Source organism: Pseudophryne corroboree, unplaced genomic scaffold (genome assembly GCF_028390025.1).
Source record: "Pseudophryne corroboree isolate aPseCor3 unplaced genomic scaffold, aPseCor3.hap2 scaffold_1164, whole genome shotgun sequence".
Classification (NCBI taxonomy): Eukaryota; Metazoa; Chordata; class Amphibia; order Anura; family Myobatrachidae; genus Pseudophryne; species Pseudophryne corroboree.
The window spans coordinates 1-132,744 of NW_026967789.1; the positions used below are offsets into that span (position 1 = coordinate 1).

The window sequence follows — 132,744 nt, forward strand, 5'->3', positions numbered from 1 at the left end:
CTCCCAAACGAAGGACACTAGAATGAAAATTTTAAAGCCTCCTGTTAGTGCTTCATCTACACGTTATAGCCCTGAATTTTCCAATGCCTATCTCTTTGCAAAAGAGAGATATCGGCAAGGAAAAGCAGCATTGTACTTTTGCATTTTTCTCCCAAACGAAAGACACTAGAATGAAAATTTTAAAGCCTCCTATTAGTGCTTCATCTACACGTTATAGCCCTGAATTTTCCAATGCCTAGCTCTTTGCAAAAGAGAGATATCGGCAAGGAAAAGCTGTATTGTACCTTTGCATTTTTCTCCCAAACGAAAGACACTAGAATGAAAATTTTAAAGCCTCCTGTTAGTGCTTCATCTACACGTTATAGCCCTGAATTTCCAATGCCTAGCTCTTTGCAAAAGAGAGATATCGGCAAGGAAAAGCTGTATTGTACCTTTGCATTTTTCTCCCAAACGAAAGACACTAGAATGAAAATTTTAAAGTCTACTGTTAGTGCTTCATCTACACGTTATAGCCCTGAATTTTCCAATGCCTAGCTCTTTGCAAAAGAGAGATATCGGCAAGGAAAAGCTGTATTGTACCTTTGCATTTTTCTCCCAAACGAAAGACACTAGAATGAAAATTTTAAAGCCTCCTGTTAGTGCTTCATCTACACGTTATAGCCCTGAATTTTCCAATGCCTATCTCTTTGCAAAAGAGAGATATCGGCAAGGAAAAGCTGTATTGTACCTTTGCATTTTTCTCCCAAACGAAGGACACTAGAATGAAAATTTTAAAGCCTCCTATTAGTGCTTCATCTACACGTTATAGCCCTGAATTTTCCAATGCCTATCTCTTTGCAAAAGAGAGATATCGGCAAGGAAAAGCTGTATTGTACCTTTGCATTTTTCTCCCAAACGAAAGACACTAGAATGAAAATTTTAAAGCCTCCTGTTAGTGCTTCATATACACGTTATAGCCCTGAATTTTCCAATGCCTATCTCTTTGCAAAAGAGAGATATCGGCAAGGAAAAGCTGTATTGTACCTTTGCATTTTTCTCCCAAACGAAAGACACTAGAATGAAAATTTTAAAGCCTCCTGTTAGTGCTTCATCTACACGTTATAGCCCTGAATTTTCCAATGCCTAGCTCTTTGCAAAAGAGAGATATCGGCAAGGAAAAGCTGTATTGTACCTTTGCATTTTTCTCCCAAACGAAAGACACTAGAATGAAAATTTTAAAGCCTCCTGTTAGTGCTTCATCTACACGTTATAGCCCTGAATTTTCCAATGCCTATCTCTTTGCAAAAGAGAGATATCGGCAAGGAAAAGCTGTATTGTACCTTTGCATTTTTCTCCCAAACGAAGGACACTAGAATGAAAATTTTAAAGCCTCCTATTAGTGCTTCATCTACACGTTATAGCCCTGAATTTTCCAATGCCTATCTCTTTGCAAAAGAGAGATATCGGCAAGGAAAAGCTGTATTGTACCTTTGCATTTTTCTCCCAAACGAAAGACACTAGAATGAAAATTTTAAAGCCTCCTGTTAGTGCTTCATATACACGTTATAGCCCTGAATTTTCCAATGCCTATCTCTTTGCAAAAGAGAGATATCGGCAAGGAAAAGCTGTATTGTACCTTTGCATTTTTCTCCCAAACGAAAGACACTAGAATGAAAATTTTAAAGCCTCCTGTTAGTGCTTCATCTACACGTTATAGCCCTGAATTTTCCAATGCCTAGCTCTTTGCAAAAGAGAGATATCGGCAAGGAAAAGCTGTATTGTACCTTTGCATTTTTCTCCCAAACGAAAGACACTAGAATGAAAATTTTAAAGCCTCCTGTTAGTGCTTCATCTACACGTTATAGCCCTGAATTTTCCAATGCCTATCTCTTTGCAAAAGAGAGATATCGGCAAGGAAAAGCTGTATTGTACCTTTGCATTTTTCTCCCAAACGAAGGACACTAGAATGAAAATTTTAAAACCTCCTATTAGTGCTTCATCTACACGTTATAGCCCTGAATTTTCCAATGCCTATCTCTTTGCAAAAGAGAGATATCGGCAAGGAAAAGCTGTATTGTACCTTTGCATTTTTCTCCCAAACGAAGTACACTAGAATGAAAATGTTAAAGCCTCCTGTTAGTGCTTCATCTACACGTTATAGCCCTGAATTTTCCAATGCCTATCTCTTTGCAAAAGAGAGATATCGGCAAGGAAAAGCTGTATTGTACCTTTGCATTTTTCTCCCAAACGAAAGACACTAGAATGAAAATTTTAAAGCCTCCTGTTAGTGCTTCATCTACACGTTATAGCCCTGCATTTTCCAATGCCTATCTCTTTGCAAAAGAGAGATATCGGCAAGGAAAAGCTGCATTGTACTTTTGCATTTTTCTCCCAAACGAAAGACACTAGAATGAAAATTTTAAAGCCTCCTGTTAGTGCTTCATCTATACGTTATAGCCCTGAATTTTCCAATGCCTATCTCTTTGCAAAAGAGAGATATCGGCAAGGAAAAGCTGTATTGTACCTTTGCATTTTTCTCCCAAACGAAGGACACTAGAATGAAAAATTTAAAGCCTCCTGTTAGTGCTTCATCTACACGTTATAGCCCTGAATTTTCCAATGCCTAGCTCTTTGCAAAAGAGAGATATCGGCAAGGAAATGCTGTATTGTACCTTTGCATTTTTCTCCCAAACGAAAGACACTAGAATGAAAATGTTAAAGCCTACTGTTAGTGCTTCATCTACACGTTATAGCCCTGAATTTTCCAATGCCTAGCTCTTTGCAAAAGAGAGATATCGGCAAGGAAAAGCTGTATTGTACCTTTGCATTTTTCTCCCAAACGAAAGACACTAGAATGAAAATTTTAAAGCCTCCTGTTAGTGCTTCATCTACACGTTATAGCCCTGAATTTTCCAATGCCTATCTCTTTGCAAAAGAGAGATATCAGCAAGGAAAAGCTGTATTGTACCTTTGCATTTTTCTCCCAAACGAAGGACACTAGAATGAAAATTTTAAAGCCTCCTATTAGTGCTTCATCTACACGTTATAGCCCTGAATTTTCCAATGCCTATCTCTTTGCAAAAGAGAGATATCGGCAAGGAAAAACTGTATTGTACCTTTGCATTTTTCTCCCAAACGAAAGACACTAAAATGAAAATTTTAAAGCCTCCTGTTAGTGCTTCATCTACACGTTATAGCCCTGAATTTTCCAATGCCTATCTCTTTGCAAAAGAGAGATATCGGCAAGGAAAAGCTGTATTGTACCTTTGCATTTTTCTCCCAAACGAAAGATACTAGAATGAAAATTTTAAATCCTACTGTTAGTGTTTCATCTGCACGTTATAGCCCTGAATTTTCCAATGCCTAGCTCTTTGCAAAAGAGAGATATCGGCAAGGAAAAGCTGTATTGTACCTTTGCATTTTTCTCCCAAACGAAAGACACTAGAATGAAAATTTTAAAGCCTACTGTTAGTGCTTCATCTACACGTTATAGCCCTGAATTTTCCAATGCCTAGCTCTTTGCAAAAGAGAGATATCGGCAAGGAAAAGCTGTATTGTACCTTTGCATTTTTCTCCCAAACGAAAGACACTAGAATGAAAATTTTAAAGCCTCCTGTTAGTGCTTCATCTACACGTTATAGCCCTGAATTTTCCAATGCCTATCTCTTTTCAAAAGAGAGATATCGGCAAGGAAAAGATGTATTGTACCTTTGCATTTTTCTCCCAAACGAAGGATACTAGAATGAAAATGTTAAAGCCTCCTATTAGTGCTTCATCTACACGTTATAGGCCTAAATTTTCCAATGCCTATCTCTTTGCAAAAGAGAGATATCGGCAAGGAAAAGTGTATTGTACTTTTGCATTTTTCTCCCAAACGAAAGACACTAGAATGATAATTTTAAAGCCTCCTGTTAGTGCTTCATCTACACGTTATAGCCCTGCATTTTCCAATGCCTATCTCTTTGCAAAAGAGAGATATCGGCAAGGAAAAGCTGCATTGTACTTTTGCATTTTTCTCCCAAACGAAAGACACTAGAATGAAAATTTTAAAGCCTCCTGTTAGTGCTTCATCTACACGTTATAGCCCTGAATTTTCCAATGCCTATCTCTTTGCAAAAGAGAGATATCGGCAAGGAAAAGCTGTATTGTGCCTTTGCATTTTTCTCCCAAACGAAAGACACTAGAATGAAAATGTTAAAGCCTACTGTTAGTGCTTCATCTACACGTTATAGCCCTGAATTTTCCAATGCCTAGCTCTTTGCAAAAGAGAGATATCGGCAAGGAAAAGCTGTATTGTACCTTTGCATTTTTCTCCCAAACGAAAGACACTAGAATGAAAATTTTAAAGCCTCCTGTTAGTGCTTCATCTACACGTTATAGCCCTGAATTTTCCAATGCCTATCTCTTTGCAAAAGAGAGATATCGGCAAGGAAAAGCTGTATTGTACCTTTGCATTTTTCTCCCAAACGAAGGACACTAGAATGAAAATGTTAAATCCTCCTATTAGTGCTTCATCTACACGTTATAGCCCTGAATTTTCCAATGCCTATCTCTTTGCAAAAGAGAGATATCGGCAAGGAAAAGCTGTATTGTACCTTTGCATTTTTCTCCCAAACGAAAGACACTAGAATGAAAATTTTAAATCCTACTGTTAGTGCTTCATCTACACGTTATAGCCCTGAATTTTCCAATGCCTAGCTCTTTGCAAAAGAGAGATATCGACAAGGAAAAGCTGTATTGTACCTTTGCTTTTTTCTCCCAAACGAAAGACACTAGAATGAAAATTTTAAAGCCTCCTATTAGTGCTTCATCTACACGTTATAGCCCTGAATTTTCCAATGCCTATCTCTTTGCAAAAGAGAGATATCGGCAAGGAAAAGCTGCATTGTACTTTTGCATTTTTCTCCCAAACGAAAGACACTAGAATGAAAATTTTAAAGCCTCCTGTTAGTGCTTCATCTACACGTTATAGCCCTGAATTTTCCAATGCCTAGCTCTTTGCAAAAGAGAGATATTGGCAAGGAAAAGCTGTATTGTACCTTTGCATTTTTCTCCCAAACGAAAGACACTAGAATGAAAATTTAAAAGCCTCCTGTTAGTGCTTCATGTACGCGGTATAGCCCTGAATTTTCCAATGCCTAGCTCTTTGCAAAAGAGAGATATCGGCAAGGAAAAGCTGTATTGTACCTTTGCATTTTTCTCCCAAACGAAAGACACTAGAATGAAAATTTTAAAGCCTCCTGTTAGTGCTTCATCTACACGTTATAGCCCTGAATTTTCCAATGCCTATCTCTTTGCAAAAGAGAGATATCGGCAAGGAAATGCTGTATTGTACCTTTGCATTTTTCTCCCAAACGAAAGACACTAGAATGAAAATTTTAAAGCCTCCTGTTAGTGCTTCATCTACACGTTATAGCCCTGCATTTTCCAATGCCTATCTCTTTGCAAAAGAGAGATATCGGCAAGGAAAAGCTGCATTGTACTTTTGCATTTTTCTCCCAAACGAAAGACACTAGAATGAAAATTTTAAAGCCTCCTGTTAGTGCTTCATCTACACGTTATAGCCCTGAATTTTCCAATGCCTAGCTCTTTGCAAAAGAGAGATATTGGCAAGGAAAAGCTGTATTGTACCTTTGCATTTTTCTCCCAAACGAAAGACACTAGAATGAAAATTTTAAAGCCTCCTGTTAGTGCTTCATCTACACGATATAGCCCTGAATTTTCCAATGCCTATCTCTTTGCAAAAGAGAGATATCGGCAAGGAAAAGCTGTATTGTACCTTTGCATTTTTCTCCCAAACGAAGGACACTAGAATGAAAATTTTAAAGCCTCCTGTTAGTGCTTCATCTACACGTTATAGCCCTGAATTTTCCAATGCCTATTTCTTTGCAAAAGAGAGATATCGGCATGGAAAAGCTGTATTGTACCTTTGCATTTTTCTCCCAAACGAAAGACACTAGAATGAAAATTTTAAAGCCTACTGTTAGTGCTTCATCTACACGTTATAGCCCTGAATTTTCCAATGCCTAGCTCTTTGCAAAAGAGAGATATCGGCAAGGAAAAGCTGTATTGTACCTTTGCATTTTTCTCCCAAACGAAAGACACTAGAATGAAAATTTTAAAGCCTCCTGTTAGTGCTTCATCTACACGTTATAGCCCTGAATTTTCCAATGCCTATCTCTTTGCAAAAGAGAGATATCGGCAAGGAAAAGCTGTATTGTACCTTTGCTTTTTTCTCCCAAACGAAAGACACTAGAATGAAAATTTTAAAGCCTCCTATTAGTGCTTCATCTACACGTTATAGCCCTGAATTTTCCAATGCCTATCTCTTTGCAAAAGAGAGATATCGGCAAGGAAAAGCTGCATTGTACTTTTGCATTTTTCTCCCAAACGAAAGACACTAGAATGAAAATTTTAAAGCCTCCTGTTAGTGCTTCATCTACACGTTATAGCCCTGAATTTTCCAATGCCTAGCTCTTTGCAAAAGAGAGATATTGGCAAGGAAAAGCTGTATTGTACCTTTGCATTTTTCTCCCAAACGAAAGACACTAGAATGAAAATTTAAAAGCCTCCTGTTAGTGCTTCATGTACGCGGTATAGCCCTGAATTTTCCAATGCCTAGCTCTTTGCAAAAGAGAGATATCGGCAAGGAAAAGCTGTATTGTACCTTTGCATTTTTCTCCCAAACGAAAGACACTAGAATGAAAATTTTAAAGCCTCCTGTTAGTGCTTCATCTACACGTTATAGCCCTGAATTTTCCAATGCCTATCTCTTTGCAAAAGAGAGATATCGGCAAGGAAATGCTGTATTGTACCTTTGCATTTTTCTCCCAAACGAAAGACACTAGAATGAAAATTTTAAAGCCTCCTGTTAGTGCTTCATCTACACGTTATAGCCCTGCATTTTCCAATGCCTATCTCTTTGCAAAAGAGAGATATCGGCAAGGAAAAGCTGCATTGTACTTTTGCATTTTTCTCCCAAACGAAAGACACTAGAATGAAAATTTTAAAGCCTCCTGTTAGTGCTTCATCTACACGTTATTGCCCTGAATTTTCCAATGCCTAGCTCTTTGCAAAAGAGAGATATTGGCAAGGAAAAGCTGTATTGTACCTTTGCATTTTTCTCCCAAACGAAAGACACTAGAATGAAAATTTTAAAGCCTCCTGTTAGTGCTTCATCTACACGTTATAGCCCTGAATTTTCCAATGCCTATCTCTTTGCAAAAGAGAGATATCGGCAAGGAAAAACTGTATTGTACCTTTGCATTTTTCTCCCAAACGAAAGACACTAGAATGAAAATTTTAAAGCCTCCTGTTAGTGCTTCATCTACACGTTATAGCCCTGAATTTTCCAATGCCTATCTCTTTGCAAAAGAGAGATATCGGCAAGGAAAAGCTGTATTGTACCTTTGCATTTTTCTCCCAAACGAAGGACACTAGAATGAAAATTTTAAAGCCTCCTATTAGTGCTTCATCTACACGTTATAGCCCTGAATTTTCCAATGCCTATCTCTTTGCAAAAGAGAGATATCGGCAAGGAAAAGCTGTATTGTACCTTTGCATTTTTCTCCCAAACGAAGTACACTAGAATGAAAATGTTAAAGCCTCCTGTTAGTGCTTCATCTACACGTTATAGCCCTGAATTTTCCAATGCCTATCTCTTTGCAAAAGAGAGATATCGGCAAGGAAAAGCTGTATTGTACCTTTGCATTTTTCTCCCAAACGAAAGACACTAGAATGAAAATTTTAAAGCCTCCTGTTAGTGCTTCATCTACACGTTATAGCCCTGAATTTTCCAATGCCTATCTCTTTGCAAAAGAGAGATATCGGCAAGGAAATGCTGTATTGTACCTTTGCATTTTTCTCCCAAACGAAAGACACTAGAATGAAAATTTTAAAGCCTCCTGTTAGTGCTTCATCTACACGTTATAGCCCTGCATTTTCCAATGCCTATCTCTTTGCAAAAGAGAGATATCGGCAAGGAAAAGCTGCATTGTACTTTTGCATTTTTCTCCCAAACGAAAGACACTAGAATGAAAATTTTAAAGCCTCCTGTTAGTGCTTCATCTACACGTTATAGCCCTGAATTTTCCAATGCCTAGCTCTTTGCAAAAGAGAGATATTGGCAAGGAAAAGCTGTATTGTACCTTTGCATTTTTCTCCCAAACGAAAGACACTAGAATGAAAATTTTAAAGCCTACTGTTAGTGCTTCATCTACACGTTATAGCCCTGAATTTTCCAATGCCTAGCTCTTTGCAAAAGAGAGATATCGGCAAGGAAAAGCTGTATTGTACCTTTGCATTTTTCTCCCAAACGAAAGACACTAGAATGAAAATTTTAAAGCCTCCTGTTAGTGCTTCATCTACACGTTATAGCCCTGAATTTTCCAATGCCTATCTCTTTGCAAAAGAGAGATATCGGCAAGGAAAAGCTGCATTGTACTTTTGCATTTTTCTCCCAAACGAAAGACACTAGAATGAAAATTTTAAAGCCTCCTGTTAGTGCTTCATCTACACGTTATAGCCCTGAATTTTCCAATGCCTAGCTCTTTGCAAAAGAGAGATATTGGCAAGGAAAAGCTGTATTGTACCTTTGCATTTTTCTCCCAAACGAAAGACACTAGAATGAAAATTTAAAAGCCTCCTGTTAGTGCTTCATCTACACGGTATAGCCCTGAATTTTCCAATGCCTAGCTCTTTGCAAAAGAGAGATATCGGCAAGGAAAAGCTGTATTGTACCTTTGCATTTTTCTCCCAAACGAAAGACACTAGAATGCAAACTACAGGTAGTGCTGCAGGGCCCACACCCTTTTACTTGCCTTACAGAGCAGCTCTGGAGCTGTTACAGTGCCCAGCTGCTGCAAGAAATCAGCTTGAATGCTTCAGGGGATGGGGCATGGCCAACATGAGCCCCACACCAAAGGAGGGGGGAGGTGTTTAATGCGAACTAGGGGTCATCCAAGCACTGCAAAAGGCCGCCATGCCCTGCTTGCCCCTTTTCTCTTTTCATATGCAGATGAGGGTTCCAGTCAACTTTGGCCCACTGCTTGGATAACATCACCGTATGCAAATCCGTCTGCTGCAGACCTTCCCCCAGGAGTGCTTGTACTAGTTGTTGCATATGGTTTGATATTTGATGGTGCTTCAGTATTAGGCAGCCTTCCGCCCTCCCATGTTCATCTGAAAAGATGTGGTCTCCCTGCAGTTGTTGTCCCCAGATGAGAGTTCACTTGTGCTGCCTCAGTTGAATCTCCTTTACTTGACAGAGATGTGCCTGAGCAGCTGCCCTCACCAGCCCTATCCCAAATCATACTTATTTTGCATAGGAGATACCATGGTCATGAAGATTGTTCTCCAAGGGTGAGGTTCATTCATTGCATTCTGGGTATGCTGACCCCTGTGATTTTCCCAAATGTGGGAAACTCGACTGCATTATTTGTGGTAGTGGGGGACTGTGTTTGTGCTTTCCTCTGGTCAGCTCTGGTAAAAGTCAGATTTCTTTGTCTCAGATCTTCCTCTAGCCTTGTTCTTCTTTCGAGAGTTCCCTTGTGCTGCCTCAGTTGGATCTCTTTCACTTGACAGGGGGGTGCCCGAACAGCGACCCTCCCCAGCTCTAGCCCAACTCCTACTTACCTGCCAGGTGAGATACTATGATCATGAAGGTGCTTCTCCCAGGGCAAGGCTCACCCATTGCACTCTGGGTGTGCTGCCCCTGCGATTTCCCCAAATGTGGGAAACTTGACTGCATAATTTGTGTTTCCCCTGGTCGGCTCTCGTATAATTCAGATCTCTTTGTCTCAGGTCTCTCTCCAGCCTAGTTTGCTGTCTGTTTCCACTTCTCTTTTCTTCAACCGCTCCCTTCTATACCCTTGTGCACTATCCTGACTTCTCCTCCCGTCTGCTAACTTTGTGCCTTCCAATGCACAATGCAAACTACAGGTAGTGCTGCAGGGCCCACACCCTTTTACTTGCCTTACAGAGCAGCTCTGGAGCTGTTACAGTGCCCAGCTGCTGCAAGAAATCAGCTTGAATGCTTCAGGGGATGGGGCATGGCCAACATGAGCCCCACACCAAAGGAGGGTGGAGGTGTTTAATGCGAACTAGGGGTCATCCAAGCACCGCAAAAGGCCGCCATCCCTGCACGCCCCTTTTCTCTTTTCATATGCAGATGAGGGTTGAAGCCAACTTTGACCCACTGCTTGGATGACATCACCGTATGCAAATCCGTCTTCTGCAGAACTTCCCCCAGGAATGCTTGCACTAGTTGTTGCATTTGGTTTGTTGTTTGGGGGTGCTTCAGTATTAGGCAGCCTTCTGCCCTCCCATGTTCATCTGAAAATATGTGTTCTCCCTGCAGTTGTTGTCCCCAGATGAGAGTTCCCTTGTGCTGCCTCAGTTGAATCTCCTTTACTTGACAGAGATGTGCATGAGCAGCGGCCCTCCCCAGCCCTATTCCAAATCATACTTATTTTGCATAGGAGATACCATGGTCATGAAGATTGTTCTCCCAGGGTGAGGTTCATTCATTGCATTTTGGGTATGCTGACCCCTGTGATTTCCCCAAATGTGGGAAACTTGACTGCATTATTTGTGGTAGTGGGGGACTGTGTTTGTGCTTTCCTCTGGTCATCTCTGGTAAAAGTCAGATTTCTTTGTCTCAGATTTTCCTCTAGCCTTGTTCTTCTTTCGAGAGTTCCATTGTGCTGCCTCAGTTGGATCTCCTTCACTTGACAGGGGGGTACCCGAGCAGCGACCCTCCCCAGCTCTAGCCCAACTCCTACTTACCTGCCAGGTGAGATACTATGATCATGAAGGTGCTTCTCCCAGGGCAAGGCTCACCCATTGCACTCTGGGTGTGCTGCCCCTGCGATTTCCCCAAATGTGGGAAACTTGACTGCATAATTTGTGTTTCCCCTGGTCGGCTCTCGTATAATTCAGATCTATTTGTCTCAGGTCTCTCTCCAGCCTAGTTTGCTGTCTGTTTCCACTTCTCTTTTCTTCAGCCGCTCCCTTCTATACCCTTGTGCACTATCCTGACTTCTCCTCCCGTCTGCTTACTTTGTGCCTTCCAATGCACAATGCAAACTACAGGTAGTGCTGCAGGGCCCACACCCTTTTACTTGCCTTACAGAGCAGCTCTGGAGCTGTTACAGTGCCCAGCTGCTGCAAGAAATCAGCTTGAATGCTTCAGGGGATGGGGCATGGCCAACATGAGCCCCACACCAAAGGAGGGGGGAGGTGTTTAATGCGAACTAGGGGTCATCCAAGCACTGCAAAAGGCCGCCATGCCCTGCATGCCCCTTTTCTCTTTTCATATGCAGATGAGGGTTCCAGTCAACTTTGGCCCACTGCTTGGATAACATCACCGTATGCAAATCCGTCTGCTGCAGACCTTCCCCCAGGAGTGCTTGTACTAGTTGTTGCATATGGTTTGATATTTGATGGTGCTTCAGTATTAGGCAGCCTTCCGCCCTCCCATGTTCATCTGAAAAGATGTGGTCTCCCTGCAGTTGTTGTCCCCAGATGAGAGTTCACTTGTGCTGCCTCAGTTGAATCTCCTTTACTTGACAGAGATGTGCCTGAGCAGCTGCCCTCACCAGCCCTATCCCAAATCATACTTATTTTGCATAGGAGATACCATGGTCATGAAGATTGTTCTCCCAGGGTGAGGTTCATTCATTGCATTCTGGGTATGCTGACCCCTGTGATTTTCCCAAATGTGGGAAACTCGACTGCATTATTTGTGGTAGTGGGGGACTGTGTTTGTGCTTTCCTCTGGTCAGCTCTGGTAAAAGTCAGATTTCTTTGTCTCAGATCTTCCTCTAGCCTTGTTCTTCTTTCGAGAGTTCCCTGGTGCTGCCTCAGTTGGATCTCCTTCACTTCACAGGGGGGAACCCGAGCAGCGACCCTCCCCAGCTCTAGCCCAACTCCTACTTACCTGCCAGGTGAGATACTATGATCATGAAGGTGCTTCTCCCAGGGCAAGGCTCAACCATTGCACTCTGGGTGTGCTGCTCCTGCGATTTCCCCAAATGTGGGAAACTTGACTGCATAATTTGTGTTTCCCCTCGTCGGCTCTCGTATAATTCAGATCTCTTTGTCTCAGGTCTCTCTCCAGCCTAGTTTGCTGTCTGTTTCCACTTCTCTTTTCTTCAGCCGCTCCCTTCTATACCCTTGTGCACTATCCTGACTTCTCCTCCCGTCTGCTTACTTTGTGCCTTCCAATGCACAATGCAAACTACAGGTAGTGCTGCAGGGCCCACACCCTTTTACTTGCCTTACAGAGCAGCTCTGGAGCTGTTACAGTGCCCAGCTGCTGCAAGAAATCAGCTTGAATGCTTCAGGGGCTGGGGCATAGCCAACATGAGCCCCACACCAAAGGAGGGTGGAGGTGTTTAATGCAAACTAGGGGTCAGCCAAGCGCCGCAAAAGGCCACCATGCCCTGCACGCCCCTTTTCTCTTTTCATATGCAGACGAGGGTTGAAGCCAACTTTGACCCACTGCTTGGATGACATCACCATATGCAAATCCATCTGCGGCAGGCCTTCCCCCAGGAATGCTTGCACTAGTTGTTGCATTTGGTTTGTTGTTTGGGGGTGCTTCAGTATTAGGCAGCCTTCTGCCCTCCCATGTTCATCTTCAGGGGATGGGGCATGGCCAACATGAGCCCCACACCAAAGGAGGGTGGAGGTGTTTAATGCGAACTAGGGGTCATCCAAGCACCGCAAAAGGCCGCCATGCCCTGCACGCCCCTTTTCTCTTTTCATATGCAGATGAGGGTTGAAGCCAACTTTGACCCACTGCTTGGATGACATCACCGTATGCAAATCCGTCTTCTGCAGAACTTCACTTGACAGGGGGGTGCCCGAGCAGCGACCCTCCCCATCTCTAGCCCAACTCCTACTTACCTGCCAGGTGAGATACTATGATCAGGAAGGTGCTTCTCCCAGGGCAAGGCTCACCCATTGCACTCTGGGTGTGCTGCTCCTACGATTTCCCCAAATGTGGGACACTTGACTGCATAATTTGTGTTTCCTCTAGTCGGCTACTCGTATAATTCAGATCTCTTTGTCTCAGGTCTCTCTCCAGCCTAGTTTGCTGTCTGTTTCCACTTCTCTTTTCTTGAGCCGCTGCCTTCTATGCCCTTGTGCACTCTCCTGACTTCTCCTGTCTGCTTACTTTGTGCCTTCCAACGCACAATGCAAACTACAGGTAGTGCTGCAGGGCCCACACCCTTTTACTTGCCTTTCAGAGCAGCTCTGGAGCTGTTACAGTGCCCAGCTGCTGCAAGAAATCAGCTTGAATGCTTCAGGGGCTGGGGCATAGCCAACATGAGCCCCACACCGACGGAGGGTGGAGGTGTTTAATGCGAACTAAGGGTCATCCAAGCGCCGCAAAAGGCCGCCATGCCCTGCATACCCCTTTTCTCTTTTCATATGCAGATGAGGGTTCCAGCCAACTTTGGCCCACTGCTTGGATGACATCACCGTATGCAAATCCGTCTTCTGCAGACCTTCCCCCAGGAATGCTTGTACTAGTTGTTGCATTTGGTTTGTTGTTTGGGGTGCTTCAGTATTAGGCAGCCTTCAGCTCTCCCATGTTCATCTGAAAATATGTGTTCTCCCTGCAGTTGTTGTCCCCAGATGAGAGTTCCCTTGTGCTGCCTCAGTTGAATCTCCTTTACTTGAAAGAGATGTGCCTGAGCAGCGGCCCTCCCCAGCCCTATCCCAAATCATACTTATTTTGCATAGGAGATACCATGGTCATGAAGATTGTTCTCCCAGGGTGAGGTTCATTCATTGCATTCTGGGTATGCTGACCCCTGTGATTTCCCCAAATGTGGGAAACTCGACTGCATTATTTGTGGTAGTGGGGGACTGTGTTTGTGCTTTCCTCTGGTCAGCTCTGGTAAAAGTCAGATTTCTTTGTCTCAGATCTTCCTCTAGCCTTGTTCTTTTTTTGAGAGTTTCCTTGTGCTGCCTCAGTTGGATCTCCTTCACTTGACAGGGGGGTGCCCGAGCAGCGACCCTCCCCAGCTCAAGCCCAACTCCTACTTACCTGCCAAGTGAGATACTATGATCAGGAAGGTGCTTCTACCAGGGCAAGGCTCACCCATTGCACTCTGGGTGTGCTGCTCCTACGATTTCCCCAAATGTGGGACACTTGACTGCATAATTTGTGTTTCCTCTGGTCGGCTACTCGTATAATTCAGATCTCTTTGTCTCAGGTCTCTCTCCAGCCTAGTTTGCTGTCTGTTTCCACTTCTCTTTTCTTGAGCCCCTGCCTTCTATGCCCTTGTGCACTCTCCTGACTTCTCCTGTCTGCTTACTTTGTGCCTTCCAACGCACAATGCAAACTACAGGTAGTGCTGCAGGGCCAACACCCTTTTACTTGCCTTACAGAGCAGCTCTGGAGCTGTTACAGTGCCCAGCTGCTGCAAGAAATCAGCTTGAATGCTTCAGGGGCTGGGGCATAGCCAACATGAGCAGCAAGATGCAGCACTGGACTATTAGTAATGTACTGTTGTATGCTGAGCACCACAATGCAGCACAAGACAATGAGCAGTGATACTGAGCACTGATGAGGATACTACTGAGAACTGACACTGAGCAGGAGAGACACACTACTAGTATTACTGAGCAGCAATAAGTAACCACTGATACTGGGCACTGATATTGAGATTTCCACTGAGAGAACATAGCCACGTCCTCTCCGCTCTCTCTTCAATGCACGAGTAAAAATGGCGGCAACGCGCAGCTCTTTATATGGAATCCGAATCTCGCGAGAATCCGACAGCGGGATGATGACATTTTCCCTTGTTCAGGTTTTCCGAGTCAGGCGGGAACAACCGAGCCTGCCACGGACCAGTGTAAACCACGTGGAGTTCGTCGGGAATTCGGTTCTCGGAGAACCGAACCCGCTCCTCTATATATACTATATTACTATGTTACTGTAGTATACAGAACACCACAATGCAATGAGCAGTGATAGTGAGCACTGATGAGGATACTAGAACTGACACTGAGCAGCAAGATGCAGCACTGGACTATTAGTAATGTACTGTAGTATGCTGAGCACCACAATGCAGCACAAGACAATGAGCAGTGATACTGAGCACTGATGAGGATACTACTGAGAACTGACACTGAGCAGGAGAGACACACTGCTAGTATTACTGAGCAGCAATAAGTAACCACTGATACTGAGCACTGATATTGAGATTTCCACTGAGAGAACATAGCCACGTCCTCTCCGCTCTCTCTTCAATGCACGAGTAAAAATGGCAGCAACGCGCAGCTCTTTATATGGAATCCGAATCTCGCAAGAATCCGACAGCGGGATGATGACATTTTCCCTTGTTCAGGTTTTCCGAGTCAGGCGGGAACAACCGAGCCTGCCTCGGACCAGTGTAAACCACGTGGAGTTCGTGGGGAATTCGGTTCTCGGAGAACCGAACCCGCTCCTCTCTACCTTATACCCATCAATTTTTTTATTTTCAATCTAAGCCCCTGCAGTTTTCTGTAAGCATCTGCTTCGCTATGATGATCAACAAGTCACAAGGGCAAACACTCAGGGCTTGAGGCGTAGATCTTAGGACCAGCTGCTACAAGCATGGCAGAGGTGTCACTATCACTGGTGACACCCAGAAAGGTGGCGAGGGAGATTGTAATGCAGTGCGCGCAGATAAACAGCGCAATGGTAAAAAGGAGGCATGGTTTCATAGGTAGGGGCGTGGCCTGGTGGCCTGAATCTACATTTTGTTGCTCCGGGTGTCCCGGGGGTTGGGGGCTGCACCCGGGGACTAGTGTGTGAGCTGTGCTGGCTCCTGCACAGTGACAGGGCATGGCCACCCAGCATGACGCCTCCCTTCTTGACCATGCTGTAATTGCAGTCGCACTGCAGTTCAGCGTGATCATAAAAAATGGTGTAGGCTCCTGCTGGTGCAGGCTGTAGAGAAAAGCTGCTGTGACCACGCCCCCTGTGTCTCCTCCGTTGCAGACCCCATTTTGAAGCCTTGCCCCCGGACTAAGAGAAAAGTATGCCCTTGCGCACTATCCTGACTTCTCCTCCCGTCTGCTTAATTTGTGCCTTCCAACGCACAATGCGAACAACAGGTGGTGCTGCAGGGCCCACACCCTTTTACTTGCCTTACAGAACAGCTCTGGAGCTGTTACAGTGCCCAGCTGCTGCAAGAAATCAGCTTGAATGCTTCAGGGGATGGGGCATGGCCAACATGAGCCCCACACCAAAGGAGGGTGGGGGTGTTTAATGCGAACTAGGGGTCATCCAAGCACTGCAAAAGGCCGCCATGCCCTGCATGCCCCTTTTCTCTTTTCATATGCAGATGAGGGTTCCAGTCAACTTTGGCCCACTGCTTGGATAACATCACCGTATGCAAATCCGTCTGCTGCAGACCTTCCCCAAGGAGTGCTTGTACTAGTTGTTGCATATGGTTTGATATTTGATGGTGCTTCAGTATTAGGCAGCCTTCCGCCCTCCCATGTTCATCTGAAAAGATGTGGTCTCCCTGCAGTTGTTGTCCCCAGATGAGAGTTCCCTTGTGCTGCCTCAGTTGAATCTCCTTTACTTGACAGAGATGTGCCTGAGCAGCGGCCCTCACCAGCCCTATCCCAAATCATACTTATTTTGCATAGGAGATACCATGGTCATGAAGATTGTTCTCCCAGGGTGAGGTTCATTCATTGCATTCTGGGTATGCTGACCCCTGTGATTTTCCCAAATGTGGGAAACTCGACTGCATTATTTGTGGTAGTGGGGGACTGTGTTTGTGCTTTCCTCTGGTCAGCTCTGGTAAAAGTCAGATTTCTTTGTCTCAGATCTTCCTCTAGCCTTGTTCTTCTTTCGAGAGTTCCCTTGTGCTGCCTCAGTTGGATCTCTTTCACTTGACAGGGGGGTGCCCGAACAGCGACCCTCCCCAGCTCTAGCCCAACTCCTACTTACCTGCCAGGTGAGATACTATGATCATGAAGGTGCTTCTCCCAGGGCAAGGCTCACCCATTGCACTCTGGGTGTGCTGCCCCTGCGATTTCCCCAAATGTGGGAAACTTGACTGCATAATTTGTGTTTCCCCTGGTCGGCTCTCGTATAATTCAGATCTATTTGTCTCAGGTCTCTCTCCAGCCTAGTTTGCTGTCTGTTTCCACTTCTCTTTTCTTCAGCCGCTCCCTTCTATACCCTTGTGCACTATCCTGACTTCTCCTCCCGTCTGCTTACTTTGTGCCTTCCAATGCACAATGCAAACTACAGGTAGTGCTGCAGGGCCAACACCCTTTTACTTGCCTTACAGAGCAGCTCTGGAGCTGTTACAGTGCCCAGCTGCTGCAAGAAATCAGCTTGAATGCTTCAGGGGATGGGGCATGGCCAACATGAGCCCCACACCAAAGGAGGGGGGAGGTGTTTAATGCGAACTAGGGGTCATCCAAGCACTGCAAAAGGCCGCCATGCCCTGCATGCCCCTTTTCTCTTTTCATATGCAGATGAGGGTTCCAGTCAACTTTGGCCCACTGCTTGGATAACATCACCGTATGCAAATCCGTCTGCTGCAGACCTTCCCCCAGGAGTGCTTGTACTAGTTGTTGCATATGGTTTGATATTTGATGGTGCTTCAGTATTAGGCAGCCTTCCGCCCTCCCATGTTCATCTGAAAAGATGTGGTCTCCCTGCAGTTGTTGTCCCCAGATGAGAGTTCACTTGTGCTGCCTCAGTTGAATCTCCTTTACTTGACAGAGATGTGCCTGAGCAGCTGCCCTCACCAGCCCTATCCCAAATCATACTTATTTTGCATAGGAGATACCATGGTCATGAAGATTGTTCTCCCAGGGTGAGGTTCATTCATTGCATTCTGGGTATGCTGACCCCTGTGATTTTCCCAAATGTGGGAAACTCGACTGCATTATTTGTGGTAGTGGGGGACTGTGTTTGTGCTTTCCTCTGGTCAGCTCTGGTAAAAGTCAGATTTCTTTGTCTCAGATCTTCCTCTAGCCTTGTTCTTCTTTCGAGAGTTCCCTGGTGCTGCCTCAGTTGGATCTCCTTCACTTCACAGGGGGGAACCCGAGCAGCGACCCTCCCCAGCTCTAGCCCAACTCCTACTTACCTGCCAGGTGAGATACTATGATCATGAAGGTGCTTCTCCCAGGGCAAGGCTCAACCATTGCACTCTGGGTGTGCTGCTCCTGCGATTTCCCCAAATGTGGGAAACTTGACTGCATAATTTGTGTTTCCCCTCGTCGGCTCTCGTATAATTCAGATCTCTTTGTCTCAGGTCTCTCTCCAGCCTAGTTTGCTGTCTGTTTCCACTTCTCTTTTCTTCAGCCGCTCCCTTCTATACCCTTGTGCACTATCCTGACTTCTCCTCCCGTCTGCTTACTTTGTGCCTTCCAATGCACAATGCAAACTACAGGTAGTGCTGCAGGGCCCACACCCTTTTACTTGCCTTACAGAGCAGCTCTGGAGCTGTTACAGTGCCCAGCTGCTGCAAGAAATCAGCTTGAATGCTTCAGGGGCTGGGGCATAGCCAACATGAGCCCCACACCAAAGGAGGGTGGAGGTGTTTAATGCAAACTAGGGGTCAGCCAAGCGCCGCAAAAGGCCACCATGCCCTGCACGCCCCTTTTCTCTTTTCATATGCAGACGAGGGTTGAAGCCAACTTTGACCCACTGCTTGGATGACATCACCATATGCAAATCCATCTGCGGCAGGCCTTCCCCCAGGAATGCTTGCACTAGTTGTTGCATTTGGTTTGTTGTTTGGGGGTGCTTCAGTATTAGGCAGCCTTCTGCCCTCCCATGTTCATCTGAAAATATATGTTCTCCCTGCAGTTGTTGTCCCAAGATGAGAGTTCCCTTGTGCTGCCTCAGTTGAATCTCCTTTACTTGACAGAGATGTGCATGAGCAGCGGCCCTCCCCAGCCCTATTCCAAATCATACTTATTTTGCATAGGAGATACCATGGTCATGAAGATTTTTCACCCAGGGTGAGGTTCATTCATTGCATTTTGGGTATGCTGACCCCTGTGATTTCCCCAAATGTGGGAAACTTGACTGCATTATTTGTGGTAGTGGGAGACTGTGTTTGTGCTTTCCTCTGGTCAGCTCTGGTAAAAGTCAGATTTCTTTGTCTCAGATTTTCCTTTAGCCTTGTTCTTTTTTCGAGAGTTCCCTTGTGCTGCCTCAGTTGGATCTCCTTCACTTTACAGGGGGGTACCCGAGCAGCGACCCTCCCCAGCTCTAGCCCAACTCCTACTTACCTGCCAGGTGAGATACTATGATCATGAAGGTGCTTCTCCCAGGGCAAGGCTCACCCATTGTACTCTGGGTGTGCTGCTCCTGTGATTTCCCCAAATGTGGGAAACTTGACTGCATAATTTGTGTTTCCCCTGGTCGGCTCTCGTATAATTCAGATCTCTTTGTCTCAGGTCTCTCTCCAGCCTAGTTTGCTGTCTGTTTCCACTTCTCTTTTCTTCAGCCGCTCCCTTCTATACCCTTGTGCACTATCCTGACTTCTCCTCCCGTCTGCTTACTTTGTGCCTTCCAATGCACAATGCAAACTACAGGTAGTGCTGCAGGGCCAACACCCTTTTACTTGCCTTACAGAGCAGCTCTGGAGCTGTTACAGTGCCCAGCTGCTGCAAGAAATCAGCTTGAATGCTTCAGGGGATGGGGCATGGCCAACATGAGCCCCACACCAAAGGAGGGTGGAGGTGTTTAATGCGAACTAGGGGTCATCCAAGCACCGCAAAAGGCCGCCATGCCCTGCACGCCCCTTTTCTCTTTTCATATGCAGATGAGGGTTGAAGCCAACTTTGACCCACTGCTTGGATGACATCACCGTATGCAAATCCGTCTTCTGCAGAACTTCCCCCAGGAATGCTTGCACTAGTTGTTGCATTTGGTTTGTTGTTTGGGGGTGCTTCAGTATTAGGCAGCCTTCTGCCCTCCCATGTTCATCTGAAAATATGTGTTCTCCCTGCAGTTGTTGTCCCCAGATGAGAGTTCCCTTGTGCTGCCTCAGTTGAATCTCCTTTACTTGACAGAGATGTGCCTGAGCAGCGGCCCTCCCCAGCTCTATCCCAAATCATACTTATTTTGCATAGGAGATACCATGGTCATGAAGATTATTCTCCCAGGGTGAGGTTCATTCATTGCATTATGGGTATGCTGACCCCTGTGATTTCCCCAAATGTGGGAAACTCGACTGCTTTATTTGTGGTAGTGGGGGACTGTGTTTGTGTTTTCCTCTGGTCAGCTCTGGTAAAAGTCAGATTTCTTTGTTCAGATCTTCCTCTAGCCTTGTTCTTCTTTCGAGAGTTCCCTTGTGCTGCCTCAGTTGGATCTCCTTCACTTGACAGGGGGGTGCCCAAGCAGAGACCCTCCCCAGCTCTAGCCCAACTCCTACTTACCTGCCAGGTGAGATACTATGATCATGAAGGTGCTTCTCCCAGGGCAAGGCTCACCCATTGCACTCTGGGTGTGCTGCCCCTGCGATTTCCCCAAATGTGGGAAACTTGACTGCATAATTTGTGTTTCCCCTGGTCGGCTCTCGTGTAATTCAGATCTCTTTGTCTCAGGTCTCTCTCCAACCTAGTTTGCTGTCTGTTTCCACTTCTCTTTTCTTCAGCCGCTCCCTTCTATACCCTTGTGCACTATCCTGACTTCTCCTCCCGTCTGCTTACTTTGTGCCTTCCAATGCACAATGCAAACTACAGGTAGTGCTGCAGGGCCCACACCCTTTTACTTGCCTTACAGAGCAGCTCTGGAGATGTTACAGTGCCCAGCTGCTGCAAGAAATCAGCTTGAATGCTTCAGGGGATGGGGCATGGCCAACATGAGCCCCACACCAAAGGAGGGTGGAGGTGTTTAATGCGAACTAGGGGTCATCCAAGCACCGCAAAAGGCCGCCATGCCCTGCACGCTCCTTTTCTCTTTTCATATGCAGATGAGGGTTGAAGCCAACTTTGACCCACTGCTTGGATGACATCACCGTATGCAAATCCGTCTTCTGCAGAACTTCCCCCAGGAATGCTTGCACTAGTTGTTGCATTTGGTTTGTTGTTTGGGGGTGCTTCAGTATTAGGCAGCCTTCTGCCCTCCCATGTTCATCTGAAAATATGTGTTCTCCCTGCAGTTGTTGTCCCCAGATGAGAGTTCCCTTGTGCTGCCTCAGTTGAATCTCCTTTACTTGACAGAGATGTGCATGAGCAGCGGCCCTCCCCAGCCCTATTCCAAATCATACTTATTTTGCATAGGAGATACCATGGTCATGAAGATTGTTCTCCCAGGGTGAGGTTCATTCATTGCATTTTGGGTATGCTGACCCCTGTGATTTCCCCAAATGTGGGAAACTTGACTGCATTATTTGTGGTAGTGGGGGACTGTGTTTGTGCTTTCCTCTGGTCAGCTCTGGTAAAAGTCAGATTTCTTTGTCTCAGATTTTCCTCTAGCCTTGTTCTTCTTTCGAGAGTTCCCTTGTGCTGCCTCAGTTGGATCTCCTTCAGTTTACAGGGGGGTACCCGAGCAGCGATCCTCCCCAGCTCTAGCCCAACTCCTACTTACCTGCCAGGTGAGATACTATGATCATGAAGGTGCTTCTCCCAGGGCAAGGCTCACCCATTGCACTCTAGGTGTGCTGCTCCTGCGATTTCCCCAAATGTGGGAAACTTGACTGCATAATTTGTGTTTCCCCTGGTCGGCTCTCGTATAATTCAGATCTCTTTGTCTCAGGTCTCTCTCCAGCCTAGTTTGCTGTCTGTTTCCACTTCTCTTTTCTTGAGCCGCTCCCTTCTATGCCCTTGCGCACTATCCTGACTTCTCCTCCTGTCTGCTTACTTTGTGCCTTCCAACGCACAATGCGAACTACAGGTAGTGCTGCAGGGCCCACACCCTTTTACTTGCCTTACAGAGCAGCTCTGGAGCTGTTACAGTGCCCAGCTGCTGCAAGAAATCAGCTTGAATGCTTCAGGGGCTGGGGCATAGCCAACATGAGCCCCACACCAAAGGAGGGTGGAGGTGTTTAATGCAAACTAGGGGTCAGCCAAGTGCCGCAAAAGGCCACCATGCCCTGCACGCCCCTTTTCTCTTTTCATATGCAGACGAGGGTTGAAGCCAACTTTGACCCACTGCTTGGATGACATCACCATATGCAAATCCATCTGCGGCAGGCCTTCCCCCAGGAATGCTTGCACTAGTTGTTGCATTTGGTTTGTTGTTTGGGGGTGCTTCAGTATTAGGCAGCTTTCTGCCCTCCCATGTTCATCTGAAAATATATGTTCTCCCTGCAGTTGTTGTCCCCAGATGAGAGTTCCCTTGTGCTGCCTCAGTTGAATCTCCTTTACTTGACAGAGATGTGCATGAGCAGCGGCCCTCCCCAGCCCTATTCCAAATCATACTTATTTTGCATAGGAGATACCATGGTCATGAAGATTTTTCTCCCAGGGTGAGGTTCATTCATTGCATTTTGGGTATGCTGACCCCTGTGATTTCCCCAAATGTGGGAAACTCAACTGCATTATTTGTGGTAGTGGGGGACTGTGTTTGTGCTTTCCTCTGGTCAGCTCTAGTAAAAGTCAGATTTCTTTGTCTCACATTTTCCTCTAGCCTTGTTCTTCTTTCGAGAGTTCCCTTGTGCTGCCTTTGTTGGATCTCCTTCACTTTACAGGGGGGTACCCGAGCAGCGACCCTCCCCAGCTCTAGCCCAACTCCTACTTACCTGCCAGGTGAGATACTATGATCATTAAGGTGCTTCTCCCAGGGCAAGGCTCACCCATTGTACTCTGGGTGTGCTGCTCCTGCGATTTCCCCAAATGTGGGAAACTTGACTGCATAATTTGTGTTTCCCCTCGTCGGCTCTCGTATAATTCAGATCTCTTTGTCTCAGGTCTCTCTCCAGCCTAGTTTGCTGTCTGTTTCCACTTCTCTTTTCTTCAGCCGCTCCCTTCTATACCCTTGTGCACTATCCTGACTTCTCCTCCCGTCTGCTTACTTTGTGCCTTCCAATGCACAATGCAAACTACAGGTAGTGCTGCAGGGCCCACACCCTTTTACTTGCCTTACAGAGCAGCTCTGGAGCTGTTACAGTGCCCAGCTGCTGCAAGAAATCAGCTTGAATGCTTCAGGGGCTGGGGCATAGCCAACATCAGCCCCACACCGAAGGAGGGTGGAGGTGTTTAATGCAAACTAGGGGTCAGTCAAGCGCCGCAAAAGGCCACCATGCCCTGCACGCCCCTTTTCTGTTTTCATATGCAGATGAGGGTTGAAGCCAACTTTGACCCACTGCTTGGATGACATCACCATATGCAAATCCATCTGCGGCAGGCCTTCCCCCAGGAATGCTTGCACTAGTTGTTGCATTTGGTTTGTTGTTTGGGGGTGCTTCAGTATTAGGCAGCCTTCTGCTGCACCCTGCTTTGGTGTGGGGCTCATGTTGGCCATGCCCCATCCCCTGAAGCTTTCAAGCAGATTTCTTGCAGCAGCTGGGCACTGTAACAGCTCAAGAGCTGCTCTGTAAGGCAAGTAAAAGGGTGTGGGCCCTGCAGCACTACCTGTAGTTTGCATTGTGCATTGGAAGGCACAAAGTAAGCAGACGGGAGGAGAAGTCAGGATAGTGCACAAGGGTATAGAAGGGAGCGGCTGAAGAAAAGAGAAGTGGAAACAGACAGCAAACTAGGCTGGAGAGAGATCTGAGACAAAGAGATCTGAATTATACGATAGCCGACCAGGGGAAACACAAATTATGCAGTCAAGTTTCCCACATTTGGGGAAATCGCAGGGGCAGCACACCCAGAGTGCAATGGGTGAGCCTTGCCCTGGGAGAAGCACCTTCATGATCATAGTATCTCACCTGGCAGGTAAGTATGAGTTGGGCTAGAGCTGGGGAGGGTCGCTGCTCGGGCACCCCCCTGTTAAGTGAAGGAGATCCAACTGAGGCAGCACAAGGGAACTCTCAAAAGAAGAACAAGGCTAGAGGAAGATCTGAAACAAAGAAATCTGACTTTTACCAGAGCTGACCAGAAGAAAACACAAACACAGTCCCCCACTACCACAAATAAAGCAGTCGAGGTGAGGTTCATTCATTGCATTTTGGGTATGCTGACCCCTGTGATTTCCCCAAATGTGGGAAACTCGACTGCTTTATTTGTGGTAGTGGGGGACTGTGTTTGTGTTTTCTTCTGGTCAGCTCTGGTAAAAGTCAGATTTCTTTGTTTCAGATCTTCCTCTAGCCTTGTTCTTCTTTTGAGAGTTCCCTTGTGCTGCCTCAGTTGGATCTCCTTCACTTAACAGGGGGGTGCCCGAGCAGCGACCCTCCCCAGCTCTAGCCCAACTCCTACTTACCTGCCAGGTGAGATACTATGATCATGAAGGTGCTTCTCCCAGGGCAAGGCTCACCCATTGCACTCTGGGTGTGCAGCCCCTGCGATTTCCCCAAATGTGGGAAACTTGACTGCATAATTTGTGTTTCCCCTGGTCGGCTCTCGTATAATTCAGATCTCTTTGTCTCAGATCTCTCTCCAGCCTAGTTTGCTGTCTGTTTCCACTTCTCTTTTCTTCAGCCGCTCCCTTCTATACCCTTGTGCACTATCCTGACTTCTCCTCCCGTCTGCTTACTTTGTGCCTTCCAATGCACAATGCAAACTACAGGTAGTGCTGCAGGGCCCACACCCTTTTACTTGCCTTACAGAGCAGCTCTGGAGCTGTTACAGTGCCCAGCTGCTGCAAGAAATCTGCTTGAATGCTTCAGGGGATGGGACATGGCCAACATGAGCCCCACACCAAAGGAGGGTGGAGCAGAAGGCTGACTAATACTGAAGCACCCCCAAACAACAAACCAAATGCAACAACTAGTGCAAGCATTCCTGGGGGAAGGCCTGCCGCAGATGGATTTGCATATGGTGATGTCATCCAAGCAGTGGGTCAAAGTTGGCTTCAACCCTCGTCTGCATATGAAAACAGAAAAGGGGCGTGCAGGGCATGGTGGCCTTTTGCGGCGCTTGACCGACCCCTAGTTTGCATTAAACACCTCCACCCTCCTTCGGTGTGGGGCTCATGTTGGCTATGCCCCAGCCCCTGAAGCATTCAAGCTGATTTCTTGCAGCAGCTGGGCACTTTAACAGCTCCAGAGCTGCTCTGTAAGGCAAGTAAAAGGGTGTGGGCCCTGCAGCACTACCTGTAGTTTGCATTGTGCATTGGAAGGCACAAAGTAAGCAGACGGGAGGAGAAGTCAGGATAGTGCACAAGGGTATAGAAGGGAGCGGCTGAAGAAAAGAGAAGTGGAAACAGACAGCAAACTAGGCTGGAGAGAGACCTGAGACAAAGAGATCTGAATTATACGAGAGCCGACCAGGGGAAACACAAATTATGCAGTCAAGTTTCCCACATTTGGGGAAATCGCAGGAGCAGCACACCCAGAGTGCAATGGGTGAGCCTTGCCCTGGGAGAAGCACCTTCATGATCATAGTATCTCACCTGGCAGGTAAGTAGGAGTTGGGCTAGAGCTGGGGAGGGTCGCTGCTCGGGTACCCCCCTGTCAAGTGAAGGAGATCCAACTGAGGCAGCACAAGGGAACTCTCGAAAGAAGAACAAGGCAAGAGGAAAATCTGAGACAAAGAAATCTGACTTTTACCAGAGCTGACCAGAGGAAAGCACAAACACAGTCCCCCACTACCACAAATAATGCAGTTGAGTTTCCCACATTTGGGGAAATCACAGGGGTCAGCATACCCAAAATGCAATGAATGAACCTCACCCTGGGAGAACAATCTTCATGACCATGGTATCTCCTATGCAAAATAAGTATGATTTGGAATAGGGCTGGGGAGGGCCGCTGCTCATGCACATCTCTGTCAAGTAAAGGATATTCAACTGAGGCAGCACAAGGGAACTCTCATCTGGGGACAACAACTGCAGGGAGAACACATATTTTCAGATGAACATGGGAGGGCAGAAGGCTGCCTAATACTGAAGCACCCCCAAACAACAAACCAAATGCAACAACTAGTGCAAGCATTCCTGGGGGAAGTTCTGCAGAAGACGGATTTGCATACGGTGATGTCATACAAGCAGTGGGTCAAAGTTGGCTTCAACCCTCATCTGCATATGAAAAGAGAAAAGGGGCGTGCAGGGCATGGCGGCCTTTTGCGGTGCTTGGATGACCCCTAGTTCGCATTAAACACCTCCACCCTCCTTTGGTGTGGGGCTCATGTTGGCCATGCCCCATCCCCTGAAGCATTCAAGCAGATTTCTTGCAGCAGCTGGGCACTGTAACAGCTCCAGAGCTGCTCTGTAAGGCAAGTAAAAGGGTGTGGGCCCTGCAGCACTACCTGTAGTTTGCATTGTGCATTGGAAGGCACAAAGTAAGCAGACGGGAGGAGAAGTCAGGATAGTGCACAAGGGTATAGAAGGGAGCGGCTGAAGAAAAGAGAAGTGGAAACAGACAGCAAACTAGGCTGGAGAGAGACCTGAGACAAAGAGATCTGAATTATACGAGAGCCGACCAGGGGAAACACAAATTATGCAGTCAAGTTTCCCACATTTGGGGAAATCGCAGGGGCAGCACACCCAGAGTGCAATGGGTGAGCCTTGCCCTGGGAGAAGCACCTTCATGATCATAGTATCTCACCTGGCAGGTAAGTAGGAGTTGGGCTAGAGCTGGGGAGGGTCTCTGCTCGGGCACCCCCCTGTCAAGTGAAGGAGATCCAACTGAGGCAGCACAAGGGAACTCTCAAAAGAAGAACAAGGCTCTGAAACAAAGAAATCTGACTTTTACCAGAGCTGACCAGAGGAAAACACAAACACAGTCCCCCACTACCACAAATAAAGCAGTCGAGTTTCCCACATTTGGGGAAATCACAGGGGTCAGCATACCCAGAATGCAATGAATGAACCTCACCCTGGGAGAATAATCTTCATGACCATGGTATCTCCTATGCAAAATAAGTATGATTTGGGATAGAGCTGGGGAGGGCCGCTGCTCAGGCACATCTCTGTCAAGTTAAGGAGATTCAACTGAGGCAGCACAAGGGAACTCTCATCTAGGGACAACAACTGCAGGGAGAACACATATTTTCAGATGAACATGGGAGGGCAGACGGCTGCCTAATACTGAAGCACCCCCAAACAACAAACCAAATGCAACAACTAGTGCAAGCATTCCTGGGGGAAGGCCTGCCGCAGAGGGATTTGCATATGGTGATGTCATCCAAGCAGTGGGTCAAAGTTGGCTTCAACCCTCGTCTGCATATGAAAAGAGAAAAGGGGCGTGCAGGGCATGGTGGCCTTTTGCGGCGCTTGGCTGACCCCTAGTTTGCATTAAACACCTCCACCCTCCTTTGGTGTGGGGCTCATGTTGGCTATGCCCCAGCCCCTGAAGCATTCAAGCTGATTTCTTGCAGCAGCTGGGCACTGTAACAGCTCCAGAGCTGCTCTGTAAGGCAAGTAAAAGGGTCTGGGCCCTGCAGCACTACCTGTAGATCGCATTGTGCGTTGGAAGGCACAAAGTAAGCAGACAGGAGGAGAAGTCAGGATAGTGCGCAAGGGCATAGAAGGGAGCGGCTCAAGAAAAGAGAAGTGGAAACAGACAGCAAACTAGGCTGGAGAGAGACCTGAGACAAAGAGATCTGAATTATACGAGAGCCGACCAGGGGAAACACAAATTATGCAGTCAAGTTTCCCACATTTAGGGAAATCGCAGGGGCAGCACACCCAGAGTGCAATGGGTGAGCCTTGCCCTGGGAGAAGCACCTTCATAATCATAGTATCTCACCTGGCAGGTAAGTAGGAGTTGGGCTAGAGCTGGGGAGGGTCGCTGTTCGGGCACCCCCCTGTCAAGTGAAAGAGATCCAACTGAGGTAGCACAAGGGAACTCTCGAAAGAAGAACAAGGCTAGAGGAAGATCTGAGACAAAGAAATCTGACTTTTTCCAGAGCTGACCAGAGGAAAGCACAAACACAGTCCCCCACTACCACAAATAATGCTGTCGAGTTTCCCAAATTTGGGGAAATCACAGGGGTCAGCATACCCAGAATGCAATGAATGAACCTCACCTTGGGAGAACAATCTTCATGACCATGGTATCGCCTATGCAAAATAAGTATGATTTGGGATAGGGCTGGGGAGGGCCGCTGCTCAGGCACATCTCTGTCAAGTAAAGGAGATTCAACTGAGGCAGCACAAGGGAACTCTCATCTTGGGACAACAACTGCAGGGAGAACATATATTTTCAGATGAACATGGGAGGGCAGAAGGCTGCCTAATACTGAAGCACCCCCAAACAACAAACCAAATGCAACAACTAGTGCAAGCATTCCTGGGGGAAGGCCTGCAGCAGATGGATTTGCATATGGTGATGTCATCCAAGCAGTGGGTCAAAGTTGGCTTCAACCCTCGTCTGCATATGAAAAGAGAAAAGGGGCGTGCAGGGCATGGCGGCCTTTTGCAGCGCTTGGATGACCCCTAGTTCGCATTACACACCTCCACCCTCCTTCGGTGTGGGGCTCATGTTGGCTATGCCCCAGCCCCTGAAGCATTCAAGCTGATTTCTTGCAGCAGCTGGGCACTGTAACTGCTCCAGAGCTACTCTGTAAGGCAAGTAAAAGGGTGTGGGCCCTGCAGCACTACCTGTAGTTCGCATTGTGCGTTGGAAGGCACGAAGTAAGCAGACGGGAGAAGTCAGGATAGTGCGCAAGGGCATAGAAGGGAGCGGCTCAAGAAAAGAGAAGTGGAAACAGACAGCAAACTAGGCTGGAGAGAGACCTGAGACAAAGAGATCTGAATTATACGAGAGCCGACGAGGGGAAACACAAATTATGCAGTCACGTTTCCCACATTTGGGGAAATCGCAGGAGCAGCACACCCAGAGTGCAATGGTTGAGCCTTGCCCTGGGAGAAGCACCTTCATGATCATAGTATCTCACCTGGCAGGTAAGTAGGAGTTGGGCTAGAGCTGGGGAGGGTCGCTGCTCGGGTTCCCCCCTGTGAAGTGAAGGAGATCCAACTGAGGCAGCACCAGGGAACTCTCGAAAGAAGAACAAGGCTAGAGGAAGATCTGAGACAAAGAAATCTGACTTTTACCAGAGCTGACCAGAGGAAAGCACAAACACAGTCTCCCACTACCACAAATAATGCAGTCAAGTTTCCCACATTTGGGGAAATCACAGGGGTCAGCATACCCAAAATGCAATGAATGAACCTCACCCTGGGAGAAAAATCTTCATGACCATGGTATCTCCTATGCAAAATAAGTATGATTTGGAATAGGGCTGGGGAGGGCCGCTGCTCATGCACATCTCTGTCAAGTAAAGGAGATTCAACTGAGGCAGCACAAGGGAACTCTCATCTTGGGACAACAACTGCAGGGAGAACATATATTTTCAGATGAACATGGGAGGGCAGAGGACTGCCTAATACTGAAGCACCCCCAAACAACAAACCAAATGCAACAACTAGTGCAAGCATTCCTGGGGGAAGGCCTGCCGCAGATGGATTTGCATATGGTGATGTCATCCAAGCAGTGGGTCAAAGTTGGCTTCAACCCTCGTCTGCATATGAAAAGAGAAAAGGGGCGTGCAGGGCATGGTGGCCTTTTGCGGCGCTTGGCTGACCCCTAGTTTGCATTAAACACCTCCACCCTCCTTTGGTGTGGGGCTCATGTTGGCTATGCCCCAGCCCCTGAAGCATTCAAGCTGATTTCTTGCAGCAGCTGGGCACTGTAACAGCTCCAGAGCTGCTCTGTAAGGCAAGTAAAAGGGTGTGGGCCCTGCAGCACTACCTGTAGTTCGCATTGTGCGTTGGAAGGCACAAAGTAAGCAGACAGGAGGAGAAGTCAGGATAGTGCGCAAGGGCATAGAAGTAAGCGGCTCAAGAAAAGAGAAGTGGAAACAGACAGCAAACTAGGCTGGAGAGAGACCTGAGACAAAGAGATCTGAATTATACGAGAGCCGACCAGGGGAAACACAAATTATACAGTCAAGTTTCCCACATTTGGGGAAATCGCAGGAGCAGCACACCCAGAGTGCAATGGGTTAGCCTTGCCCTGGGAGAAGCACCTTCATGATCATAGTATCTCACCTGGCAGGTAAGTAGGAGTTGGGCTAGAGCTGGGGAGGGTCGCTGCTAGGGTACCCCCCTGTAAAGTGAAGGAGATCCAATTAAGGCAGCACAAGGGAACTCTCGAAAGAAGAACAAGGCTAGAGGAAAATCTGAGACAAAGAAATCTGACTTTTACCAGAGCTGACCAGAGGAAAGCACAAACACAGTCCCCCACTACCACAAATAATGCAGTTGAGTTTCCCACATTTGGGGAAATCACAGGGGTCAGCATACCCAAAATGCAATGAATGAACCTCACCCTGGGAGAAAAATCTTCATGACCATGGTATCTCCTATGCAAAATAAGTATGATTTGGAATAGGGCTGGGGAGGGCCGCTGCTCATGCACATCTCTGTCAAGTAAAGGAGATTTAACTGAGGCAGCACAAGGGAACTCTCATCTGGGGACAACAACTGCAGGGAGAACACATATTTTCAGATGAACATGGGAGGGCAGAAGGCTGCCTAATACTGAAGCACCCCCAAACAACAAACCAAATGCAACAACTAGTGCAAGCATTCCTGGGGGAAGTTCTGCAGAAGACGGATTTGCATACGGTGATGTCATCCAAGCAGTGGGTCAAAGTTGGCTTCAACCCTCATCTGCATATGAAAAGAGAAAAGGGGCGTGCAGGGCATGGCGGCCTTTTGCGGTGCTTGGATGACCCCTAGTTCGCATTAAACACCTCCACCCTCCTTTGGTGTGGGGCTCATGTTGGCCATGCCCCATCCCCTGGAGCATTCAAGCTGATTTCTTGCAGCAGCTGGGCACTGTAACAGCTCCAGAGCTGCTCTGTAAGGCAAGTAAAAGGGTGTGGGCCCTGCAGCACTACCTGTAGTTTGCATTGTGCATTGGAAGGCACAAAGTAAGCAGACGGGAGGAGAAGTCAGGATAGTGCACAAGGGTATAGAAGGGAGCGGCTGAAGAAAAGAGAAGTGGAAACAGACAGCAAACTAGGCTGGAGAGAGACCTGAGACAAAGAGATCTGAATTATACGAGAGCCGACCAAGGGAAACACAAATTATGCAGTCAAGTTTCCCACATTTGGGGAAATCGCAGGGGCAGCACACCCAGAGTGCAATGGGTGAGCCTTGCCCTGGGAGAAGCACCTTCATGATCATAGTATCTCACCTGGCAGGTAAGTAGGAGTTGGGCTAGAGCTGGGGAGGGTCGCTGTTCGGGCACCCCCCTGTCAAGTGAAAGAGATCCAACTGAGGCAGCACAAGGGAACTCTCGAAAGAAGAACAAGGCTAGAGGAAGATCTGAGACAAAGAAATCTGACTTTTTCCAGAGCTGGCCAGAGGAAAGCACAAACACAGTCCCCCACTACCACAAATAATGCAGTCGAGTTTCCCACATTTGGGGAAATCACAGGGGTCAGCATACCCAGAATGCAATGAATGAACCTCACCCTGGGAGAACAATCTTCATGACCATGGTATCGCCTATGCAAAATAAGTATGATTTGGGATAGGGCTGGGGAGGGCCGCTGCTCAGGCACATCTCTGTCAAGTAAAGGAGATTCAACTGAGGCAGCACAAGGGAACTCTCATCTGGGGACAACAACTGCAGGGAGAACACATATTTTCAGATGAACATGTGAGGGCAGAAGGCTGCCTAATACTGAAGCACCCCCAAACAACAAACCAAATGCAACAACTAGTGCAAGCATTCCTGGGGGAAGGCCTGCAGCAGATGGATTTGCATATGGTGATGTCATCCAAGCAGTGGGTCAAAGTTGGCTTCAACCCTCGTCTGCATATGAAAAGAGAAAAGGGGCGTGCAGGGCATGGCGGCCTTTTGCAGCGCTTGGATGACCCCTAGTTTGCATTACACACCTCCTCCCTCCTTCGGTGTGGGGCTCATGTTGGCTATGCCCCAGCCCCTGAAGCATTAAAGCTGATTTCTTGCAGCAGCTGGGCACTGTAACTGCTCCAGAGCTACTCTGTAAGGCAAGTAAAAGGGTGTGGGCCCTGCAGCACTACCTGTAGTTCGCATTGTGCGTTGGAAGGCACGAAGTAAGCAGACGGGAGAAGTCAGGATAGTGCGCAAGGGCATAGAAGGGAGCGGCTCAAGAAAAGAGAAGTGGAAACAGACAGCAAACTAGGCTGGAGAGAGACCTGAGACAAAGAGATCTGAATTATACGAGAGCCGACGAGGGGAAACACAAATTATGCAGTCAAGTTTCCCACATTTGGGGAAATCGCAGGAGCAGCACACCCAGAGTGCAATGGTTGAGCCTTGCCCTGGGAGAAGCACCTTCATGATCATAGTATCTCACCTGGCAGGTAAGTAGGAGTTGGGCTAGAGCTGGGGAGGGTCGCTGCTCGGGTTCCCCCCTGTGAAGTGAAGGAGATCCAACTGAAGCAGCACCAGGGAACTCTCGAAAGAAGAACAAGGCTAGAGGAAGATCTGAGACAAAGAAATCTGACTTTTACCAGAGCTGACCAGAGGAAAGCACAAACACAGTCCCCCACTACCACAAATAATGCAGTCGAGTTTCCCACATTTGGGAAAATCACAGGGGTCAGCATACCCAGAATGCAATGAATGAACCTAACCCTGGGAGAACAATCTTCATGACCATGGTATCTCCTATGCAAAATAAGTATGATTTGGGATAGGGCTGGTGAGGGCCGCTGCTCAGGCACATCTCTGTCAAGTAAAGGAGATTCAACTGAGGCAGCACAAGGGAACTCTCATCTGGGGACAACAACTGCAGGGAGACCACATCTTTTCAGATGAACATGGGAGGGCGAAGGCTGCCTAATACTGAAGCACCATCAAATATCAAACCATGGCCCTCATTCCGAGTTGATCGCTCGCAAGGCGATTTTAGCAGAGTTACACACGCTAAGCCGCCGCCTACTGGGAGTGAATCTTAGCTTCTTAAAATTGCGACCGATGTATTCGCAATATTGCGATTACAAACTACTTAGCAGTTTCAGAGTAGCTTCAGACTTACTCTGCATCTGCGATCAGTTCAGTGCTTGTCGTTCCTGGTTTGACGTCACAAACACTCCCAGAGTTCGCCCAGACACTCCCCCGTTTCTCCGGCCACTCCTGCGTTTTTTCCGGAAACTGTAGCGTTTTTTCCCACACGCCCATAAAACGGCCTGTTTCCGCCCAGTAACACCTATTTCCTGTCAATCACATTACGATCGCCGGAGCGAAGAAAAATCCGTGAGTAAAAATACTTTCTTCATTGTAAAATTACTTGGCGCAGTCGCAGTGCGAATATTGCGCATGCGTACTAAGCAGAATTTCACTGCGATGCGATGAAATTTACAGAGCGAACGACTCGGAATGAGGGCCCATATGCAACAACTAGTACAAGCACTCCTGGGGGAAGGTCTGCAGCAGACGGATTTGCATACGGTGATGTAAATCCAAGCAGTGGGCTAAAGTTGACTGGAACCCTCATCTGCATATGAAAAGAGAAAAGGGGCATGCAGGGCATGGCGGCCTTTTGCAGTGCTTGGATGACCCCTAGTTCGCATTAAACACCCCCACCCTCCTTTGGTGTGGGGCTCATGTTGGCCATGCCCCATCCCCTGATGCATTCAAGCTGATTTCTTGCAGCAGCTGGGCACTGTAACAGCTCCAGAGCTGTTCTGTAAGGCAAGTAAAAGTGTGTGGGCCCTGCAGCACCACCTGTTGTTCGCATTGTGCGTTGGAAGGCACAAATTAAGCAGACGGGAGGAGAAGTCAGGATAGTGCGCAAGGGCATTCTTTTCTCTTAGTCCGGGGGCAAGGCTTCAAAATGGGGTCTGCAATGGAGGAGACACAGGGGGCGTGGTCACAGCAGCTTTTCTCTACAGTCTGCACCAGCAGGAGCCTACACCATTTTTTATGATCACGCTGAACTGCAGTGCGACTGCAATTACAGCATGGTCAAGAAGGGAGGCGTCATGCTGGGTGGCCATGCCCTGTCACTGTGCAGGAGCCAGCACCGCTCACACACTAGTCCCCGGGTGCAGCCCCCAACCCCCGGGACACCCGGAGCAACAAAATGTAGATTCAGGCCACCAGGCCACGCCCCTACCTATGAAACCATGCCTCCTTTTTACCATTGCGCTGTTTATCTGCGCGCACTGCATTACAATCTCCCTCGCCACCTCTCTGGGTGTCACCAGTGATAGTGACACCTCTGCCATGCTTGTAGCAGCTGGTCCTAAGATCTACGCCTCAAGCCCTGAGTGTTTGCCCTTGTGACTTGTTGATCATCATAGCGAAGCAGATGCTTACAGAAAACTGCAGGGGCTTAGATTGAAAATAAAAACAATTGATGGGTATAAGGTAGAGAGGAGTGGGTTCGGTTCTCCGAGAACCGAATTCCCCACGAACTCCACGTGGTTTACATTGGTCCGAGGCAGGCTCGGTTGTTCCTGCCTGACTCGGAAAACCTGAACAAGGGAAAATGTCATCATCCCGCTGTCAGATTCTCGTGAGATTCGGATTCCATATAAAGAGCTGCGCGTTGCTGCCATTTTTACTCGTGCATTGAAGAGAGAGCGGAGAGGACGTGGCTATGTTCTCTCAGTGGAAATCTCAATATCAGTGCTCAGTATCAGTGGTTACTTATTGCTGCTCAGTAATACTAGTAGTGTGTCTCTCCTGCTCAGTGTCAGTTCTCAGTAGTATCCTCATCAGTGCTCAGTATCACTGCTCATTGTCTTGTGCTGCATTGTGGTGCTCAGCATACTACAGTACATTACTAATAGTCCAGTGCTGCATCTTGCTGCTCAGTGTCAGTTCTAGTATCCTCATCAGTGCTCACTATCACTGCTCATTGCATTGTGGTGTTCTGTATACTACAGTAACATAGTAATATAGTATATATAGAGGAGCGGGTTCGGTTCTCCGAGAACCGAATTCCCGACGAACTCCACGTGGTTTACACTGGTCCGAGGCAGGCTCGGTTGTTCCTGCCTGACTCGGAAAACCTGAACAAGGGAAAATGTCATCATCCCGCTGTCGGATTCTCGCGAGATTCGGATTCCATATAAAGAGCTGCGCGTTGCCGCCATTTTTACTCGTGCATTGAAGAGAGAGCGGAGAGGACGTGGCTATGTTCTCTCAGTGGAAATCTCAATATCAGTGCTCAGTATCAGTGGTTACTTATTGCTGCTCAGTAATACTAGTAGTGTGTCTCTCCTGCTCAGTGTCAGTTCTCAGTAGTATCCTCATCAGTGCTCAGTATCACTGCTCATTGTCTTGTGCTGCATTGTGGTGCTCAGCATACTACAGTACATTACTAATAGTCCAGTGCTGCATCTTGCTGCTCAGTGTCAGTTCTAGTATCCTCATCAGTGCTCACTATCACTGCTCATTACATTGTGGTGTTCTGTATACTACAGTAACATAGTAATATAGTAACATATGGTAACATAGTTTTTGAGGTTGAATAGAGGCAAATTGCCCATCGTGTTCAACCTGTTTTAAGTTGTGATGATTCTACATACTTTCTGAATAATGTTTTATGACTAGTTAGCTACTATAACTCATGTTACCCCCGGATTAACCATGTTGATATTTTAAGTATTATAACCTTGGATAGCTTTTTCATTCAGAAATGTATCCATTCCTTTTTTAAATCCAATTACAGAGTCCGCCATTACCACCTTCCCTGGCAGGGAATTCCACATCCTGATTGCCCTAACAGTGAAGATCATAGTATCTCACCTGGCAGGTAAGTAGGAGTTGGGCTAGAGCTGTGGAGGATTGCTGCTCGGGCACCCCCTGTCAAGTGAAGGAGATCCAACTGAGGCAGCACAAGGGAACTCTCGAAAGAAGAACAAGGCTAGAGGAAGATCTGAGACAAAGAAATCTGACTTTTACCAGAGCTGACCAGAGGAAAGCACAAACACAGTCCCCCACTACCACAAATAATGCAGTCGAGTTTCCCACATTTGGGGAAATCACAGGGGTCAGCATACCCAGAGTGCAATGAATGAACCTCACCCTGGGAGAACAATCTTCATGACCATGGTATCTCCTATGCAAAATAAGTATGATTTGGGATAGGGCTGGGGAGGGCCGCTGCTCAGGCACATCTCTGTCAAGTAAAGGAGATTCAACTGAGGCAGCACAAGGGAACTCTCATCTGGGGACAACAACTGCAGGGAGAACACATATTTTCAGATGAACATGGGAGGGCAGAAGGCTGCCTAATACTGAAGCACCCCCAAACAACAAACCAAATGCAACTACTAGTGCAAGCATTCCTGGGGGAAGGCCTGCAGCAGACGGATTTGCATATGGTGATGTCATCCAAGCAGTGGGTCAAAGTTGGCTTCAACCCTCGTCTGCATATGAAAATAAAAAAGGGGTGTGCAGGGCATGGCTGCCTTTTGCGGCGCTTGGATGACCCCTAGTTCGCATTAAACACCTCCACCCTCCTTCGGTGTGGGGCTCATGTTGGCTATGCCCCAGCCCCTGAAGCATTCAAGCTGATTTCTTGCAGCAGCTGGGCACTGTAACAGCTCCAGAGCTGCTCTGTAAAGCAAGTAAAAGGGTGTGGGCCCTGCAGCACTACCTGTAGTTTGCATTGTGCATTGGAAGGCACAAAGTAAGCAGACGGGAGGAGAAGTCAGGATAGTGCACAAGGGTATAGAAGGGAGCGGCTGAAGAAAAGAGAAGTGGAAACAGACAGCAAACTAGGCTGGAGAGAGATCTGAGACAAAGAGATCTGAATTATACGATAGCCGACCAGGGGAAACACAAATTATGCAGTCAAGTTTCCCACATTTGGGGAAATCGCAGGGGCAGCACACCCAGAGTGCAATGGGTGAGCCTTGCCCTGGGAGAAGCACCTTCATGATCATAGTATCTCACCTGGCAGGTAAGTATGAGTTGGGCTAGAGCTGGGGAGGGTCGCTGCTCGGGCACCCCCCTGTTAAGTGAAGGAGATCCAACTGAGGCAGCACAAGGGAACTCTCAAAAGAAGAACAAGGCTAGAGGAAGATCTGAAACAAAGAAATCTGACTTTTACCAGAGCTGACCAGAAGAAAACACAAACACAGTCCCCCACTACCACAAATAAAGCAGTCGAGGTGAGGTTCATTCATTGCATTTTGGGTATGCTGACCCCTGTGATTTCCCCAAATGTGGGAAACTCGACTGCTTTATTTGTGGTAGTGGGGGACTGTGTTTGTGTTTTCTTCTGGTCAGCTCTGGTAAAAGTCAGATTTCTTTGTTTCAGATCTTCCTCTAGCCTTGTTCTTCTTTTGAGAGTTCCCTTGTGCTGCCTCAGTTGGATCTCCTTCACTTAACAGGGGGGTGCCCGAGCAGCGACCCTCCCCAGCTCTAGCCCAACTCCTACTTACCTGCCAGGTGAGATACTATGATCATGAAGGTGCTTCTCCCAGGGCAAGGCTCACCCATTGCACTCTGGGTGTGCAGCCCCTGCGATTTCCCCAAATGTGGGAAACTTGACTGCATAATTTGTGTTTCCCCTGGTCGGCTCTCGTATAATTCAGATCTCTTTGTCTCAGATCTCTCTCCAGCCTAGTTTGCTGTCTGTTTCCACTTCTCTTTTCTTCAGCCGCTCCCTTCTATACCCTTGTGCACTATCCTGACTTCTCCTCCCGTCTGCTTACTTTGTGCCTTCCAATGCACAATGCAAACTACAGGTAGTGCTGCAGGGCCCACACCCTTTTACTTGCCTTACAGAGCAGCTCTGGAGCTGTTACAGTGCCCAGCTGCTGCAAGAAATCTGCTTGAATGCTTCAGGGGATGGGACATGGCCAACATGAGCCCCACACCAAAGGAGGGTGGAGCAGAAGGCTGACTAATACTGAAGCACCCCCAAACAACAAACCAAATGCAACAACTAGTGCAAGCATTCCTGGGGGAAGGCCTGCCGCAGATGGATTTGCATATGGTGATGTCATCCAAGCAGTGGGTCAAAGTTGGCTTCAACCCTCGTCTGCATATGAAAACAGAAAAGGGGCGTGCAGGGCATGGTGGCCTTTTGCGGCGCTTGACCGACCCCTAGTTTGCATTAAACACCTCCACCCTCCTTCGGTGTGGGGCTCATGTTGGCTATGCCCCAGCCCCTGAAGCATTCAAGCTGATTTCTTGCAGCAGCTGGGCACTTTAACAGCTCCAGAGCTGCTCTGTAAGGCAAGTAAAAGGGTGTGGGCCCTGCAGCACTACCTGTAGTTTGCATTGTGCATTGGAAGGCACAAAGTAAGCAGACGGGAGGAGAAGTCAGGATAGTGCACAAGGGTATAGAAGGGAGCGGCTGAAGAAAAGAGAAGTGGAAACAGACAGCAAACTAGGCTGGAGAGAGACCTGAGACAAAGAGATCTGAATTATACGAGAGCCGACCAGGGGAAACACAAATTATGCAGTCAAGTTTCCCACATTTGGGGAAATCGCAGGAGCAGCACACCCAGAGTGCAATGGGTGAGCCTTGCCCTGGGAGAAGCACCTTCATGATCATAGTATCTCACCTGGCAGGTAAGTAGGAGTTGGGCTAGAGCTGGGGAGGGTCGCTGCTCGGGTACCCCCCTGTCAAGTGAAGGAGATCCAACTGAGGCAGCACAAGGGAACTCTCGAAAGAAGAACAAGGCAAGAGGAAAATCTGAGACAAAGAAATCTGACTTTTACCAGAGCTGACCAGAGGAAAGCACAAACACAGTCCCCCACTACCACAAATAATGCAGTTGAGTTTCCCACATTTGGGGAAATCACAGGGGTCAGCATACCCAAAATGCAATGAATGAACCTCACCCTGGGAGAACAATCTTCATGACCATGGTATCTCCTATGCAAAATAAGTATGATTTGGAATAGGGCTGGGGAGGGCCGCTGCTCATGCACATCTCTGTCAAGTAAAGGAGATTCAACTGAGGCAGCACAAGGGAACTCTCATCTGGGGACAACAACTGCAGGGAGAACACATATTTTCAGATGAACATGGGAGGGCAGAAGGCTGCCTAATACTGAAGCACCCCCAAACAACAAACCAAATGCAACTACTAGTGCAAGCATTCCTGGGGGAAGGCCTGCAGCAGACGGATTTGCATATGGTGATGTCATCCAAGCAGTGGGTCAAAGTTGGCTTCAACCCTCGTCTGCATATGAAAATAAAAAAGGGGTGTGCAGGGCATGGCTGCCTTTTGCGGCGCTTGGATGACCCCTAGTTCGCATTAAACACCTCCACCCTCCTTCGGTGTGGGGCTCATGTTGGCTATGCCCCAGCCCCTGAAGCATTCAAGCTGATTTCTTGCAGCAGCTGGGCACTGTAACAGCTCCAGAGCTGCTCTGTAAAGCAAGTAAAAGGGTGTGGGCCCTGCAGCACTACCTGTAGTTTGCATTGTGCATTGGAAGGCACAAAGTAAGCAGACGGGAGGAGAAGTCAGGATAGTGCACAAGGGTATAGAAGGGAGCGGCTGAAGAAAAGAGAAGTGGAAACAGACAGCAAACTAGGCTGGAGAGAGATCTGAGACAAAGAGATCTGAATTATACGATAGCCGACCAGGGGAAACACAAATTATGCAGTCAAGTTTCCCACATTTGGGGAAATCGCAGGGGCAGCACACCCAGAGTGCAATGGGTGAGCCTTGCCCTGGGAGAAGCACCTTCATGATCATAGTATCTCACCTGGCAGGTAAGTATGAGTTGGGCTAGAGCTGGGGAGGGTCGCTGCTCGGGCACCCCCCTGTTAAGTGAAGGAGATCCAACTGAGGCAGCACAAGGGAACTCTCAAAAGAAGAACAAGGCTAGAGGAAGATCTGAAACAAAGAAATCTGACTTTTACCAGAGCTGACCAGAAGAAAACACAAACACAGTCCCCCACTACCACAAATAAAGCAGTCGAGGTGAGGTTCATTCATTGCATTTTGGGTATGCTGACCCCTGTGATTTCCCCAAATGTGGGAAACTCGACTGCTTTATTTGTGGTAGTGGGGGACTGTGTTTGTGTTTTCTTCTGGTCAGCTCTGGTAAAAGTCAGATTTCTTTGTTTCAGATCTTCCTCTAGCCTTGTTCTTCTTTTGAGAGTTCCCTTGTGCTGCCTCAGTTGGATCTCCTTCACTTAACAGGGGGGTGCCCGAGCAGCGACCCTCCCCAGCTCTAGCCCAACTCCTACTTACCTGCCAGGTGAGATACTATGATCATGAAGGTGCTTCTCCCAGGGCAAGGCTCACCCATTGCACTCTGGGTGTGCAGCCCCTGCGATTTCCCCAAATGTGGGAAACTTGACTGCATAATTTGTGTTTCCCCTGGTCGGCTCTCGTATAATTCAGATCTCTTTGTCTCAGATCTCTCTCCAGCCTAGTTTGCTGTCTGTTTCCACTTCTCTTTTCTTCAGCCGCTCCCTTCTATACCCTTGTGCACTATCCTGACTTCTCCTCCCGTCTGCTTACTTTGTGCCTTCCAATGCACAATGCAAACTACAGGTAGTGCTGCAGGGCCCACACCCTTTTACTTGCCTTACAGAGCAGCTCTGGAGCTGTTACAGTGCCCAGCTGCTGCAAGAAATCTGCTTGAATGCTTCAGGGGATGGGACATGGCCAACATGAGCCCCACACCAAAGGAGGGTGGAGCAGAAGGCTGACTAATACTGAAGCACCCCCAAACAACAAACCAAATGCAACAACTAGTGCAAGCATTCCTGGGGGAAGGCCTGCCGCAGATGGATTTGCATATGGTGATGTCATCCAAGCAGTGGGTCAAAGTTGGCTTCAACCCTCGTCTGCATATGAAAACAGAAAAGGGGCGTGCAGGGCATGGTGGCCTTTTGCGGCGCTTGACCGACCCCTAGTTTGCATTAAACACCTCCACCCTCCTTCGGTGTGGGGCTCATGTTGGCTATGCCCCAGCCCCTGAAGCATTCAAGCTGATTTCTTGCAGCAGCTGGGCACTTTAACAGCTCCAGAGCTGCTCTGTAAGGCAAGTAAAAGGGTGTGGGCCCTGCAGCACTACCTGTAGTTTGCATTGTGCATTGGAAGGCACAAAGTAAGCAGACGGGAGGAGAAGTCAGGATAGTGCACAAGGGTATAGAAGGGAGCGGCTGAAGAAAAGAGAAGTGGAAACAGACAGCAAACTAGGCTGGAGAGAGACCTGAGACAAAGAGATCTGAATTATACGAGAGCCGACCAGGGGAAACACAAATTATGCAGTCAAGTTTCCCACATTTGGGGAAATCGCAGGAGCAGCACACCCAGAGTGCAATGGGTGAGCCTTGCCCTGGGAGAAGCACCTTCATGATCATAGTATCTCACCTGGCAGGTAAGTAGGAGTTGGGCTAGAGCTGGGGAGGGTCGCTGCTCGGGTACCCCCCTGTCAAGTGAAGGAGATCCAACTGAGGCAGCACAAGGGAACTCTCGAAAGAAGAACAAGGCAAGAGGAAAATCTGAGACAAAGAAATCTGACTTTTACCAGAGCTGACCAGAGGAAAGCACAAACACAGTCCCCCACTACCACAAATAATGCAGTTGAGTTTCCCACATTTGGGGAAATCACAGGGGTCAGCATACCCAAAATGCAATGAATGAACCTCACCCTGGGAGAACAATCTTCATGACCATGGTATCTCCTATGCAAAATAAGTATGATTTGGAATAGGGCTGGGGAGGGCCGCTGCTCATGCACATCTCTGTCAAGTAAAGGAGATTCAACTGAGGCAGCACAAGGGAACTCTCATCTGGGGACAACAACTGCAGGGAGAACACATATTTTCAGATGAACATGGGAGGGCAGAAGGCTGCCTAATACTGAAGCACCCCCAAACAACAAACCAAATGCAACAACTAGTGCAAGCATTCCTGGGGGAAGTTCTGCAGAAGACGGATTTGCATACGGTGATGTCATACAAGCAGTGGGTCAAAGTTGGCTTCAACCCTCATCTGCATATGAAAAGAGAAAAGGGGCGTGCAGGGCATGGCGGCCTTTTGCGGTGCTTGGATGACCCCTAGTTCGCATTAAACACCTCCACCCTCCTTTGGTGTGGGGCTCATGTTGGCCATGCCCCATCCCCTGAAGCATTCAAGCAGATTTCTTGCAGCAGCTGGGCACTGTAACAGCTCCAGAGCTGCTCTGTAAGGCAAGTAAAAGGGTGTGGGCCCTGCAGCACTACCTGTAGTTTGCATTGTGCATTGGAAGGCACAAAGTAAGCAGACGGGAGGAGAAGTCAGGATAGTGCACAAGGGTATAGAAGGGAGCGGCTGAAGAAAAGAGAAGTGGAAACAGACAGCAAACTAGGCTGGAGAGAGACCTGAGACAAAGAGATCTGAATTATACGAGAGCCGACCAGGGGAAACACAAATTATGCAGTCAAGTTTCCCACATTTGGGGAAATCGCAGGGGCAGCACACCCAGAGTGCAATGGGTGAGCCTTGCCCTGGGAGAAGCACCTTCATGATCATAGTATCTCACCTGGCAGGTAAGTAGGAGTTGGGCTAGAGCTGGGGAGGGTCTCTGCTCGGGCACCCCCCTGTCAAGTGAAGGAGATCCAACTGAGGCAGCACAAGGGAACTCTCAAAAGAAGAACAAGGCTCTGAAACAAAGAAATCTGACTTTTACCAGAGCTGACCAGAGGAAAACACAAACACAGTCACCCACTACCACAAATAAAGCAGTCGAGTTTCCCACATTTGGGGAAATCACAGGGGTCAGCATACCCAGAATGCAATGAATGAACCTCACCCTGGGAGAATAATCTTCATGACCATGGTATCTCCTATGCAAAATAAGTATGATTTGGGATAGAGCTGGGGAGGGCCGCTGCTCAGGCACATCTCTGTCAAGTTAAGGAGATTCAACTGAGGCAGCACAAGGGAACTCTCATCTAGGGACAACAACTGCAGGGAGAACACATATTTTCAGATGAACATGGGAGGGCAGACGGCTGCCTAATACTGAAGCACCCCCAAACAACAAACCAAATGCAACAACTAGTGCAAGCATTCCTGGGGGAAGGCCTGCCGCAGAGGGATTTGCATATGGTGATGTCATCCAAGCAGTGGGTCAAAGTTGGCTTCAACCCTCGTCTGCATATGAAAAGAGAAAAGGGGCGTGCAGGGCATGGTGGCCTTTTGCGGCGCTTGGCTGACCCCTAGTTTGCATTAAACACCTCCACCCTCCTTTGGTGTGGGGCTCATGTTGGCTATGCCCCAGCCCCTGAAGCATTCAAGCTGATTTCTTGCAGCAGCTGGGCACTGTAACAGCTCCAGAGCTGCTCTGTAAGGCAAGTAAAAGGGTCTGGGCCCTGCAGCACTACCTGTAGATCGCATTGTGCGTTGGAAGGCACAAAGTAAGCAGACAGGAGGAGAAGTCAGGATAGTGCGCAAGGGCATAGAAGGGAGCGGCTCAAGAAAAGAGAAGTGGAAACAGACAGCAAACTAGGCTGGAGAGAGACCTGAGACAAAGAGATCTGAATTATACGAGAGCCGACCAGGGGAAACACAAATTATGCAGTCAAGTTTCCCACATTTAGGGAAATCGCAGGGGCAGCACACCCAGAGTGCAATGGGTGAGCCTTGCCCTGGGAGAAGCACCTTCATAATCATAGTATCTCACCTGGCAGGTAAGTAGGAGTTGGGCTAGAGCTGGGGAGGGTCGCTGTTCGGGCACCCCCCTGTCAAGTGAAAGAGATCCAACTGAGGTAGCACAAGGGAACTCTCGAAAGAAGAACAAGGCTAGAGGAAGATCTGAGACAAAGAAATCTGACTTTTTCCAGAGCTGACCAGAGGAAAGCACAAACACAGTCCCCCACTACCACAAATAATGCTGTCGAGTTTCCCAAATTTGGGGAAATCACAGGGGTCAGCATACCCAGAATGCAATGAATGAACCTCACCTTGGGAGAACAATCTTCATGACCATGGTATCGCCTATGCAAAATAAGTATGATTTGGGATAGGGCTGGGGAGGGCCGCTGCTCAGGCACATCTCTGTCAAGTAAAGGAGATTCAACTGAGGCAGCACAAGGGAACTCTCATCTTGGGACAACAACTGCAGGGAGAACATATATTTTCAGATGAACATGGGAGGGCAGAAGGCTGCCTAATACTGAAGCACCCCCAAACAACAAACCAAATGCAACAACTAGTGCAAGCATTCCTGGGGGAAGGCCTGCAGCAGATGGATTTGCATATGGTGATGTCATCCAAGCAGTGGGTCAAAGTTGGCTTCAACCCTCGTCTGCATATGAAAAGAGAAAAGGGGCGTGCAGGGCATGGCGGCCTTTTGCAGCGCTTGGATGACCCCTAGTTCGCATTACACACCTCCACCCTCCTTCGGTGTGGGGCTCATGTTGGCTATGCCCCAGCCCCTGAAGCATTCAAGCTGATTTCTTGCAGCAGCTGGGCACTGTAACTGCTCCAGAGCTACTCTGTAAGGCAAGTAAAAGGGTGTGGGCCCTGCAGCACTACCTGTAGTTCGCATTGTGCGTTGGAAGGCACGAAGTAAGCAGATGGGAGAAGTCAGGATAGTGCGCAAGGGCATAGAAGGGAGCGGCTCAAGAAAAGAGAAGTGGAAACAGACAGCAAACTAGGCTGGAGAGAGACCTGAGACAAAGAGATCTGAATTATACGAGAGCCGACGAGGGGAAACACAAATTATGCAGTCACGTTTCCCACATTTGGGGAAATCGCAGGAGCAGCACACCCAGAGTGCAATGGTTGAGCCTTGCCCTGGGAGAAGCACCTTCATGATCATAGTATCTCACCTGGCAGGTAAGTAGGAGTTGGGCTAGAGCTGGGGAGGGTCGCTGCTCGGGTTCCCCCCTGTGAAGTGAAGGAGATCCAACTGAGGCAGCACCAGGGAACTCTCGAAAGAAGAACAAGGCTAGAGGAAGATCTGAGACAAAGAAATCTGACTTTTACCAGAGCTGACCAGAGGAAAGCACAAACACAGTCTCCCACTACCACAAATAATGCAGTCAAGTTTCCCACATTTGGGGAAATCACAGGGGTCAGCATACCCAAAATGCAATGAATGAACCTCACCCTGGGAGAAAAATCTTCATGACCATGGTATCTCCTATGCAAAATAAGTATGATTTGGAATAGGGCTGGGGAGGGCCGCTGCTCATGCACATCTCTGTCAAGTAAAGGAGATTCAACTGAGGCAGCACAAGGGAACTCTCATCTTGGGACAACAACTGCAGGGAGAACATATATTTTCAGATGAACATGGGAGGGCAGAGGACTGCCTAATACTGAAGCACCCCCAAACAACAAACCAAATGCAACAACTAGTGCAAGCATTCCTGGGGGAAGGCCTGCCGCAGATGGATTTGCATATGGTGATGTCATCCAAGCAGTGGGTCAAAGTTGGCTTCAACCCTCGTCTGCATATGAAAAGAGAAAAGGGGCGTGCAGGGCATGGTGGCCTTTTGCGGCGCTTGGCTGACCCCTAGTTTGCATTAAACACCTCCACCCTCCTTTGGTGTGGGGCTCATGTTGGCTATGCCCCAGCCCCTGAAGCATTCAAGCTGATTTCTTGCAGCAGCTGGGCACTGTAACAGCTCCAGAGCTGCTCTGTAAGGCAAGTAAAAGGGTGTGGGCCCTGCAGCACTACCTGTAGTTCGCATTGTGCGTTGGAAGGCACAAAGTAAGCAGACAGGAGGAGAAGTCAGGATAGTGCGCAAGGGCATAGAAGTAAGCGGCTCAAGAAAAGAGAAGTGGAAACAGACAGCAAACTAGGCTGGAGAGAGACCTGAGACAAAGAGATCTGAATTATACGAGAGCCGACCAGGGGAAACACAAATTATACAGTCAAGTTTCCCACATTTGGGGAAATCGCAGGAGCAGCACACCCAGAGTGCAATGGGTTAGCCTTGCCCTGGGAGAAGCACCTTCATGATCATAGTATCTCACCTGGCAGGTAAGTAGGAGTTGGGCTAGAGCTGGGGAGGGTCGCTGCTAGGGTACCCCCCTGTAAAGTGAAGGAGATCCAATTAAGGCAGCACAAGGGAACTCTCGAAAGAAGAACAAGGCTAGAGGAAAATCTGAGACAAAGAAATCTGACTTTTACCAGAGCTGACCAGAGGAAAGCACAAACACAGTCCCCCACTACCACAAATAATGCAGTTGAGTTTCCCACATTTGGGGAAATCACAGGGGTCAGCATACCCAAAATGCAATGAATGAACCTCACCCTGGGAGAAAAATCTTCATGACCATGGTATCTCCTATGCAAAATAAGTATGATTTGGAATAGGGCTGGGGAGGGCCGCTGCTCATGCACATCTCTGTCAAGTAAAGGAGATTTAACTGAGGCAGCACAAGGGAACTCTCATCTGGGGACAACAACTGCAGGGAGAACACATATTTTCAGATGAACATGGGAGGGCAGAAGGCTGCCTAATACTGAAGCACCCCCAAACAACAAACCAAATGCAACAACTAGTGCAAGCATTCCTGGGGGAAGTTCTGCAGAAGACGGATTTGCATACGGTGATGTCATCCAAGCAGTGGGTCAAAGTTGGCTTCAACCCTCATCTGCATATGAAAAGAGAAAAGGGGCGTGCAGGGCATGGCGGCCTTTTGCGGTGCTTGGATGACCCCTAGTTCGCATTAAACACCTCCACCCTCCTTTGGTGTGGGGCTCATGTTGGCCATGCCCCATCCCCTGGAGCATTCAAGCTGATTTCTTGCAGCAGCTGGGCACTGTAACAGCTCCAGAGCTGCTCTGTAAGGCAAGTAAAAGGGTGTGGGCCCTGCAGCACTACCTGTAGTTTGCATTGTGCATTGGAAGGCACAAAGTAAGCAGACGGGAGGAGAAGTCAGGATAGTGCACAAGGGTATAGAAGGGAGCGGCTGAAGAAAAGAGAAGTGGAAACAGACAGCAAACTAGGCTGGAGAGAGACCTGAGACAAAGAGATCTGAATTATACGAGAGCCGACCAAGGGAAACACAAATTATGCAGTCAAGTTTCCCACATTTGGGGAAATCGCAGGGGCAGCACACCCAGAGTGCAATGGGTGAGCCTTGCCCTGGGAGAAGCACCTTCATGATCATAGTATCTCACCTGGCAGGTAAGTAGGAGTTGGGCTAGAGCTGGGGAGGGTCGCTGTTCGGGCACCCCCCTGTCAAGTGAAAGAGATCCAACTGAGGCAGCACAAGGGAACTCTCGAAAGAAGAACAAGGCTAGAGGAAGATCTGAGACAAAGAAATCTGACTTTTTCCAGAGCTGGCCAGAGGAAAGCACAAACACAGTCCCCCACTACCACAAATAATGCAGTCGAGTTTCCCACATTTGGGGAAATCACAGGGGTCAGCATACCCAGAATGCAATGAATGAACCTCACCCTGGGAGAACAATCTTCATGACCATGGTATCGCCTATGCAAAATAAGTATGATTTGGGATAGGGCTGGGGAGGGCCGCTGCTCAGGCACATCTCTGTCAAGTAAAGGAGATTCAACTGAGGCAGCACAAGGGAACTCTCATCTGGGGACAACAACTGCAGGGAGAACACATATTTTCAGATGAACATGTGAGGGCAGAAGGCTGCCTAATACTGAAGCACCCCCAAACAACAAACCAAATGCAACAACTAGTGCAAGCATTCCTGGGGGAAGGCCTGCAGCAGATGGATTTGCATATGGTGATGTCATCCAAGCAGTGGGTCAAAGTTGGCTTCAACCCTCGTCTGCATATGAAAAGAGAAAAGGGGCGTGCAGGGCATGGCGGCCTTTTGCAGCGCTTGGATGACCCCTAGTTTGCATTACACACCTCCTCCCTCCTTCGGTGTGGGGCTCATGTTGGCTATGCCCCAGCCCCTGAAGCATTAAAGCTGATTTCTTGCAGCAGCTGGGCACTGTAACTGCTCCAGAGCTACTCTGTAAGGCAAGTAAAAGGGTGTGGGCCCTGCAGCACTACCTGTAGTTCGCATTGTGCGTTGGAAGGCACGAAGTAAGCAGACGGGAGAAGTCAGGATAGTGCGCAAGGGCATAGAAGGGAGCGGCTCAAGAAAAGAGAAGTGGAAACAGACAGCAAACTAGGCTGGAGAGAGACCTGAGACAAAGAGATCTGAATTATACGAGAGCCGACGAGGGGAAACACAAATTATGCAGTCAAGTTTCCCACATTTGGGGAAATCGCAGGAGCAGCACACCCAGAGTGCAATGGTTGAGCCTTGCCCTGGGAGAAGCACCTTCATGATCATAGTATCTCACCTGGCAGGTAAGTAGGAGTTGGGCTAGAGCTGGGGAGGGTCGCTGCTCGGGTTCCCCCCTGTGAAGTGAAGGAGATCCAACTGAAGCAGCACCAGGGAACTCTCGAAAGAAGAACAAGGCTAGAGGAAGATCTGAGACAAAGAAATCTGACTTTTACCAGAGCTGACCAGAGGAAAGCACAAACACAGTCCCCCACTACCACAAATAATGCAGTCGAGTTTCCCACATTTGGGAAAATCACAGGGGTCAGCATACCCAGAATGCAATGAATGAACCTAACCCTGGGAGAACAATCTTCATGACCATGGTATCTCCTATGCAAAATAAGTATGATTTGGGATAGGGCTGGTGAGGGCCGCTGCTCAGGCACATCTCTGTCAAGTAAAGGAGATTCAACTGAGGCAGCACAAGGGAACTCTCATCTGGGGACAACAACTGCAGGGAGACCACATCTTTTCAGATGAACATGGGAGGGCGAAGGCTGCCTAATACTGAAGCACCATCAAATATCAAACCATGGCCCTCATTCCGAGTTGATCGCTCGCAAGGCGATTTTAGCAGAGTTACACACGCTAAGCCGCCGCCTACTGGGAGTGAATCTTAGCTTCTTAAAATTGCGACCGATGTATTCGCAATATTGCGATTACAAACTACTTAGCAGTTTCAGAGTAGCTTCAGACTTACTCTGCATCTGCGATCAGTTCAGTGCTTGTCGTTCCTGGTTTGACGTCACAAACACTCCCAGAGTTCGCCCAGACACTCCCCCGTTTCTCCGGCCACTCCTGCGTTTTTTCCGGAAACTGTAGCGTTTTTTCCCACACGCCCATAAAACGGCCTGTTTCCGCCCAGTAACACCCATTTCCTGTCAATCACATTACGATCGCCGGAGCGAAGAAAAATCCGTGAGTAAAAATACTTTCTTCATTGTAAAATTACTTGGCGCAGTCGCAGTGCGAATATTGCGCATGCGTACTAAGCAGAATTTCACTGCGATGCGATGAAATTTACAGAGCGAACGACTCGGAATGAGGGCCCATATGCAACAACTAGTACAAGCACTCCTGGGGGAAGGTCTGCAGCAGACGGATTTGCATACGGTGATGTAAATCCAAGCAGTGGGCTAAAGTTGACTGGAACCCTCATCTGCATATGAAAAGAGAAAAGGGGCATGCAGGGCATGGCGGCCTTTTGCAGTGCTTGGATGACCCCTAGTTCGCATTAAACACCCCCACCCTCCTTTGGTGTGGGGCTCATGTTGGCCATGCCCCATCCCCTGATGCATTCAAGCTGATTTCTTGCAGCAGCTGGGCACTGTAACAGCTCCAGAGCTGTTCTGTAAGGCAAGTAAAAGTGTGTGGGCCCTGCAGCACCACCTGTTGTTCGCATTGTGCGTTGGAAGGCACAAATTAAGCAGACGGGAGGAGAAGTCAGGATAGTGCGCAAGGGCATTCTTTTCTCTTAGTCCGGGGGCAAGGCTTCAAAATGGGGTCTGCAATGGAGGAGACACAGGGGGCGTGGTCACAGCAGCTTTTCTCTACAGTCTGCACCAGCAGGAGCCTACACCATTTTTTATGATCACGCTGAACTGCAGTGCGACTGCAATTACAGCATGGTCAAGAAGGGAGGCGTCATGCTGGGTGGCCATGCCCTGTCACTGTGCAGGAGCCAGCACCGCTCACACACTAGTCCCCGGGTGCAGCCCCCAACCCCCGGGACACCCGGAGCAACAAAATGTAGATTCAGGCCACCAGGCCACGCCCCTACCTATGAAACCATGCCTCCTTTTTACCATTGCGCTGTTTATCTGCGCGCACTGCATTACAATCTCCCTCGCCACCTCTCTGGGTGTCACCAGTGATAGTGACACCTCTGCCATGCTTGTAGCAGCTGGTCCTAAGATCTACGCCTCAAGCCCTGAGTGTTTGCCCTTGTGACTTGTTGATCATCATAGCGAAGCAGATGCTTACAGAAAACTGCAGGGGCTTAGATTGAAAATAAAAACAATTGATGGGTATAAGGTAGAGAGGAGTGGGTTCGGTTCTCCGAGAACCGAATTCCCCACGAACTCCACGTGGTTTACATTGGTCCGAGGCAGGCTCGGTTGTTCCTGCCTGACTCGGAAAACCTGAACAAGGGAAAATGTCATCATCCCGCTGTCAGATTCTCGTGAGATTCGGATTCCATATAAAGAGCTGCGCGTTGCTGCCATTTTTACTCGTGCATTGAAGAGAGAGCGGAGAGGACGTGGCTATGTTCTCTCAGTGGAAATCTCAATATCAGTGCTCAGTATCAGTGGTTACTTATTGCTGCTCAGTAATACTAGTAGTGTGTCTCTCCTGCTCAGTGTCAGTTCTCAGTAGTATCCTCATCAGTGCTCAGTATCACTGCTCATTGTCTTGTGCTGCATTGTGGTGCTCAGCATACTACAGTACATTACTAATAGTCCAGTGCTGCATCTTGCTGCTCAGTGTCAGTTCTAGTATCCTCATCAGTGCTCACTATCACTGCTCATTGCATTGTGGTGTTCTGTATACTACAGTAACATAGTAATATAGTATATATAGAGGAGCGGGTTCGGTTCTCCGAGAACCGAATTCCCGACGAACTCCACGTGGTTTACACTGGTCCGAGGCAGGCTCGGTTGTTCCTGCCTGACTCGGAAAACCTGAACAAGGGAAAATGTCATCATCCCGCTGTCGGATTCTCGCGAGATTCGGATTCCATATAAAGAGCTGCGCGTTGCCGCCATTTTTACTCGTGCATTGAAGAGAGAGCGGAGAGGACGTGGCTATGTTCTCTCAGTGGAAATCTCAATATCAGTGCTCAGTATCAGTGGTTACTTATTGCTGCTCAGTAATACTAGTAGTGTGTCTCTCCTGCTCAGTGTCAGTTCTCAGTAGTATCCTCATCAGTGCTCAGTATCACTGCTCATTGTCTTGTGCTGCATTGTGGTGCTCAGCATACTACAGTACATTACTAATAGTCCAGTGCTGCATCTTGCTGCTCAGTGTCAGTTCTAGTATCCTCATCAGTGCTCACTATCACTGCTCATTACATTGTGGTGTTCTGTATACTACAGTAACATAGTAATATAGTAACATATGGTAACATAGTTTTTGAGGTTGAATAGAGGCAAATTGCCCATCGTGTTCAACCTGTTTTAAGTTGTGATGATTCTACATACTTGCTGAATAATGTTTTATGACTAGTTAGCTACTATAACTCATGTTACCCCCGGATTAACCATGTTGATATTTTAAGTATTATAACCTTGGATAGCTTTTTCATTCAGAAATGTATCCATTCCTTTTTTAAATCCAATTACAGAGTCCGCCATTACCACCTTCCCTGGCAGGGAATTCCACATCCTGATTGCCCTAACAGTGAAGATCATAGTATCTCACCTGGCAGGTAAGTAGGAGTTGGGCTAGAGCTGTGGAGGATTGCTGCTCGGGCACCCCCTGTCAAGTGAAGGAGATCCAACTGAGGCAGCACAAGGGAACTCTCGAAAGAAGAACAAGGCTAGAGGAAGATCTGAGACAAAGAAATCTGACTTTTACCAGAGCTGACCAGAGGAAAGCACAAACACAGTCCCCCACTACCACAAATAATGCTGTCGAGTTTCCCACATTTGGGGAAATCACAGGGGTCAGCATACCCAGAGTGCAATGAATGAACCTCACCCTGGGAGAACAATCTTCATGACCATGGTATCTCCTATGCAAAATAAGTATGATTTGGGATAGGGCTGGGGAGGGCCGCTGCTCAGGCACATCTCTGTCAAGTAAAGGAGATTCAACTGAGGCAGCACAAGGGAACTCTCATCTGGGGACAACAACTGCAGGGAGAACACATATTTTCAGATGAACATGGGAGGGCAGAAGGCTGCCTAATACTGAAGCACCCCCAAACAACAAACCAAATGCAACTACTAGTGCAAGCATTCCTGGGGGAAGGCCTGCAGCAGACGGATTTGCATATGGTGATGTCATCCAAGCAGTGGGTCAAAGTTGGCTTCAACCCTCGTCTGCATATGAAAATAAAAAAGGGGTGTGCAGGGCATGGCTGCCTTTTGCGGCGCTTGGATGACCCCTAGTTCGCATTAAACACCTCCACCCTCCTTCGGTGTGGGGCTCATGTTGGCTATGCCCCAGCCCCTGAAGCATTCAAGCTGATTTCTTGCAGCAGCTGGGCACTGTAACAGCTCCAGAGCTGCTCTGTAAAGCAAGTAAAAGGGTGTGGGCCCTGCAGCACTACCTGTAGTTTGCATTGTGCGTTGGAAGGCACAAAGTAAGCAGACGGGGAAGTCAGGATAGTGCACAAGGGCATAGAAGGGAGCGGCTGAAGAAAAGAGAAGTGGAAACAGACAGCAAACTAGGCTGGAGAGAGACCTGAGACAAAGAGATCTGAATTATACGAGAGCCGACCAGGGGAAACACAAATTATGCAGTCAAGTTTCCCACATTTGGGGAAATCGCAGGGGCAGCACACCCAGAGTGCAATGGGTGAGCCTTGCCCTGGGAGAAGCACCTTCATGATCATAGTATCTCACCTGGCAGGTAAGTAGGAGTTGGGCTAGAGCTGGGGAGGGTCTCTGCTCGGGCACCCCCCTGTCAAGTGAAGGAGATCCAACTGAGGCAGCACAAGGGAACTCTCAAAAGAAGAACAAGGCTCTGAAACAAAGAAATCTGACTTTTACCAGAGCTGACCAGAGGAAAACACAAACACAGTCCCCCACTACCACAAATAAAGCAGTCGAGTTTCCCACATTTGGGGAAATCACAGGGGTCAGCATACCCAGAATGCAATGAATGAACCTCACCCTGGGAGAATAATCTTCATGACCATGGTATCTCCTATGCAAAATAAGTATGATTTGGGATAGAGCTGGGGAGGGCCGCTGCTCAGGCACATCTCTGTCAAGTTAAGGAGATTCAACTGAGGCAGCACAAGGGAACTCTCATCTAGGGACAACAACTGCAGGGAGAACACATATTTTCAGATGAACATGGGAGGGCAGAAGGCTGCCTAATACTGAAGCACCCCCAAACAACAAACCAAATGCAACAACTAGTGCAAGCATTCCTGGGGGAAGGCCTGCCGCAGATGGATTTGCATATGGTGATGTCATCCAAGCAGTGGGTCAAAGTTGGCTTCAACCCTCGTCTGCATATGAAAACAGAAAAGGGGCGTGCAGGGCATGGTGGCCTTTTGCTGCGCTTGTCTGACCCCTAGTTTGCATTAAACACCTCCACCCTCCTTCGGTGTGGGGCTCATGTTGGCTATGCCCCAGCCCCTGAAGCATTCAAGCTGATTTCTTGCAGCAGCTTGGCACTGCAACAGCTCCAGAGCTGCTCTGTAAGGCAAGTAAAAGGGTGTGGGCCCTGCAGCACTACCTGTAGTTTGCATTGTGCATTGGAAGGCACAAAGTAAGCAGACGGGAGGAGAAGTCAGGATAGTGCACAAGGGTATAGAAGGGAGCGGCTGAAGAAAAGAGAAGTGGAAACAGACAGCAAACTAGGCTGGAGAGAGACCTGAGACAAAGAGATCTGAATTATACGAGAGCCGACCAGGGGAAACACAAATTATGCAGTCAAGTTTCCCACATTTGGGGAAATCGCAGGAGCAGCACACCCAGAGTACAATGGGTGAGCCTTGCCCTTGGAGAAGCACCTTCATGATCATAGTATCTCACCTGGCAGGTAAGTAGGAGTTGGGCTAGAGCTGGGGAGGGTCGCTGCTCGGGCACCCCCCTGTAAAGTGAAGGAGATCCAACTGAGGCAGCACAAGGGAACTCTCGAAAGAAGAACAAGGCTAAAGGAAAATCTGAGACAAAGAAATCTGACTTTTACCAGAGCTGACCAGAGGAAAGCACAAACACAGTCTCCCACTACCACAAATAATGCAGTCAAGTTTCCCACATTTGGGGAAATCACAGGGGTCAGCATACCCAAAATGCAATGAATGAACCTCACCCTGGGAGAAAAATCTTCATGACCATGGTATCTCCTATGCAAAATAAGTATGATTTGGAATAGGGCTGGGGAGGGCCGCTGCTCATGCACATCTCTGTCAAGTAAAGGAGATTCAACTGAGGCAGCACAAGGGAACTCTCATCTTGGGACAACAACTGCAGGGAGAACATATATTTTCAGATGAACATGGGAGGGCAGAAGGCTGCCTAATACTGAAGCACCCCCAAACAACAAACCAAATGCAACAACTAGTGCAAGCATTCCTGGGGGAAGGCCTGCCGCAGAGGGATTTGCATATGGTGATGTCATCCAAGCAGTGGGTCAAAGTTGGCTTCAACCCTCGTCTGCATATGAAAAGAGAAAAGGGGCGTGCAGGGCATGGTGGCCTTTTGCGGCGCTTGGCTGACCCCTAGTTTGCATTAAACACCTCCACCCTCCTTTGGTGTGGGGCTCATGTTGGCTATGCCCCAGCCCCTGAAGCATTCAAGCTGATTTCTTGCAGCAGCTGGGCACTGTAACAGCTCCAGAGCTGCTCTGTAAGGCAAGTAAAAGGGTCTGGGCCCTGCAGCACTACCTGTAGATCGCATTGTGCGTTGGAAGGCACAAAGTAAGCAGACAGGAGGAGAAGTCAGGATAGTGCGCAAGGGCATAGAAGGGAGCGGCTCAAGAAAAGAGAAGTGGAAACAGACAGCAAACTAGGCTGGAGAGAGACCTGAGACAAAGAGATCTGAATTATACGAGAGCCGACCAGGGGAAACACAAATTATGCAGTCAAGTTTCCCACATTTGGGGAAATCGCAGGGGCAGCACACCCAGAGTGCAATGGGTGAGCCTTGCCCTGGGAGAAGCACCTTCATAATCATAGTATCTCACCTGGCAGGTAAGTAGGAGTTGGGCTAGAGCTGGGGAGGGTCGCTGTTCGGGCACCCCCCTGTCAAGTGAAAGAGATCCAACTGAGGTAGCACAAGGGAACTCTCGAAAGAAGAACAAGGCTAGAGGAAGATCTGAGACAAAGAAATCTGACTTTTTCCAGAGCTGACCAGAGGAAAGCACAAACACAGTCCCCCACTACCACAAATAATGCTGTCGAGTTTCCCACATTTGGGGAAATCACAGGGGTCAGCATACCCAGAATGCAATGAATGAACCTCACCTTGGGAGAACAATCTTCATGACCATGGTATCGCCTATGCAAAATAAGTATGATTTGGGATAGGGCTGGGGAGGGCCGCTGCTCAGGCACATCTCTGTCAAGTAAAGGAGATTCAACTGAGGCAGCACAAGGGAACTCTCATCTGGGGACAACAACTGCAGGGAGAACACATATTTTCTGATGAACATGTGAGGGCAGAAGGCTGCCTAATACTGAAGCACCCCCAAACAACAAACCAAATGCAACAACTAGTGCAAGCATTCCTGGGGGAAGGCCTGCAGCAGATGGATTTGCATATGGTGATGTCATCCAAGCAGTGGGTCAAAGTTGGCTTCAACCCTCGTCTGCATATGAAAAGAGAAAAGGGGCGTGCAGGGCATGGCGGCCTTTTGCAGCGCTTGGATGACTCCTAGTTCGCATTACACACCTCCACCCTCCTTCGGTGTGGGGCTCATGTTGGCTATGCCCCAGCCCCTGAAGCATTCAAGCTGATTTCTTGCAGCAGCTGGGCACTGTAACTGCTCCAGAGCTACTCTGTAAGGCAAGTAAAAGGGTGTGGACCCTGCAGCACTACCTGTAGTTCGCATTGTGCGTTGGAAGGCACGAAGTAAGCAGACGGGAGAAGTCAGGATAGTGCGCAAGGGCATAGAAGGGAGCGGCTCAAGAAAAGAGAAGTGGAAACAGACAGCAAACTAGGCTGGAGAGAGACCTGAGACAAAGAGATCTGAATTATACGAGAGCCGACGAGGGGAAACACAAATTATGCAGTCAAGTTTCCCACATTTTGGGGAAATCGCAGGAGCAGCACACCCAGAGTGCAATGGTTGAGCCTTGCCCTGGGAGAAGCACCTTCATGATCATAGTATCTCACCTGGCAGGTAAGTAGGAGTTGGGCTAGAGCTGGGGAGGGTCGCTGCTCGGGTTCCCCCCTGTGAAGTGAAGGAGATCCAACTGAGGCAGCACCAGGGAACTCTTGAAAGAAGAACAAGGCTAGAGGAAGATCTGAGACAAAGAAATCTGACTTTTACCAGAGCTGACCAGAGGAAAGCACAAACACAGTCTCCCACTACCACAAATAATGCAGTCAAGTTTCCCACATTTGGGGAAATCACAGGGGTCAGCATACCCAAAATGCAATGAATGAACCTCACCCTGGGAGAAAAATCTTCATGACCATGGTATCTCCTATGCAAAATAAGTATGATTTGGAATAGGGCTGGGGAGGGCCGCTGCTCATGCACATCTCTGTCAAGTAAAGGAGATTCAACTGAGGCAGCACAAGGGAACTCTCATCTTGGGACAACAACTGCAGGGAGAACATATATTTTCAGATGAACATGGGAGGGCAGAAGACTGCCTAATACTGAAGCACCCCCAAACAACAAACCAAATGCAACAACTAGTGCAAGCATTCCTGGGGGAAGGCCTGCCGCAGATGGATTTGCATATGGTGATGTCATCCAAGCAGTGGGTCAAAGTTGGCTTCAACCCTCGTCTGCATATGAAAAGAGAAAAGGGGCGTGCAGGGCATGGTGGCCTTTTGCGGCGCTTGGCTGACCCCTAGTTTGCATTAAACACCTCCACCCTCCTTTGGTGTGGGGCTCATGTTGGCTATGCCCCAGCCCCTGAAGCATTCAAGCTGATTTCTTGCAGCAGCTGGGCACTGTAACAGCTCCAGAGCTGCTCTGTAAGGCAAGTAAAAGGGTGTGGGCCCTGCAGCACTACCTGTAGTTCGCATTGTGCGTTGGAAGGCACAAAGTAAGCAGACAGGAGGAGAAGTCAGGATAGTGCGCAAGGGCATAGAAGGGAGCGGCTCAAGAAAAGAGAAGTGGAAACAGACAGCAAACTAGGCTGGAGAGAGACCTGAGACAAAGAGATCTGAATTATACGAGAGCCGACCAGGGGAAACACAAATTATACAGTCAAGTTTCCCACATTTGGGGAAATCGCAGGAGCAGCACACCCAGAGTGCAATGGGTTAGCCTTGCCCTGGGAGAAGCACCTTCATGATCATAGTATCTCACCTGGCAGGTAAGTAGGAGTTGGGCTAGAGCTGGGGAGGGTCGCTGCTCGGGTACCCCCCTGTAAAGTGAAGGAGATCCAACTAAGGCAGCACAAGGGAACTCTCGAAAGAAGAACAAGGCTAGAGGAAAATCTGAGACAAAGAAATCTGACTTTTACCAGAGCTGACCAGAGGAAAGCACAAACACAGTCCCCCACTACCACAAATAATGCAGCTGAGTTTCCCACATTTGGGGAAATCACAGGGGTCAGCATACCCAAAATGCAATGAATGAACCTCACCCTGGGAGAAAAATCTTCATGACCATGGTATCTCCTATGCAAAATAAGTATGATTTGGAATAGGGCTGGTGAGGGCCGCTGCTCAGGCACATCTCTGTCAAGTAAAGGAGATTCAACTGAGGCAGCACAAGGGAACTCTCATCTTGGGACAACAACTGCAGGGAGACCACATCTTTTCAGATGAACATGGGAGGGCGGAAGGCAGCCTAATACTGAAGCACCATCAAATATCAAACCATGGCCCTCATTCCGAGTTGATCGCTCGCAAGGCGATTTTAGCAGAGTTACACACGCTAAGCCGCCGCCTACTGGGAGTGAATCTTAGCTTCTTAAAATTGCGACCGATGTATTCGCAATATTGCGATTACAAACTACTTAGCAGTTTCAGAGTAGCTTCAGACTTACTCGGCATCTGCGATCAGTTCAGTGCTTGTCGTTCCTGGTTTGACGTCACAAACACTCCCAGAGTTCGCCCAGACACTCCCCCGTTTCTCCGGCCACTCCTGCGTTTTTTCCGGAAACTGTAGCGTTTTTTCCCACACGCCCATAAAACGGCCTGTTTCCGCCCAGTAACACCCATTTCCTGTCAATCACATTACGATCGCCGGAGCGAAGAAAAAGCCGTGAGTAAAAATACTTTCTTCATTGTAAAATTACTTGGCGCAGTCGCAGTGCGAATATTGCGCATGCGTACTAAGCAGAATTTCACTGCGATGCGATGAAATTTACAGAGCGAACGACTCGGAATGAGGGCCCATATGCAACAACTAGTACAAGCACTCCTGGGGGAAGGTCTGCAGCAGACGGATTTGCATACGGTGATGTAAATCCAAGCAGTGGGCCAAAGTTGACTGGAACCCTCATCTGCATATGAAAAGAGAAAAGGGGCATGCAGGGCATGGCGGCCTTTTGCAGTGCTTGGATGACCCCTAGTTCGCATTAAACACCTCCACCCTCCTTTGGTGTGGGGCTCATGTTGGCCATGCCCCATCCCCTGATGCATTCAAGCTGATTTCTTGCAGCAGCTGGGCACTGTAACAGCTCCAGAGCTGTTCTGTAAGGCAAGTAAAAGGGTGTGGGCCCTGCAGCACCACCTCTTGTTCGCATTGTGCGTTGGAAGGCACAAATTAAGCAGACGGGAGGAGAAGTCAGGATAGTGCGCAAGGGCATTCTTTTCTCTTAGTCCGGGGGCAAGGCTTCAAAATGGGGTCTGCAACGGAGGAGACACAGGGGGCGTGGTCACAGCAGCTTTTCTCTACAGTCTGCACCAGCAGGAGCCTACACCATTTTTTATGATCACGCTGAACTGCAGTGCGACTGCAATTACAGCATGGTCAAGAAGGGAGGCGTCATGCTGGGTGGCCATGCCCTGTCACTGTGCAGGAGCCAGCACCGCTCACACACTAGTCCCCGGGTGCAGCCCCCAACCCCCGGGACACCCGGAGCAACAAAATGTAGATTCAGGCCACCAGGCCACGCCCCTACCTATGAAACCATGCCTCCTTTTTACCATTGCGCTGTTTATCTGCGCGCACTGCATTACAATCTCCCTCGCCACCTCTCTGGGTGTCACCAGTGATAGTGACACCTCTGCCATGCTTGTAGCAGCTGGTCCTAAGATCTACGCCTCAAGCCCTGAGTGTTTGCCCTTGTGACTTGTTGATCATCATAGCGAAGCAGATGCTTACAGAAAACTGCAGGGGCTTAGATTGAAAATAAAAACAATTGATGGGTATAAGGTAGAGAGGAGCGGGTTCGGTTCTCCGAGAACCGAATTCCCCACGAACTCCACGTGGTTTACATTGGTCCGAGGCAGGCTCGGTTGTTCCTGCCTGACTCGGAAAACCTGAACAAGGGAAAATGTCATCATCCCGCTGTCAGATTCTCGTGAGATTCGGATTCCATATAAAGAGCTGCGCGTTGCTGCCATTTTTACTCGTGCATTGAAGAGAGAGCGGAGAGGACGTGGCTATGTTCTCTCAGTGGAAATCTCAATATCAGTGCTCAGTATCAGTGGTTACTTATTGCTGCTCAGTAATACTAGTAGTGTGTCTCTCCTGCTCAGTGTCAGTTCTCAGTAGTATCCTCATCAGTGCTCAGTATCACTGCTCATTGTCTTGTGCTGCATTGTGGTGCTCAGCATACTACAGTACATTACTAATAGTCCAGTGCTGCATCTTGCTGCTCAGTGTCAGTTCTAGTATCCTCATCAGTGCTCACTATCACTGCTCATTGCATTGTGGTGTTCTGTATACTACAGTAACATAGTAATATAGTATATATAGAGGAGCGGGTTCGGTTCTCCGAGAACCGAATTCCCGACGAACTCCACGTGGTTTACACTGGTCCGAGGCAGGCTCGGTTGTTCCCGCCTGACTCGGAAAACCTGAACAAGGGAAAATGTCATCATCCCGCTGTCGGATTCTCGCGAGATTCGGATTCCATATAAAGAGCTGCGCGTTGCCGCCATTTTTACTCGTGCATTGAAGAGAGAGCGGAGAGGACGTGGCTATGTTCTCTCAGTGGAAATCTCAATATCAGTGCTCAGTATCAGTGGTTACTTATTGCTGCTCAGTAATACTAGTAGTGTGTCTCTCCTGCTCAGTGTCAGTTCTCAGTAGTATCCTCATCAGTGCTCAGTATCACTGCTCATTGTCTTGTGCTGCATTGTGGTGCTCAGCATACTACAGTACATTACTAATAGTCCAGTGCTGCATCTTGCTGCTCAGTGTCAGTTCTAGTATCCTCATCAGTGCTCACTATCACTGCTCATTACATTGTGGTGTTCTGTATACTACAGTAACATAGTAATATAGTAACATATGGTAACATAGTTTTTGAGGTTGAATAGAGGCAAATTGCCCATCGTGTTCAACCTGTTTTAAGTTGTGATGATTCTACATACTTGCTGAATAATGTTTTATGACTAGTTAGCTACTATAACTCATGTTACCCCCGGATTAACCATGTTGATATTTTAAGTATTATAACCTTGGATAGCTTTTTCATTCAGAAATGTATCCATTCCTTTTTTAAATCCAATTACAGAGTCCGCCATTACCACCTTCCCTGGCAGGGAATTCCACATCCTGATTGCCCTAACAGTGAAGATCATAGTATCTCACCTGGCAGGTAAGTAGGAGTTGGGCTAGAGCTGTGGAGGATTGCTGCTCGGGCACCCCCTGTCAAGTGAAGGAGATCCAACTGAGGCAGCACAAGGGAACTCTCGAAAGAAGAACAAGGCTAGAGGAAGATCTGAGACAAAGAAATCTGACTTTTACCAGAGCTGACCAGAGGAAAGCACAAACACAGTCTCCCACTACCACAAATAATGCAGTCAAGTTTCCCACATTTGGGGAAATCACAGGGGTCAGCATACCCAAAATGCAATGAATGAACCTCACCCTGGGAGAAAAATCTTCATGACCATGGTATCTCCTATGCAAAATAAGTATGATTTGGAATAGGGCTGGGGAGGGCCGCTGCTCATGCACATCTCTGTCAAGTAAAGGAGATTCAACTGAGGCAGCACAAGGGAACTCTCATCTTGGGACAACAACTGCAGGGAGAACATATATTTTCAGATGAACATGGGAGGGCAGAAGACTGCCTAATACTGAAGCACCCCCAAACAACAAACCAAATGCAACAACTAGTGCAAGCATTCCTGGGGGAAGGCCTGCCGCAGATGGATTTGCATATGGTGATGTCATCCAAGCAGTGGGTCAAAGTTGGCTTCAACCCTCGTCTGCATATGAAAAGAGAAAAGGGGCGTGCAGGGCATGGTGGCCTTTTGCGGCGCTTGGCTGACCCCTAGTTTGCATTAAACACCTCCACCCTCCTTTGGTGTGGGGCTCATGTTGGCTATGCCCCAGCCCCTGAAGCATTCAAGCTGATTTCTTGCAGCAGCTGGGCACTGTAACAGCTCCAGAGCTGCTCTGTAAGGCAAGTAAAAGGGTGTGGGCCCTGCAGCACTACCTGTAGTTCGCATTGTGCGTTGGAAGGCACAAAGTAAGCAGACAGGAGGAGAAGTCAGGATAGTGCGCAAGGGCATAGAAGGGAGCGGCTCAAGAAAAGAGAAGTGGAAACAGACAGCAAACTAGGCTGGAGAGAGACCTGAGACAAAGAGATCTGAATTATACGAGAGCCGACCAGGGGAAACACAAATTATACAGTCAAGTTTCCCACATTTGGGGAAATCGCAGGAGCAGCACACCCAGAGTGCAATGGGTTAGCCTTGCCCTGGGAGAAGCACCTTCATGATCATAGTATCTCACCTGGCAGGTAAGTAGGAGTTGGGCTAGAGCTGGGGAGGGTCGCTGCTCGGGTACCCCCCTGTAAAGTGAAGGAGATCCAACTAAGGCAGCACAAGGGAACTCTCGAAAGAAGAACAAGGCTAGAGGAAAATCTGAGACAAAGAAATCTGACTTTTACCAGAGCTGACCAGAGGAAAGCACAAACACAGTCCCCCACTACCACAAATAATGCAGCTGAGTTTCCCACATTTGGGGAAATCACAGGGGTCAGCATACCCAAAATGCAATGAATGAACCTCACCCTGGGAGAAAAATCTTCATGACCATGGTATCTCCTATGCAAAATAAGTATGATTTGGAATAGGGCTGGTGAGGGCCGCTGCTCAGGCACATCTCTGTCAAGTAAAGGAGATTCAACTGAGGCAGCACAAGGGAACTCTCATCTTGGGACAACAACTGCAGGGAGACCACATCTTTTCAGATGAACATGGGAGGGCGGAAGGCAGCCTAATACTGAAGCACCATCAAATATCAAACCATGGCCCTCATTCCGAGTTGATCGCTCGCAAGGCGATTTTAGCAGAGTTACACACGCTAAGCCGCCGCCTACTGGGAGTGAATCTTAGCTTCTTAAAATTGCGACCGATGTATTCGCAATATTGCGATTACAAACTACTTAGCAGTTTCAGAGTAGCTTCAGACTTACTCGGCATCTGCGATCAGTTCAGTGCTTGTCGTTCCTGGTTTGACGTCACAAACACTCCCAGAGTTCGCCCAGACACTCCCCCGTTTCTCCGGCCACTCCTGCGTTTTTTCCGGAAACTGTAGCGTTTTTTCCCACACGCCCATAAAACGGCCTGTTTCCGCCCAGTAACACCCATTTCCTGTCAATCACATTACGATCGCCGGAGCGAAGAAAAAGCCGTGAGTAAAAATACTTTCTTCATTGTAAAATTACTTGGCGCAGTCGCAGTGCGAATATTGCGCATGCGTACTAAGCAGAATTTCACTGCGATGCGATGAAATTTACAGAGCGAACGACTCGGAATGAGGGCCCATATGCAACAACTAGTACAAGCACTCCTGGGGGAAGGTCTGCAGCAGACGGATTTGCATACGGTGATGTAAATCCAAGCAGTGGGCCAAAGTTGACTGGAACCCTCATCTGCATATGAAAAGAGAAAAGGGGCATGCAGGGCATGGCGGCCTTTTGCAGTGCTTGGATGACCCCTAGTTCGCATTAAACACCTCCACCCTCCTTTGGTGTGGGGCTCATGTTGGCCATGCCCCATCCCCTGATGCATTCAAGCTGATTTCTTGCAGCAGCTGGGCACTGTAACAGCTCCAGAGCTGTTCTGTAAGGCAAGTAAAAGGGTGTGGGCCCTGCAGCACCACCTCTTGTTCGCATTGTGCGTTGGAAGGCACAAATTAAGCAGACGGGAGGAGAAGTCAGGATAGTGCGCAAGGGCATTCTTTTCTCTTAGTCCGGGGGCAAGGCTTCAAAATGGGGTCTGCAACGGAGGAGACACAGGGGGCGTGGTCACAGCAGCTTTTCTCTACAGTCTGCACCAGCAGGAGCCTACACCATTTTTTATGATCACGCTGAACTGCAGTGCGACTGCAATTACAGCATGGTCAAGAAGGGAGGCGTCATGCTGGGTGGCCATGCCCTGTCACTGTGCAGGAGCCAGCACCGCTCACACACTAGTCCCCGGGTGCAGCCCCCAACCCCCGGGACACCCGGAGCAACAAAATGTAGATTCAGGCCACCAGGCCACGCCCCTACCTATGAAACCATGCCTCCTTTTTACCATTGCGCTGTTTATCTGCGCGCACTGCATTACAATCTCCCTCGCCACCTCTCTGGGTGTCACCAGTGATAGTGACACCTCTGCCATGCTTGTAGCAGCTGGTCCTAAGATCTACGCCTCAAGCCCTGAGTGTTTGCCCTTGTGACTTGTTGATCATCATAGCGAAGCAGATGCTTACAGAAAACTGCAGGGGCTTAGATTGAAAATAAAAACAATTGATGGGTATAAGGTAGAGAGGAGCGGGTTCGGTTCTCCGAGAACCGAATTCCCCACGAACTCCACGTGGTTTACATTGGTCCGAGGCAGGCTCGGTTGTTCCTGCCTGACTCGGAAAACCTGAACAAGGGAAAATGTCATCATCCCGCTGTCAGATTCTCGTGAGATTCGGATTCCATATAAAGAGCTGCGCGTTGCTGCCATTTTTACTCGTGCATTGAAGAGAGAGCGGAGAGGACGTGGCTATGTTCTCTCAGTGGAAATCTCAATATCAGTGCTCAGTATCAGTGGTTACTTATTGCTGCTCAGTAATACTAGTAGTGTGTCTCTCCTGCTCAGTGTCAGTTCTCAGTAGTATCCTCATCAGTGCTCAGTATCACTGCTCATTGTCTTGTGCTGCATTGTGGTGCTCAGCATACTACAGTACATTACTAATAGTCCAGTGCTGCATCTTGCTGCTCAGTGTCAGTTCTAGTATCCTCATCAGTGCTCACTATCACTGCTCATTGCATTGTGGTGTTCTGTATACTACAGTAACATAGTAATATAGTATATATAGAGGAGCGGGTTCGGTTCTCCGAGAACCGAATTCCCGACGAACTCCACGTGGTTTACACTGGTCCGAGGCAGGCTCGGTTGTTCCCGCCTGACTCGGAAAACCTGAACAAGGGAAAATGTCATCATCCCGCTGTCGGATTCTCGCGAGATTCGGATTCCATATAAAGAGCTGCGCGTTGCCGCCATTTTTACTCGTGCATTGAAGAGAGAGCGGAGAGGACGTGGCTATGTTCTCTCAGTGGAAATCTCAATATCAGTGCTCAGTATCAGTGGTTACTTATTGCTGCTCAGTAATACTAGTAGTGTGTCTCTCCTGCTCAGTGTCAGTTCTCAGTAGTATCCTCATCAGTGCTCAGTATCACTGCTCATTGTCTTGTGCTGCATTGTGGTGCTCAGCATACTACAGTACATTACTAATAGTCCAGTGCTGCATCTTGCTGCTCAGTGTCAGTTCTAGTATCCTCATCAGTGCTCACTATCACTGCTCATTACATTGTGGTGTTCTGTATACTACAGTAACATAGTAATATAGTAACATATGGTAACATAGTTTTTGAGGTTGAATAGAGGCAAATTGCCCATCGTGTTCAACCTGTTTTAAGTTGTGATGATTCTACATACTTGCTGAATAATGTTTTATGACTAGTTAGCTACTATAACTCATGTTACCCCCGGATTAACCATGTTGATATTTTAAGTATTATAACCTTGGATAGCTTTTTCATTCAGAAATGTATCCATTCCTTTTTTAAATCCAATTACAGAGTCCGCCATTACCACCTTCCCTGGCAGGGAATTCCACATCCTGATTGCCCTAACAGTGAAGATCATAGTATCTCACCTGGCAGGTAAGTAGGAGTTGGGCTAGAGCTGTGGAGGATTGCTGCTCGGGCACCCCCTGTCAAGTGAAGGAGATCCAACTGAGGCAGCACAAGGGAACTCTCGAAAGAAGAACAAGGCTAGAGGAAGATCTGAGACAAAGAAATCTGACTTTTACCAGAGCTGACCAGAGGAAAGCACAAACACAGTCCCCCACTACCACAAATAATGCAGTCGAGTTTCCCACATTTGGGGAAATCACAGGGGTCAGCATACCCAGAGTGCAATGAATGAACCTCACCCTGGGAGAACAATCTTCATGACCATGGTATCTCCTATGCAAAATAAGTATGATTTGGGATAGGGCTGGGGAGGGCCGCTGCTCAGGCACATCTCTGTCAAGTAAAGGAGATTCAACTGAGGCAGCACAAGGGAACTCTCATCTGGGGACAACAACTGCAGGGAGAACACATATTTTCAGATGAACATGGGAGGGCAGAAGGCTGCCTAATACTGAAGCACCCCCAAACAACAAACCAAATGCAACTACTAGTGCAAGCATTCCTGGGGGAAGGCCTGCAGCAGACGGATTTGCATATGGTGATGTCATCCAAGCAGTGGGTCAAAGTTGGATTCAACCCTCGTCTGCATATGAAAATAAAAAAGGGGTGTGCAGGGCATGGCTGCCTTTTGCGGCGCTTGGATGACCCCTAGTTCGCATTAAACACCTCCACCCTCCTTCGGTGTGGGGCTCATGTTGGCTATGCCCCAGCCCCTGAAGCATTCAAGCTGATTTCTTGCAGCAGCTGGGCACTGTAACAGCTCCAGAGCTGCTCTGTAAAGCAAGTAAAAGGGTGTGGGCCCTGCAGCACTACCTGTAGTTTGCATTGTGCATTGGAAGGCACAAAGTAAGCAGACGGGAGAAGTAAGGATAGTGCGCAAGGCCATAGAATGGAGCGGCTTAAGAAAAGAGAAGTGGAAACAGACAGCAAACTAGGCTGGAGAGAGACCTGAGACAAAGAGATCTGAATTATACGAGAGCCGACCAGGGGAAACACAAATTATGCAGTCAAGTTTCCCACATTTGGGGAAATCGCAGGGGCAGCAAATCCAGAGTGCAACGGGTGAGCCTTGCCCTGGGAGAAGCACCTTCATGATTATAGTATCTCACCTGGCAGGTAAGTAGAAGTTGGGCTAGAGCTGGGGAGGGTCGCTGCTCGGGCACCCCCCTGTCAAGTGAAGGAGATCCAACTGAGGCAGCACAAGGGAACTCTCGAAAGAAGAACAAGGCTAGAGGAAGAACTGAAACAAAGAAATCTGACTTTTACCAGAGCTGACCAGAGGAAAGCACAAACACAGTCCCCCACTACCACAAATAATGCAGTTGAGTTTCCCACATTTGGGGAAATCACAGGGGTCAGCATACCCAGAATGCAATGAATGAACCTCACCCTGGGAGAATCTTCAAGACCATGGTCTCTCCTATGCAAAATAAGTATGATTTGGGATAGGGCTGGGGAGGGCCGCTGCTCAGGCACATCTCTGTCAAGTAAAGGAGATTCAACTGAGGCAGCACAAGGGAACTCTCATCTGGGGACAACAACTGCAGGGAGAACACATATTTTCAGATGAACATGGGAGGGCAGAAGGCTGCCTAATACTGAAGCACCCCCAAACAACAAACCAAATGCTACAACTAGTGCAAGCATTCCTGGGGGAAGGCCTGCAGCAGATGGATTTGCATATGGTGATGCCATCCAAGCAGTGGGTCAAAGTTGGCTTCAACCCTCGTCTGCATATGAAAAGAGAAAAGGGGCGTGCAGGGCATGGCGGCCTTTTGCGGCGCTTGGATGACCCCTAGTTAGCATTACACACCTCCACCCTCCTTCGGTGTGGGGCTCATGTTGGCTATGCCCCAGCCCCTGAAGCATTCAAGCTGATTTCTTGCAGCAGCTGGGCACTGTAACTGCTCCAGAGCTGCTCTGTAAGGCAAGTAAAAGGGTGTGGGCCCTGCAGCACTACCTGTAGTTTGCATTGTGCGTTGGAAGGCACGAAGTAAGCAGACGGGAGAAGTCAGGATAGTGCGCAAGGGCATAGAAGGGAGCGGCTCAAGAAAAGAGAAGTGGAAACAGACAGCAAACTAGGCTGGAGATAGACCTGAGACAAAGAGATCTGAATTATACGAGAGCCGACCAAGGGAAACACAAATTATGCAGTCAAGTTTCCCACATTTGGGGAAATCACAGGGGCAGCACAACCAGAGTGCAATGGGTGAGCCTTGCCCTGGGAGAAGCACCTTCATGATCATAGTATCTCACCTGGCAGGTAAGTAGGAGTTGGGCTAGAGCTGGGGAGGGTCGCTGCTCGGGCACCCCCCTGTCAAGTGAAAGAGATCCAACTGAGGCAGCACAAGGGAACTCTCGAAAGAAGAACAAGGCTAGAGGAAGATCTGAGATAAAGAAATCTGATTTTTACCAGAGCTGACCAGAGGAAAGCACAAACACAGTCCCCCACTACCACAAATAATGCAGTCGAGTTTCCCACATTTGGGGAAATCACAGGGGTCAGCATACCCAGAATGCAATGAATGAACCTCACCCTGGGAGAACAATCTTCATGACCATGGTATCGCCTATGCAAAATAAGTATGATTTGGGATAGGGCTGGGGAGGGCCGCTGCTCAGGCACATCTCTGTCAAGTAAAGGAGATTCAACTGAGGCAGCACAAGGGAACTCTCATCTGGGGACAACAACTGCAGGGAGAACATATATTTTCAGATGAACATGGGAGGGCAGAAGGCTGCCTAATACTGAAGCACCCCCAAACAACAAACCAAATGCAACAACTAGTGCAAGCATTCCTGGGGGAAGGCCTGCAGCAGATGGATTTGCATATGGTGATGTCATCCAAACAGTGGGTCAAAGTTGGCTTCAACCCTCGTCTGCATATGAAAAGAGACAAGGGGCGTGCAGGGCATGGCGGCCTTTTGCGGCGCTTGGATGACCCCTAGTTCGCATTACACACCTCCACCCTCCTTCGGTGTGGGGCTCATGTTGGCTATTCCCCAGCCCCTGAAGCATTCAAGCTGATTTCTTGCAGCAGCTGGGCACTGTAACTGCTCCAGAGACGCTCTGTAAGGCAAGTAAAAGGGTGTGGGTCCTGCAGCACTACCTGTAGTTTGCATTGTGCGTTGGAAGGCACAAAGTAAGCAGACGGGAGAAGTCAGGATAGTGCGCAAGGGCATAGAAGGGAGCGGCTCAAGAAAAGAGAAGTGGAAACAGACAGCAAACTAGGCTGGAGATAGACCTGAGACAAAGAGATCTGAATTATACGAGAGCCGACCAAGGGAAACACAAATTATGCAGTCAAGTTTCCCACATTTGGGGAAATCACAGGGGCAGCACAACCAGAGTGCAATGGGTGAGCCTTGCCCTGGGAGAAGCACCTTCATGATCATAGTATCTCACCTGGCAGGTAAGTAGGAGTTGGGCTAGAGCTGGGGAGGGTCGCTGCTCGGGCACCCCCCTGTCAAGTGAAAGAGATCCAACTGAGGCAGCACAAGGGAACTCTCGAAAGAAGAACAAGGCTAGAGGAAGATCTGAGATAAAGAAATCTGATTTTTACCAGAGCTGACCAGAGGAAAGCACAAACACAGTCCCCCACTACCACAAATAATGCAGTCGAGTTTCCCACATTTGGGGAAATCACAGGGGTCAGCATACCCAGAATGCAATGAATGAACCTCACCCTGGGAGAACAATCTTCATGACCATGGTATCGCCTATGCAAAATAAGTATGATTTGGGATAGGGCTGGGGAGGGCCGCTGCTCAGGCACATCTCTGTCAAGTAAAGGAGATTCAACTGAGGCAGCACAAGGGAACTCTCATCTGGGGACAACAACTGCAGGGAGAACATATATTTTCAGATGAACATGGGAGGGCAGAAGGCTGCCTAATACTGAAGCACCCCCAAACAACAAACCAAATGCAACAACTAGTGCAAGCATTCCTGGGGGAAGGCCTGCAGCAGATGGATTTGCATATGGTGATGTCATCCAAACAGTGGGTCAAAGTTGGCTTCAACCCTCGTCTGCATATGAAAAGAGACAAGGGGCGTGCAGGGCATGGCGGCCTTTTGCGGCGCTTGGATGACCCCTAGTTCGCATTACACACCTCCACCCTCCTTCGGTGTGGGGCTCATGTTGGCTATTCCCCAGCCCCTGAAGCATTCAAGCTGATTTCTTGCAGCAGCTGGGCACTGTAACTGCTCCAGAGACGCTCTGTAAGGCAAGTAAAAGGGTGTGGGTCCTGCAGCACTACCTGTAGTTTGCATTGTGCGTTGGAAGGCACAAAGTAAGCAGACGGGAGAAGTCAGGATAGTGCGCAAGGGCATAGAAGGGAGCGGCTCAAGAAAAGAGAAGTAGAAACAGACAGCAAACTAGGCTGGAGAGAGACCTGAGACAAAGAGATCTGAATTATACGAGAGCCGACCAGGGGAAACACAAATTATGCAGTCAAGTTTCCCACATTTGGGGAAATCGCAGAAGCAGCACACCCAGAGTGCAATGGGTGAGCCTTACCCTGGGAGAAGCACCTTCATGATCATAGTATCTCACCTGGCAGGTAAGTAGGAGTTGGGCTAGAGCTGGGGAGGGTCGCTGCTCGAGCATCCCCCTGTCAAGTAAAGGAGATTCAACTGAGGCAGCACAAGGGAACTCTCATCTGGGGACAACAACTGCAGGGAGAACACATATTTTCAGATAAAAATCTTGGTCATGCTCTGGTTTCTCTTCAGAACGAACAAATCTTTCGCCTTTTACTAAAGATTTCCGTGGAGAGGAGCAAAACCGAGTTTTATCTCAATTTTTGCATGCCCCATCTTTTTGGGGTTTCTTTTATCGGTTTAAAGATAGAATGAGTGTGCTTTAATGTAAGCTCATTTGCATAGAAATGACAGTAAATGTTTGTTTCTTTTCAAACAGAACTTTCTTGACCATGCTACTTGCTTGAAAGATCTGGGAGCACATGGAATACAGTACAAACCATGCTTATAGCAAGGAGAAGACAGGTGAGAAATCTGCTTTCTTTCAAATTGGGCGCTCACTTTGATCTGAATGAGGACTGCTGGCACGGCACTCAGGCGACAGGTGGAATCTTGGTCATGCTCTGGTTTCTCTTCAGAACGAACAAATCTTTCGCCTTTTACTAAAGATTTCCGTGGAGAGGAGCAAAACTGAGTTTTATCTCAATTTTTGCATGTCCCATATTATTGGGGTTTCTTTTATCGGATTAAAGACAGAACGAGTGTGCTTTCTTGTTAGCTTTAATGTAAGTATATTTGCATAACAATGACAATAAATGTCTGTTTCTTTTCAAGCAGAACTTTCTTGACCATACTAATTGCTTGAAAGATCTGGGAGCACATGGAAAAGAGTACAAACCATGCTTATAGCAAGGGGAAGCCTGGTGAGAAATCTGCTTTCTTTCTTTCAAATTGGGTGCTCACTTTGAGCTGAATGAGGACTGCTGGCATGGCACTCAGGCGACAGGTGGAATCTTGGTCATGCTCTGGTTTCTCTTCAGAACGAACAAATCTTTCGCCTTTTACTAAAGATTTCCGTGGAGAGGAGCAAAACTGAGTTTTATCTCAATTTTTGCATGCCCCGTCTTATTGGGGTTTCTTTTATCAGTTTAAAGATAGAACGAGTGTGCTTTAATGTAAGCTCATTTGCGTAGAAATGACAGTAAATGTTTGTTTCTTTTCAAACAGAACTTTCTTGACTATACTAATTGCTTGAAAGATCTGGGAGCACATGGAAAAGAGTACAAACCATGTTTATAGCAAGGGGAAGCCTGGTGAGAAATCTGCTTTCTTTCTTTCAAATTGGGTGCTCACTTTGAGCTGAATGAGGACTGCTGGCATGGCACTCAGGCGACAGGTAGAATCTTGGTCATGCTGTGGTTTCTCTTCAGAACGAACAAATCTTTCGCCTTTTACTAAAGATTTCCGTGGAGAGGAGCAAAACTGAGTTTTATCTCAATTTTTGCATGCCCCATCTTATTGGGGTTTTATTTTATTGGTTTAAAGATAGAACGAGTGTGCTTTAATGTAAGCTCATTTGCATAGAAATTACAGTAAATGTTTGTTTCTTTTCAAACAGAACTTTCTTGACCACACTAATTGTTTGAAAGATCTGGGAGCACATGGAAAAGAGTACAAACCATGTTTATAGCAAGGGGAAGCCTGGTGAGAAATCTGCTTTCTTTCATTCAAATTGGGTGCTCACTTTGAGCTGAATGAGAACTGCTGGCATGGCACTCAGGCGACAGGTGGAATCTTGGTCATGCTCTGGTTTCTCTTCAGAACTAACAAATATTTCGCCTTTTATTAAAGATTTCCGTGGAGAGGAGCAAAACTGAGTTTTATCTCAATTTTTGCATGCCCCATATTATTGGGGTTTCTTTTATCAGTTTAAAGACAGAACGAGTGTGCTTTCTTGTTAGCTTTAATGTAAGTTTATTTGCATAACAATGACAGTAAATGTTTGTTTCTTTTCAAACAGAACTTTCTTGACCATGCTACTTGCTTGAAAGATCTGGGAGCACATGGAAAACAGTACAAACCATGCAGTATCACAAGAGCCTTTATTTGATCTTTCATGAAGATAGAGCAGAATTGAGGACACGTCAACAATTTCTGCCGAAGGTGGTTCATCTTTCCACATGGTGCCTTTGGCCACTGACACCTTCGTTGAGTCAAAGTCTCTGGCTGTGGTCAGAACTTTGAAAATTTATGTCACCAGAACGGTTCAGATTAGGAAAACAGAGGCTCTGTTTGTCCTGTATGCTCCCAACATGATTGGGTGTCCTGCTTCCATGCAGACCATTATGCGCTGGATCTGTGGTAAGATTCAGCATGCTCATTCCACGGCAGGATTGCCGTTACTGAATTAGGTGAAGACCCATTCTACTAGAAAGGTGGGTTCATCCTGGGCAGCTGGTCGGGGAGTCTCGGCATTGCAACTTTGCCGAGCAGCTATTTAGTAAACACTTTTGCTAAGTTTTACAAGTTTGATACCTTGGCTGATGATAACCTCAAGTTGGGTCATTCGGTGCTGCAGAGTCGTACGCACTCTCCCACCCGTTCAAGAGCTTTGGTATAACCCCATGGTTCTTAATGTGACCCCAGCATCCTCTAGGTCGTATGAGAAAATAGGATTTTAATACCTACCGGTAAATCCTTTTCTCTTAGTACGTAGAGGATGCTGGGCACCCGTCCCAGTCCATACTGTGTCTGCAGTTATTACTTGTGGTTATACACATGTTGTGTTACGGTTCTGGTCAGCTTTTTGCTGCAATTGTTCATGCCGTTGGCTTGTGTTCTGTTGAATGCCACGTTCTGCGGCATGCTTAAGGTGTGAGCTGGTAAGATGCTCACCTTAGTTTAACTATAAATCCTTTCCTCGAAATGTCCGTCTCCCTGGGCACAGTTCCTATAACTGGAGTCTGGAGGAGGGGCATAGAGGGAGGAGCCAGTTCACACCCTTTGAAAGTCTTAAAGTGCCCATGTCTCTTGCGGATCCCGTCTATACCCCATGGTTCTTAATGTGACCCCAGCATCCTCTACGGACTAAGAGAAAAGGATGCCCTTGTGTACTATCCTGACTTCTCCTCCCGTCTGCTTACTTTGTGCCTTCCAACGCACAATGCGAACTACAGGTGGTGCTGCAGGGCCCACACCCTTTTACTTGCCTTACAGAGCAGCTCTGGAGCTGTTACAGTGCCCAGCTGCTGCAAGAAATCAGCTTGAATGCTTCAGGGGATGGGGCATGGCCAACATGAGCCCCACACCAAAGGAGGGTGGGGGTGTTTAATGCGAACAAGGGGTCATCCAAGCACTGCAAAAGGCCGCCATGCCCTGCATGCCCCTTTTCTCTATGGAATCCGAATCTCGCAAGAATCCGACAGCGGGATGATGACATTTTCCCTTGTTCAGGTTTTCCGAGTCAGGCGGGAACAACCGAGCCTGCCTCGGACCAGTGTAAACCACGTGGAGTTCGTGGGGAATTCGGTTCTCGGAGAACCGAACCCGCTCCTCTCTACCTTATACCCATCATTTTTTTTATTTTCAATCTAAGCCCCTGCAGTTTTCTGTAAGCATCTGCTTCGCTATGATGATCAACAAGTCACAAGGGCAAACACTCAGGGTGTGAGGCGTAGATCTTAGGACCAGCTGCTACAAGCATGGCAGAGGTGTCACTATCACTGGTGACACCCAGAGAGGTGGCGAGGGAGATTGTAATGCAGTGCGCGCAGATAAGCAGCGCAATGGTAAAAAGGAGGCATGGTTTCATAGGTAGGGGCGTGGCCTGGTGGCCTGAATCTACATTTTGTTGCTCCGGGTGTCCCGGGGGTTGGGGGCTGCACCCGGGGACTAGTGTGTGAGCGGTGCTGGCTCCTGCATAGTGACAGGGCATGGCCACCCAGCATGACGCCTCCCTTCTTGACCATGCTGTAATTGCAGTCGCACTGCAGTTCAGCGTGATCATAAAAAATGGTGTAGGCTCCTGCTGGTGCAGACTGTATGTGCGCGCAGGAAGCCGCCACCATTTTTGTGATCACAGCGGCTGAATGTGATGTCATACAGCCGCTGTGACCACGCCCCCTGTGTCTCCTCCGTTGCAGACCCCATTTTGAAGCCTTGCCCCCGCACCGCTCCATCCCTGACTTGGAAATGGAGTGTTGCTGACCCACCTCTCCCCCCCTTCCCCGCCCCGATTGACAGGCAGAGGCGATCACATTCTCTGCGGGGTGCCGCAGAAAATGCAGGCACATGCGTATGCTCTTAGCAATTTTTGCAGTTGGATCGCTTATTGTGATTGCAATCCAACCTGAATCAGGCCCTATTACCTATCACAATGCGCTGCGGGCAGTACAAAATTGGGTTAATATAGGAGAAAAACCCCCAGACCTGTGCTCCTTAACTGTACCTGGTGGCTAGTGGAGCGGCTGCCCAGTAATCAGTGTCCACCGCAGTGCGCACACGGCCCACCCCCTACGGCCTCGCTCCCCTTCATCAGCGGCCTCGTGATCCGGAAGGGTGGTGTGTGTGTGACTGACCTTAGGATGAAACCGGAGCCTCCGCTGCAGTGACCCAGCAACCAGGGCACGGGAGTATACAGCGCCGCTGGGAGTGATGAAGCTGCAGTAAAGATGTCTATTAGACCTAGCCTGCTGCAGCCCTTGTAGATTCTCATAAAACAAGTTCTTCTTTTCTTGTCAAAATTAATAGCTAAGAATAGGCTGCCTGAGGCAGGCCCCTGTTAATTGGCCTGCTACTGAAGGCACCAACTACAAACTGAGCTCCCTGTTCATGGAAGCGGGGTTATAGAGGAGAATGCACTGAGCTTCTTGGGAACAGTCAAAAGCTTTGAGCCGGTTGGTGCCTCAGATCAAGATCCTACTCTACACCCCAATGTGAATCCTTGTGGAGTCCAGTGTACCCCACAGAAGAAATGAATGTGTCACACCCATTGGCAGCAACCTTAGAATAGCTGCTGACGGGCACAATTGAGAAAGGAAGGGGGGGGGGACATTTGAATCCAGCACATAGATGCAATTCAAATATGTAATTTGTACCTTCCTATTTTAAAATATAATGGATGAACCTCACCCTGTGAGAACAATCTTCATGATCAAGAGATCTAATATGTAAAATAAGTATGAGTTGGGATAGGGCTGGGGAGGGTGGCAGCTCGGGCAGCCCCTCCCCCGTCAAGTTAAGGAGATTCAACTGAGGAAGCACAAGGGAACTCTCGTCTGGGGACAACAACTGCAGGGAGACCACATCTTTTCAGATGAACATGGGAGGGCGGAAGGCTGCCTAATACTGAAGCACCATCAAATATCAAACCATATCCAACAACTAGTACAAGCATTCCTGGGGGAAGGTCTGCAGCAGAAGGATTTGCATACGGTGATGTCATCCAAGCAGTGGGCCAAAGTTGGCTGGAACCCTCATCTGCATATAAAAAGAGAAAAGGGGCATGCAGGGCATGGCGGCCTTTTGCAGTGCTTGGATGACCCCTAGTTCGCATTAAACACCCCCACCCTCCTTTGGTGTGGGGCTCATGTTGGCCATGCCCCATCCCCTGAAGCATTCATGCTGATTCGGATTCCATAGAGAAAAGGGGCATGCAGGGCATGGCGGCCTTTTGCAGTGCTTGGATGACCCCTAGTTTGCATTAAACACCCCCACCCTCCTTTGGTGTGGGGCTCATGTTGGCCATGCCCCATCCCCTGAAGCATTCAAGCTGATTTCTTGCAGCAGCTGGGCACTGTAACATATAAAGAGCTGCGCGTTGCTGCCATTTTTACTCGTGCATTGAAGAGAGAGTGGAGAGGACGTGGCTATGTTCTCTCAGTGGAAATCTCAATATCAGTGCTCAGTATCAGTGGTTACTTATTGCTGCTCAGTAATACTAGTAGTGTGTCTCTCCTGCTCAGTGTCAGTTCTCAGTAGTATCCTCATCAGTGCTCAGTATCACTGCTCATTGTCTTGTGCTGCATTGTGGTGCTCAGCATACTACAGTACATTACTAATAGTCCAGTGCTGCATCTTGCTGCTCAGTGTCAGTTCTAGTATCCTCATCAGTGCTCACTATCACTGCTCATTGCATTGTGGTGTTCTGTATACTACAGTAACATAGTAATATAGTATATATAGAGGAGCGGGTTCGGTTCTCCGAGAACCGAATTCCCGACGAACTCCACGTGGTTTACACTGGTCCGAGGCAGGCTCGGTTGTTCCCGCCTGACTCGGAAAACCTGAACAAGGGAAAATGTCATCATCCCGCTGTCGGATTCTCGCGAGATTCGGATTCCATATAAAGAGCTGCGCGTTGCCGCCATTTTTACTCGTGCATTGAAGAGAGAGCGGAGAGGACGTGGCTATGTTCTCTCAGTGGAAATCTCAATATCAGTGCCCAGTATCAGTGGTTACTTATTGCTGCTCAGTAATACTAGTAGTGTGTCTCTCCTGCTCAGTGTCAGTTCTCTGTAGTATCCTCATCAGTGCTCAGTATCACTGCTCATTGTCTTGTGCTGCATTGTGGTGCTCAGCATACAACAGTACATTACTAATAGTCCAGTGCTGCATCTTGCTGCTCATGTTGGCTATGCCCCAGCCCCTGAAGCATTCAAGCTGATTTCTTGCAGCAGCAGGGCACTGTAACAGCTCCAGAGCTGCTCTGTAAGGCAAGTAAAAGGGTGTTGGCCCTGCAGCACTACCTGTAGTTTGCATTGTGCGTTGGAAGGCACAAAGTAAGCAGACAGGAGAAGTCAGGAGAGTGCACAAGGGCATAGAAGGCAGGGGCTCAAGAAAAGAGAAGTGGAAACAGACAGCAAACTAGGCTGGAGAGAGACCTGAGACAAAGAGATCTGAATTATACGAGTAGCCGACCAGAGGAAACACAAATTATGCAGTCAAGTGTCCCACATTTGGGGAAATCGTAGGAGCAGCACACCCAGAGTGCAATGGGTGAGCCTTGCCCTGGTAGAAGCACCTTCCTGATCATAGTATCTCACTTGGCAGGTAAGTAGGAGTTGGGCTTGAGCTGGGGAGGGTCGCTGCTCGGATACCCCCCTGTCAAGTGAAGGAGATCCAACTGAGGCAGCACAAGGAAACTCTCGAAAAAAAACAAGGCTAGAGGAAGATCTGAGACAAAGAAATCTGACTTTTACCAGAGCTGACCAGAGGAAAGCACAAACACAGTCCCCCACTACCACAAATAATGCAGTCGAGTTTCCCACATTTGGGGAAATCACAGGGGTCAGCATACCCAGAATGCAATGAATGAACCTCACCCTGGGAGAACAATCTTCATGACCATGGTATCTCCTATGCAAAATAAGTATGATTTGGGATAGGGCTGGGGAGGGCCGCTGCTCAGGCACATCTCTGTCAAGTAAAGGAGATTCAACTGAGGCAGCACAAGGGAACTCTCATCTGGGGACAACAACTGCAGGGAGAACACATATTTTCAGATGAACATGGGAGAGCAGAAGGCTGCCTAATGCACCCCAAACAACAAACCAAATGCAACAACTAGTACAAGCATTCCTGGGGGAAGGTCTGCAGAAGACGGATTTGCATACGGTGATGTCATCCAAGCAGTGGGCCAAAGTTGGCTGGAACCCTCATCTGCATATGAAAAGAGAAAAGGGGTATGCAGGGCATGGCGGCCTTTTGCGGCGCTTGGATGACCCTTAGTTCGCATTAAACATCTTCCCCCCCTGTCGGTGTGGGGCTCATGTTGGCTATGCCCCAGCCCCTGAAGCATTCAAGCTGATTTCTTGCAGCAGCTGGGCACTGTAACAGCTCCAGAGCTGCTCTGAAAGGCAAGTAAAAGGGTGTGGGCCCTGCAGCACTACCTGTAGTTTGCATTGTGCGTTGGAAGGCACAAAGTAAGCAGACAGGAGAAGTCAGGAGAGTGCACAAGGGCATAGAAGGCAGCGGCTCAAGAAAAGAGAAGTGGAAACAGACAGCAAACTAGGCTGGAGAGAGACCTGAGACAAAGAGATCTGAATTATACGAGTAGCCGACTAGAGGAAACACAAATTATGCAGTCAAGTGTCCCACATTTGGGGAAATCGTAGGAGCAGCACACCCAGAGTGCAATGGGTGAGCCTTGCCCTGGGAGAAGCACCTTCATGATCATAGTATCTCACCTGGCAGGTAAGTAGGAGTTGGGCTAGAGATGGGGAGGGTCGCTGCTCGGGCACCCCCCTGTCAAGTGAAGGAGATCCAACTGAGGCAGCACAAGGAAACTCTCGAAAAAAGAACAAGGCTAGAGGAAGATCTGAGACAAAGAAATCTGTCTTTTACCAGAGCTGACCAGAGGAAAGCACAAACACAGTCCCCCACTACCACAATTAATGCAGTCGAGTTTCCCACATTTGGGGAAATCACAGGGGTCAGCATACCCAGAATGCAATGAATGAACCTCACCCTGGGAGAACAATCTTCATGACCATGGAAACTCCTATGCAAAATAAGTATGATTTGGGATAGGGCTGGGGAGGGCCGCTGCTCAGGCACATCTCTGTCAAGTAAAGGAGATTCAACTGAGGCAGCACAAGGGAACTCTCATCTGGGGACAACAACTGCAGGGAGAACACATATTTTCAGATGAACATGGGAGGGCAGAAGGCTGCCTAATACTGAAGCACCCCCAAACAACAAACCAAATGTAACAACTAGTAAAAGCATTCCTGGGAGAAGGTCTGCAGAAGACGGATTTGCATACGGTGATGTCATCCAAGCAGTGGGCCAAAGTTGGCTGGAACCCTCATCTGCATATGAAAAGAGAAAAGGGTTATGCAGGGCATGGCGGCCTTTTGCGGTGCTTGGATGACCCCTAGTTCGCATTAAATACCTCCTTCGGTGTGGGGCTCATGTTGGCTATGCCCCAGCCCCTGAAGCATTCAAGCTGATTTCTTGCAGCAGCTGGGCACTGTAACAGCTCCAGAGCTGCTCTGTACGGCAAGTAAAAGGGTGTGGGCCCTGCAGCACTACCTGTAGTTCGCATTGTGCGTTGGAAGGCACAAAGTAAGCAGACGGGAGAAGTCAGGATAGTGCGCAAGGGCATAGAAGGGAGCGGCTCAAGAAAACAGAAGTGGAAACAGACAGCAAACTAGGCTGGAGAGAGACCTGAGACAAAGAGATCTGAATTATACGAGAGCCGACCAGGGGAAACACAAATTATGCAGTCAAGTTTCCCACATTTGGGGAAATCGCAGGAGCAGCACACCCAGAGTGCAATGGGTGAGCCTTGCCCTGGGAGAAGCACCTTCATGATCATAGTATCTCACCTGGCAGGTATGTAGGAGTTGGGCTAGAGCTGGGGAGGGTCGCTGCTCGGGTACCCCCCTGTCAAGTGAAGGAGATCAAACTGAGGCAGCACAATGGAACTCTCGAAAGAAGAACAAGGCTAGAGGAAGATCTGAGACAAAGAAATCTGACTTTTACCAGAGCTGACAAGAGGAAAACACAAACACAGTGCCCCACTACCACAAATAATGCAGTTGAGTTTCCCACATTTGGGGAAATCACAGGGGTCAGCATACCCAGAATGCAATGAATGAACCTCACCCTGGGAGAACAATCTTTATGACCATGGTATCTCCTATGCAAAATAAGTATGATTTGAGATAGGGCTGGGGAGGGCCGCTGCTCAGGCACATCTCTGTCAAGTAAAGGAGATTCAACTGAGGCAGCACAAGGGAACTCTCATCTGGGGACAACAACTGCCGGGAGAACACATATTTTCAGATGAACATGGGAGGGCAGAAGGCTGCCTAATACTGAAGCACGCCCAAACAACAAACCAAATGCAACAACTAGTACAAGCATTCCTGGGAGAAGGTCTGCAGAAGACGGATTTACATACGGTGATGTCATCCAAGCAGTGGGCCAAAGTTGGCTGGAACCCTCATCTGCATATGTTGAAGATACAATTTGTGAATTGCATTTAACACTATCTCCCTTTCCTGGGGAGAAGATGGTAGGGCCGATTTGAAAAACCGGCGAGGAGGCACCTCTTCGAATTTCAGCTTGTAACCCTGAGAAACAATTTCTATTGCCTAGGGATCCACCTGCGAATGAACCCAGATGTGGCTGAAAACTCGAAGACGTGCCCTCAACTGGGCGGACTCCTTTAGCGGAGCCCCAGCGTCATGCGGTGGATTTTGTAGAGGCCGGGGAGGACTTCTGTTCCTGGGAACTAGCTGTGTTGTGCAGCTTCTTCCCTCTGCCCTTACCTCTGGCAAGAAAGGACGCACCTCGTACTTTCTTGTTTCTCTGTGATCGAAAGGACTGCATTTGATAATGTGGTGCTTTCTTAGGCTGTGAGGGAATATAAGGCAAAAAATTTGATTTACCAGCTGTAGCTGTGGAGACTAGGTCCGAGAGACCTTTCCCAAACAATTCCTCACCCCTGTAAGGTAAAACCTCCATATGCCTTTTTGAGTCGGCATCACCTGTCCATTGCCGGGTCCATAGGACTCGTCTAGCAGAAATCGACATAGCGTTTATTCTAGAACCCAGTAGACTAATGTCACTTTGAGCATCTCTCATATATAGGACAGCATCTTTTATATGCCCTATGGTCAATAACATAGCATCCTTATCTAGGGTCTCAATCTCTGCTGATAAGGTATCTGTCCATGCTGCCACCGCGCTACAACCCCGGCCGACGCAATTGCCGGTCTGAGTAAGGTACCAGAATGTGTGTAAATGGACTTTAGGGTAACCTCCTGCTTGCGGTCAGCAGGGTCCCTGATGGTAGCCGTATCCTGGGATGGCAGCGCTACCTTTTTGGATAAGCGTGTCAATGCTTTATCCACCCTAGGGGAGGATTCCCACCGTATCCTGTCCATTGGCGGGAAAGGATACGCCATAAGAATCCTTTTGGGAATCTGCAGCTTTTTGTCTGGAGATTCCCAAGCTTTTTCACATAATTCGTTCAACTCATGTGAGGGGGGAAAGGTTATCTCAGGTTTCTTTCCCTTATACATGTGTACCCTCGTGTCAGGGACAGGGGACTCTGTGATGTGCAAAACATCTTTTATTGCAATAATCATATATCGAATACATTTAGCCAATTTTGGCTGTAACTTTGCATCATCGTAGTCGACACTGGAGTCAGAATCTGTGTCGGTATCTGTGTCAACTATTTGGGATAGTGGGCGCTTTTGAGACCCCGAAGGTCCCTGCGACATAGGGACAGGCATGGGTTGACTCCCTGACTGCTCCCTAGCTTCAGCTTTGTCTAATCTCTTGTGTAATAAGTTTACATTAGCACTTAAAACATTCCACATATCCATCCAGTCAGGTGTCGGCGTTGTCGATGGAGACACCACATTAATTTGCTCCTGCTCCTCTCTAGGAGAGCCTTCTACCTCAGACATGTCGACACACGTGTACCGACACACCATACACTCAGGGAATCCTCTTATCTGAGGACAGTTCCCCAACAAGGCCCTTTGGAGAGACAGAGAGAGAGAGTATGCCAGCACACACCCCAGCGCTATATGACCCAGGAAAAAAACACAATAATTTTATGTTTACCCAGTAGCGCTGTATTTCCATATATATATGCGCCTAATTATGTGCCCCCCTCTTCTTTAAGACCCTCTTTCTACCGTGGTATAAGCAGGGGAGAGTCCGTGGAGCTTCCCCTCAGCGGTGCTGTGGAGAAAATGGCGCTGGTGAGTGCTGAGGGAGAAGCCCCACCCCCTCAGCGACGGGCTTCTGTCCCGCTCAAATATAGTAAAAAAATGGCGGGGGCTCTTATATATATATACAGTGCCTAGCTGCATATATATTTATTTTGCCAAAGAGAGGTCTATATTGCTGCCCAGGGCGTCCCCCCTGCGCCCTTCACCCTTACACTGACTGCCGTGTGTGAGGTGTATTGGAGCAATGGAGCACAGCTTTACTGCTGTGCGTTACCTCAGTGAAGATCATGAAGTCTTCCGCCGCCTCTGAAGTCTTCTTTTCTTCTCATACTCACCCGGCTTCTATCTTCCGGCTCTGCGAGGGGGACGGCGGCGCGGCTCTGGGACGGACGGCGAGGGTGAGACCTGCGTACCGATCCCTCTGGAGCTAATGCTGTACAGTAGCCTAAGAAGCAGAGCCTATCAACTCACAGAAGTAGGTGTGCATCTCTCCCCTCCGCCCCTCGATGCAGGGAGTCTGTTGCCAGCAGGCTCCCTGAAAATAAAAAAATCTAACAAATATACTTTCTGTCAGGAAACTCAGGAGAGCTCCCTGAAAAGCACCCAGTCTCCTCTGGGCACAGTAGTAAACTGAGGTCTGGAGGAGGGGCATAGAGGGAGGAGCCAGTGCACACCCAGATCTAAAGTCTTTCTTAAAGTGCCCATGTCTCCTGCGGAGCCCGTCTATCCTTACGGAGTCCCCAGCATCCTCTAGGACGTAAGAGAAAAATTATGCTGGCAGAAAAATCCAATTGAGTGATTAAACAGCTCCAGAGCTGCTCTGTAAGGCAAGTAAAAGGGTGTGGGCCCTGCAGCACTACCTGTAGTTTGCATTGTGCATTGGAAGCCTAGTTTGCTGTCTGTTTCCACTTCTTTTTTCTTGAGCCCCTCCCGTCTATACCCTTGTGCACTATCCTGACTTCTCCTCCCGTCTGCTTACTTTGTGCCTTCCAATGCACAATGCAAACTACAGGTAGTGCTGCAGGGCCCACACCCTTTTACTTGCCTTATAGAGCAGCTCTTGAGCTGTTACAGTGCCCAGCTGCTGCAAGAAATCAGCGTGAATGCTTCAGGGGCTGGGGCATGGCCAACATGAGCCCCACACCGAAGGAGGGTGGGGGTGTTTAATGCGAACTAGGGGTCTCGCACAATGCGAACTACAGGTAGTGCTGCAGGGCCCACACCCTTTTACTTGCCTTACAGAGCAGCTCTGGAGCTGTTACAGTGCCCAGCTGCTGCAAGAAATCAGCTTGAATCCTTCAGGGGCTGGGGCATAGCCAACATGAGCCCCACACCGACGGAGGGTGGAGGTGTTTAATGCGAACTAGGGGTCATCCAAGTGCCGCAAAAGGCCGCCATGCCCTGCACGCCCCTTTTCTCTTTTCATATGCAGACGAGGGTTGAAGCCAACTTTGACCCACTGCTTGGATGACATCGCCATATGCAAATCCATCTGCTGCAGGCCTTCCCCCAGGAATGCTTGCACTAGTTGTTGCATTTGGTTTGTTGTTTGGGGGTGCTTCAGTATTAGGCAGCCTTCTGCCCTCCCATGTTCATCTGAAAATATGTGTTCTCCCTGCAGTTGTTGTCCCCAGATGAGAGTTCCCTTGTGCTGCCTCAGTTGAATCTCCTTTACTTGACAGAGATGTGCCTGAGCAGCGGCCCTCCCCAGCCCTATCCCAAATCATACTTATTTTGCATAGGAGATACCATGGTCATGAAGACTGTTCTCCCAGGGTGCGGTTCATTCATTGCATTCTGGGTATGCTCACCCCTGTGATTTCCCCAAATGTGGGAAACTCGACTGCATTATTTAATGCGAACTAGGGGTCATCCAAGCACCGCAAAAGGCCGCCATGCCCTGCATACCCCTTTTCTCTTTTCATAAGCAGACGAGGTTTGAAGCCAACTTTGACCCACTGCTTGGATGACATCACTTGCTGCCTTTCCAATGAAGCAAGTTTAATTTAATAATAGGTGAAAAACCATCCCTACAAAGGTGTTAATCAGATACTTGGCTTTGTGGACACTTTTCAGAGCACAAATTTGTTAGCATAAAAATAAAGCCAGAAAATGAAGAGCTGTTTAATCACTCAATTGGATTTTTCTGCCAGCATATTTCTTTTTCTCTGCAACCCACTGCTAAATTGTGCTTCCTAGCTGTTTTTATAAAATCACTGAATCAAATCTAACTCTGATTACATCAGAGAAGGCCAGGTACCCTACACCATAACAGGGGGTTTGAAATTTTGACTTGTCTACTTAAAGATCACCAAAATCTGATAACAAGGTCAATTAAGTCCCTGGGTGGGATTGAACCACCAACCTTTTGGTTAATAGCCTTACACACTAACTGATTGCGCCACAGCGACACTTTGCAAAAGTCCATACTGACAAAGGCTAATAAGCATTCATCTAGAACGATTCCTAGAAACATTTTAAAAAGTCAATAATGTGGAGAGTTTTTGTAAGATGTTTCTTCCATCAACCAATGAAGAAACACATTGGTACTTTCCCATGATGAGTGAGTGCTTCAGGATCTTTTGCACTTACATGTGCAGCAGAGTACTGTAATGGACGCATGCTGGGTCCATAACCCAGAGGTAGGCAGATTGAAACTATCCTCTGCTATATGCATTTTTTTTTGTTAATTAAAGTAATCCAAAACTGGGATTGATATTTTTGCTCTTTTATTTTTACTTAAAGTACAATAACTTTTACCATTTTAATTTGTTTTAATAGTATATTGACAGTATTGTTTTCTTTCAAAAATCCAATTAATTTTCTTTACCCGATTATTAAAATGGTAATTGACAAAAACAAACTACATTGTCACCAGAAGAGCAATACAAAATGTACAAGTGATATATTAAAATCATCTTTCCAGCTTGAATTTCAATGATGCATTGGGGCAACGATTTTGTGAGAAACATCTTCACCCTTAAATAAAGATTTTCTTAATTCCTTACCTGTGTGCTAATTAGATATCACCTTGTTTTCACATTAAACAGACTTCCACATGAGAAAACAGCAAATATGCAGTGGCGTTAATGTTTCCTGGTGTCAACCTGTATTATTTCCGTAGATATTGAAATGAGGATGCATCTTGCTGCCTTTCCAATGAAACAAGTTTAATTTAGTAATAGGTGAAAAACCATCCCTACAAAGATGTTAATCAGATACTTGGCTTTGTGGACACTTTTCAGAGAACAAATTTGTAATCATAAAAATAAAGCCAGAAAATGAAGAGCTGTTTAATCACTCAATTGGATTTTTCTGCCAGCATTTTTCTTTTTCTCTGCAACCCACTGCTAAATTGTGCTTCCTAGCTGTTTTTTTATAAAATCACTTAATCAAATCTAACTCTGATTACATCAGAGAAGGCCAGGTACCCTATACCATAAGAGGGGGTTTGCAATTTTGACTTGTCTACTTAAATATCACCAAAATCTGATCACAAGGTCAATTACGTCCCTGGGTGGGATTGAACCACCAACCTTTTGATAAATAGCTGAACACACTAACCGATTGCGCCACAGAGACACTTTGCAAAAAGCACATACTGACAAAGACTAATAAGCATTCATCTAGAACGTTTCCTAGAAAAACTTTAAAAAGTCAATAATCTGGAGAGTTTTTGTAAGATGTTTCTTCCAGCAACCAATGAAGAAACACATTGGTACTTTCGCATGATGAGTGAGTGCTTCAGGATCTCTTGCACTTACATGTGCAGCAGAGTACTGCAATGGAAGCATGCTGGGCCCATAACCCAGAGGTAGGCAGATTGAAACTATCCTTTGCTATATGATTTTTTTTTTTTGTTCATTAAAGTAATCCAAAACTGGGATTGATATTTTAGCTTTTATTTTTACTTAAAGTACAATAACTTTTACCATTTTAATTTGTTTTAATAGTATATTGACAGTATTGTTTTCTTTCAAAAATCCACTTAATTTTCTTTACCCTATTATTAAAATGGTAATTGACAAAAACAAACTACATTGTCACCATAAGAGCAATACAAAATGTACAAGTGATATATTAAAATCATCTTTCCAGCTTGAATTTCAATGATGCATTGGGGCAACGATTTTGTGAGAAACATCTTCACCCTTAAATAAAGATTTTCTTAATTCCTTACCTGTGTGCTAATTAGATATCACCTTGTTTTCACATTAAACAGACTTCCACATGAGAAAGCAGCAAGGATGCAGTGGCGTTAATGTTTCCTGGTGTCAACCTGTATTATTTCAGTAGATATTGAAATGAGGATGCATCTTGCTGCCTTTCCAATGAAGCAAGTTTAATTTAGTAATAGGTGAAAAACCATCCCTACAAATATGTTAATCAGATACTTGGCTTTGTGGACACTTTTCAGAGAACAAATTAGTTAGCATAAAAATAAAGCCAGAAAATGAAGAGCTGTTTAATCACTCAATTGGATTTTTCTGCCAGCATATTTCTTTTTCTCTGCAACCCACTGCCAAATTGAGCTTCCTAGCTGTTTTTATAAAATCACTGAATCAAATCTAACTCTGATTACATCAGAGAAGGCCAGGTACCCTACACCATAACAGGGGGTTTGAAATTTTGACTTGTCTACTTAAAGATCACCAAAATCTGATAACAAGGTCAATTAAGTCCCTGGGTGGGATTGAACAACCAACCTTTTGGTTAATAGCCTTACACACTAACTGATTGCGCCACAGCTACACTTTGCAAAAGTACATACTGACAAAGGCTAATAAGCATTCATCTAGAACGATTCCTAGAAACATTTTAAAAAGTCAATAATGTGGAGAGTTTTTGTAAGATGTTTCTTCCATCAACCAATGAAGAAACACATTGGTACTTTCCCATGATAAGTGAGTGCTTCAGGACCTCTTGCACTTACATGTGCAGCAGAGTACTGTAATGGAAGCATGCTGGGTCCATAACCCAGAGGTAGGCAGATTGAAACTATCCTCTGCTATATGCATTTTTTTTTGTTAATTAAAGTAATCCAAAACTGGGATTGATATTTTTGCTCTTTTATTTTTACTTAAAGTACAATAACTTTTACCATTTTAATTTGTTTTAATAGTATATTGACAGTATTGTTTTCTTTCAAAAATCCACTTAATTTTCTTTACCCGATTATTAAAATGGTAATTGACAAAAACAAACTACATTGTCACCAGAAGAGCAATACAAAATGTACAAGTGATATATTAAAATCATCTTTCCAGCTTGAATTTCAATGATGCATTGGGGCAACGATTTTGTGAGAAACATCTTCACCCTTAAATAAAGATTTTCTTAATTCCTTACCTGTGTGCTAATTAGATATCACCTTGTTTTCACATTAAACAGACTTCCACATGCGAAAGCAGCAAGGATGCAGTGGCGTTAATGTTTCCTGGTGTCAACCTGTATTATTTCAGTAGACATTGAAATGAAGATGCATCTTGCTGCCTTTCCAATGAAGCAAGTTTAATTTAGTAATAGGTGAAAAACCATCCCTACAAAGGTGTTAATCAGAGACTTGGCTTTGTGGACACTTTTCAGAGAACAAATTTGTTAGTATAAAAATAAAGCCAGAAAATGAAGAGCTGTTTAATCACTCAATTGGATTTTTCTGCCAGCATATTTCTTTTTCTCTGCAACCCACTGCTAAATTGTTCTTCCTAGCTGTTTTTATAAAATCACTGAATCAAATCTAACTCTGATTACATTAGAGAAGGCCAGGTACCCTACACCATAACAGGGGGTTTGAAATTTTGACTTGTCTACTTAAAGATCACCAAAATCTGATAACAAGGTCAATTAAGTCCCTTGGTGGGATTGAACCACCAACCTTTTGGTTAATAGCCTTACACACTAACTGATTGCGCCACAGCGACACTTTTCAAAAGAACATACTGACAAAGGCTAATAAGCATTCATCTAGAACGATTCCTAGAAACATTTTAAAAAGTCAATAATGTGGAGAGTTTTTGTAAGATGTTTCTTCCATCAACCAATGAAGAAACACATTGGTACTTTCCCATGATGAGTGAGTGCTTCAGGATCTCTTGCACTTACATGTGCAGCAGAGTACTGTAATGGAAGCATGCTGGGTCCATAACCCAGAGGTAGGCAGATTGAAACTATCCTCTGCTATATGCATTTTTTTTGTTAATTAAAGTAATCCAAAACTGGGATTGATATTTTTGCTCTTTTATTTTTACTTAAAGTACAATAACTTTTACCATTTTAATTTGTTTTAATAGTATATTGACAGTATTGTTTTCTTTCAAAAATCCTATTAATTTTCTTTACCCGATTATTAAAATGGTAATTGACAAAAACAAACTACATTGTCACCAGAAGAGCAATACAAAATGTACAAGTGATATATTAAAATCATCTTTCCAGCTTGAATTTCAATGATGCATTGGGGCAACGATTTTGTGAGAAACATCTTCACCCTTAAATAAAGATGTTCTTAATTCCTTACCTGTGTGCTAATTAGATATCACCTTGTTTTCACATTAAACAGACTTCCACATGAGAAAACAGCAAAGATGCAGTGGCGTTAATGTTTCATGGTGTCAACCTGTATTATTTCCGTAGATATTGAAATGAGGATGCATCTTGCTGCCTTTCCAATGAAGCAAGTTTAATTTAGTAATAGGTGAAAAACCATCCCTACAAAGATGTTAATCAGATACTTGGCTTTGTGGACACTTTTCAGAGAACAAATTTGTTATCATAAAAATAAAGCCAGAAAATGAAGAGCTGTTTAATCACTCAATTGGATTTTTCTGCCAGCATTTTTCTTTTTCTCTGCAACCCACTGCTAAATTGTGCTTCCTAGCTGTTTTTTTATAAAATCACTTAATCAAATCTAACTCTGATTACATCAGAGAAGGCCAGGTACCCTACACCATAAGAGGGGGTTTGCAATTTTGACTTGTCTACTTAAATATTACCAAAATCTGATCACAAGGTCAATTACGTCCCTGGATGGGATTGAACCACCAACCTTTTGATTAATAGCTGAACACACTAACCGATTGCGCCACAGAGACACTTTGCGAAAAGTCCATACTGACAAAGACTAATAAGCATTCATCTAGAACGTTTCCTAGAAAAACTTTAAAAAGTCAATAATCTGGAGAGTTTTTGTAAGATGTTTCTTCCAGCAACCAATGAAGAAACACATTGGTACTTTCGCATGATGAGTGAGTGCTTCAGGATCTCTTGCACTTACATGTGCAGCAGAGTACTGCAATGGAAGCATGCTGGGCCCATAACCCAGAGGTAGGCAGATTGAAACTATCCTTTGCTATATGCATTTTTTTTTTTGTTCATTAAAGTAATCCAAAACTGGGATTGATATTTTAGCTTTTATTTTTACTTAAAGTACAATAACTTTTACCATTTTAATTTGTTTTAATAGTATATTGACAGTATTGTTTTCTTTCAAAAATCCAATTAATTTTCTTTACCCGATTATTAAAATGGTAATTGACAAAAACAAACTACATTGTCACCAGAAGAGCAATACAAAATGTACAAGGGATATATTAAAATCATCTTTCCAGCTTGAATTTCAATGATGCATTGGGGCAACGATTTTGTGAGAAACATCTTCACCCTTAAATAAAGATTTTCTTAATTCCTTACCTGTGTGCTAATTAGATATCACCTTGTTTTCACATTAAACAGACTTCCACATGAGAAAGCAGCAAGGATGCAGTGGCGTTAATGTTTCCTGGTGTCAACCTGTATTATTTCAGTAGATATTGAAATGAGGATGCATCTTGCTGCCTTTCCAATGAAGCAAGTTTAATTTAGTAATAGGTGAAAAACCATCCCTACAAATATGTTAATCAGATACTTGGCTTTGTGGACACTTTTCAGAGAACAAATTCGTTAGCATAAAAATAAAGCCAGAAAATGAAGAGCTGTTTAATCACTCAATTGGATTTTTCTGCCAGCATATTTCTTTTTCTCTGCAACCCACTGCTAAATTGTGCTTCCTAGCTGTTTTTTTTATAAAATCACTTATTCAAATCTAACTCTGATTACATCAGAGTAGGCCAGGTACCCTACACCATAAGAAGGGGGTTTGAAATTTTGACTTGTCTACTTAAAGATCACCAAAATCTGATAACAAGGTCAATTACATCCCTGTGTGGGATTGAACCACCAACCCTTTGATTAATAACCAAACACACTATCAGATTGCGCCACAGAGACACTTTACAAACGTACATACTGACAAAGGCTAATAAGCATTCATCTAGAACGTTTCCTAGAAAAACTTTAAAAAGTCAATAATCTGGAGAGTTTTTGTAAGATGTTTCTTCCATCAACCAACGAAGAAACACATTGTTACTTTCCCATGATGAGTGAGTGCTTCAGGAGCTCTTGCACTTACATGTGCAGCAGAGTACTGCAATGGAAAAATGCTGGGCCCATAACCCAGAGGTAGGCAGATTGAAACTATCCTCTGCTATATGCATTTTTTTTTGTTAATTAAAGTAATCCAAAACTGGGATTGATATTTTTGCTCTTTTATTTTTACTTAAAGTACAATAACTTTTACCATTTTAATTTGTTTTAATAGTATATTGACAGTATTGTTTTCTTTCAAAAATCCACTTAATTTTCTTTACCCTATTATTAAAATGGTAATTGACAAAAACAAACTACATTGTCACCAGAAGAGCAATACAAAATGTACAAGTGATATATTAAAATCATCTTTCCAGCTTGAATTTCAATGATGCATTGGGGCAACGATTTTGTGAGAAACACCTTCACCCTTAAATAAAGATTTTCTTAATTCCTTACCTGTGTGCTAATTAGATATCACCTTGTTTTCACATTAAACAGACTTTCACATGCGAAAACAGCAAATATGCAGTGGCGTTAATGTTTCCTGGTGTCAACCTGTATTATTTCCGTAGATATTGAAATGAGGATGCATCTTGCTGCCTTTCCAATGAAGCAAGTTTAATTTAGTAATAGGTGAAAAACCATCCCTACAAAGATGTTAATCAGATACTTGGCTTTGTGGACACTTTTCAGAGAACAAATTTGTAATCATAAAAATAAAGCCAGAAAATGAAGAGCTGTTTAATCACTCAATTGGATTTTTCTGCCAGCATTTTTCTTTTTCTCTGCAACCCACTGCTAAATTGTGCTTCCTAGCTGTTTTTTTATAAAATCACTTAATCAAATCTAACTCTGATTACATCAGAGAAGGCCAGGTACCCTATACCATAAGAGGGGGTTTGCAATTTTGACTTGTCTACTTAAATATCACCAAAATCTGATCACAAGGTCAATTACGTCCCTGGGTGGGATTGAACCACCAACCTTTTGATAAATAGCTGAACACACTAACCGATTGCGCCACAGAGACACTTTGCAAAAAGCACATACTGACAAAGACTAATAAGCATTCATCTAGAACGTTTCCTAGAAAAACTTTAAAAAGTCAATAATCTGGAGAGTTTTTGTAAGATGTTTCTTCCAGCAACCAATGAAGAAACACATTGGTACTTTCGCATGATGAGTGAGTGCTTCAGGATCTCTTGCACTTACATGTGCAGCAGAGTACTGCAATGGAAGCATGCTGGGCCCATAACCCAGAGGTAGGCAGATTGAAACTATCCTTTGCTATATGAATTTTTTTTTTGTTCATTAAAGTAATCCAAAACTGGGATTGATATTTTAGCTTTTATTTTTACTTAAAGTACAATAACTTTTACCATTTTAATTTGTTTTAATAGTATATTGACAGTATTGTTTTCTTTCAAAAATCCACTTAATTTTCTTTACCCTATTATTAAAATGGTAATTGACAAAAACAAACTACATTGTCACCATAAGAGCAATACAAAATGTACAAGTGATATATTAAAATCATCTTTCCAGCTTGAATTTCAATGATGCATTGGGGCAACGATTTTGTGAGAAACATCTTCACCCTTAAATAAAGATTTTCTTAATTCCTTACCTGTGTGCTAATTAGATATCACCTTGTTTTCACATTAAACAGACTTCCACATGAGAAAGCAGCAAGGATGCAGTGGCGTTAATGTTTCCTGGTGTCAACCTGTATTATTTCAGTAGATATTGAAATGAGGATGCATCTTGCTGCCTTTCCAATGAAGCAAGTTTAATTTAGTAATAGGTGAAAAACCATCCCTACAAATATGTTAATCAGATACTTGGCTTTGTGGACACTTTTCAGAGAACAAATTAGTTAGCATAAAAATAAAGCCAGAAAATGAAGAGCTGTTTAATCACTCAATTGGATTTTTCTGCCAGCATATTTCTTTTTCTCTGCAACCCACTGCCAAATTGTGCTTCCTAGCTGTTTTTATAAAATCACTGAATCAAATCTAACTCTGATTACATCAGAGAAGGCCAGGTACCCTACACCATAACAGGGGGTTTGAAATTTTGACTTGTCTACTTAAAGATCACCAAAATCTGATAACAAGGTCAATTAAGTCCCTGGGTGGGATTGAATAACCAACCTTTTGGTTAATAGCCTTACACACTAACTGATTGCGCCACAGCTACACTTTGCAAAAGTACATACTGACAAAGGCTAATAAGCATTCATCTAGAACGATTCCTAGAAACATTTTAAAAAGTCAATAATGTGGAGAGTTTTTGTAAGATGTTTCTTCCATCAACCAATGAAGAAACACATTGGTACTTTCCCATGATAAGTGAGTGCTTCAGGACCTCTTGCACTTACATGTGCAGCAGAGTACTGTAATGGAAGCATGCTGGGTCCATAACCCAGAGGTAGGCAGATTGAAACTATCCTCTGCTATATGCATTTTTTTTTGTTAATTAAAGTAATCCAAAACTGGGATTGATATTTTTGCTCTTTTATTTTTACTTAAAGTACAATAACTTTTACCATTTTAATTTGTTTTAATAGTATATTGACAGTATTGTTTTCTTTCAAAAATCCACTTAATTTTCTTTACCCGATTATTAAAATGGTAATTGACAAAAACAAACTACATTGTCACCAGAAGAGCAATACAAAATGTACAAGTGATATATTAAAATCATCTTTCCAGCTTGAATTTCAATGATGCATTGGGGCAACGATTTTGTGAGAAACATCTTCACCCTTAAATAAAGATTTTCTTAATTCCTTACCTGTGTGCTAATTAGATATCACCTTGTTTTCATATTAAACAGACTTCCACATGCGAAAGCAGCAAGGATGCAGTGGCGTTAATGTTTCCTGGTGTCAACCTGTATTATTTCAGTAGACATTGAAATGAAGATGCATCTTGCTGCCTTTCCAATGAAGCAAGTTTAATTTAGTAATAGGTGAAAAACCATCCCTACAAAGGTGTTAATCAGAGACTTGGCTTTGTGGACACTTTTCAGAGAACAAATTTGTTAGTATAAAAATAAAGCCAGAAAATGAAGAGCTGTTTAATCACTCAATTGGATTTTTCTGCCAGCATATTTCTTTTTCTCTGCAACCCACTGCTAAATTGTTCTTCCTAGCTGTTTTTATAAAATCACTGAATCAAATCTAACTCTGATTACATCAGAGAAGGCCAGGTACCCTACACCATAATAGGGGGTTTGAAATTTTGACTTGTCTACTTAAAGATCACCAAAATCTGATAACAAGGTCAATTAAGTCCCTTGGTGGGATTGAATCACCAACCTTTTGGTTAATAGCCTTACACACTAACTGATTGCGCCACAGAGACACTTTGCAAAAGAACATACTGACAAAGGCTAATAAGCATTCATCTAGAACGATTCCTAGAAACATTTTAAAAAGTCAATAATGTGGAGAGTTTTTGTAAGATGTTTCTTCCATCAACCAATGAAGAAACACATTGGTACTTTCCCATGATGAGTGAGTGCTTCAGGATCTCTTGCACTTACATGTGCAGCAGAGTACTGTAATGGAAGCATGCTGGGTCCATAACCCAGAGGTAGGCAGATTGAAACTATCCTCTGCTATATGCATTTTTTTTGTTAATTAAAGTAATCCAAAACTGGGATTGATATTTTTGCTCTTTTATTTTTACTTAAAGTACAATAACTTTTACCATTTTAATTTGTTTTAATAGTATATTGACAGTATTGTTTTCTTTCAAAAATCCTATTAATTTTCTTTACCCGATTATTAAAATGGTAATTGACAAAAACAAACTACATTGTCACCAGAAGAGCAATACAAAATGTACAAGTGATATATTAAAATCATCTTTCCAGCTTGAATTTCAATGATGCATTGGGGCAACGATTTTGTGAGAAACATCTTCACCCTTAAATAAAGATGTTCTTAATTCCTTACCTGTGTGCTAATTAGATATCACCTTGTTTTCACATTAAACAGACTTCCACATGAGAAAACAGCAAAGATGCAGTGGCGTTAATGTTTCCTGGTGTCAACCTGTATTATTTCCGTAGATATTGAAATGAGGATGCATCTTGCTGCCTTTCCAATGAAGCAAGTTTAATTTAGTAATAGGTGAAAAACCATCCCTACAAAGATGTTAATCAGATACTTGGCTTTGTGGACACTTTTCAGAGAACAAATTTGTTATCATAAAAATAAAGCCAGAAAATGAAGAGCTGTTTAATCACTCAATTGGATTTTTCTGCCAGCATTTTTCTTTTTCTCTGCAACCCACTGCTAAATTGTGCTTCCTAGCTGTTTTTTTATAAAATCACTTAATGAAATCTAACTCTGATTACATCAGAGAAGGCCAGGTACCCTACACCATAAGAGGGGGTTTGCAATTTTGACTTGTCTACTTAAATATTACCAAAATCTGATCACAAGGTCAATTACGTCCCTGGATGGGATTGAACCACCAACCTTTTGATTAATAGCTGAACACACTAACCGATTGCGCCACAGAGACACTTTGCTAAAAGTACATACTGACAAAGACTAATAAGCATTCATCTAGAACGTTTCCTAGAAAAACTTTAAAAAGTCAATAATCTGGAGAGTTTTTGTAAGATGTTTCTTCCAGCAACCAATGAAGAAACACATTGGTACTTTCGCATGATGAGTGAGTGCTTCAGGATCTCTTGCACTTACATGTGCAGCAGAGTACTGCAATGGAAGCATGCTGGGCCCATAACCCAGAGGTAGGCAGATTGAAACTATCCTTTGCTATATGCATTTTTTTTTTGTTCATTAAAGTAATCCAAAACTGGGATTGATATTTTAGCTTTTATTTTTACTTAAAGTACAATAACTTTTACCATTTTAATTTGTTTTAATAGTATATTGACAGTATTGTTTTCTTTCAAAAATCCAATTAATTTTCTTTACCCGATTATTAAAATGGTAATTGACAAAAACAAACTACATTGTCACCAGAAGAGCAATACAAAATGTACAAGTGATATATTAAAATCATCTTTCCAGCTTGAATTTCAATGATGCATTGGGGCAACGATTTTGTGAGAAACATCTTCACCCTTAAATAAAGATTTTCTTAATTCCTTACCTGTGTGCTAATTAGATATCACCTTGTTTTCACATTAAACAGACTTCCACATGAGAAAGCAGCAATGATGCAGTGGCGTTAATGTTTCCTGGTGTCAACCTGTATTATTTCAGTAGATATTGAAATGAGGATGCATCTTGCTGCCTTTCCAATGAAGCAAGTTTAATTTAGTAATAGGTGAAAAACCATCCCTACAAATATGTTAATCAGATACTTGGCTTTGTGGACACTTTTCAGAGAACAAATTCGTTAGCATAAAAATAAAGCCAGAAAATGAAGAGCTGTTTAATCACTCAATTGGATTTTTCTGCCAGCATATTTCTTTTTCTCTGCAACCCACTGCTAAATTGTGCTTCCTAGCTGTTTTTTTTATAAAATCACTTATTCAAATCTAACTCTGATTACATCAGAGTAGGCCAGGTACCCTACACCATAAGAAGGGGGTTTGAAATTTTGACTTGTCTACTTAAAGATCACCAAAATCTGATAACAAGGTCAATTACATCCCTGGGTGGGATTGAACCACCAACCCTTTGATTAATAACCAAACACACTAACAGATTGCGCCACAGAGACACTTTACAAACGTACATACTGACAAAGGTTAATAAGCATTCATCTAGAACGTTTCCTAGAAAAACTTTAAAAAGTCAATAATCTGGAGAGTTTTTGTAAGATGTTTCTTCCATCAACCAACGAAGAAACACATTGGTACTTTCCCATGATGAGTGAGTGCTTCAGGATCTCTTGCACTTACATGTGCAGCAGAGTACTGCAATGGAAAAATGCTGGGCCCATAACCCAGAGGTAGGCAGATTGAAACTATCCTCTGCTATATGCATTTTTTTTTGTTAATTAAAGTAATCCAAAACTGGGATTGATATTTTTGCTCTTTTATTTTTACTTAAAGTACAATAACTTTTACCATTTTAATTTGTTTTAATAGTATATTGACAGTATTGTTTTCTTTCAAAAATCCACTTAATTTTCTTTACCCTATTATTAAAATGGTAATTGACAAAAACAAACGACATTGTCACCAGAAGAGCAATACAAAATGTACAAGTGATATATTAAAATCATCTTTCCAGCTTGAATTTCAATGATGCATTGGGGCAACGATTTTGTGAGAAACACCTTCACCCTTAAATAAAGATTTTCTTAATTCCTTACCTGTGTGCTAATTAGATATCACCTTGTTTTCACATTAAACAGACTTCCACATGCGAAAGCAGCAAGGATGCAGTGGCGTTAATGTTTCCTGGTGTCAACCTGTATTATTTCAGTAGACATTGAAATGAGGATGCATCTTGCTGCCTTTCCAATGAAGCAAGTTTAATTTAGTAATAGGTGAAAAACCATCCCTACAAAGGTGTTAATCAGAGACTTGGCTTTGTGGACACTTTTCAGAGAACAAATTTGTTAGCATAAAAATAAAGCCAGAAAATGAAGAGCTGTTTAATCACTCAATTGGATTTTTTTGCCAGCATATTTCTTTTTCTCTGCAACCCACTGCTAAATTGTGCTTCCTAGCTGTTTTTATAAAATCACTGAATCAAATCTAACTCTGATTACATCAGAGAAGGCCAGGTACCCTACACCATAACAGGGGGTTTGAAATTTTGACTTGTCTACTTAAAGATCACCAAAATCTGATAACAAGGTCAATTACGTCCCTGGGTGGGATTGAACCACCAACCTTTTGGTTAATAACCATACACACTAACTGATTGCGCCACAGCAACACTTTGCAAAAGTACATACTGACAAAGGCTAATAAGCATATATCTAGAACGTTTCCTAGAAACATTTTAAAAAGTCAATAATGTGGAGAGTTTTTGTAAGATGTTTCTTCCATCAACCAATGAAGAAACACATTGGTACTTTCCCATGATAAGTGAGTGCTTCAGGACCTCTTGCACTTACATGTGCAGCAGAGTACTGTAATGGAAGCATGCTGGGTCCATAACCCAGAGGTAGGCAGATTGAAACTATCCTTTGCTATATGCATTTTTTTTTGTTAATTAAAGTAATCCAAAACTGGGATTGATATTTTTGCTCTTTTATTTTTACTTAAAGTACAATAACTTTTACCATTTTAATTTGTTTTAATAGTATAATGACAGTATTGTTTTCTTTCAAAAATCCAATTAATTTTCTTTACCCTATTATTAAAATGGTAATTGACAAAAACAAACTACATTGTCACCAGAAGAGCAATACAAAATGTACAAGTGATATATTAAAATCATCGTTCCAGCTTGAATTTCAATGATGCATTGGGGCAACGATTTTGTGAGAAACATCTTCACCCTTAAATAAAGATTTTCTTAATTCCTTACCTGTGTGCTAATTAGATATCACCTTGTTTTCACATTAAACAGACTTCCACATGAGAAAGCAGCAAGGATGCAGTGGCGTTAATGTTTCCTGGTGTCAACCTGTATTATTTCTGTAGATATTGAAATGAGGATGCATCTTGCTGCCTTTCCAATGAAGCAAGTTTAATTTAGTAATAGGTGAAAAACCATCCCTACAAAGGTGTTAATCAGAGACTTGGCTTTGTGGACACTTTTCAGAGAACAAATTTGTTAGCATAAAAATAAAGCCAGAAAATGAAGAGCTGTTTAATCACTCAATTGGATTTTTTTGCCAGCATATTTCTTTTTCTCTGCAACCCACTGCTAAATTGTGCTTCCTAGCTGTTTTTATAAAATCACTGAATCAAATCTAACTCTGATTACATCAGAGAAGGCCAGGTACCCTACACCATAAGAGGGGGTTTGAAATTTTGACTTGTCTACATAAAGATCACCAAAATCTGATAACAAGGTCAATTACGTCCCTGGGTGGGATTGAACCACCAACCTTTTGGTTAATAGCCTTACACACTAACTGATTGCGCCACAGCGACACTTTGCAAAAGCATATACTGAAAAAGGCTAATAAGCATTCATCTAGAACGTTTCCTAGAAACATTTTAAAAAGTCAATAATGTGGAGAGTTTTTGTAAGATGTTTCTTCCATCAACCAATGAAGAAACACATTGGTACTTTCCCATGATGAGTGAGTGCTTCAGGATCTCTTGCACATACATGTGCAGCAGAGTACTGTAATGGAAGCATGCTGGGTCCATAACCCAGAGGTAGGCAGATTGAAACTATCCTCTGCTATATGCATTTTTTTTGTTAATTAAAGTAATCCAAAACTGGGATTGACATTTTTGCTCTTTTATTTTTACTTAAAGTACAATAACTTTTACCATTTTAATTTGTTTTAATAGTATATTGACAGTATTGTTTTCTTTCAAAAATTCACTTAATTTTCTTTTCTGTGTGCTAATTAGATATCACCTTGTTTTCACATTAAATAGACTACCACATGAGAAAGCAGCAAGGATGCAGTGGCGTTAATGTTTCCTGGTGGTAGTGGGGGACTGTGTTTGTGCTTTCCTCTGGTCAGCTCTGGTAAAAGTCAGATTTCTTTGTCTCAGATCTTCCTCTAGCCTTGTTCTTCTTTCGAGAGTTCCCTTGTGCTGCCTCAGTTGGATCTCCTTCACTTGACAGGGGCGTACCCGAGCAGCGACCCTCCCCAGCACTAGCCCAACTCCTACTTACCTGCCAGGTGAGATACTATGATCATGAAGGTGCTTCTCCCAGGGCAAGGCTCACCCATTGCACTCTGGGTGTGCTGCTCCTGCGATTTCCCCAAATGTGGGAAACTTGACTGCATAATTTGTGTTTCCCCTGGTCGGCTCTCGTATAATTCAGATCTCTTTGTCTCAGGTCTCTCTCCAGCCTAGTTTGCTGTCTGTTTCCACTTCTCTTTTCTTAAACCGCTCCCTTCTATGCCCTTGCGCACCTTAATTAAATCTAACTCTGATTACGTCAGAGAAGGCCAGGTACCCTACACCATAAGAGGGGGTTTGAAATTTTGACTTGTCTACTTAAAGATCACCAAAATCTGATCACAAGGTCAATTACATCACTGGGTGGGAACCTTTTGGTTAATAGCCCATGTAAGTGCAAGAGATCCTGAAGCACTCACTCATCATGGGAAAGTACCAATGTGTTTCTTACAAAAATTCTCCAGATTATTGACTTTTTGAAGTTTTTCTAGGAAACGTTCTAGATGAATGCTTATTAGCCTTTGTCAGTATGTACTTTCGCAAAGTGTCGCTATGGCGCAATCAGTTAGTGTGTATGGCTATTAACCTAAAGGTTGGTGATTCAATCCCACCCAGGGACGTAATTGACCTTGTTATCAGATTTTGGTGATCTTTAAGTAGACAAGTCAAAATTTCAAACCCCCTCTTATGGTGTAGGGTACCCGGCCTTCTCTGATGTAATCAGAGTTAGATTTGATTAAGTGATTTTATAAAAAACAGCTAGGAAGCACAATTTAGCAGTGGGTTGCAGAGAAAAAAAATTATGCTGGCAGAAAAGTCCAATTGAGTGATTAAACAGCTCTTCATTTTCTGATTTTATGTTTATGCTAACAAATTTGCTCTCTGAAAAGTGTCCACAAAGCCAAGTCTCTGATTAACACCTTTAGTAGGAATGGTTTTTCACCTATTACTGAATTAAACTTGCTTCATTGGAAAGGCAGCAAGATGCATCCTCATTTCAATGTCTACTGAAATAATACAGGTTGACACCAGGAAACATAAACGTCACTGCATCCTTGCTGCTTCCTCAAGGGGAAGTCTGTTTAATGTGAAAACAAGGTGATATCTAATCAGCACACAGGTAAGGAATTAAGAAAATCTTTCTTTATGGGTGAAGATGTTTCTCACAAAATTGTTGCACCAAGGCATCATTGAAATTAAAGCTGGAAAGATGATTTTAATATATCACTTGTATATTTTGTACTGCTCTTCTGGTGACAATGTAGTTTGTTTTTGTCAATTACCATTTTAATAATAGGGTAAAGAAAATTAAGTGGATTTTTGAAAGAAAACAATACTGTCAATATACTATTAAAACAAATTAAAATGGTAAAAGTTATTGTACTTTAAGTAAAAATAAAAGAGCAAAAATATCAATCCCAGTTTTGGATTACTTTAATTAACAAAAAACAATGCATATAGCAGAGGATAGTTTCAATCTGCCTACCTCTGGGTTATGGACCCAGCATGCTTCCATTACAGTACTCTGCTGCACATGTAAGTGCAAGAGATCCTGAAGCACTCACTCATCATGGGAAAGTACCAATGTGTTTCTTCATTGGTTGATGGAAGAAACATCTTACAAAAACTCTCCAGATTATTGACTTTTTAAAGTTTTTCTAGGAAACGTTCTAGATGAATGCTTATTAGCCTTTGTCAGTATGTACTTTCGCAAAGTGTCTCTGAGGCACAAACAGTTAGCGTGTTCAGTTGTTAACCAAAAGGTTGGTGGTTCAATCCCACCTAGGGACGTAATTGACCTTGTTATCAGATTTTGGTGATCTTTAAGTAGACAAGTAAAAATTTCAAACCACCTCTTATGGTGTAGGGAACCTGGCCTTCTCTGATGTAATCAGAGTTAGATTTGATTAAGTGATTTTATAAAAAAAACAGCCACAAAGCACAATTTAGCAGTGGGTTGCAGAGAAAAAGAAATATGCTGGCAGAAAAATCCAATTGAGTGATTAAACAGCTCTTCATTTTCTGGCTTTATTTTTATGCTAACAAATTTGTGCTCTGAAAAGTGTCCACAAAGCCAAGTATCTGATTATCACCTTTGTAGGGATGGTTTTTCACCTATTATTAAATTAAACTTACTTCATTGGAAAGGCAGCAAGTGATGTCATCCAAGCAGTGGGTCAAGGTTGGCTTCAAACCTCGTCTGCTTATGAAAAGAGAAAAGGGGTATGCAGGGCATGGCGGCCTTTTGCGGTGCTTGGATGACCCCTAGTTCGCATTAAATAATGCAGTCGAGTTTCCCACATTTGGGGAAATCACAGGGGTCAGCATACCCAGAATGCAATGAATGAACCGCACCCTGGGAGAACAGTCTTCATGACCATGGTATCTCCTATGCAAAATAAGTATGATTTGGGATAGGGCTGGGGAGGGCCGCTGCTCAGGCACATCTCTGTCAAGTAAAGGAGATTCAACTGAGGCAGCACAAGGGAACTCTCATCTGGGGACAACAACTGCAGGGAGAACACATATTTTCAGATGAACATGGGAGGGCAGAAGGCTGCCTAATACTGAAGCACCCCCAAACAACAAACCAAATGCAACAACTAGTGCAAGCATTCCTGGGGGAAGGCCTGCAGCAGATGGATTTGCATATGGCGATGTCATCCAAGCAGTGGGTCAAAGTTGGCTTCAACCCTCGTCTGCATATGAAAAGAGAAAAGGGGCGTGCAGGGCATGGCGGCCTTTTGCGGCACTTGGATGACCCCTAGTTCGCATTAAACACCTCCACCCTCCGTCGGTGTGGGGCTCATGTTGGCTATGCCCCAGCCCCTGAAGGATTCAAGCTGATTTCTTGCAGCAGCTGGGCACTGTAACAGCTCCAGAGCTGCTCTGTAATGCAAGTAAAAGGGTGTGGGCCCTGCAGCACTACCTGTAGTTCGCATTGTGCGAGACCCCTAGTTCGCATTAAACACCCCCACCCTCCTTCGGTGTGGGGCTCATGTTGGCCATGCCCCAGCCCCTGAAGCATTCACGCTGATTTCTTGCAGCAGCTGGGCACTGTAACAGCTCAAGAGCTGCTCTGTAAGGCAAGTAAAAGGGTGTGGGCCCTGCAGCACTACCTGTAGTTTGCATTGTGCATTGGAAGGCACAAAGTAAGCAGACGGGAGGAGAAGTCAGGATAGTGCACAAGGGTATAGACGGGAGGGGCTCAAGAAAAAAGAAGTGGAAACAGACAGCAAACTAGGCTTCCAATGCACAATGCAAACTACAGGTAGTGCTGCAGGGCCCACACCCTTTTACTTGCCTTACAGAGCAGCTCTGGAGCTGTTTAATCACTCAATTGGATTTTTCTGCAAGCATAATTTTTCTCTTACGTCCTAGAGGATGCTGGGGACTCCGTAAGGACCATGGGGGATAGACGGGCTCCGCAGGAGACATGGGCACTTTAAGAAAGACTTTAGATCTGGGTGTGCACTGGCTCCTCCCTCTATGCCCCTCCTCCAGACCTCAGTTTACTACTGTGCCCAGAGGAGACTGGGTGCTTTTCAGGGAGCTCTCCTGAGTTTCCTGACAGAAAGTATATTTGTTAGATTTTTTTATTTTCAGGGAGCCTGCTGGCAACAGACTCCCTGCATCGAGGGGCGGAGGGGAGAGATGCACACCTACTTCTGTGAGTTGATAGGCTCTGCTTCTTAGGCTACTGTACAGCATTAGCTCCAGAGGGATCGGTACGCAGGTCTCACCCTCGCCGTCCGTCCCAGAGCCGCGCCGCCGTCCCCCTCGCAGAGCCGGAAGATAGAAGCCGGGTGAGTATGAGAAGAAAAGAAGACTTCAGAGGCGGCGGAAGACTTCATGATCTTCACTGAGGTAACGCACAGCAGTAAAGCTGTGCTCCATTGCTCCCATACACCTCACACACGGCAGTCAGTGTAAGGGTGAAGGGCGCAGGGGGGACGCCCTGGGCAGCAATATAGACCTCTCTTTGGCAAAATAAATATATATGCAGCTAGGCACTGTATATATATATAAGAGCCCCCGCCATTTTTTTACTATATTTGAGCGGGACAGAAGCCCGTCGCTGAGGGGGTGGGGCTTCTCCCTCAGCACTCACCAGCGCCATTTTCTCCACAGCACCGCTGAGGGGAAGCTCCATGGACTCTCCCCTGCTTATACCACGGTAGAAAGAGGGTCTTAAAGAAGAGAGGGCACATAATTAGGCGCATATATATATGGAAATACAGCGCTACTGGGTAAACATAAAATGATTGTGTTTTTTTCCTGGGTCATATAGCGCTGGGGTGTGTGCTGGCATACTTTCTCTCTCTGTCTCTCCAAAGGGCCTTGTTGGGGAACTGTCCTCAGATAAGAGGATTCCCTGAGTGTATGGTGTGTCGGTACACGTGTGTCGACATGTCTGAGGTAGAAGGCTCTCCTAGAGAGGAGCAGGAGCAAATTAATGTGGTGTCTCCATCGACAACGCCGACACCTGACTGGATGGATATGTGGAATGTTTTAAGTGCTAATGTAAACTTATTACACAAGAGATTAGACAAAGCTGAAGCTAGGGAACAGTCAGGGAGTCAACCCATGCCTGTCCCTATGTCGCAGGGACCTTCGGGGTCTCAAAAGCGCCCACTATCCCAAATAGTTGACACAGATACCGACACGGATTCTGACTCCAGTGTCGACTACGATGATGCAAAGTTACAACCAAAATTGGCTAAATGTATTCGATATATGATTATTGCAATAAAAGATGTTTTGCACATCACAGAGTCCCCTGTCCCTGACACGAGGGTACACATGTATAAGGGAAAGAAACCTGAGATAACCTTTCCCCCCTCACATGAGTTGAACGAATTATGTGAAAAAGCTTGGGAATCTCCAGACAAAAAGCTGCAGATTCCCAAAAGGATTCTTATGGCGTATCCTTTCCCGCCAATGGACAGGATACGGTGGGAATCCTCCCCTAGGGTGGATAAAGCATTGACACGCTTATCCAAAAAGGTAGCGCTGCCATCCCAGGATACGGCTACCATCAGGGACCCTGCTGACCGCAAGCAGGAGGTTACCCTAAAGTCCATTTACACACATTCTGGTACCTTACTCAGACCGGCAATTGCGTCGGCCGAGGTTGTAGCGCGGTGGCAGCATGGACAGATACCTTATCAGCAGAGATTGAGACCCTAGATAAGGATGCTATGTTATTGACCATAGGGCATATAAAAGATGCTGTCCTATATATGAGAGATGCTCAAAGTGACATTAGTCTACTGGGTTCTAGAATAAACGCTATGTCGATTTCTGCTAGACGAGTCCTATGGACCCGGCAATGGACAGGTGATGCCGACTCAAAAAGGCATATGGAGGTTTTACCTTACAGGGGTGAGGAATTGTTTGGGGAAGGTCTCTCGGACCTTGTCTCCACAGCTACAGCTGGTAAATCAAATTTTTTGCCTTATATTCCCTCACAGCCTAAGAAAGCACCACATTATCAAATGCAGTCCTTTCGATCACAGAGAAACAAGAAAGTACGAGGTGCGTCCTTTCTTGCCAGAGGTAAGGGCAGAGGGAAGAAGCTGCACAACACAGCTAGTTCCCAGGAACAGAAGTCCTCCCCGGCCTCTACAAAATCCACCGCATGACGCTGGGGCTCCGCTAAAGGAGTCCGCCCAGTTGGGGGCACGTCTTCGAGTTTTCAGCCACATCTGGGTTCATTCGCAGGTGGATCCCTAGGCAATAGAAATTGTTTCTCAGGGTTACAAGCTGAAATTCGAAGAGGTGCCTCCTCGCCGGTTTTTCAAATCGGCCCTACCATCTTCTCCCCAGGAAAGGGAGATAGTGTTAAATGCAATTCACAAATTGTATCTTCAACAGGTGGTGGTCAAGGTTCCCCTGCTTCAACAAGGAAAGGGAAATTATTCGACCCTGTTTGTAGTCCCAAAACCGGACGGTTTGGTCAGACCCATATTAAATTTAAAATCCCTGAACCTATACTTGAAAAGGTTCAAGTTCAAGATGGAATCGCTAAGAGCGGTCATCGCCAGCCTAGAAGGGGGGGATTTTATGATATCTCTGGACATAAAGGATGCATACCTTCATGTACTCATTTATCCACCTCATCAGGCGTACCTAAGATTTGCGGTACAGTATTGTCATTACCAATTTCAGACGTTGCCGTTTGGTCTCTCCAGAATTTTCTCCGAGAATTTTCACCAAGGTAATGACAGAAATTATGGTGCTCCTGCGAAAGCAAGGTGTCACAATTATCCCGTACTTGAACGATCTCCTCATAAAAGCGAGATCAAGAGAGCAGTTGCTGAACAGCGTATAACTTTCATTGAAGGTGTTACAGCAAAACGGCTGGATTCTCAATATCCCGAAGTCGCAGTTGGTTCCTACGACTCGTCTGACTTTGCTTGGGCATTATTCTGGATACGGACCAGAAAAGGGTTTATCTTCCGATAGAAAAGGCCCAGGAACTCATGACTCTGGTCAGGAACCTATTGAAACCAAAACAGGTGTCAGTGCATCACTGCACTCGAGTCCTGGGAATGATGGTGGCATCATACGAGGCCATTCCCTTCGGCAGGTTCCATGCGAGGATCTTGCAATGGGACCTACTGGACAAGTGGTCCGGGTCACATCTACAGATTCATCAGTTGATCACCCTGTCCCCCAGGGCCAGGGTATCTCTCCTGTGGTGGCTGCAGAGTGCTCACCTTCTAGAGGGCCGCAGGTTCGGCATTCAGGACTGGATCCTGGTGACCACGAACGCGAGCCTCCGAGGTTGGGGAGCAGCCACACAGGGAAGAAATTTCCAAGGTCTTTGGTCAAGTCAGGAGACTTGTCTTCACATCAACATCCTGGAGCTAAGGGCCATATACAACGCCCTATGTCAAGCGGAGACCTTACTTCGCGACCAACCAGTTCTGATCCAGTCAGACAACGTCACCGCAGTAGTTCATGTAAACCGCCAAGGCGGCACAAGGAGCAGAGTGGCGATGGCGGAAGCCACCAGAATTCTTCGCTGGGTGGAGAATCATGTAAGCGCACTGTCAGCAGTGTTCATTCCGGGAGTGGACAACTGGGAAGCAGACTTCCTCAGCAGACACGACCTACATCCAGGAGAGTGGGGACTCCATCAGGAAGTCTTCGCACAGATTGCAAGTCGGTGGGGACTGTTCCAGATAGACATGATGGCGTCCCGCCTCAACAAAAAGCTACAGAGGTATTGCACCAGGTCAAGAGACCCTCAGGCAGTAGCTGTTTAAACAGCTCTTCATTTTCTGATTTTATGTTTATGCTAACAAATTTGCTCTCTGAAAAGTGTCCACAAAGCCAAGTCTCTGATTAACATCTTTGTAGGAATGGTTTTTCACCTATTACTGAATTAAACTTGCTTCATTGGAAAGGCAGCAAGATGCATCCTCATTTCAATGTCTACTGAAATAATACAGGTTGACACCAGGAAACATTAACGCCACTGCATCCTTGCTGCTTTCGCATGTGGAAGTCTGTTTAATGTGAAAACAAGGTGATATCTAATTAGCACACAGGTAAGGAATTAAGAAAATCTTTATTTAAGGGTGAAGGTGTTTCTCACAAAATCGTTGCCCCAATGCATCATTGAAATTCAAGCTGGAAAGATGATTTTAATATATCACTTGTACATTTTGTATTGCTCTTCTGGTGACAATGTAGTTTGTTTTTGTCAATTACCATTTTAATAATAGGGTAAAGAAAATTAAGTGGATTTTTGAAAGAAAACAATACTGTCAATATACTATTAAAACAAATTAAAATGGTAAAAGTTATTGTACTTTAAGTAAAAATAAAAGAGCAAAAATATCAATCCCAGTTTTGGATTACTTTAATTAACAAAAAAAAATGCATATAGCAGAGGATAGTTTCAATCTGCCTACCTCTGGGTTATGGGCCCAGCATGTTTCCATTGCAGTACTCTGCTGCACATGTAAGTGCAAGAGATCCTGAAGCACTCACTCATCATGGGAAAGTACCAATGTGTTTCTTCGTTGGTTGATGGAAGAAACATCTTACAAAAACTCTCCAGATTATTGACTTTTTAAAGTTTTTCTAGGAAACGTTCTAGATGAATGCTTATTAGCCTTTGTCAGTATGTATGTTTGTAAAGTGTCTCTGTGGCGCAATCGGTTAGTGTGTTTGGTTATTAATCAAAGGGTTGGTGGTTCAATCCCACCCAGCGATGTAATTGACCTTGTTATCAGATTTTGGTGATCTTTAAGTAGACAAGTCAAAATTTCAAACCCCCTTCTTATGGTGTAGGGTACCTGGCCTACTCTGATGTAATCAGAGTTAGATTTGAATCAGTGATTTTATAAAAAAAACAGCTAGGAAGCACAATTTAGCAGTGGGTTGCAGAGAAAAAGAAATATGCTGGCAGAAAAATCCAATTGAGTGATTAAACAGCTCTTCATTTTCTGGCTTTATTTTTATGCTAACTAATTTGTTCTCTGAAAAGTGTCCACAAAGCCAAGTATCTGATTAACATATTTGTAGGGATGGTTTTTCACCTATTACTAAATTAAACTTGCTTCATTGGAAAGGCAGCAAGATGCATCCTCATTTCAATATCTACTGAAATAATACAGGTTGACACCAGGAAACATTAACGCCACTGCATCCTTGCTGCTTTCTCATGTGGAAGTCTGTTTAATGTGAAAACAAGGTGATATCTAATTAGCACACAGGTAAGGAATTAAGAAAATCTTTATTTAAGGGTGAAGATGTTTCTCACAAAATCGTTGCCCCAATGCATCATTGAAATTCAAGCTGGAAAGATGATTTTAATATATCACTTGTACATTTTGTATTGCTCTTCTGGTGACAATGTAGTTTGTTTTTGTCACTTACCATTTTAATAATCGGGTAAAGAAAATTAATTGGATTTTTGAAAGAAAACAACACTGTCAATATACTATTAAAACAAATTAAAATGGTAAAAGTTATTGTACTTTAAGTAAAAATAAAAGCTAAAATATCAATCCCAGTTTTGGATTACTTTAATGAACAAAAAAAATGCATATAGCAAAGGATAGTATCAATCTGCCTACCTCTGGGTTATGGGCCCAGCATGCTTCCATTGCAGTACTCTGCTGCACATGTAAGTGCAAGAGATCCTGAAGCACTCACTCATCATGGGAAAGTACCAATGTGTTTCTTCATTGGTTGCTGGAAGAAACATCTTACAAAAACTCTCCAGGTTATTGACTTTTTAAAGTTTTTCTAGGAAACGTTCTAGATGAATGCTTATTAGTCTTTGTCAGTATGTACTTTTTGCAAAGTGTCTCTGTGGCGCAATCGGTTAGTGTGTTCAGCTATTAATCAAAAGGTTGGTGGTTCAATCCCATCCAGGGACGTAAATGACCTTGTGATCAAATTTTGGTAATATTTAAGTAGACAAGTCATATAGCAGAGGATAGTTTCAATCTGCCTACCTCTGGGTTATGGACCCAGCATGCTTCCATTACAGTACTCTGCTGCACATGTAAGTGCAAGAGATCCTGAAGCACTCACTCATCATGGGAAAGTACCAATGTGTTTCTTCATTGGTTGATGGAAGAAACATCTTACAAAAACTCTCCAGATTATTGACTATTTAAAGTTTTTATAGGAAACGTTCTAGATGAATGCTTATTAGCCTTTGTCAGTATGTACTTTTGCAAAGTTTCGCTGTGGCGCAATCAGTTAGTGTATACGGCTATTAACCAAAAGGTTGGTGGTTCAATCCCACCCAGGGATGTAATTGAACTTATTATCAGATTTTGTTGATCTTTAAGTAGACAAGTCAAAATTTCGAAAACCCCTGCTATGGTGTAGGGTACCTGGCCTTCTCTGATGTAATCAGAGTTAGATTTGATTCATACTGTTAACTGGGTAGTATATCACAAGTTATACGGTGTGATTGGTGTGGCTGGTATGAATCTTGACCTTGGATTAACAAAAATCCTTTCCTCGTACTGTCCGTCTCCTCTGGGCACAGTTTCTCTAACTGAGGTATGGAGGAGGGGCATAGAGGGAGGAGCCAGTGCACACCCAGATCTAAAGTCTTTCTTAAAGTGCCCATGTCTGCTGCGGAGCCCGTCTATCCCCCATGGTCCTTACGGAGTCCCCATCATCCTCTACGGACTACGAGAAAAAAAAATTACCGGTAGGTTTAAAATGTTATTGTTTTCTCTGCAACCCACTGCTAAATTGTGCTTCCTAGCTGTTTTTTATAAAATCACTTAATTAAATCTAACTCTGATTACGTCAGAGAAGGCCAGGTACCCTACACCATAAGAGGGGGTTTGAAATTTTGACTTGTCTACTTAAAGATCACCAAAATCTGATGACAAGGTCAATTACATCCCTGGGTGGGATTGAACCACCAACCTTTTGGTTAATAGCCCATGTAAGTGCAAGAAATCCTGAAGCACTCACTCATCATGGGAAAGTACCAATGTGTTTCTTACAAAAATTCTCCAGATTATTGACTTTTTAAAGTTTTTCTAGGAAACGTTCTAGATGAATGATTATTAGCCTTTGTCAGTATTGACTTTTGTGGCAAAACTTGGTTTACCCTGCACCAGACTGGTTATAATTGAATGACTAAATCTCAAACAACCAACTAAACAGAAAAAATATATCAAGCCCAAGTGGGCAACTATTCTGACGTTGGAGGTGCTCCCAGGAATAGTGTACCAGATACAGAATGATTTGGTGGGTGTGGAAGAGCCCACATCTTACCAAATAGAAGAAATTCCTATATTTGGAGCACTCTTTTGATGATTAATGATGTGAAAAAGATGAAAACTGTCTATAATTAAAACTTAGCTTTTATTTATCCAATACTCAACTAAAATAAAATAACAGGGGTATATTAGACGTATCAATTACTTATTCCCCTTTTAAACAGTGGTAAAAATATGAATAATTCAAAAAAGAGCAAATATCATCATCTTAAAATTATTTGTATATTTTGCTCAACAATGGATGATAAGAAAAATGATAGTAATCTATCAAACTTATCCAATGAACAGCAGTAATCACAGAAATTAATGACAAAAAATGATAGTAATCTATCAAAAATATCCTGTGAGCAGCAGAGATGATATTGGTGATATAATTAATTACACCTTGCAGAAAAATACTGCTGTGTATGTGAGATCAGCTTCTCCCCATATTTCACAGAGTAAATCTGTGTTTTAACATCTCTTCCATGTTAAAGAGAAAATAATATCCATGTCTGTTAGAGAATACATAGTTACAATTGGGTTTTACTGCAACATTCTGTCTCCAAAATGATTCATTTGTATCTTGAATGAAAAACTGACACATTAGTGTTGTTTGTCAGGTATGTAACAAATGCAAATAAAGAAAAAACAAGATTATGCTGGCATGGATAGTAGAAAATTAGATAGTGACACTCTAGTCTGCTAGTCCCATCTGCTGTCTAACCTCATTCATGAGCGGAGGAAAGATGAGAGTAGGACCGTCGACTGTGTCACAGAAAAAAGATAGAACTGGCACACTGGCTAGAGACCCCAACGTGGTGTTAGATGGGCCCTGATGCTTATGAGCCTTGCAGGGTCCTAAATGCGCCACTTGGGTCTGAGCCAGAGTCCGAAAATGAAATAAAAAGGCCCACAGTAATAGACTAAATCACAATTGTGTTAATAACACTGCATCATTTAACAACATTTATTGTGCAATGAGATTGCACAAAACAGACCTGCTCCTAATAAAAAACATTGCTGTTGCTAGGTAACAATTGATATTATCTTAATAGGCACAAGTTAAAACAAAATCACAGGTGTTTATATCCCCAATAATTGCGCCTTGTTTATTGCCATGTTTTTGTATGCGTTGGTACTTGTTATTTTATCAAAATTACCTGCAGGTAACTGGTCAAGTGTGAGACTGTAACTCTGAGGGCAAAGGATAGTCGGCACTCCAGTTCACTGATCCCATCTGCTGTCTGACCTCATCATTGGAGCGGAGGACAGATGAGAGTGGGATCGTGGGTTGTGCCGTGGAAAGAAAGGCAGCGGACGGCAGCCTGAGAAGCCGTATGTGGTGTTAGGCGGACCCTGTTGCCACTTGCCTTGCAGGGTCCGGATGCGCCACCGGAGACCGGGTGTCTGTCCGTGAAAGTGAAAGTTGACAGGAAGAGAGAGAGTGTGTGGGGAGTGTCGGGTGAGTGAGTCTGACCCGTAGGTTATTGTACATTACCACTCGCGATCTCCCCGAACTCGATGGATCATTGCCGCTCAGCCGTTCTGAATGACTGCTGTTGGTCACGGCTCCTCCTGCAGTGAGGAGTCCGTGCGTGAGGCCGTTAGTTGGACGTACGTTTCACCACCTGGGCTTGCTCACCTGGCAGCCTATGGTGGTGTTCAGATGGTGCATTTAAAAAGGGGATCATCAACCAATCCCTTTCCTGAGTTCTTAATTGCCTAATTATGGCATAGGTTTGTTCAGCGCTTCCATCCACCTGGCTGTGCTTATTCTATTGAAGCTCCATAAGTAATAGTTAATATACGTAGACCACTAATTATGGCATAATTTTTGTTAAACAATTCTATCCACCAGGCAGTGCTTATTCTATTAAACCTCCATAAATGAAAGTTAATATATGTGGATCACAATGGAATCAATTAAAGTAATGTTCAAAGCGTATGGTGTGTTAGATCAAAAATATCGAATAACGGTTTAATTAATAAACAGAATTTTTTTATGGAGGATAATGGTTAATCAAATCACAGTTATATAAGCTGAAAATCCAACAGAAAAATAAGATTAAAGACAATGTGCGTTTTCTAAACATACATTTAACATAATTAGAATCGACAATATGTTTCAGGAGATTTAAGCTATGACATTCTTAATGCAGAAATTAATTGATTAGTAAGAGGAAATATCTCCTGTGATAATACTAATAATAATAGTGATATCAAAATAAAAGTAATAATCATAATAGGGATAATAGGAAATAATAATAAAAAATAATGAAAATAGATATAAACATGACCGACCTGTTAATCAAAATATGCCAGTGACAGAGGTTGGTGACCCAATCGTCGTAAGTAAGATAAAAGTGACTGTAATTTACTAATTAATAGACGGTTATGATAAATAATAAATAAATAAAACTCTATTTAGAGGAACAAATCTTGTTCTGGAGATGGAAATATTGTGCATTATCCTCGCCGAATATTCATCTTTGATAATATAACCTTAAAGTTTAGGCTTTCCCGCCAAAGTCCGTATAGAGTAAAATTATGCACTGATGAATACGAAGTTGAAATTTGGGGAAATACGGAGGAGAGAAAAATGCAAAATAAATAAAAGTAATAATGATAATAATAAAAAATAATAAATAAGAATAAAAATGAGTATAAATTTGAAAATAATAGTAATAATAATGATAAATGTAAATGGGTATGAGATAGGTATAGATAAGACAATAAATATAACTGTAAAATAAAAATAAATATAAAGAATGTAAAAATAAGAATAAATATAAATATAAAATTAGAAATTAAAAATGAAACATGAAAATTAAGGATTAGAGATTATAAAGATAAATATAAATATAAATTTTTTTTTTTTTTATAAAAGGGGGGTGGGGGGGGCGGGGGTTTGGGAGGGGGGGGGGGGAAATGGGTATGGAGGGACCAGGGGGAAAAAAGCGGGGGAGGGGGGGGGGGGGAGGAAAAGGGAGGGGGGGGGGGGAGGGGGGAAAAAGAGGGGGGAAAGGGGGAGGGGGGGGAGGGAAGTGAAAACAAAAGGGGGAGGAGAAAAGGGGGGTGTAATTGAGGGAAGGGAAAATTGGAAGGGGAGGGGGAAGGGATGACAGAATGGGGAAAAAAAGGGTTAAATAATGGGAAATGGGTGACTACAGTGCAGGGGAGGCTTGTTTGGTTGTTGTGTATCATTAGTGTTGGTGCTCTGTATTGTGAATGTTATGAAACCTGATTGTGTAGAAATTGACTGCTGGTGATTAATTTAGGTTCTATGTGTAGGTCTGCTCGAAAAATCATCGAGCAGATGTAATTGTGACCTGATGGTTGTGGTATCAGAGATGAAAAATATGTGAATAAAAGTGACAAAATTGAAAAAAGTGACATTAAACACAAAATTAAAAGTGCACATGTGAGAAAACACAAAACAAATGTTTGTGGGTGATAAAGATGTTACCTTGATAGGTAATGTCAAAAAGTGTACCTAGTTGTTGTTCAAAACGGTCTAAAGAGTGTGTATATTCAAATAATAAGAATACTAGTGAGTACAGAATGTGTAAGAATTATAGAAATAAAAATAATGATAATAATAGAACTGGTGAAAAGTGGGGAGGAAAGGGAAAGGACGGTGAGTCAAGGAGGACACCAAGGGGGGAGTAGGTTAAAAATTGGGGTAATAGTTGTATATTGTTGAAATATACTGGTGATTTAATTTGCTATTGCAATTATTATGTTGATACATCTAATGAAAAGTGGCCTGATACACAGCATGTAATGAAAATAGGTCTTGCAGGCCGGGGTAGCACGAATTTGTTGGAGCCTAAGGAAAGGTTGAGTTAAGAAAGGGGAAAGAGAGAAAGAGAGAGAGCGCATACATTGGCGCCATCGAGATCTAAATGGCGTGTCTCAATATCACATGTAAATAATCATCATAGGAACACCGTATAGTTTATGTGTTCGTTGAGACCTGATGGAGCTAAACTTCCCAATAGGTAGGTCCACTGGCTCTCCTTTTTGAGTAGTTCCTGCATTACATCGCCCCCTCTGATTCCAAGTTTGACCTTTTCCAGGCCAAAAGCTTGCATTCGATGGGTGTTGTCATTATGGTGGAGATGAAAATGTCTGGCCACCGTGGTTATTTGTCGGAAGTTCTGCATATCCCTATCCACGTTTCGGATTGTTCCTGCATGTTCCAAAATCCGTTGTTTAAACATCCGTGTGGTTATTCCCACATATCTTTTGCCACACAGGCACTGTAGGCAATACACCACATTGGTTGTTTTGCAGTTGAAGTAATCGGAGATCCTGTGTTGGTTACCAAATTTGTCTGTGATTTCTTGTGTTGGCTTCATATAGTCACAGGCCCTGCAGGTCCCACAAGGGTATGTGCCTCTTACTGAAGGAGAGACGGAAGGGAGTCGTTGGTAATGACTTTGTACCCAATAGTCCTTTAGGTTGGGTGACCTTCTCCAGCTCATCGAGACCTTGTCTCCCAGGCTAGTTGCTAGGTCTGAGTCAGACAACAGAACATGCCAGTGTTTTTGTATACCTTCTTTAAGTTGTCTCCACTCCTGACAGAAGTCTCCCACAAATCTCAGGTCATCTTGATCCTTCACTTTCTTTTCTTGGAAGATGAGGGAATTCCTAGTTGTTTTCAAAAGGGAGTTCCGTGCCTTTTTAATGGATCTATTGCTGTAGCCTCGTTCCTTGAGACGGGCCGCTACCTCCTCACTTTTGTGTCGGTAGGTTGCCTCATCCGAACAGTTCCTCTTTAATCTTAGGAACTCCCCTTTGGGGATGTTCGCCTCCTGTTAGTGCTTCATCTACACGTTATAGCCCTGAATTTTCCAATGCCTAGCTCTTTGCAAAAGAGAGATATTGGCAAGGAAAAGCTGTATTGTACCTTTGCATTTTTCTCCCAAACGAAAGACACTAGAATGAAAATTTTAAAGCCTCCTGTTAGTGCTTCATCTACACGTTATAGCCCTGAATTTTCCAATGCCTATCTCTTTGCAAAAGAGAGATATCGGCAAGGAAAAGCTGTAATGTACCTTTGCATTTTTCTCCCAAACGAAGGACACTAGAATGAAAATTTTAAAGCCTCCTGTTAGTGCTTCATCTACACGTTATAGCCCTGAATTTTCAAATGCCTATCTCTTTGCAAAAGAGAGATATCGGCAAGGAAAAGCTGTATTGTACCTTTGCATTTTTCTCCCAAACGAAAGACACTAGAATGAAAATTTTAAAGCCTCCTGTTAGTGCTTCATCTAAACGTTATAGCCCTGAATTTTCCAATGCCTATCTCTTTGCAAAAGAGAGATATCGGCAAGGAAAAACTGTATTGTACCTTTGCATTTTTCTCCCAAACGAAAGACACTAGAATGAAAATTTTAAAGCCTCCTGTTAGTGCTTCATCTACACGTTATAGCCCTGAATTTTCCAATGCCTAGCTCTTTGCAAAAGAGAGATATTGGCAAGGAAAAGCTGTATTGTACCTTTGCATTTTTCTCCCAAACGAAAGACACTAGAATGAAAATTTTAAAGTCTACTGTTAGTGCTTCATCTACACGTTATAGCCCTGAATTTTCCAATGCCTAGCTCTTTGCAAAAGAGAGATATCGGCAAGGAAAAGCTGTATTGTACCTTTGCATTTTTCTCCCAAACGAAAGACACTAGAATGAAAATTTTAAAGCCTCCTGTTAGTGCTTCATCTACACGTTATAGCCCTGAATTTTCCAATGCCTATCTCTTTGCAAAAGAGAGATATCGGCAAGGAAAAGCTGTATTGTACCTTTGCATTTTTCTCCCAAACGAAGGACACTAGAATGAAAATTTTAAAGCCTCCTATTAGTGCTTCATCTACACGTTATAGCCCTGAATTTTCCAATGCCTATCTCTTTGCAAAAGAGAGATATCGGCAAGGAAAAGCTGTATTGTACCTTTGCATTTTTCTCCCAAACGAAGGACACTAGAATGAAAATTTTAAAGCCTCCTGTTAGTGCTTCATCTACACGTTATAGCCCTGAATTTTCCAATGCCTATCTCTTAGCAAAAGAGAGATATCGGCAAGGAAAAGCTGTATTGTACCTTTGCATTTTTCTCCCAAACGAAAGACACTAGAATGAAAATTTTAAAGCCTCCTGTTAGTGCTTCATATACACGTTATAGCCCTGAATTTTCTCATGCCTATCTCTTTGCAAAAGAGAGATATCGGCAAGGAAAAGCTGCATTGTACTTTTACATTTTTCTCCCAAACGAAAGACACTAGAATGAAAATTTTAAAGCCTCCTGTTAGTGCTTCATCTACACGTTATAGCCCTGAATTTTCCAATGCCTATCTCTTTGCAAAAGAGAGATATCGGCAAGGAAAAGCTGCATTGTACTTTTACATTTTTCTCCCAAACGAAAGACACTAGAATGAAAATTTTAAAGCCTCCTTTTAGTGCTTCATCTACACGTAATAGCCCTGAATTTTCCAATGCCTATCTCTTTGCAAAAGAGAGATATCGGCAAGGAAATGCTGTATTGTACCTTTGCATTTTTCTCCCAAACGAAAGACACTAGAATGAAAATTTTAAAGCCTCCTGTTAGTGCTTCATCTACACGTAATAGCCCTGAATTTTCCAATGCCTAGCTCTTTGCAAAAGAGAGATATTGGCAAGGAAAAGCTGTATTGTACCTTTGCATTTTTCTCCCAAACGAAGGACACTAGAATGAAAATTTTAAAGCCTCCTGTTAGTGCTTCATCTACACGTAATAGCCCTGAATTTTCCAATGCCTATCTCTTTGCAAAAGAGAGATATCGGCAAGGAAAAGCAGCATTGTACTTTTGCATTTTTCTCCCAAACGAAAGACACTAGAATGAAAATTTTAAAGCCTCCTATTAGTGCTTCATCTACACGTTATAGCCCTGAATTTTCCAATGCCTAGCTCTTTGCAAAAGAGAGATATCGGCAAGGAAAAGCTGTATTGTACCTTTGCATTTTTCTCCCAAACGAAAGACACTAGAATGAAAATGTTAAAGCCTCCTGTTAGTGCTTCATCTACACGTTATAGCCCTGAATTTTCCAATGCCTATCTCTTTGCAAAAGAGAGATATCGGCAAGGAAAAGCTGTATTGTACCTTTGCATGTTTCTCCCAAACGAAGGACACTAGAATGAAAATTTTAAAGCCTCCTATTAGTGCTTCATCTACACGTTATAGCCCTGAATTTTCCAATGCCTATCTCTTTGCAAAAGAGAGATATCGGCAAGGAAAAGCTGTATTGTACCTTTGCATTTTTCTCCCAAACGAAGGACACTAGAATGAAAATTTTAAAGCCTTCTGTTAGTGCTTCATCTACACGTTATAGCCCTGAATTTTCAAATGCCTATCTCTTTGCAAAAGAGAGATATCGGCAAGGAAAAGCTGTATTGTACCTTTGCATTTTTCTCCCAAACGAAAGACACTAGAATGAAAATTTTAAAGCCTCCTGTTAGTGCTTCATCTACACGTTATAGCCCTGAATTTTCCAATGCCTATCTCTTTGCAAAAGAGAGATATCGGCAAGGAAAACTGTATTGTACCTTTGCATTTTTCTCCCAAACGAAAGACACTAGAATGAAAATTTTAAAGCCTCCTGTTAGTGCTTCATCTACACGTTATAGCCCTGAATTTTCCAATGCCTAGCTCTTTGCAAAAGAGAGATATTGGCAAGGAAAAGCTGTATTGTACCTTTGCATTTTTCTCCCAAACGAAAGACACTAGAATGAAAATTTTAAAGCCTCCTGTTAGTGCTTCATCTACACGTTATAGCCCTGAATTTTCCAATGCCTAGCTCTTTGCAAAAGAGAGATATCGGCAAGGAAAAGCTGTATTGTACCTTTGCATTTTTCTCCCAAACGAAAGACACTAGAATGAAAATTTTAAAGCCTCCTGTTAGTGCTTCATCTACACGTTATAGCCCTGAATTTTCCAATGCCTATCTCTTTGCAAAAGAGAGATATCGGCAAGGAAAAGCTGCATTGTACTTTTACATTTTTCTCCCAAACGAAAGACACTAGAATGAAAATTTTAAAGCCTCCTTTTAGTGCTTCATCTACACGTAATAGCCCTGAATTTTCCAATGCCTATCTCTTTGCAAAAGAGAGATATCGGCAAGGAAAAGCTGTATTGTACCTTTGCATTTTTCTCCCAAACGAAGGACACTAGAATGAAAATTTTAAAGCCTCCTTTTAGTGCTTCATCTACACGTTATAGCCCTGAATTTTCCAATGCCTATCTCTTAGCAAAAGAGAGATATCGGCAAGGAAAAGCTGTATTGTACCTTTGCATTTTTCTCCCAAACGAAAGACACTAGAATGAAAATTTTAAAGTCTTCTGTTAGTGCTTCATCTACACGTTATAGCCCTGAATTTTCAAATGCCTAGCTCTTTGCAAAAGAGAGATATCGGCAAGGAAAAGCTGTATTGTACCTTTGCATTTTTCTCCCAAACGAAAGACACTAGAATGAAAATTTTAAAGCCTCCTGTTAGTGCTTCATCTACACGTTATAGCCCTGAATTTTCCAATGCCTATCTCTTTGCAAAAGAGAGATATCGGCAAGGAAAAGCTGTATTGTACCTTTGCATTTTTCTCCCAAACGAAAGACACTAGAATGAAAATTTTAAAGCCTCCTGTTAGTGCTTCATATACACGTTATAGCCCTGAATTTTCCAATGCCTATCTCTTTGCAAAAGAGAGATATCGGCAAGGAAAAGCTGCATTGTACTTTTACATTTTTCTCCCAAACGAAAGACACTAGAATGAAAATTTTAAAGCCTCCTGTTAGTGCTTCATCTACACGTTATAGCCCTGAATTTTCCAATGCCTATCTCTTTGCAAAAGAGAGATATCGGCAAGGAAAAGCTGCATTGTACTTTTACATTTTTCTCCCAAACGAAAGACACTAGAATGAAAATTTTAAAGCCTCCTTTTAGTGCTTCATCTACACGTAATACCCCTGAATTTTCCAATGCCTATCTCTTTGCAAAAGAGAGATATCGGCAAGGAAATGCTGTATTGTACCTTTGCATTTTTCTCCCAAACGAAAGACACTAGAATGAAAATTTTAAAGCCTCCTGTTAGTGCTTCATCTACACGTTATAGCCCTGAATTTTCCAATGCCTATCTCTTTGCAAAAGAGAGATATCGGCAAGGAAAAGCTGTATTGTACCTTTGCATTTTTCTCCCAAACGAAGGACACTAGAATGAAAATTTTAAAGCCTCCTTTTAGTGCTTCATCTACACGTTATAGCCCTGAATTTTCCAATGCCTATCTCTTAGCAAAAGAGAGATATCGGCAAGGAAAAGCTGTATTGTACCTTTGCATTTTTCTCCCAAACGAAAGACACTAGAATGAAAATTTTAAAGCCTCCTGTTAGTGCTTCATATACACGTTATAGCCCTGAATTTTCCAATGCCTATCTCTTTGCAAAAGAGAGATATCGGCAAGGAAAAGCTGCATTGTACTTTTACATTTTTCTCCCAAATGAAAGACACTAGAATGAAAATTTTAAAGCCTCCTGTTAGTGCTTCATCTACACGTTATAGCCCTGAATTTTCCAATGCCTATCTCTTTGCAAAAGAGAGATATCGGCAAGGAAAAGCTGCATTGTACTTTTACATTTTTCTCCCAAACGAAAGACACTAGAATGAAAATTTTAAAGCCTCCTTTTAGTGCTTCATCTACACGTAATAGCCCTGAATTTTCCAATGCCTATCTCTTTGCAAAAGAGAGATATCGGCAAGGAAATGCTGTATTGTACCTTTGCATTTTTCTCCCAAACGAAAGACACTAGAATGAAAATTTTAAAGCCTCCTGTTAGTGCTTCATCTACACGTTATAGCCCTGAATTTTCCAATGCCTAGCTCTTTGCAAAAGAGAGATATTGGCAAGGAAAAGCTGTATTGTACCTTTGCATTTTTCTCCCAAACGAAGGACACTAGAATGAAAATTTTAAAGCCTCCTGTTAGTGCTTCATCTACACGTTATAGCCCTGAATTTTCCAATGCCTATCTCTTTGCAAAAGAGAGATATCGGCAAGGAAAAACTGTATTGTACCTTTGCATTTTTCTCCCAAACGAAAGACACTAGAATGAAAATTTTAAAGCCTCCTGTTAGTGCTTCATCTACACGTTATAGCCCTGAATTTTCCAATGCCTAGCTCTTTGCAAAAGAGAGATATCGGCAAGGAAAAGCTGTATTGTACCTTTGCATTTTTCTCCCAAACGAAAGACACTAGAATGAAAATTTTAAAGCCTCCTGTTAGTGCTTCATCTACACGTTATAGCCCTGAATTTTCCAATGCCTATCTCTTTGCAAAAGAGAGATATCGGCAAGGAAAAGCTGTATTGTACCTTTGCATTTTTCTCCCAAACGAAGGACACTAGAATGAAAATTTTAAAGCCTCCTATTAGTGCTTCATCTACACGTTATAGCCCTGAATTTTCCAATGCCTATCTCTTTGCAAAAGAGAGATATCGGCAAGGAAAAGCTGTATTGTACCTTTGCATTTTTCTCCCAAACGAAGGACACTAGAATGAAAATTTTAAAGCCTCCTGTTAGTGCTTCATCTACACGTTATAGCCCTGAATTTTCCAATGCCTATCTCTTAGCAAAAGAGAGATATCGGCAAGGAAAAGCTGTATTGTACCTTTGCATTTTTCTCCCAAACGAAAGACACTAGAATGAAAATTTTAAAGCCTCCTGTTAGTGCTTCATATACACTTTATAGCCCTGAATTTTCTCATGCCTATCTCTTTGCAAAAGAGAGATATCGGCAAGGAAAAGCTGCATTGTACTTTTACATTTTTCTCCCAAACGAAAGACACTAGAATGAAAATTTTAAAGCCTCCTATTAGTGCTTCATCTACACGTTATAGCCCTGAATTTTCCAATGCCTATCTCTTTGCAAAAGAGAGATATCGGCAAGGAAAAGCTGCATTGTACTTTTACATTTTTCTCCCAAACGAAAGACACTAGAATGAAAATTTTAAAGCCTCCTTTTAGTGCTTCATCTACACGTAATAGCCCTGAATTTTCCAATGCCTATCTCTTTGCAAAAGAGAGATATCGGCAAGGAAATGCTGTATTGTACCTTTGCATTTTTCTCCCAAACGAAAGACACTAGAATGAAAATTTTAAAGCCTCCTGTTGGTGCTTCATCTACACGTTATAGCCCTGAATTTTCCAATGCCTAGCTCTTTGCAAAAGAGAGATATTGGCAAGGAAATGCTGTAATGTACCTTTGCATTTTTCTCCCAAACGAAGGACACTAGAATGAAAATTTTAAAGCCTCCTGTTAGTGCTTCATCTACACGTTATAGCCCTGAATTTTCCAATGCCTATCTCTTTGCAAAAGAGAGATATCGGCAAGGAAAAGCAGCATTGTACTTTTGCATTTTTCTCCCAAACGAAAGATACTAGAATGAAAATTTTAAAGCCTCCTATTAGTGCTTCATCTACACGTTATAGCCCTGAATTTTCCAATGCCTAGCTCTTTGCAAAAGAGAGATATCGGCAAGGAAAAGCTGTATTGTACCTTTGCATTTTTCTCCCAAACGAAAGACACTAGAATGAAAATTTTAAAGCCTCCTGTTAGTGCTTCATCTACACGTTATAGCCCTGAATTTTCCAATGCCTATCTCTTTGCAAAAGAGAGATATCGGCAAGGAAAAGCTGTATTGTACCTTTGCATGTTTCTCCCAAACGAAGGACACTAGAATGAAAATTTTAAAGCCTCCTATTAGTGCTTCATCTACACGTTATAGCCCTGAATTTTCCAATGCCTATCTCTTTGCAAAAGAGAGATATCGGCAAGGAAAAGCTGTATTGTACCTTTGCATTTTTCTCCCAAACGAAGGACACTAGAATGAAAATTTTAAAGCCTCCTGTTAGTGCTTCATCTACACGTTATAGCCCTGAATTTTCAAATGCCTATCTCTTTGCAAAAGAGAGATATCGGCAAGGAAAAGCTGTATTGTACCTTTGCATTTTTCTCCCAAACGAAAGACACTAGAATGAAAATTTTAAAGCCTCCTGTTAGTGCTTCATCTACACGTTATAGCCCTGAATTTTCCAATGCCTATCTCTTTGCAAAAGAGAGATATCGGCAAGGAAAAACTGTATTGTACCTTTGCATTTTTCTCCCAAACGAAGGACACTAGAATGAAAATTTTAAAGCCTCCTATTAGTGCTTCATCTACACGTTATAGCCCTGAATTTTCCAATGCCTATCTCTTTGCAAAAGAGAGATATCGGCAAGGAAAAGCTGCATTGTACTTTTACATTTTTCTCCCAAACGAAAGACACTAGAATGAAAATTTTAAAGCCTCCTTTTAGTGCTTCATCTACACGTAATAGCCCTGAATTTTCCAATGCCTATCTCTTTGCAAAAGAGAGATATCGGCAAGGAAATGCTGTATTGTACCTTTGCATTTTTCTCCCAAACGAGAGACACTAGAATGAAAATTTTAAAGCCTCCTGTTAGTGCTTCATCTACACGTTATAGCCCTGAATTTTCCAATGCCTAGCTCTTTGCAAAAGAGAGATATCGGCAAGGAAAAGCTGTATTGTACCTTTGCATTTTTCTCCCAAACGAAGGACACTAGAATGAAAATTTTAAAGCCTCCTGTTAGTGCTTCATCTACACGTTATAGCCCTGAATTTTCCAATGCCTATCTCTTTGCAAAAGAGAGATATCGGCAAGGAAAAGCAGCATTGTACTTTTGCATTTTTCTCCCAAACGAAAGACACTAGAATGAAAATTTTAAAGCCTCCTGTTAGTGCTTCATCTACACGTTATAGCCCTGAATTTTCCAATGCCTATCTCTTTGCAAAAGAGAGATATCGGCAAGGAAAAGCTGTATTGTACCTTTGCATGTTTCTCCCAAACGAAGGACACTAGAATGAAAATTTTAAAGCCTCCTATTAGTGCTTCATCTACACGTTATAGCCCTGAATTTTCCAATGCCTATCTCTTTGCAAAAGAGAGATATCGGCAAGGAAAAGCTGTATTGTACCTTTGCATTTTTCTCCCAAACGAAGGACACTAGAATGAAAATTTTAAAGCCTCCTGTTAGTGCTTCATCTACACGTTATAGCCCTGAATTTTCAAATGCCTATCTCTTTGCAAAAGAGAGATATCGGCAAGGAAAAGCTGTATTGTACCTTTGCATTTTTCTCCCAAACGAAAGACACTAGAATGAAAATTTTAAAGCCTCCTGTTAGTGCTTCATCTACACGTTATAGCCCTGAATTTTCCAATGCCTATCTCTTTGCAAAAGAGAGATATCGGCAAGGAAAAACTGTATTGTACCTTTGCATTTTTCTCCCAAACGAAGGACACTAGAATGAAAATTTTAAAGCCTCCTATTAGTGCTTCATCTACACGTTATAGCCCTGAATTTTCCAATGCCTATCTCTTTGCAAAAGAGAGATATCGGCAAGGAAAAGCTGCATTGTACTTTTACATTTTTCTCCCAAACGAAAGACACTAGAATGAAAATTTTAAAGCCTCCTTTTAGTGCTTCATCTACACGTAATAGCCCTGAATTTTCCAATGCCTATCTCTTTGCAAAAGAGAGATATCGGCAAGGAAATGCTGTATTGTACCTTTGCATTTTTCTCCCAAACGAGAGACACTAGAATGAAAATTTTAAAGCCTCCTGTTAGTGCTTCATCTACACGTTATAGCCCTGAATTTTCCAATGCCTAGCTCTTTGCAAAAGAGAGATATCGGCAAGGAAAAGCTGTATTGTACCTTTGCATTTTTCTCCCAAACGAAAGACACTAGAATGAAAATTTTAAAGCCTCCTGTTAGTGCTTCATCTACACGTTATAGCCCTGAATTTTCCAATGCCTATCTCTTTGCAAAAGAGAGATATCGGCAAGGAAAAGCTGTATTGTACCTTTGCATTTTTCTCCCAAACGAAGGACACTAGAATGAAAATTTTAAAGCCTCCTATTAGTGCTTCATCTACACGTTATAACCCTGAATTTTCCAATGCCTATCTCTTTGCAAAAGAGAGATATCGGCAAGGAAAAGCAGCATTGTACTTTTGCATTTTTCTCCCAAACGAAAGACACTAGAATGAAAATTTTAAAGCCTCCTGTTAGTGCTTCATATACACGTTATAGCCCTGAATTTTCCAATGCCTATCTCTTTGCAAAAGAGAGATATCGGCAAGGAAAAGCTGCATTGTACTTTTACATTTTTCTCCCAAACGAAAGACACTAGAATGAAAATTTTAAAGCCTCCTGTTAGTGCTTCATCTACACGTTATAGCCCTGAATTTTCCAATGCCTATCTCTTTGCAAAAGAGAGATATCGGCAAGGAAAAGCTGCATTGTACTTTTACATTTTTCTCCCAAACGAAAGACACTAGAATGAAAATTTTAAAGCCTCCTTTTAGTGCTTCATCTACACGTAATAGCCCTGAATTTTCCAATGCCTATCTCTTTGCAAAAGAGAGATATCGGCAAGGAAATGCTGTATTGTACCTTTGCATTTTTCTCCCAAACGAAAGACACTAGAATGAAAATTTTAAAGCCTCCTGTTAGTGCTTCATCTACACGTTATAGCCCTGAATTTTCCAATGCCTAGCTCTTTGCAAAAGAGAGATATTGGCAAGGAAAAGCTGTATTGTACCTTTGCATTTTTCTCCCAAACGAAGGACACTAGAATGAAAATTTTAAAGCCTCCTGTTAGTGCTTCATCTACACGTTATAGCCCTGAATTTTCCAATGCCTATCTCTTTGCAAAAGAGAGATATCGGCAAGGAAAAACTGTATTGTACCTTTGCATTTTTCTCCCGAACGAAAGACACTAGAATGAAAATTTTAAAGCCTCCTGTTAGTGCTTCATCTACAAGTTATAGCCCTGAATTTTCCAATGCCTAGCTCTTTGCAAAAGAGAGATATTGGCAAGGAAAAGCTGTATTGTACCTTTGCATTTTTCTCCCAAACGAAAGACACTAGAATGAAAATTTTAAAGTCTACTGTTAGTGCTTCATCTACACGTTATAGCCCTGAATTTTCCAATGCCTATCTCTTTGCAAAAGAGAGATATCGGCAAGGAAAAGCTGTATTGTACCTTTGCATTTTTCTCCCAAACGAAAGACACTAGAATGAAAATTTTAAAGCCTCCTGTTAGTGCTTCATATACACGTTATAGCCCTGAATTTTCCAATGCCTATCTCTTTGCAAAAGAGAGATATCGGCAAGGAAAAGCTGTATTGTACCTTTGCATTTTTCTCCCAAACGAAAGACACTAGAATGAAAATTTTAAAGCCTCCTGTTAGTGCTTCTTCTACACGTTATAGCCCTGAATTTTCCAATGCCTAGCTCTTTGCAAAAGAGAGATATCGGCAAGGAAAAGCTGTATTGTACCTTTGCATTTTTCTCCCAAACGAAAGACACTAGAATGAAAATTTTAAAGCCTCCTGTTAGTGCTTCATCTACACGTTATAGCCCTGAATTTTCCAATGCCTATCTCTTTGCAAAAGAGAGATATCGGCAAGGAAAAGCTGTATTGTACCTTTGCATTTTTCTCCCAAACGAAGGACACTAGAATGAAAATTTTATAACCTCCTATTAGTGCTTCATCTACACGTTATAGCCCTGAATTTTCCAATGCCTATCTCTTTGCAAAAGAGAGATATCGGCAAGGAAAAGCTGTATTGTACCTTTGCATTTTTCTCCCAAACGAAGTACACTAGAATGAAAATGTTAAAGCCTCCTGTTAGTGCTTCATCTACACGTTATAGCCCTGCATTTTCCAATGCCTATCTCTTTGCAAAAGAGAGATATCGGCAAGGAAAAGCTGCATTGTACTTTTGCATTTTTCTCCCAAACGAAAGACACTAGAATGAAAATTTTAAAGCCTCCTGTTAGTGCTTCATCTACACGTTATAGCCCTGAATTTTCCAATGCCTATCTCTTTGCAAAAGAGAGATATCGGCAAGGAAAAGCTGTATTGTACCTTTGCATTTTTCTCCCAAACGAAGGACACTAGAATGAAAAATTTAAAGCCTCCTGTTAGTGCTTCATCTACACGTTATAGCCCTGAATTTTCCAATGCCTATCTCTTTGCAAAAGAGAGATATCGGCAAGGAAAAGCTGTATTGTACCTTTGCATTTTTCTCCCAAACGAAAGACACTAGAATGAAAATTTTAAAGCCTCCTGTTAGTGCTTCATCTACACGTTATAGCCCTGAATTTTCCAATGCCTATCTCTTTGCAAAAGAGAGATATCGGCAAGGAAAAGCTGTATTGTACCTTTGCATTTTTCTCCCAAACGAAGGACACTAGAATGAAAAATTTAAAGCCTCCTGTTAGTGCTTCATCTACACGTTATAGCCCTGAATTTTCCAATGCCTAGCTCTTTGCAAAAGAGAGATATCGGCAAGGAAAAGCTGTATTGTACCTTTGCATTTTTCTCCCAAACGAAAGACACTAGAATGAAAATTTTAAAGCCTCCTGTTAGTGCTTCATCTACACGTTATAGCCCTGAATTTTCCAATGCCTATCTCTTTGCAAAAGAGAGATATCGGCAAGGAAAAGCTGTATTGTACCTTTGCATTTTTCTCCCAAACGAAGGACACTAGAATGAAAATTTTAAAGCCTCCTATTAGTGCTTCATCTACACGTTATAGCCCTGAATTTTCCAATGCCTATCTCTTTGCAAAAGAGAGATATCGGCAAGGAAAAGCTGTATTGTACCTTTGCATTTTTCTCCCAAACGAAGGACACTAGAATGAAAATTTTAAAGCCTCCTGTTAGTGCTTCATCTATACGTTATAGCCCTGAATTTTCAAATGCCTATCTCTTTGCAAAAGAGAGATATCGGCAAGGAAAAGCTGTATTGTACCTTTGCATTTTTCTCCCAAACGAAAGACACTAGAATGAAAATTTTAAAGCCTCCTGTTAGTGCTTCATCTACACGTTATAGCCCTGAATTTTCCAATGCCTATCTCTTTGCAAAAGAGAGATATCGGCAAGGAAAAGCTGTATTGTACCTTTGCATTTTTCTCCCAAACGAAGGACACTAGAATGAAAATGTAAAAGCCTCCTGTTAGTGCTTCATCTACACGGTATAGCCCTGAATTTTCCAATGCCTAGCTCTTTGCAAAAGAGAGATATTGGCAAGGAAAAGCTGTATTGTACCTTTGCATTTTTCTCCTAAACGAAGGACACTAGAATGAAAATTTTAAAGCCTCCTGTTAGTGCTTCATCTACACGTTATAGCCCTGAATTTTCCAATGCCTATCTCTTTGCAAAAGAGAGATATCGGCAAGGAAAAACTGTATTGTACCTTTGCATTTTTCTCCCAAGCGAAAGACACTAGAATGAAAATTTTAAAGCCTCCTGTTAGTTCTTCATCTACACGTTATAGCCCTGAATTTTCCAATGCCTAGCTCTTTGCAAAAGAGAGATATTGGCAAGGAAAAGCTGTATTGTACCTTTGCATTTTTCTCCCAAACGAAAGACACTAGAATGAAAATTTTAAAGCCTCCTGTTAGTGCTTCATCTACACGTTATAGCCCTGAATTTTCCAATGCCTAGCTCTTTGCAAAAGAGAGATATTGGCAAGGAAAAGCTGTATTGTACCTTTGCATTTTTCTCCCAAACGAAAGACACTAGAATGAAAATTTTAAAGCCTCCTGTTAGTGCTTCATCTACACGTTATAGCCCTGAATTTTCCAATGCCTAGCTCTTTGCAAAAGAGAGATATCGGCAAGGAAAAGCTGTATTGTACCTTTGCATTTTTCTCCCAAACGAAAGACACTAGAATGAAAATTTTAAAGCCTCCTGTTAGTGCTTCATCTACACGTTATAGCCCTGAATTGTCCAATGCCTAGCTCTTTGCAAAAGAGAGATATTGGCAAGGAAAAGCTGTATTGTACCTTTGCATTTTTCTCCCAAACGAAGGACACTAGAATGAAAATTTTAAAGCCTCCTGTTAGTGCTTCATCTACACGTTATAGCCCTGAATTTTCCAATGCCTATCTCTTTGCAAAAGAGAGATATCGGCAAGGAAAAACTGTATTGTACCTTTGCATTTTTCTCCCAAACGAAAGACACTAGAATGAAAATTTTAAAGCCTCCTGTTAGTGCTTCATCTACACGTTATAGCCCTGAATTTTCCAATGCCTAGCTCTTTGCAAAAGAGAGATATTGGCAAGGAAAAGCTGTATTGTACCTTTGCATTTTTCTCCCAAACGAAAGACACTAGAATGAAAATTTTAAAGCCTCCTGTTAGTGCTTCATCTACACGTTATAGCCCTGAATTTTCCAATGCCTAGCTCTTTGCAAAAGAGAGATATTGGCAAGGAAAAGCTGTATTGTACCTTTGCATTTTTCTCCCAAACGAAAGACACTAGAATGAAAATGTTAAAGCCTCCTGTTAGTGCTTCATCTACACGTTATAGCCCTGAATTTTCCAATGCCTAGATCTTTGCAAAAGAGAGATATCGGCAAGGAAAAGCTGTATTGTACCTTTGCATTTTTCTCCCAAACGAAAGACACTAGAATGAAAATTTTAAAGCCTCCTGTTAGTGCTTCATCTACACGTTATAGCCCTGAATTGTCCAATGCCTATCTCTTTGCAAAAGAGAGATATCGGCAAGGAAAAGCTGTATTGTACCTTTGCATTTTTCTCCCAAACGAAGGACACTAGAATGAAAATTTTAAAGCCTCCTGTTAGTGCTTCATCTACACGTTATAGCCCTGAATTTTCCAATGCCTATCTCTTTGCAAAAGAGAGATATCGGCAAGGAAAAGCTGTATTGTACCTTTGCATTTTTCTCCCAAACGAAAGACACTAGAATGAAAATTTTAAAGCCTCCTGTTAGTGCTTCATCTACACGTTATAGCCCTGAATTTTCCAATGCCTAGCTCTTTGCAAAAGAGAGATATTGGCAAGGAAAAGCTGTAATGTACCTTTGCATTTTTCTCCCAAACGAAGGACACTAGAATGAAAATTTTAAAGCCTCCTGTTAGTGCTTCATCTACACGTTATAGCCCTGAATTTTCCAATGCCTATCTCTTTGCAAAAGAGAGATATCGGCAAGGAAAAGCAGCATTGTACTTTTGCATTTTTCTCCCAAACGAAAGACACTAGAATGAAAATTTTAAAGCCTCCTATTAGTGCTTCATCTACACGTTATAGCCCTGAATTTTCCAATGCCTAGCTCTTTGCAAAAGAGAGATATCGGCAAGGAAAAGCTGTATTGTACCTTTGCATTTTTCTCCCAAACGAAAGACACTAGAATGAAAATTTTAAAGCCTCCTGTTAGTGCTTCATCTACACGTTATAGCCCTGAATTTTCCAATGCCTATCTCTTTGCAAAAGAGAGATATCGGCAAGGAAAAGCTGTATTGTACCTTTGCATGTTTCTCCCAAACGAAGGACACTAGAATGAAAATTTTAAAGCCTCCTATTAGTGCTTCATCTACACGTTATAGCCCTGAATTTTCCAATGCCTATCTCTTTGCAAAAGAGAGATATCGGCAAGGAAAAGCTGTATTGTACCTTTGCATTTTTCTCCCAAACGAAGGACACTAGAATGAAAATTTTAAAGCCTCCTGTTAGTGCTTCATCTACACGTTATAGCCCTGAATTTTCAAATGCCTATCTCTTTGCAAAAGAGAGATATCGGCAAGGAAAAGCTGTATTGTACCTTTGCATTTTTCTCTCAAACGAAAGACACTAGAATGAAAATTTTAAAGCCTCCTGTTAGTGCTTCATCTACACGTTATAGCCCTGAATTTTCCAATGCCTATCTCTTTGCAAAAGAGAGATATCGGCAAGGAAAAACTGTATTGTACCTTTGCATTTTTCTCCCAAACGAAGGACACTAGAATGAAAATTTTAAAGCCTCCTATTAGTGCTTCATCTACACGTTATAGCCCTGAATTTTCCAATGCCTATCTCTTTGCAAAAGAGAGATATCGGCAAGGAAAAGCTGCATTGTACTTTTACATTTTTCTCCCAAACGAAAGACACTAGAATGAAAATTTTAAAGCCTCCTTTTAGTGCTTCATCTACACGTAATAGCCCTGAATTTTCCAATGCCTATCTCTTTGCAAAAGAGAGATATCGGCAAGGAAATGCTGTATTGTACCTTTGCATTTTTCTCCCAAACGAGAGACACTAGAATGAAAATTTTAAAGCCTCCTGTTAGTGCTTCATCTACACGTTATAGCCCTGAATTTTCCAATGCCTAGCTCTTTGCAAAAGAGAGATATCGGCAAGGAAAAGCTGTATTGTACCTTTGCATTTTTCTCCCAAACGAAAGACACTAGAATGAAAATTTTAAAGCCTCCTGTTAGTGCTTCATCTACACGTTATAGCCCTGAATTTTCCAATGCCTATCTCTTTGCAAAAGAGAGATATCGGCAAGGAAAAGCTGTATTGTACCTTTGCATTTTTCTCCCAAACGAAGGACACTAGAATGAAAATTTTAAAGCCTCCTATTAGTGCTTCATCTACACGTTATAGCCCTGAATTTTCCAATGCCTATCTCTTTGCAAAAGAGAGATATCGGCAAGGAAAAGCTGTATTGTACCTTTGCATTTTTCTCCCAAACGAAGGACACTAGAATGAAAATTTTAAAGCCTCCTTTTAGTGCTTCATCTACACGTTATAGCCCTGAATTTTCCAATGCCTATCTCTTAGCAAAAGAGAGATATCGGCAAAGAAAAGCTGTATTGTACCTTTGCATTTTTCTCCCAAACGAAAGACACTAGAATGAAAATTTTAAAGCCTCCTGTTAGTGCTTCATCTACACGTTATAGCCCTGAATTTTCCAATGCCTTACTCTTTGCAAAAGAGAGATATTGGCAAGGAAAAGCTGTATTGTACCTTTGCATTTTTCTCCCAAACGAAGGACACTAGAATGAAAATTTTAAAGCCTCCTGTTAGTGCTTCATCTACACGTTATAGCCCTGAATTTTCCAATGCCTATCTCTTTGCAAAAGAGAGATATCGGCAAGGAAAAACTGTATTGTACCTTTGCATTTTTCTCCCGAACGAAAGACACTAGAATGAAAATTTTAAAGCCTCCTGTTAGTGCTTCATCTACACGTTATAGCCCTGAATTTTCCAATGCCTAGCTCTTTGCAAAAGAGAGATATTGGCAAGGAAAAGCTGTATTGTACCTTTGCATTTTTCTCCCAAACGAAAGACACTAGAATGAAAATTTTAAAGTCTACTGTTAGTGCTTCATCTACACGTTATAGCCCTGAATTTTCCAATGCCTATCTCTTTGCAAAAGAGAGATATCGGCAAGGAAAAGCTGTATTGTACCTTTGCATTTTTCTCCCAAACGAAAGACACTAGAATGAAAATTTTAAAGCCTCCTGTTAGTGCTTCATATACACGTTATAGCCCTGAATTTTCCAATGCCTATCTCTTTGCAAAAGAGAGATATCGGCAAGGAAAAGCTGTATTGTACCTTTGCATTTTTCTCCCAAACGAAGTACACTAGAATGAAAATGTTAAAGCCTCCTGTTAGTGCTTCATCTACACGTTATAGCCCTGCATTTTCCAATGCCTATCTCTTTGCAAAAGAGAGATATCGGCAAGGAAAAGCTGCATTGTACTTTTGCATTTTTCTCCCAAACGAAAGACACTAGAATGAAAATTTTAAAGCCTCCTGTTAGTGCTTCATCTACACGTTATAGCCCTGAATTTTTCAATGCCTATCTCTTTGCAAAAGAGAGATATCGGCAAGGAAAAGCTGTATTGTACCTTTGCATTTTTCTCCCAAACGAAGGACACTAGAATGAAAAATTTAAAGCCTCCTGTTAGTGTTTCATCTACACGTTATAGCCCTGAATTTTCCAATGCCTATCTCTTTGCAAAAGAGAGATATCGGCAAGGAAAAGCTGTATTGTACCTTTGCATTTTTCTCCCAAACGAAAGACACTAGAATGAAAATTTTAAAGCCTACTGTTAGTGCTTCATCTACACGTTATAGCCCTGAATTTTCCAATGCCTAGCTCTTTGCAAAAGAGAGATATCGGCAAGGAAATGCTGTATTGTACCTTTGCATTTTTCTCCCAAACGAAAGACACTAGAATGAAAATTTTAAAGCCTCCTGTTAGTGCTTCATCTACACGTTATAGCCCTGAATTTTCCAATGCCTAGCTCTTTGCAAAAGAGAGATATTGGCAAGGAAAAGCTGTATTGTACCTTTGCATTTTTCTCCCAAACGAAAGACACTAGAATGAAAATTTTAAAGTCTACTGTTAGTGCTTCATCTACACGTTATAGCCCTGAATTTTCCAATGCCTATCTCTTTGCAAAAGAGAGATATCGGCAAGGAAAAGCTGTATTGTACCTTTGCATTTTTCTCCCAAACGAAAGACACTAGAATGAAAATTTTAAAGCCTCCTGTTAGTGCTTCATATACACGTTATAGCCCTGAATTTTCCAATGCCTATCTCTTTGCAAAAGAGAGATATCGGCAAGGAAAAGCTGTATTGTACTTTTGCATTTTTCTCCCAAACGAAAGACACTAGAATGAAAATTTTAAAGCCTCCTGTTAGTGCTTCATCTCCACGTTATAGCCCTGAATTTTCCAATGCCTAGCTCTTTGCAAAAGAGAGATATCGGCAAGGAAAAGCTGTATTGTACCTTTGCATTTTTCTCCCAAACGAAAGACACTAGAATGAAAATTTTAAAGCCTCCTGTTAGTGCTTCATCTACACGTTATAGCCCTTAATTTTCCAATGCCTATCTCTTTGCAAAAGAGAGATATCGGCAAGGAAAAGCTGTATTGTACCTTTGCATTTTTCTCCCAAACGAAGGACACTAGAATGAAAATGTTAAAGCCTCCTGTTAGTGCTTCATCTACACGTTATAGCCCTGCATTTTCCAATGCCTATCTCTTTGCAAAAGAGAGATATCGGCAAGGAAAAGCTGCATTGTACTTTTGCATTTTTCTCCCAAACGAAAGACACTAGAATGAAAATTTTAAAGCCTCCTGTTAGTGCTTCATCTACACGTTATAGCCCTGAATTTTCCAATGCCTATCTCTTTGCAAAAGAGAGATATCGGCAAGGAAAAGCTGTATTGTACCTTTGCATTTTTCTCCCAAACGAAGGACACTAGAATGAAAAATTTAAAGCCTCCTGTTAGTGCTTCATCTACACGTTATAGCCCTGAATTTTCCAATGCCTAGCTCTTTGCAAAAGAGAGATATCGGCAAGGAAATGCTGTATTGTACCTTTGC

The 132,744-nt window shown here is 44.5% G+C and overlaps 84 non-coding genes and 10 pseudogenes across 84 annotated transcripts; 31 read left to right on the forward strand and 63 right to left on the reverse strand.

Moving 5' to 3' along the window:
• The first annotated feature begins 9,288 nt into the window (after positions 1–9,288).
• On the forward strand, positions 9,289–9,452 carry LOC134990428 (U1 spliceosomal RNA). Its single transcript, XR_010195246.1, has one exon. It is a non-coding gene; the product is annotated as a U1 spliceosomal RNA (small nuclear RNA).
• Positions 9,453–9,604: 152 nt separating this feature from the next.
• Positions 9,605–9,767, forward strand: LOC134990464 (U1 spliceosomal RNA). Its single transcript, XR_010195280.1, has one exon. It is a non-coding gene; the product is annotated as a U1 spliceosomal RNA (small nuclear RNA).
• Positions 9,768–10,440: 673 nt separating this feature from the next.
• LOC134990429 (U1 spliceosomal RNA) lies at positions 10,441–10,604 on the forward strand. The gene has a single exon (XR_010195247.1). It is a non-coding gene; the product is annotated as a U1 spliceosomal RNA (small nuclear RNA).
• Positions 10,605–10,756: 152 nt separating this feature from the next.
• On the forward strand, positions 10,757–10,919 carry LOC134990362 (U1 spliceosomal RNA). Its single transcript, XR_010195191.1, has one exon. It is a non-coding gene; the product is annotated as a U1 spliceosomal RNA (small nuclear RNA).
• Positions 10,920–11,593: 674 nt separating this feature from the next.
• LOC134990389 (U1 spliceosomal RNA) lies at positions 11,594–11,757 on the forward strand. The gene has a single exon (XR_010195216.1). It is a non-coding gene; the product is annotated as a U1 spliceosomal RNA (small nuclear RNA).
• A 152-nt stretch (positions 11,758–11,909) lies between these two features.
• On the forward strand, positions 11,910–12,045 carry LOC134990387 (U1 spliceosomal RNA; annotated as a pseudogene).
• Positions 12,046–12,880: 835 nt separating this feature from the next.
• On the forward strand, positions 12,881–13,044 carry LOC134990386 (U1 spliceosomal RNA). Its single transcript, XR_010195215.1, has one exon. It is a non-coding gene; the product is annotated as a U1 spliceosomal RNA (small nuclear RNA).
• Positions 13,045–13,714: 670 nt separating this feature from the next.
• LOC134990366 (U1 spliceosomal RNA) lies at positions 13,715–13,878 on the forward strand. Its single transcript, XR_010195196.1, has one exon. It is a non-coding gene; the product is annotated as a U1 spliceosomal RNA (small nuclear RNA).
• A 152-nt stretch (positions 13,879–14,030) lies between these two features.
• Positions 14,031–14,194, forward strand: LOC134990403 (U1 spliceosomal RNA). The gene has a single exon (XR_010195224.1). It is a non-coding gene; the product is annotated as a U1 spliceosomal RNA (small nuclear RNA).
• Positions 14,195–16,618: 2,424 nt separating this feature from the next.
• Positions 16,619–16,782, forward strand: LOC134990400 (U1 spliceosomal RNA). Its single transcript, XR_010195223.1, has one exon. It is a non-coding gene; the product is annotated as a U1 spliceosomal RNA (small nuclear RNA).
• Positions 16,783–16,934: 152 nt separating this feature from the next.
• Positions 16,935–17,097, forward strand: LOC134990363 (U1 spliceosomal RNA). The gene has a single exon (XR_010195192.1). It is a non-coding gene; the product is annotated as a U1 spliceosomal RNA (small nuclear RNA).
• A 674-nt stretch (positions 17,098–17,771) lies between these two features.
• On the forward strand, positions 17,772–17,935 carry LOC134990412 (U1 spliceosomal RNA). The gene has a single exon (XR_010195230.1). It is a non-coding gene; the product is annotated as a U1 spliceosomal RNA (small nuclear RNA).
• A 152-nt stretch (positions 17,936–18,087) lies between these two features.
• Positions 18,088–18,223, forward strand: LOC134990388 (U1 spliceosomal RNA; annotated as a pseudogene).
• Positions 18,224–18,924: 701 nt separating this feature from the next.
• Positions 18,925–19,088, forward strand: LOC134990455 (U1 spliceosomal RNA). Its single transcript, XR_010195271.1, has one exon. It is a non-coding gene; the product is annotated as a U1 spliceosomal RNA (small nuclear RNA).
• A 152-nt stretch (positions 19,089–19,240) lies between these two features.
• Positions 19,241–19,403, forward strand: LOC134990385 (U1 spliceosomal RNA). Its single transcript, XR_010195214.1, has one exon. It is a non-coding gene; the product is annotated as a U1 spliceosomal RNA (small nuclear RNA).
• Positions 19,404–20,077: 674 nt separating this feature from the next.
• On the forward strand, positions 20,078–20,241 carry LOC134990445 (U1 spliceosomal RNA). The gene has a single exon (XR_010195262.1). It is a non-coding gene; the product is annotated as a U1 spliceosomal RNA (small nuclear RNA).
• A 151-nt stretch (positions 20,242–20,392) lies between these two features.
• Positions 20,393–20,555, forward strand: LOC134990459 (U1 spliceosomal RNA). Its single transcript, XR_010195275.1, has one exon. It is a non-coding gene; the product is annotated as a U1 spliceosomal RNA (small nuclear RNA).
• Positions 20,556–21,229: 674 nt separating this feature from the next.
• Positions 21,230–21,393, forward strand: LOC134990430 (U1 spliceosomal RNA). Its single transcript, XR_010195248.1, has one exon. It is a non-coding gene; the product is annotated as a U1 spliceosomal RNA (small nuclear RNA).
• A 152-nt stretch (positions 21,394–21,545) lies between these two features.
• Positions 21,546–21,708, forward strand: LOC134990398 (U1 spliceosomal RNA). Its single transcript, XR_010195222.1, has one exon. It is a non-coding gene; the product is annotated as a U1 spliceosomal RNA (small nuclear RNA).
• Positions 21,709–22,382: 674 nt separating this feature from the next.
• Positions 22,383–22,546, forward strand: LOC134990421 (U1 spliceosomal RNA). Its single transcript, XR_010195239.1, has one exon. It is a non-coding gene; the product is annotated as a U1 spliceosomal RNA (small nuclear RNA).
• A 152-nt stretch (positions 22,547–22,698) lies between these two features.
• LOC134990394 (U1 spliceosomal RNA) lies at positions 22,699–22,834 on the forward strand (annotated as a pseudogene).
• An 855-nt stretch (positions 22,835–23,689) lies between these two features.
• On the reverse strand, positions 23,690–23,852 carry LOC134990460 (U1 spliceosomal RNA). Its single transcript, XR_010195276.1, has one exon. It is a non-coding gene; the product is annotated as a U1 spliceosomal RNA (small nuclear RNA).
• Positions 23,853–24,320: 468 nt separating this feature from the next.
• LOC134990371 (U1 spliceosomal RNA) lies at positions 24,321–24,483 on the forward strand. Its single transcript, XR_010195201.1, has one exon. It is a non-coding gene; the product is annotated as a U1 spliceosomal RNA (small nuclear RNA).
• An 828-nt stretch (positions 24,484–25,311) lies between these two features.
• Positions 25,312–25,474, reverse strand: LOC134990364 (U1 spliceosomal RNA). The gene has a single exon (XR_010195193.1). It is a non-coding gene; the product is annotated as a U1 spliceosomal RNA (small nuclear RNA).
• A 152-nt stretch (positions 25,475–25,626) lies between these two features.
• On the reverse strand, positions 25,627–25,790 carry LOC134990437 (U1 spliceosomal RNA). The gene has a single exon (XR_010195255.1). It is a non-coding gene; the product is annotated as a U1 spliceosomal RNA (small nuclear RNA).
• A 674-nt stretch (positions 25,791–26,464) lies between these two features.
• LOC134990465 (U1 spliceosomal RNA) lies at positions 26,465–26,627 on the reverse strand. The gene has a single exon (XR_010195281.1). It is a non-coding gene; the product is annotated as a U1 spliceosomal RNA (small nuclear RNA).
• A 142-nt stretch (positions 26,628–26,769) lies between these two features.
• LOC134990443 (U1 spliceosomal RNA) lies at positions 26,770–26,933 on the reverse strand. Its single transcript, XR_010195260.1, has one exon. It is a non-coding gene; the product is annotated as a U1 spliceosomal RNA (small nuclear RNA).
• Positions 26,934–27,607: 674 nt separating this feature from the next.
• LOC134990392 (U1 spliceosomal RNA) lies at positions 27,608–27,770 on the reverse strand. Its single transcript, XR_010195217.1, has one exon. It is a non-coding gene; the product is annotated as a U1 spliceosomal RNA (small nuclear RNA).
• A 152-nt stretch (positions 27,771–27,922) lies between these two features.
• LOC134990457 (U1 spliceosomal RNA) lies at positions 27,923–28,086 on the reverse strand. Its single transcript, XR_010195273.1, has one exon. It is a non-coding gene; the product is annotated as a U1 spliceosomal RNA (small nuclear RNA).
• Positions 28,087–28,784: 698 nt separating this feature from the next.
• LOC134990401 (U1 spliceosomal RNA) lies at positions 28,785–28,920 on the reverse strand (annotated as a pseudogene).
• A 152-nt stretch (positions 28,921–29,072) lies between these two features.
• On the reverse strand, positions 29,073–29,236 carry LOC134990446 (U1 spliceosomal RNA). The gene has a single exon (XR_010195263.1). It is a non-coding gene; the product is annotated as a U1 spliceosomal RNA (small nuclear RNA).
• Positions 29,237–29,910: 674 nt separating this feature from the next.
• Positions 29,911–30,073, reverse strand: LOC134990381 (U1 spliceosomal RNA). The gene has a single exon (XR_010195210.1). It is a non-coding gene; the product is annotated as a U1 spliceosomal RNA (small nuclear RNA).
• A 152-nt stretch (positions 30,074–30,225) lies between these two features.
• Positions 30,226–30,389, reverse strand: LOC134990422 (U1 spliceosomal RNA). Its single transcript, XR_010195240.1, has one exon. It is a non-coding gene; the product is annotated as a U1 spliceosomal RNA (small nuclear RNA).
• A 674-nt stretch (positions 30,390–31,063) lies between these two features.
• Positions 31,064–31,226, reverse strand: LOC134990369 (U1 spliceosomal RNA). Its single transcript, XR_010195199.1, has one exon. It is a non-coding gene; the product is annotated as a U1 spliceosomal RNA (small nuclear RNA).
• Positions 31,227–31,378: 152 nt separating this feature from the next.
• Positions 31,379–31,542, reverse strand: LOC134990433 (U1 spliceosomal RNA). Its single transcript, XR_010195251.1, has one exon. It is a non-coding gene; the product is annotated as a U1 spliceosomal RNA (small nuclear RNA).
• Positions 31,543–32,240: 698 nt separating this feature from the next.
• On the reverse strand, positions 32,241–32,376 carry LOC134990390 (U1 spliceosomal RNA; annotated as a pseudogene).
• Positions 32,377–32,528: 152 nt separating this feature from the next.
• On the reverse strand, positions 32,529–32,692 carry LOC134990431 (U1 spliceosomal RNA). Its single transcript, XR_010195249.1, has one exon. It is a non-coding gene; the product is annotated as a U1 spliceosomal RNA (small nuclear RNA).
• Positions 32,693–35,931: 3,239 nt separating this feature from the next.
• On the reverse strand, positions 35,932–36,095 carry LOC134990359 (U1 spliceosomal RNA). Its single transcript, XR_010195189.1, has one exon. It is a non-coding gene; the product is annotated as a U1 spliceosomal RNA (small nuclear RNA).
• Positions 36,096–36,769: 674 nt separating this feature from the next.
• Positions 36,770–36,932, reverse strand: LOC134990462 (U1 spliceosomal RNA). Its single transcript, XR_010195278.1, has one exon. It is a non-coding gene; the product is annotated as a U1 spliceosomal RNA (small nuclear RNA).
• Positions 36,933–37,400: 468 nt separating this feature from the next.
• On the forward strand, positions 37,401–37,563 carry LOC134990372 (U1 spliceosomal RNA). Its single transcript, XR_010195202.1, has one exon. It is a non-coding gene; the product is annotated as a U1 spliceosomal RNA (small nuclear RNA).
• Positions 37,564–38,391: 828 nt separating this feature from the next.
• LOC134990365 (U1 spliceosomal RNA) lies at positions 38,392–38,554 on the reverse strand. The gene has a single exon (XR_010195194.1). It is a non-coding gene; the product is annotated as a U1 spliceosomal RNA (small nuclear RNA).
• Positions 38,555–38,706: 152 nt separating this feature from the next.
• On the reverse strand, positions 38,707–38,870 carry LOC134990449 (U1 spliceosomal RNA). Its single transcript, XR_010195266.1, has one exon. It is a non-coding gene; the product is annotated as a U1 spliceosomal RNA (small nuclear RNA).
• A 674-nt stretch (positions 38,871–39,544) lies between these two features.
• LOC134990463 (U1 spliceosomal RNA) lies at positions 39,545–39,707 on the reverse strand. Its single transcript, XR_010195279.1, has one exon. It is a non-coding gene; the product is annotated as a U1 spliceosomal RNA (small nuclear RNA).
• Positions 39,708–40,175: 468 nt separating this feature from the next.
• Positions 40,176–40,338, forward strand: LOC134990373 (U1 spliceosomal RNA). The gene has a single exon (XR_010195203.1). It is a non-coding gene; the product is annotated as a U1 spliceosomal RNA (small nuclear RNA).
• An 828-nt stretch (positions 40,339–41,166) lies between these two features.
• Positions 41,167–41,329, reverse strand: LOC134990367 (U1 spliceosomal RNA). The gene has a single exon (XR_010195197.1). It is a non-coding gene; the product is annotated as a U1 spliceosomal RNA (small nuclear RNA).
• Positions 41,330–41,481: 152 nt separating this feature from the next.
• LOC134990461 (U1 spliceosomal RNA) lies at positions 41,482–41,645 on the reverse strand. Its single transcript, XR_010195277.1, has one exon. It is a non-coding gene; the product is annotated as a U1 spliceosomal RNA (small nuclear RNA).
• A 674-nt stretch (positions 41,646–42,319) lies between these two features.
• LOC134990466 (U1 spliceosomal RNA) lies at positions 42,320–42,482 on the reverse strand. Its single transcript, XR_010195282.1, has one exon. It is a non-coding gene; the product is annotated as a U1 spliceosomal RNA (small nuclear RNA).
• Positions 42,483–42,624: 142 nt separating this feature from the next.
• LOC134990456 (U1 spliceosomal RNA) lies at positions 42,625–42,788 on the reverse strand. Its single transcript, XR_010195272.1, has one exon. It is a non-coding gene; the product is annotated as a U1 spliceosomal RNA (small nuclear RNA).
• A 674-nt stretch (positions 42,789–43,462) lies between these two features.
• On the reverse strand, positions 43,463–43,625 carry LOC134990393 (U1 spliceosomal RNA). The gene has a single exon (XR_010195218.1). It is a non-coding gene; the product is annotated as a U1 spliceosomal RNA (small nuclear RNA).
• A 152-nt stretch (positions 43,626–43,777) lies between these two features.
• LOC134990458 (U1 spliceosomal RNA) lies at positions 43,778–43,941 on the reverse strand. The gene has a single exon (XR_010195274.1). It is a non-coding gene; the product is annotated as a U1 spliceosomal RNA (small nuclear RNA).
• A 698-nt stretch (positions 43,942–44,639) lies between these two features.
• On the reverse strand, positions 44,640–44,775 carry LOC134990402 (U1 spliceosomal RNA; annotated as a pseudogene).
• A 152-nt stretch (positions 44,776–44,927) lies between these two features.
• LOC134990447 (U1 spliceosomal RNA) lies at positions 44,928–45,091 on the reverse strand. The gene has a single exon (XR_010195264.1). It is a non-coding gene; the product is annotated as a U1 spliceosomal RNA (small nuclear RNA).
• Positions 45,092–45,765: 674 nt separating this feature from the next.
• On the reverse strand, positions 45,766–45,928 carry LOC134990382 (U1 spliceosomal RNA). Its single transcript, XR_010195211.1, has one exon. It is a non-coding gene; the product is annotated as a U1 spliceosomal RNA (small nuclear RNA).
• Positions 45,929–46,080: 152 nt separating this feature from the next.
• LOC134990423 (U1 spliceosomal RNA) lies at positions 46,081–46,244 on the reverse strand. The gene has a single exon (XR_010195241.1). It is a non-coding gene; the product is annotated as a U1 spliceosomal RNA (small nuclear RNA).
• Positions 46,245–46,918: 674 nt separating this feature from the next.
• LOC134990370 (U1 spliceosomal RNA) lies at positions 46,919–47,081 on the reverse strand. Its single transcript, XR_010195200.1, has one exon. It is a non-coding gene; the product is annotated as a U1 spliceosomal RNA (small nuclear RNA).
• Positions 47,082–47,233: 152 nt separating this feature from the next.
• LOC134990434 (U1 spliceosomal RNA) lies at positions 47,234–47,397 on the reverse strand. Its single transcript, XR_010195252.1, has one exon. It is a non-coding gene; the product is annotated as a U1 spliceosomal RNA (small nuclear RNA).
• A 698-nt stretch (positions 47,398–48,095) lies between these two features.
• Positions 48,096–48,231, reverse strand: LOC134990391 (U1 spliceosomal RNA; annotated as a pseudogene).
• Positions 48,232–48,383: 152 nt separating this feature from the next.
• Positions 48,384–48,547, reverse strand: LOC134990432 (U1 spliceosomal RNA). Its single transcript, XR_010195250.1, has one exon. It is a non-coding gene; the product is annotated as a U1 spliceosomal RNA (small nuclear RNA).
• Positions 48,548–51,786: 3,239 nt separating this feature from the next.
• Positions 51,787–51,950, reverse strand: LOC134990424 (U1 spliceosomal RNA). Its single transcript, XR_010195242.1, has one exon. It is a non-coding gene; the product is annotated as a U1 spliceosomal RNA (small nuclear RNA).
• Positions 51,951–52,620: 670 nt separating this feature from the next.
• On the reverse strand, positions 52,621–52,783 carry LOC134990361 (U1 spliceosomal RNA). The gene has a single exon (XR_010195190.1). It is a non-coding gene; the product is annotated as a U1 spliceosomal RNA (small nuclear RNA).
• A 142-nt stretch (positions 52,784–52,925) lies between these two features.
• LOC134990444 (U1 spliceosomal RNA) lies at positions 52,926–53,089 on the reverse strand. The gene has a single exon (XR_010195261.1). It is a non-coding gene; the product is annotated as a U1 spliceosomal RNA (small nuclear RNA).
• Positions 53,090–53,763: 674 nt separating this feature from the next.
• LOC134990395 (U1 spliceosomal RNA) lies at positions 53,764–53,926 on the reverse strand. Its single transcript, XR_010195219.1, has one exon. It is a non-coding gene; the product is annotated as a U1 spliceosomal RNA (small nuclear RNA).
• A 152-nt stretch (positions 53,927–54,078) lies between these two features.
• LOC134990448 (U1 spliceosomal RNA) lies at positions 54,079–54,242 on the reverse strand. The gene has a single exon (XR_010195265.1). It is a non-coding gene; the product is annotated as a U1 spliceosomal RNA (small nuclear RNA).
• A 674-nt stretch (positions 54,243–54,916) lies between these two features.
• On the reverse strand, positions 54,917–55,079 carry LOC134990377 (U1 spliceosomal RNA). Its single transcript, XR_010195206.1, has one exon. It is a non-coding gene; the product is annotated as a U1 spliceosomal RNA (small nuclear RNA).
• A 152-nt stretch (positions 55,080–55,231) lies between these two features.
• Positions 55,232–55,395, reverse strand: LOC134990453 (U1 spliceosomal RNA). Its single transcript, XR_010195270.1, has one exon. It is a non-coding gene; the product is annotated as a U1 spliceosomal RNA (small nuclear RNA).
• Positions 55,396–56,093: 698 nt separating this feature from the next.
• Positions 56,094–56,230, reverse strand: LOC134990399 (U1 spliceosomal RNA; annotated as a pseudogene).
• A 152-nt stretch (positions 56,231–56,382) lies between these two features.
• Positions 56,383–56,546, reverse strand: LOC134990450 (U1 spliceosomal RNA). Its single transcript, XR_010195267.1, has one exon. It is a non-coding gene; the product is annotated as a U1 spliceosomal RNA (small nuclear RNA).
• Positions 56,547–57,220: 674 nt separating this feature from the next.
• On the reverse strand, positions 57,221–57,383 carry LOC134990383 (U1 spliceosomal RNA). The gene has a single exon (XR_010195212.1). It is a non-coding gene; the product is annotated as a U1 spliceosomal RNA (small nuclear RNA).
• Positions 57,384–57,535: 152 nt separating this feature from the next.
• LOC134990425 (U1 spliceosomal RNA) lies at positions 57,536–57,699 on the reverse strand. Its single transcript, XR_010195243.1, has one exon. It is a non-coding gene; the product is annotated as a U1 spliceosomal RNA (small nuclear RNA).
• A 3,240-nt stretch (positions 57,700–60,939) lies between these two features.
• On the reverse strand, positions 60,940–61,103 carry LOC134990451 (U1 spliceosomal RNA). Its single transcript, XR_010195268.1, has one exon. It is a non-coding gene; the product is annotated as a U1 spliceosomal RNA (small nuclear RNA).
• A 674-nt stretch (positions 61,104–61,777) lies between these two features.
• LOC134990384 (U1 spliceosomal RNA) lies at positions 61,778–61,940 on the reverse strand. The gene has a single exon (XR_010195213.1). It is a non-coding gene; the product is annotated as a U1 spliceosomal RNA (small nuclear RNA).
• Positions 61,941–62,092: 152 nt separating this feature from the next.
• Positions 62,093–62,256, reverse strand: LOC134990427 (U1 spliceosomal RNA). Its single transcript, XR_010195245.1, has one exon. It is a non-coding gene; the product is annotated as a U1 spliceosomal RNA (small nuclear RNA).
• Positions 62,257–65,496: 3,240 nt separating this feature from the next.
• LOC134990426 (U1 spliceosomal RNA) lies at positions 65,497–65,660 on the reverse strand. Its single transcript, XR_010195244.1, has one exon. It is a non-coding gene; the product is annotated as a U1 spliceosomal RNA (small nuclear RNA).
• A 671-nt stretch (positions 65,661–66,331) lies between these two features.
• Positions 66,332–66,494, reverse strand: LOC134990405 (U1 spliceosomal RNA). The gene has a single exon (XR_010195226.1). It is a non-coding gene; the product is annotated as a U1 spliceosomal RNA (small nuclear RNA).
• A 152-nt stretch (positions 66,495–66,646) lies between these two features.
• LOC134990452 (U1 spliceosomal RNA) lies at positions 66,647–66,807 on the reverse strand. The gene has a single exon (XR_010195269.1). It is a non-coding gene; the product is annotated as a U1 spliceosomal RNA (small nuclear RNA).
• Positions 66,808–67,478: 671 nt separating this feature from the next.
• LOC134990396 (U1 spliceosomal RNA) lies at positions 67,479–67,641 on the reverse strand. The gene has a single exon (XR_010195220.1). It is a non-coding gene; the product is annotated as a U1 spliceosomal RNA (small nuclear RNA).
• Positions 67,642–67,793: 152 nt separating this feature from the next.
• Positions 67,794–67,957, reverse strand: LOC134990435 (U1 spliceosomal RNA). Its single transcript, XR_010195253.1, has one exon. It is a non-coding gene; the product is annotated as a U1 spliceosomal RNA (small nuclear RNA).
• Positions 67,958–68,628: 671 nt separating this feature from the next.
• LOC134990397 (U1 spliceosomal RNA) lies at positions 68,629–68,791 on the reverse strand. Its single transcript, XR_010195221.1, has one exon. It is a non-coding gene; the product is annotated as a U1 spliceosomal RNA (small nuclear RNA).
• Positions 68,792–68,943: 152 nt separating this feature from the next.
• Positions 68,944–69,107, reverse strand: LOC134990436 (U1 spliceosomal RNA). The gene has a single exon (XR_010195254.1). It is a non-coding gene; the product is annotated as a U1 spliceosomal RNA (small nuclear RNA).
• Positions 69,108–69,778: 671 nt separating this feature from the next.
• LOC134990374 (U1 spliceosomal RNA) lies at positions 69,779–69,941 on the reverse strand. The gene has a single exon (XR_010195204.1). It is a non-coding gene; the product is annotated as a U1 spliceosomal RNA (small nuclear RNA).
• A 144-nt stretch (positions 69,942–70,085) lies between these two features.
• Positions 70,086–70,201, forward strand: LOC134990411 (U5 spliceosomal RNA). The gene has a single exon (XR_010195229.1). It is a non-coding gene; the product is annotated as a U5 spliceosomal RNA (small nuclear RNA).
• A 270-nt stretch (positions 70,202–70,471) lies between these two features.
• LOC134990415 (U5 spliceosomal RNA) lies at positions 70,472–70,587 on the forward strand. The gene has a single exon (XR_010195233.1). It is a non-coding gene; the product is annotated as a U5 spliceosomal RNA (small nuclear RNA).
• Positions 70,588–70,873: 286 nt separating this feature from the next.
• Positions 70,874–70,989, forward strand: LOC134990414 (U5 spliceosomal RNA). Its single transcript, XR_010195232.1, has one exon. It is a non-coding gene; the product is annotated as a U5 spliceosomal RNA (small nuclear RNA).
• Positions 70,990–71,263: 274 nt separating this feature from the next.
• On the forward strand, positions 71,264–71,379 carry LOC134990416 (U5 spliceosomal RNA). The gene has a single exon (XR_010195234.1). It is a non-coding gene; the product is annotated as a U5 spliceosomal RNA (small nuclear RNA).
• A 275-nt stretch (positions 71,380–71,654) lies between these two features.
• Positions 71,655–71,770, forward strand: LOC134990419 (U5 spliceosomal RNA). Its single transcript, XR_010195237.1, has one exon. It is a non-coding gene; the product is annotated as a U5 spliceosomal RNA (small nuclear RNA).
• A 4,977-nt stretch (positions 71,771–76,747) lies between these two features.
• Positions 76,748–76,911, reverse strand: LOC134990404 (U1 spliceosomal RNA). The gene has a single exon (XR_010195225.1). It is a non-coding gene; the product is annotated as a U1 spliceosomal RNA (small nuclear RNA).
• Positions 76,912–77,062: 151 nt separating this feature from the next.
• Positions 77,063–77,226, reverse strand: LOC134990378 (U1 spliceosomal RNA). The gene has a single exon (XR_010195207.1). It is a non-coding gene; the product is annotated as a U1 spliceosomal RNA (small nuclear RNA).
• A 664-nt stretch (positions 77,227–77,890) lies between these two features.
• On the reverse strand, positions 77,891–78,054 carry LOC134990380 (U1 spliceosomal RNA). The gene has a single exon (XR_010195209.1). It is a non-coding gene; the product is annotated as a U1 spliceosomal RNA (small nuclear RNA).
• Positions 78,055–78,206: 152 nt separating this feature from the next.
• On the reverse strand, positions 78,207–78,370 carry LOC134990442 (U1 spliceosomal RNA). The gene has a single exon (XR_010195259.1). It is a non-coding gene; the product is annotated as a U1 spliceosomal RNA (small nuclear RNA).
• Positions 78,371–79,034: 664 nt separating this feature from the next.
• LOC134990379 (U1 spliceosomal RNA) lies at positions 79,035–79,197 on the reverse strand. The gene has a single exon (XR_010195208.1). It is a non-coding gene; the product is annotated as a U1 spliceosomal RNA (small nuclear RNA).
• A 152-nt stretch (positions 79,198–79,349) lies between these two features.
• Positions 79,350–79,513, reverse strand: LOC134990440 (U1 spliceosomal RNA). The gene has a single exon (XR_010195257.1). It is a non-coding gene; the product is annotated as a U1 spliceosomal RNA (small nuclear RNA).
• Positions 79,514–83,274: 3,761 nt separating this feature from the next.
• Positions 83,275–83,453, forward strand: LOC134990409 (U1 spliceosomal RNA; annotated as a pseudogene).
• Positions 83,454–98,699: 15,246 nt separating this feature from the next.
• Positions 98,700–98,862, forward strand: LOC134990368 (U1 spliceosomal RNA). Its single transcript, XR_010195198.1, has one exon. It is a non-coding gene; the product is annotated as a U1 spliceosomal RNA (small nuclear RNA).
• A 2,083-nt stretch (positions 98,863–100,945) lies between these two features.
• Positions 100,946–101,124, reverse strand: LOC134990408 (U1 spliceosomal RNA; annotated as a pseudogene).
• Between the last annotated feature and the right edge of the window lie 31,620 nt (positions 101,125–132,744).